General features: G+C 48.3%; 5 protein-coding genes across 21 annotated transcripts; 3 read left to right on the plus strand and 2 right to left on the minus strand.

The window, feature by feature from the left end:
- Positions 1 to 312: 312 nt before the first annotated feature.
- On the plus strand, positions 313 to 11,946 carry KLF10 (KLF transcription factor 10). Its single transcript, XM_078612146.1, has 4 exons — positions 313 to 479; positions 5,758 to 5,961; positions 6,271 to 7,486; positions 7,736 to 11,946. The coding sequence occupies exons 1-4, from the start codon at positions 390 to 392 to the stop codon at positions 8,026 to 8,028; spliced, it is 1,803 nt and encodes a 600-aa protein (XP_078468272.1). The 5' UTR covers positions 313 to 389; the 3' UTR covers positions 8,029 to 11,946.
- A 9,607-nt stretch (positions 11,947 to 21,553) lies between these two features.
- Positions 21,554 to 79,978, plus strand: UBR5 (ubiquitin protein ligase E3 component n-recognin 5). 16 transcript variants are annotated; one of them, XM_078612179.1, is made up of 58 exons: positions 21,554 to 21,722; positions 26,844 to 26,888; positions 27,963 to 28,044; positions 28,932 to 29,008; positions 30,288 to 30,407; positions 31,061 to 31,229; positions 31,858 to 32,017; positions 33,263 to 33,409; positions 35,940 to 36,223; positions 36,585 to 36,704; positions 37,713 to 37,981; positions 40,071 to 40,188; positions 41,003 to 41,187; positions 41,754 to 41,866; positions 42,422 to 42,534; positions 43,535 to 43,690; positions 44,435 to 44,546; positions 45,000 to 45,154; positions 45,905 to 46,102; positions 46,711 to 46,957; positions 47,735 to 47,861; positions 48,612 to 48,778; positions 49,576 to 49,626; positions 50,601 to 50,724; positions 51,587 to 51,684; positions 52,249 to 52,391; positions 52,836 to 52,927; positions 53,200 to 53,346; positions 54,001 to 54,119; positions 54,746 to 54,872; positions 55,329 to 55,455; positions 55,919 to 56,079; positions 56,645 to 56,884; positions 57,460 to 57,580; positions 58,809 to 58,908; positions 59,191 to 59,316; positions 59,441 to 59,749; positions 60,226 to 60,491; positions 60,662 to 60,879; positions 61,368 to 61,598; positions 62,773 to 62,846; positions 63,679 to 63,851; positions 64,392 to 64,505; positions 64,989 to 65,344; positions 65,772 to 65,892; positions 66,339 to 66,437; positions 67,057 to 67,300; positions 67,964 to 68,072; positions 68,613 to 68,757; positions 69,410 to 69,540; positions 70,013 to 70,073; positions 70,455 to 70,627; positions 71,476 to 71,560; positions 72,078 to 72,248; positions 73,510 to 73,623; positions 74,178 to 74,322; positions 74,683 to 74,768; positions 75,778 to 79,978. In XM_078612179.1, the coding sequence occupies exons 1-58, from the start codon at positions 21,661 to 21,663 to the stop codon at positions 75,988 to 75,990; spliced, it is 8,640 nt and encodes a 2,879-aa protein (XP_078468305.1). In that variant the 5' UTR covers positions 21,554 to 21,660; the 3' UTR covers positions 75,991 to 79,978. The 16 variants fall into 16 exon arrangements, with proteins under 16 accessions (XP_078468305.1, XP_078468280.1, XP_078468342.1 ...); XM_078612154.1 differs by having other exon boundaries at positions 67,964 to 68,071; positions 68,600 to 68,757; XM_078612216.1 differs by having other exon boundaries at positions 59,441 to 59,722; positions 67,964 to 68,071; positions 68,600 to 68,757.
- A 101-nt stretch (positions 79,979 to 80,079) lies between these two features.
- On the plus strand, positions 80,080 to 89,819 carry LOC144731260 (uncharacterized). Its single transcript, XM_078612295.1, has 6 exons — positions 80,080 to 84,468; positions 85,923 to 86,113; positions 86,674 to 86,840; positions 87,130 to 87,265; positions 87,572 to 87,742; positions 88,807 to 89,819. The coding sequence occupies exons 1-6, from the start codon at positions 84,261 to 84,263 to the stop codon at positions 89,272 to 89,274; spliced, it is 1,341 nt and encodes a 446-aa protein (XP_078468421.1). The 5' UTR covers positions 80,080 to 84,260; the 3' UTR covers positions 89,275 to 89,819.
- Positions 89,820 to 90,796: 977 nt separating this feature from the next.
- On the minus strand, positions 90,797 to 117,854 carry EFR3B (EFR3 homolog B). Of its 2 annotated transcripts, none has more exons than XM_078612318.1 (23): positions 117,503 to 117,854; positions 114,184 to 114,260; positions 113,831 to 113,961; positions 113,046 to 113,196; positions 111,374 to 111,495; positions 110,951 to 111,100; positions 110,723 to 110,857; positions 109,729 to 109,807; positions 108,310 to 108,445; positions 106,885 to 107,037; positions 105,634 to 105,745; positions 103,768 to 103,819; positions 102,444 to 102,616; positions 101,368 to 101,443; positions 100,461 to 100,622; positions 99,536 to 99,667; positions 99,156 to 99,223; positions 98,159 to 98,286; positions 96,768 to 96,859; positions 96,310 to 96,358; positions 95,467 to 95,573; positions 94,949 to 94,998; positions 90,797 to 94,347 (listed from the first exon to the last, which is right to left on the minus strand). In XM_078612318.1, exons 1-23 carry the CDS (start codon positions 117,507 to 117,509, stop codon positions 94,239 to 94,241), a joined length of 2,451 nt encoding a protein of 816 aa, XP_078468444.1. In that variant the 5' UTR covers positions 117,510 to 117,854; the 3' UTR covers positions 90,797 to 94,238. The 2 variants fall into 2 exon arrangements, with proteins under 2 accessions (XP_078468444.1, XP_078468436.1); XM_078612310.1 differs by having other exon boundaries at positions 114,184 to 116,219.
- Positions 117,855 to 123,632: 5,778 nt separating this feature from the next.
- LOC144731277 (7-alpha-hydroxycholest-4-en-3-one 12-alpha-hydroxylase-like) lies at positions 123,633 to 142,101 on the minus strand. Its single transcript, XM_078612330.1, has 10 exons — positions 140,124 to 142,101; positions 139,401 to 139,524; positions 133,550 to 133,728; positions 132,051 to 132,227; positions 131,684 to 131,820; positions 130,857 to 131,038; positions 129,437 to 129,614; positions 125,031 to 125,218; positions 124,186 to 124,337; positions 123,633 to 123,974 (listed from the first exon to the last, which is right to left on the minus strand). Exons 1-10 carry the CDS (start codon positions 140,216 to 140,218, stop codon positions 123,830 to 123,832), a joined length of 1,557 nt encoding a protein of 518 aa, XP_078468456.1. The 5' UTR covers positions 140,219 to 142,101; the 3' UTR covers positions 123,633 to 123,829.
- Between the last annotated feature and the right edge of the window lie 1,200 nt (positions 142,102 to 143,301).

The raw sequence follows: 143,301 nt of genomic DNA on the forward strand, positions 1-143,301 counted from the left end.
CGCGCGCTGAGCTTCGCGATGCACGCACGGTGCACGCCGCGATCACGCGTTCCCGCTCTCCCCATTGGTCGCCGTTGCGCACACCCTCGCTCGCCATTGGTCAACGGGGCGCGTGCTCGCGCGCCTGCGCGCAATACGATTGGTCGCAGCGATGGCTTTTTTTTGCCGTGACCACTCCCACGACGATTGCTCGTTCGCAATTTTAGCCACGCCTCCGCCCTAATCTCATTGGTCAAGCGTAAGAGAAAGCCCGATTTCACGCAACGCGATTGGCTGACGGAGAGGCGAGGGCCAACCCCCTCTTTGTTTTTCGCGGGAGACCCCAGGGCGGGGAGACCGAGGAGCAGGAGAACAGCTCTGGCGTCCCAGCTCCACGCGTTGCAACTCTGATGTGCTTGTGGTGTTCTGGAGCTGCAGCCATGGGCTCGTTCTACCGTGGCGTGAGGCGTGTGGGGCCGTCCGACTTCCAAGCCGAGCTGGTAAGGCTTGAACGCCGTGGCTGTTACAGTTTACGCTGCGCGTAAAAATGTGGTTCATTTATGTGACCGCCGATGCTGTGACTGTACTGTGCCCCGGTGTGTGGCATGCCATGTGTGCCCCTGTGTGGCATGCCATGTGGGCCCGGTGTGTGGCATGCCCCATGTGTGCCCCTGTGTGGCATGCCATGTGTGCCCCGGTGTGGCATGCCATGTCTGCCCCGGTGTGGCATGCCATGTGGGCCCCGGTGTGGCCATGCCATGTGTGCCCCTGTGTGTGGCATTCCATGTGTGCCCCTGTGTGTGGCATGCCATGTGTGCCCCTGTGTGGCATGCCATGTGTGCCCCGGTGTGTGGCATTCCATTTGTGCCCCGGTGTGGCATGCCATGTCTGCCCCGGTGTGGCATGACACGTGGGCCCCGGTGTGGCATGCCACGTGCCCCGGTGTGTGGCATGCTATGTGGGTCCCGGTGTGTGGCATGCCATGTGAGCCCCGGTGTGTCATGCCATGTGTGTGTCATGCCATGTGTGTGTCATGCCATGTGTGTGTCATGCCATGTGTGTGTCATGCCATGTGTGTGTCATGCCATGTGTGTGTCATGCCATGTGTGCGTCATGCCATGTGTGCGTGTGGCATTTCCTCGGGACCGTTTATTGCAAGCTCGTCACGCGCCACCGACGCTGGGTTCTTGCCAATATTTGAACACGATATTAGTTTAGGGATGATTCGTGAGAGTAGAAAATTTAGAGGGCTTGGTGTTCGCTATAAATGAAATGTTATCTGGGTCGATGCTGATAAGGACGATAACATAACGTAACCAGAGCATTAACCGATTTCTTTCCGCGTTTAATGGTGCAGCATTGGTGATACACATTTTTTAAAAATACATTAATGATTTGGCAAATTACAAAGGTCCACAAAGGCAATCTTGCGTAATTGAATATATATACATGTGTGGCATCTCTTCAAAGTATTACTATTTAAACAGCAAAATTATTATCTAATATACTGTACTGCATTTAAAACATTTATCGGAGGAACGGCTTAAAGCGATGTACAATTTATATGTTTTAAATGTAGAGGCAATCTCCAAATTCCATACTGCATTTACATTGCAATTTAACACTCAATTTGTCCGTGGCTACATTCATAATCTCACTTCTTTTGACACTTTTAAAAAAACAATTCCTCCCTCCCCAGCCGCCCCTTTTACTGCAACATAAAAAGTGCCACCGACGTGCGTGTCCGTCTATCATTGCGCTTTAGACGGCATCATCACAAACTTCGTCATTGCCGGCCTGGGTATGTTTCACGTTGTTAGAAGACAGCCGCCACTGCGGTCATAATCACGGTGCGTGATACAAACATTGGTGGGGCCAGAGCCATCGCACGCCCCCCTCGGACTCTTCCCACCCCAGCAACGGGGCCCGCCTCATCATCATCCCCCCCCAACCCATTGCAGGTGTCACGGCAGTCACGCTGCAGTCGGCGTGGGCGGAGAGGGAATGGGGGGGGTTGGTAGGGGGGGGACTTTGGATTTAGGGGGGGGGGGCTTCCTATCAGCTGGCGGGTGGGGCACCCCCCCCGCCCGCGCTCCGCCAACGGGCGCCGCGCTCGTGCCCGTGACGTCACGCGCGCCCCCTGCCCCCCCGATCACGCCGCGCGCGCGTGGGCGCCCTTTGCCCCACTTTACCCGCCCACTGCTGCACGCGCTGAACTTTGTGCGCCGTTTCCCCCCCCACCCACTCCGACAAGCCAGACGCGCGCGCACCACCACCCACCACATCCTCCACCACACCCCCCCTCCACATCCCCCCTCCCCTTCACCCCCCCACTCCTCCACACCCCCCTCCACATCCCCCCTCCCCTCCACCATCCCCCCCCCCTCCTCCACACCCCCCTTCCCTCCACCATCCCCCCCCCTCCACCACCCCCCCTCCACCACCCCCCCTCCACCACCCCCCCTTCACCACCCCCTTCACCACCCCCTCCACCACTCCCCCTCCACATCCCCCCCCCTCCACATCACCCCCCTCACCACCCCCTCTCCACCACCTCCCATCCACTCTCCCCATCTACAAACACCACACTCCGCCCCCCACCACCACGGCGCTCCACAGCCCCCCCCCCAATACACCCCCCCTCTACCATTATTGGGATCCGGTTCCAGGCATTTAAACAGTGGAGCCAATGTAATTAATTATGTAAATAAGAGAAAATAACATAACAAAGATTTACGCGAGACATATCACGCGGTTTTGTGTGGTGTTTGAAACTGATGGACCAAACTGCTCGATAACTTAACATTTAGTATCATTGTATAGCCAACGAAAGCCTACGTATTACGTACTTTTTTGCAGGTTTCGCGTAAATAATCTTGGTGTTGGTCTCTGTGTCCACATTCCCACCCTTCAGTGTCCTATAACTGTCGCCACTGCCGACGGTCTTGCGCTGTTCTTGCGACAGAGCTGCTTAACTCAGTGGGCCTGACTAGCTGAAATAGTCTAAAGTTGCTAATCATAGTCATAAACAATGTCAGTGTTTTCCTTGCTCGTACGAGTATTGAGGCGTTGCTCATCTCCCTAATATAGCTCTGCGCCAGTGGTGGAAATACCACATTTCTTGTACAAGACTATCCATTGGACGAGTCCTGTTCACTTCGCCGCAAAAAAAGTCAACAGCTCTAGTGCATCTTCACAGCAGCATTCTTTGCATTTTTTACTCTCTAAATAATTGTTCGTGTCAAAAATTAGGACTCGTTTCTAACAGAGAAGGGTTCTTGTCTGAAAACATCTGGTAAATCACAGGCATTGGTTCAAGCAAGCTAGCATGTTGAGCTCCTGTCCAGAGTTTACTTGTGTTGAATCAATGCTGATAAAATGATGCACTCCCAGAAGGATATGTGGCCGATGGAATGTGTGAAAAATTTGGAGACACATTTGCTTTTACCGAATGGTGATATCACTTTAAAACCCTCACCATACCCGCAATATTGTTCAGATCTTGGCCCGGATTAGGGTACAACTACCACAACATACAAAGTCCTGTCAGAATGTGCAACGTTAGGTTTCTGAGAAAGATCCACAGACGGAGATGAATGCTGTTTATGATAGTAATTTCAATCGTGGAATGATTAAAAAGCTTAGAGAGGGCCTTTTCAGTTGTTTCTTATAGAACAAGGGGAACAATTTTTTCCGTCAATGCTCACCAGCAAAAAGTCATGGAAAATGTATAGTTTCATTTTGTTGCAACGGCCATTCTCTTTCCACTCTTGCTTTAAAGGCATCAAACATATAAAATGCTAAAATGCCAGGATTTTGGCTGGAATTTTGAGAAAATATATATCTTAATAAAAAGTTGTCATTGCAGAGAAAGTTGCCATCGCCAAGTTGGACCATATTCTGTCCACTACTAGGCGAATGCAGCTCCCATTGAGCCGTTTTGCCATTGGTCTAGTTATGTGTGTAGCACTCTGCCTCCAGTTCAGTGGACCCTTATTGGCCTTTATTGTCTGCCAAGCTGGTCCTTGCCAACCCATACGTGGCCTGTCCAGAAGCCAAAGTCCACGTAATAACCGAGGGTTTATGACGAAGCCCTCAAAGTAAAACATCAAAAAATTACCCCGTTGCTCAATGGAACCCACTGGGGCAGTGCTCCCCTTTTTGGTGACCCAGAGTTTATTTGTGGCAATGCCACGTTTACTATGGTGGGAAACATTTAATAAATTACCACAGCAGCCACTGCAGGATCGCCTGCACTTTTCTTGCCAATGAGCGACACGTTTTTTGATTGTAATGAATGATCTCGTGATTAGTTGTCGTCCCCAACGGGACTAGCTACATCCTGGGGTAAAAGGGAGCGCACATTTGCAAGTCATGACTTGCCCAGTGAGCTCATCCAAAGCACAACAACAAATAATGAGAACTTCTTGTGGAAGTGGTTTGAGGGAAGGGTGGTGACTGTGTCTGATGATGGTGGGCTTGAAAAATGTTGTTACATGCAGATTATTTTTTAACAAATGTAAACACTGTAAATACATTGATGATTAATACGAGGCATATACTGATTAATCGATTCTTAGGATACACGTCGAATTTGAAAATCAACTAACAATAGTATATGGTCATAGAGGGGAAGATCCAGTATAAACTAGATTTAAAAAAAAAGTTTTTTTAATTATTCGTTTGCCCAAATAATGACAATTCTTCTATCTAGACAGGTGAATCATTACTTACATACCTAGTGAATACTAAAGATCATGCATTGGGACTCATTTGCCATTTGGCATGTGAAACATTTGATGAAAGATATGCAATCGTAGTCAACATCAGTCTAAATTTCCCTCTCCTCGATGGCTTGAGTAGACAGGGGCAGGGGACAGGCAATGTTAAGCACAGTGTGGCACAAATACTTTTCGTGAAATGCTTTGAGGCAGGCAAGGGGAGGAAATTGGCCTAATTGGGCCAAGTCTGTGAGGATGTTTCTTTTTTAAATGTGTCGAGCAACGCATTTGGCTCAGCCAAGCAAATCATGCTTTGTTTTATGGTGCAACTATTAATACTGGCCTGTACATCAATGGAATCGGAATGACAATACAAATAGACAACAGGAAAGTGTCACAAAGGTTAATGGAGAACAGCGGATGAGCTTTGACATTCTGCGCGTTTGCGGGATCGTTTTTCATTAACGGACAGTGTTGCGCCCTACCAATGATTGTTTTCAGGTTTTTTTTTTAGCTGGGCAGGGAAATTCCTGTGTTGGGTTTCCTGACGGAAACCTAATGTGTTATCTGGCTTTTGAGTGCAGGTTCTATGTGTTTGGGTCATATGGAAAATATCTTCTTTGCAGTTTGTAAAGACAACCGCAGAGAAAGTGGTTTCAATTCTTGGTGGCACAAATCATTTGAAAGTTATTTAGGCGTGTTATGGTATCCGGCAACCCTTAGGTCAACTTGGCTTGAAATTAATACCTTTTTGTTATAAAATAAATATTTCTGGAACGATGAACTATTAGTTGGCTGGAGGTGCTGTGATGCATTGATTAAAATAGATACTTAAACTCATATGCACAATATGTGCAGCCAGTTGTGTGAATGAGAATTATGATTTGTGTGAATTTTTTCAAAACAATTGTGAATAACTACATGCCAACTACATTACCTAAGTATTAGTGTCTATAGGTATATGCATACAGTTCAGTGTCTTGAAGGCAGAGCTGTTAGTCTTTTATTAAGCCAGTAGTAGTGGTTCTAAATGCGTGTGGCGTGTTTGTGTTTGCAGGCGTGCATGGCACGCGCGCGGTGCGACAGCGAGGGGTCTGCTGTGGACGAGGTAGACCTGGAGGCCGTGGAGGTGCTCATGTCTATCGGCCGCCCTCGGGGGTCGGGCAGAGGCAGCGCGCGGCCTCTCACCCCCGGCTCCGACTGCTCCATGGAGGTGGAGGAAGTGGCTCTCAATCCGGAGCATGTGGGGCAGCCGTCTGTGGTGAGGATTCATATCGAGATCGTGATAGCATCGGCATCATCATTATCATCTTCGTCTCCGCCATGTACCTGTACTATCGCATTGCCTTTTCATTATTACTATTATAAATGCCGCAGCCTGCACAATTGCATTGTTTCTCCATCACTATCTGTAGTGTCACACCCAATGGGCAGTTATCCACACAGAAAAAAATATCATCTGAGACAAAAATAGTTGTTTTGCAGCATTTTTCGTAGCACTTTCAAGGTCATAATAGATAAGTTGTACTTAAGTCTGTGGGTGCCTGTGTTTGTGTTGTTGTCTGCACAGTGGATGACGCCACCGTACAGCCCCGTCAGCTTTGAGGGAGCCCCGGCAGTGCAGCCGCCCTCCAACTGCACGCCGTCGGCCCCTGCCACCGTCATGAGTAACTCGGGCAGTGGCAGCCTCCTTCTGACGAGTGCTGTCATGGGCGACGTACGGCCTGCCACCCTGCATATCACTGCCCTGCAGGGCCATGCCCACCCCTCCATTAGCCACGCCTACACACCAGTCACCCACGCCCAGCACACGATTGCTCATGCCCACCACAATGTTCATCACAGCTACCAGACATTTGGCCACAACCACCAGACTGTAAGCCACGCCTGCCAGAGTGTGGCCCACCAGACATTTGGCCACACCCAACAGCCGGTTATCCACACCCACAAGAGTGTTAACCATACCCAACAGACGAGCCACACTGACCATCCAGTGGGTCAAGCTCACCAGACTGCAAGCCACACTCACCAGTCGACAAAGAACCATGTGCCTAGCAGCCTGGAGAGCCTCCTTGGCGAACCATGCCAGCCCATCCAACAGTCTCCCTCCACCCGCCCAGTGGCCATGGCGACGAGTGTTATCCGGCACACGGCTGACACCATCATGCACACTGTGGCCCATCCCAACGAGCGCCGTGCCGACACGGCCCCAGCGCCGGCAGAATGCACGCCCACATCCTCGGCAATCTGCCCGACCATCACACGCGGGCACACGGCAGCGCCGCGCACGCACTCCCCTAGCTTTTCCACCACTCCCGTTTCTGTCCTGCCATCCTCGTCATCCGTGTCATCGACGGTGGTGGCAACGGCAACACCAGTCCCAGCCAAGCGTCCTGCCCGTGGACAGCAGGCAGTCGTGCCCATCGCTCCGAGCGCACAGCCCGCCTCCATCCTGCCGGCACCCGTGCTGATGATGCGCACGCCGTCCACACAGCAGCCGCTGGTGCTCATGGGCAGCCTGGTGTCGCAGGCCGGCACGCTGATGGTGGTGCTTCCTCCGCAAGCCGGGCAGCAGCAGCTGGTGGCAACGAGACGCTCGCCGCCACCTACTCGGCTGTCACCGCTGGCACCGGCCCCGTCGTCTCCCTGTGCCCCCGGCACGCAGCCGTCGGCGCCGGTGTTGCCGGAGCTGGCGCGCAGGCGGACGCACGTTTGCTCGCACCAGGGGTGCGGGAAGACCTACTTCAAGAGTTCGCACCTGAAGGCGCACCTGCGTACACATACAGGTGAGCACCGTTATGTTGCTGCAAAGCCTCGTTGGTTCTCTTTTAGGATTGTTCTGTCTTGCATTGCTACATTTGGCCTATACAATTTAAGGAGTGCTTTTGTGCAAGGAAATTTTAAAATATGGCTAACGTACAGTAGATATTTTCCAGTTGTAGGATCTACTAGCTACAGCAAGTTTAAACGAACCTGTGACATTGGGTCAGACGTTTAATGTGCTCTGTGCGTGCGCCGCGTCTTTTTTTTTGCAGGTGAGAAGCCCTTCCGCTGCTCGTGGGAGGGTTGCGAGCGTCGCTTCGCACGCTCGGACGAGCTGTCACGCCACCGGCGTGCGCACACCGGGGAGAAGCGCTTCGCCTGCCCGGCGTGTGCACGCCGCTTCCTGCGCAGCGACCACCTGGCTAAGCACGCACGGCGGCACGCGGCGCCAGCGAACCGCGCCGCGCCGGGTTGGCAGCTTGAGGTCCGGCGGCTCGGGGGATCGGTGCCAGGACCGACGACGGGACGCGTTCGCGTGCTGGGGCCCGCTGCGCCACCCGTGTGATGTGCGATTCCCTCGCCACACTTATCTCTTATCCCCCTCTCTGTCCCTCTTTTGTTTTCTGCACTCGCCGATCTCTCACCTGCCCCCTATCTTGTGTTCTTATCTGCATCTTTGTTCTCTGATCGTCACTTAATTTCTCATGTTCCCAACACCTGCTGCTTTCTTCCTTGCCGACCGTATCTTATTCCCAGTCTTTATTTTTCCATTTTCTTCCCTTATCGCCACTCCCTTCCCAATTTCTTCCCAATAACATTAACCTATTTTTTTCTTGCCTTCATGTTTCTGTCTGCTCTCATCACTTACTCTCCTTGTCTTTTTGCTCCTCACTATTCATTGCCACCCAACCCCTCCTTTTCCATATTGTGTCCCCTAACAGTCATGCTTCACTTTCATAACTTCTCCACTTTTATAATTTCTCCACCCTCTTCCTTAAGGCTATCTTTTTCTTCTTACCTCTTCCTTCATCTCTTCTTCCTCTCCACACCGCACTGACCAGGGATGGCTGAGGCTCATTCCGGAGAGGAATTATTTACATGCATGTACATATGTACGAGGTGCGGTCAAAAAGTTTTTGAGGACAATGAACTTAAAAAAATAGTGTTTTAAAAAGTGGTCGTACCGACTTAAAAGTAAGGCTTATTTTAAAGCCCCATCTTTATATGATAATTATAGAATATGGGAATATATTTTGTGTTATTTGTGATTTGAGAGTGCGAGTCTTTGCATGCCTTGAAATGTTCCAGTCTAAACTTTTTGACCGCCCCTTAAAGTGTTTCTGGAAGACATGTGGAAATACAAATGTAATGTTTAATTTTGAAATATATATCGAGGCTTAATGCTAAGCTGTGTTACTTTTTGATCTTAAGCCATCCATAGTCTTACGTATGGTGCAATTGTAAATATTGATAGTTGTGTAAATCGTTTAGGTAAAAGCATTTAACTAAGATTTCTGCTGATCAGTTTGAGCAGCTTTATAGACGGGGGCAAATCTAGGAACTGAATATTCAAATTACACTTATTTTCCTTCCCATCTAAATATACATTTAAGTACCCACAAAACACATTTGATTGAAAGTCAAAAGTCATAGCTATATTCAACCAAACAAACCTATTTCAGCAGTAAAACAGGACCTCGATCCTTCAAAGCTGTGGTTGGTGTCTCATTGCTGACAAAACAGCGGAATTTAGCTTGTAAAACAAATATAAAACGTTTCTGCTTATTTGCCATTTATGGTAACGAATTGTAAAAAGCCACTTAATGCCCTGTTTTCAAAACAGAGGGCATGCCCATCATTGTGTAGTTTTCCATGCTGCGATGCAGCCTAAATGTGTTTTCAGTTTTAGCATGCATTCTTTTGGAATAAGAGCTAAGGCATGAATGAAAAGTGACTTTGGAGACACGTTAAGGTTCATATGATCGAGGTTATTCTCTAAGAGTTTAAACATGAATGAACAAGGCAATAATTGTGACACAAATCAACTTTATTCAATGAAGTTTATTTTTGTCATCCCAATTTCTTTTTTTACCGAATTGGCATTGCATAAGTTGAATCATTTTGGAATTCATGCAGAGCAATGCAATCCTGTCATGTTAGCGGTCTCCAGAAGTTAAAATCACGTAACTACTTTTGAAATCTATTCAAGTAACTTCTTATCCACACTCGAGAATGGCACATGACATTAAAATGTACATTTGTAATTCCCAGGGATAGAATATTAAGTGCAAAACCGAATTTAACATGGTTTATTGTGTTGTCAGTCGTGACCAACTTTAGACTCTTGACTTTTCACACTTGAGAACCTGGTTAAGTCACAGGCCTGGATCGAACTCAGGATCTACGCTGTGCCAACTCAGCGATTGGACAACTGAACCACTTGGCCACCTCTGGTTTATTCTATTAAGATAAATTAAAATTGGAATAACCTTACATTTAAATAACAAATATTAATATTACCTAAAGCTACATTAATATGTTGAATGAAAAATAATAAATAAGTTGTTTCAATATTTGTTTTCTATTGGTTTTTCTATTACCCTTGGTTTATTAACCAAACATAATTTATACATTAAATGTTTGAAAACAACATTGTTATATCCTTGGCAGTTTCAGCTGAGGATTTGTATATAATACATTAATTATTGCATCTGATTTGTCTGAATCGAGTGACAAATTTGGCTTGGGTGATGATGCCACCCATCCCCCTGGTTTATATTTATCAAGGCGCTTGCACCGAGTTGTGGCTGTTGCACCCCTGGGGAAAATGTTTATCGTGTCGAGTCTTCAACTTACCTCGGCAATTGCCAATTACAGGTTGGGGGGGGGAGACCAGTAATGGTGGGGAGCAGATAGTATGAGATTCGTGCCAGGCCAAGGCAAAAGTGTTGGCAGGCCTGGAGAATTCGATCCTCTGTACACCAGTGTACAAAAACACAGATTTTGTGTTCTACTCAATTGAACGGTGAAGAAACCCGTTTTTATGCAGATGACAAAATAAATGCCTAAGTTGGTGACTAATTGGCATTTTCACACCACATATCATTGGAAATTGCCTTCCAATGTTTGAATCGTTGCCTTTCTCGTGCACATTTCCCACCGAATTAAAACATGGTTCAGTACAGTTTACCTTTAAAATTGTATTGCAAAGTTTGTTGGCACGGAGTTAAAAACCGAATGAGGTAATTCCCCTGGGCTTGCAACACTGCTGCCCCCGATAGGGGTTCACAGTCATCACTTCAGGGAGCAAGATACATTGAACCAGAGAGCTGCATTACTTACACCGCACGTGCTTGCAAAACCCACCGACTGACAAGTTTCTATAATATACTCAAATTAGATTATTTTTTTACAATAACTCTGATGTTTTTATTTTAACCCTTGTATTTTTTTTGTTACAAACTTGATTAATGAAGCATATATTTTGCGTTTAAATTTTATGTATCATTTTCTGAACTTATTGGAAAGTGTGCTTCTTTACATAGTGTGTACACTGTACATACAGTTTTACATAAATTCTGCATCACAAATGCCAGCCGGTAAAACCTTGGCGGTTCAGACCATGTTCTAACCTATCAACGTATTTTTTACACACTTTATTATTCAGCAATATCTTGTTGCTCAACTAGGCTGCCTCAGTCCTAAGGCCCATTGATTGAATTACGACATCATGAAGTATTGGCAACTTGCCTTATGCATATAGAAGTTCACCTGTTTTTAAAGCACTTTCGTGTGGCCGTGTATACAAGCAGGTGAAACATCCACTCTCCCGTTGTTTCGTTTGCTGCTGTGTGGCTTGGAATGTGTCAAAAGCAGTTGAATGATTCTGGCCAACTCCAATGATGGCAAATGTCCCAATCTCCATGTGAAAATTGCACGTTAAAAATTCTGCCGTGCTATATAAACATAAAACATTCTCTCAAAGCGGTTCAGAATGAAGGTTAACTCCATCCATTTCGAGCATATCAAACTTTTTTTTAATACTTGAAATGATTATCTTGTATATTTTGGCCATTCTAATTTTATTGCAATACTGGACTCTTACCCTCTGCAGCTGGAGACTGGATTCTGTTGTCTGTGCCCCATCCACCAACCATCACTTGTTAACCCCGTGTATCGACACAGAATGGTATTCTCCGAATGAATAGTGTCACAGGTTTAATTTGAAGCGTAACATTCTGTGAGTAGTTCGGGCTGACTTCAAATCCCCATTATACTGCCTTGTTTGCTTGTACAGTATTGCATTGTACACATCGTTAGCGAAACCAAAATGTACACTTATTTGCGCGGTTTGTACTCTTATTTACTATCACTGACTTGATTTTCTTTGTTTTTTGTCTGAAATTTCCACGTTTTTGTAAATTCCTTTGTATATTTTTATCACTACAAAAAATATATTAAAGCGTTTTTTCAGAGTATATTACATAACGGTTACGTGTGAATTTGTTGGTATCTTCGGTTATTAGTGATCGTTAGAATTTTTGTCCCCAAAGAAATGAGATGTACATGCAATACATCCAAATATTAAACAAACTAAACACATTCGTCAATAACACTGCTATTAAAAAAAATCTCCAGGACGTTTCGAGCAATGGCCCTCTTCCCACAACACATCAAAATGTTCTTGTGCACCACTGCAAATAATGAGTATAAATACACACCGTAAGCTGGATTAAGAAAAACGTGGAAGAAAAGTGGCTCTGAGTTCATAGTGACCATGAAAGAGCAGCTAATGATTAGCACTGCTAATAACTACGTCCAAATCTGGCCGTTTAGCACGCTGTTAAATCTGCTGCTTCGGTGTAGAAAGTCATTTTGGTGCAGCCGCCTATGACTGCAATTTTTGTAACATTTGGATTAAAAAAGTATTAATTAAAAATACTTTTTTTTTTTAAACACGCTTTAATGAAATGTACCGTACAAGTAATGGCAGAACTCCAGGAAATGGCCCCGAAGCTTGCCATAACGCAAGAGACCGTGGTGATTTACAGCCAACGTCAGTTGAGCGTGGACAATTGGACCCAAGCCGAAACATAACATAAAAAAACATTGTTTAAAAATATATATTTTAATGATAGAATATAGTATTGTCATCAGTATGACATACGTATACCAAGTTTGTAGTCGATACGACATTGGGAAGTGGGTTAAAACTGAGTTACAAGATTTGAGGATATGACAACAGTGAGTTAATAAAACGCGTGTAAAAGAATGTTTTAAAATCAATTTTTTATTTTTTTATGATAGATTATAGTATTGTCATCAGTATGACAAGTGTACCAAGTTTGCAGTGGATACCACATTGGGAAGTGGGTAGAAATTGAGTTACAAGATTTGAGGATACGACAACAGACAGTGAGTTAAATGAAAGCGTGTAAAATGTTACAAAAATATGTTTTGGATTTTTTTATGATAGAATATAGTCTTGTCATCAGTATGACATAAGTATACCAATGATGCAGTGAATACCACATTGCGAAGTGGGTAAAAATTGAGTTACAAAATTTGAGGATACAACAGTGAGTTAAATAAAAGCGTATAAAAAAACCACTGCTCATCTCTGAGGGTTACAATGTGTATCTGTTGGAGGACCCATGCGTGGAAATCCACTTTTTATTGAGCAATTGGGAGCTGTAACTATAATTGGGTGAATAGTCTCCTGTAGTGGCTACAGATGTAGTTGTTGGAGTTGGGTTTGCAGGGCCATTCTGATGCAATGTAATTATGCCTTTTATCCAGAAATGCCTCCCTGATATTACTTTTTCTCAGATGGCTCATGTATTGCGATATTTGGTAAATTCCTTAAATAATTGGTGTGTGTGGGTGGAAACTGGAGTACACAGAAAACCCAAACATAGAACAAAGCGATGCACATACAGTATAGATTTCATTCACAGATGGACTTAATCCATGTCTGAACTGAATAATGTTTCTGTATTGCCATCTGGCCCACCTCTCACATGTCCATAAACAACTGGTATCTCTTAGTGGTGACCCATCCAGCCACGAACTCGGCTTAACCTCTGCTCTAGAAGATGAGACCCGAACTAGAGTTCGTACATTCAGGGTGAGTTGGTCGTAGGCTGTGACAATCTGTGTGTTTGGGTTGTTACCGTGTTTTGGCTTATTTCAGAGACCAGCAACAGCCGGCAACGAGTTTGCTCAATAAAGTTCCTGAATAAGCTCTCAGGAGGTGGAAGAAAAACGTCATGATTTTGTCGAACAACACATGGCACAACTCAAAAACACATCCGAGGGCTATACAGCACAACTGTGAAAACCTACGAAGTTCTGTGTGATGGCCTCCATTTGCTCTGTTGCAGTCGTATGTTATACCAGTTAACTCTCTTCTGATTGTGCATAGAAACGAAGGCCTGCATGCAAATGGTGGTAAGCCAGCCAGTGTCATGTCCTGAGAAGTTTGAGGTGGTGATCACTGAGGTGACTGGCTAATTTGTAAGCGAGATCTCTGAGCTAACAACACTGAGATCCTAGGTTCAAAATTTGATTAAACGAGGAAGCGAGTTGATTCTCTGCCTTACAACCATAGTTAACTTTAGTCCTGCGTTTTTTTGGCTCGATTGCAACTCTTGAGAATGACAAATGTCTTTGGAGAGATAAACATTTTGTCTGTAGGAAGACTGGTATTGAAGGGGGATTTCAGAAGCAGCTGTGTAATATAATAAATTACATTTACACATCGGCTTTTGACAATGTACTGAAAGCGCTGTACATCACAAACATAAATACCTAAATAATGTGTTGGCCAAGGGGAAGAAAGAAAAAGTAAAATAATATTAATGCGTCTTGAGGTGGGTTTTAAATATATCCTGCGGATCATTATTTAACACGCTTTTCTTTACGAGAGTTCCGAATGGATTATTTTGTATTCATCTCAGGGCAAGTGGAAGTAAAAGAAAAAAAACGAATGTGGCGTTTGCATTTGGCGGCAGGTGACACGTGCCAAGTGAACCCTGTGACAGATTAGATCAATAATCATTTACGATGCCGTGTATCTATTCTTCTAGGAATGTATGGCCTCCACTTTAGATTGAACAACCTTTGGCTAAACAAATAACGTGCGACCAAACGACCAGGTTAGAACGAACAAATATGCGCTCGTGGACATACAGAAATGAAACATTGATGATTTTCAGAGAAAATGTCTGAGATTAAGCCACTGTTATCAGTAACAAAAAATCAACCAAAGTAAAGACAAATGCAGACACATGTATGCCGAGTGCAGAAGTTATTTAAATACGTTTTTAAGCCAGAAATAGTATTGGCAGCAACTTTAATCATATTGCACGTGTCTCTTGGATGCCAACGTTACCAAATTAACCATTTAACTCTCGCCCCATGGTAATGCTCTTTGCACTTGTATTATGCCATGGTATGTGTTTATAGCGTTCATATCATGGTGACAGTTCAAATATCTGGCAACGTAAACGGCAATAAATTAATTTCATTCGATGGAACGTTTTGGAAGTTGGTGTAGTTCAGCAACATAACGTAAATAAATCCCGGTCAATTATGGTTGGATAAGCCAAAACTGCCGTCTATGCGCTCTAGACATTTGAAGCTATTTTAAGCCGTCGATAGAGCGAGCAATAATTCATGTATATTTAGCAGGTTGAAATTGATCGTGCCCATAGAATATGAGACTACTGGGCTTCTGAGAAGGGGTAGTGCAAACAGAGCAGTGTGCTTTTCAAAGAATTCCGACTAAAAGTAGTTATTTTAATTTTATTTGGATCGTTTGCGCTTGATAATTTTTCAACTGTGACAAAGGGGTCAGGTCACATAGCAATAGAGGTAGAAATTCTGCAAGCTATTGGCAGCGACGACATCTCCCCTCTAGAGCGGCCGCAGGAGCCGACGAGCTTCATTGGATGACGCCGACAGGGCCCCGAATGGGGACCGATGGCTGCAGTGGTCCTACTTATGATGATTTTTTTTGTAAATATTGATGATGATGCTCATGAGGCCTTCATCCAATCGTAGACAGCCCATGGCTGATAATGATGATGGGGAGGTTTTCGTCCAACATGATAAACCATGATAATCGTTTTTTTACCCTTTTATCTGGCAACAAAAATGACACCTTTTTTACAAGGAGTCATGTTTGCATTAACCACAATACCTGCAGTCGGAATGCAAACAAAAAACATAACTCTGATAATGTATGCACTGTCCTTGAAATTGATTGGTCCACACCCGAGGCAGCTTTTCTTAGAGCCTGGTCTCACATAGTGTTGGACCAGATGACGCCAAAAGGTGTCATTTTTGTTGCCAGATAAAAGGGTAAAAGACCGATTATCATATTTTGCTACTGGCAAAGGAGGTTCCAATGGTGTAAATGATAAACCATGGCTGCTGCTCATGGTGATGAGAAGGAGGCCTTCATATAGCAATTGATTGATGATGAATGTTGCTGATGGTAATTGGGATGCCATATATTTAGAAGTAGATATAGCATGGTTGATGATGGGGAGGATATCATTCAGCAACTGATAGGCCATGGTTACTGATGATGAATAAAGGCTGATGATGATGTTGACATTACAGATCAACTTCTGATGACTGGATATAGAGTGATTACTTTCATCACCCAGAAAGAGTCCATTAAGAGCAGAAGTCTCTCACCCAGACACCAGACAGCAGAGGTGGGACAAAGTCATTGTTATGCAAGTCCAAGTCGAGTCGCAAGTCATCAAATTCATGACTCGAGTCTGACTCGAGTCCAAGTCACATGACTCGAGTCCACATCTCATAGGTGGGACAAAGTCATTGTTATGCAAGTCCAAGTCGAGTCGCAAGTTATCAAATTCATGACTCGAGTCTAACTCGAGTCCAAGTCACATGACTCGAGTCCACACCTCTGCCAGACAGTGATCTCTTTAAGGCTGTTTTCAAAGTAGGGTTTGCTATGAGACTGTCATAAGATTAAGGCCATCAGACCTGCTTACCTTAGCCCAGTTTACAATCCATATCTAATCACATTTAGGTGTGGTTAATGGCGCCTGTGTGGTGGCGGCTGGATCTGAGTTTTTTTTTTTGGGAGGCTGTGTGATAAGGGGACCCAGTGTTGTGTCCCCAAGTCCGGGGTCCACTGGCACTCACCAGAGGTATCCACATAGCCCATGAGTCAAGGGGGTTGGTCTGTAGGTGCCACCTCGTGTGGCAGTGCCTGCTCGTATCCACTTCGTCCAATATCCATCATACGCAGAAAGATTAGTGGTATATGCTGTACTGCTTTTTTTTTACACGAAGCTGATATTTATTGTGATATTCTGCAGATGATTAATAACCCCGTACCTTCGATTAGCATGGTTGGCTATGTATGGTGCGAAAGAAGTTCATCATACATACATATAATTCTTGATTTGAAGCTTTCGTGACTGCAGGAATCCATACTCTTTGGTTCTTTCGGTAAAGTCACGTGGGTAGAAAAAATAATAGATCACGACGTTTCGATGGCCACACAAGCAATCGTCTTCAGATGGGAGAGAGAAACAGGCTGCTGAAACAAGTCCTGATATATAGCTTGCTTGTGTGGCGATCGAAACGTCGTGATCTATTATTATTTCTACCCACAAGACTTTACCGAAAGAACCAAAGAGTATGAAAAATAATAGATCACGACGTTTCGATCGCCACACAAGCAAGCTATACGTATATCAGGACTTGTTTCAGCAGCCTGTTTCTCTCTCCCACCTGAAGACTATTGCTTGTGTGGCGATCGAAAAGTCGTGATCTATAATTTTTTCTACCGACGTGACTTTAACGAAAGAACCAAAGAGTATACATATCATGTTTCACGTGACATTGTTTTTTAAGGCAAATGTATTAATGATTTTTCCTTGAGATGGTTAAGAATGCTTAACATAAAAACCTAAAAAGGTATTCATTTATTAAGTCAAAAGTAAGGCTGCACTCGAATATATTTTCTTAGTTTACCTTATGTAATATATGAGCAATAAAAATGTTTTTCAAGCTATTAAGCACCCATCTAAATCGTGACGATGACAATATAAAATATGTCTGACACTACTAGCATTGGTAATACTCACATTAAACATGATACTTTTTGGCTTTGGCCATCAAGTTTATATTTTGACATTTCAATAACAGCAGGAACATTGTCCCCTGCCTAATAATGCTCATGGAAGTAAAATAAAGGTGAATATTGTGCCACATTAAATATCACGTGAAATGCAGGTGAAAATAATGGCGTTTAACTGACAGCACCCACGAATAAACTGTTGCAATAAAAGGTAGCGAATATTCATGGGTTCTCACCAAGTAAAGTGAAATCCATTATACTCTGAAGATATGAAAAAAATATGAAACCGCTCAATGAGACAATAAACAAATTTTCCACAAAGTAATTACTTTACCGCGTTTTAAGAGCACCACGCACTTCAGAACTTATTTTTGTTACTCGACTGTGCAATATACACAGGAACACAACAACAACACGTGCATGTTAATGCGAATGCACTGCATACACAAGTTTGTCATCATCAGTGGAATTATCATCAGCTATGATCAATCAACTGCTGGATGAAGGCCCTCTCTCTCACGCCTAGCACCTGCACACGAGCTGATGCCATGGCTCCATCTCCAAGTTGCTAGGCCATGCAGTGGGTGGACATATTGGGCTACACGACTCAAACAACACATTCTTGCCTGCCAGAGGAAAACATTACCGGAATAAAATACGAGGATGACCAGGGGAGATATGTGTGTGGGTGGGATAGATATTGTGGCAGGATTCTGAAAAACGATGGAGAGGAAATGGGTTATTGGAGTAATGATCATAAAATAATTACATTTTTCATAGCAAAATCAATAAACACATATTACGCCTTCTTCCCATGTCTGTCTCTCTACGTAAATAATTCAAAGGTAGTTTTTACGCATCCCATCTTCCATACACGGGTTTCGGGAAGTGCCAGTTTTCAACAGCATTGGTGTAATACAGGAACACTCTGGACCAATTTGAACATTCAGAGTCACATCTGCGATGCGGTTGAACTGTCAGATGTTTGTAGCTAAGGACCCTCTTTTTAAGATATGGGCTATATTCATAATAAAGGTTTTTTGTTCTAGTTGTACACAACTAAACTAGACATACGAATTTCGTTTTGGATAAAAAAAAGTCCAGTAATAACACAAATTAGCAGACAATACGCCTCCATCCCATGTCTTACACCATACTGCCACCTATCGGTGAAATTTAGCAGCACAATTCTCGTTGGTAAACCAGAAATACAGTACTGTACATGTAAAATAATCACCGTAATTCGCGGAGTAATTGTATTTTATGTGAATAAGCTCATTGATCATATGGAACAGCACACTGTGCTAAGGAACTTACTGGCTTGAGTTAATTTGTAAACCTGGTCATCAATGTCAAAACCATGGATCACAAAAGCAAAGCCACTGCCCACTTCTAACAAAGAAACAACTCAGCACATTTCGTCAATATCACTGTGGCCTTAGAGACCCAGAGGTAGCACATCTCCTGTCTTTGTCATGCCTTCATAATCAACGTTTTGAGTTTAGATCGCGTTATTTATAAATGTGTCGTAATCCTCCACCACCCGACACGGCCAATCAGCAAAAAAAGTGTCACGTTGACAAAAGACAAATAGTTCACTGCTCTAGCCCGCCGGTGTGTTGAAGCGTGAAACCACAACATTTACAATTTTTGAGTACGACGTTTCGCTGGTAATTGCATCCAGCATCATCGGGCAATTCGCCAGAATGGTATCATGCCTCCTTAAAGACACAAGTGGTGTAGCCACGAACCCAATGAGAACGTCAACAGGCTGATGCGCACATCTCCTTGATGAATATAAAATTAAAATCAAGCCGCAGTCGTGCGATTGTGGCCAAGCAACCCAAACTATGGACCATATAGCAAGCCACCTGTAGTCGGCACAGGATTTTGGAGATTCGTACAACAGCCAAATGTACCTCCGATGAGGACGGTTTACATACATACATAACCTGTCAACCCATTATCAGTGCCGACATGAATACAGACCAATTCAGACCTTATTGGTCAACCATGCCCTTACAAATCTCAACGTTCATCTTACAAAGTCCCATCACAAGGGAGAAACACAAACAGACATTGTTTTTACCGTTTGAAACGGCTGTACGCCATGTGGACATGGAAACTAAATTTCCATATACAAGAATACTTCTAAACCGTATGGGTCGATAGGTATGCATGTACGAACGTATACGAATTACGCTTTTTTTGATTGGGCTTGACAAGAGTTGCCACCTGTAACTTTTTGATCTGCCCCTGTTGGACATCTTTGGGGGGGGGAAGAGCTTTATAGCTCTTCGGATTCCTCCAGTATAAATATTCTGGTGCTGAGTTGGCGTCATCTGTGTTAGGGTGACAGCAGGAATTGATTTGTGCCGAGACCTGGTGCCGACATTGGGTTGACCTAAATTAGAGGAGGTAATAGACCACGTATACGTGACTTTACCGAAAAAAACCTAAGAATATGAATCCTTGCAGTCACAAAAGCTTCAAATCTAGAATTAATAGACCACGTGCTGATTGAGAAATACGTCCGGGTTTGATCTCGAGTGGAAAATGTGGGCCACCTTACTCGTGCCCATTTGTTTCTGTTGATCCACAGTGATCGGATAAACGCTTGTAATGCAAACAAGAGCCACAGGATTTCTCTACAAATCTGGCTGCCACCTGATGATGCTAGTTGTAATTACTGGCGAAACGTCGAACTCGAATTGCAAATGCTGTAGTGGGTTTTACTCTCCAACACACCGGTGTGCTGTACTCGTAACGAATTGGCACGTCTCGTTTAGGTGACGAATCTTACTAATTGGCTGTGTCGGTGGCGGGTTTAACGACGACACATTTATATTTACGCGATCTAACCCCCCAAAATTGTTTTTATTATGGAAGAGCACACCGCGGTGTGATTGCGTCCAGTATTTTATTGCCCAGTTAGTCGTGAGGACGCGCGTGGGTTTCAAATGTGCCTTGATGTTGCTGCTCACTCTGGCAAAAGGAATCGTGAAAAAATTAAAGTGACAAAACTGCTGAATGGAGCCGGCGAGAAATCATCCCCAGTAAACAGCTCGCATCTAACTACAATTCCCAATGGCTCGCATAGCGCCGAGAGTGGGTTTCGGCTGATGCCACTCTCTCATGAAATCATTGGGGGTCTTCTGCACAATGTGCTTGGCACAATGTGGCACAATGTGCTTTGATAGGTGGCATAATGTGCTTGGCACAATGTGCTTTGTTAGAAGCAAACCATGGACCATCTCCCGAGATGCCCTGCAAGCACCACAATGCGCTCCTCAAGATTTGGCAATGCCAACACCTGTGCAAGACTATTGGGAAGAGACCAATAATGACAGGAGGTTGGGATCGGAGACACGAAGAGGAAGTTGCTTGCTGTGAGCACTGAGAGCGTTGCCACGGTAACACGGGCAACCCAACTCACGGGTGGGGGGGGTCGTGACGGGCTTGATCTCGTCCAATCACCACTCGCGTTACCATCCCGCGCACGCCCGCCCCCCGTAGATATCATCCAATAGATCGTCGTCCTGACGTTCCGACCCTCCCCTTGCAGATTCAACCAATCACGAATCGCGTTCCTTAGCCAATCACGCCGATCGCCCCCCCCCCCGCCGCCGCCCCCTGCAAAGCCAATCAAAAGCTCGCCGTAGTGCCCACCAGCAAGCCCGCGTCGGCTTGCCACGCCCAATCACAACGCGCCCCTCCCCCCTTCCTCTTCTCGTGCCAAGCCAATGGGTATCGCCGCTCTCCCCGATTGCCTCTTCACCCAATCACAACGTCGCGTCGCCTTGCACCGCAGACCGAGCAAGCCGGCGCCGCCACCGGCCAATGAGGTGGAGCCGTGATCCCCCCACCCCGCCGCACACGGGGGGGGGGGCTGGCGTCTCGACCAATCGTGCCTCGCGTTACATTGCCACGCCCCTGACCGGCCCCGGCAGCCAATAGGAACCGCCGTTTCATCCGCGCGAGTCGAGCTGGCGTTTGCTTGCTTAATGGCGTTGGGTTGAGACGAGAGGCGCCGCCATCGTGTGGCCTCGTCCGCCCCGCTTTAAACTCACCATGACGTCCGTTCACTTCGTTGTGCACCCGCTGCCGGGCACCGAGGATCAGCTGTACGACCGGTGAGCGCTCGGACGGAGGAGGCGAAGTTCAGTTGCGAGGGCGGCCGCCTTTACGGCTTTGAGGCCTTTGGTCGCAGTCTCGCGCTCTCGCCCGTCTTGCCTGAGCGGCCTCGCGGGGTTTGCTCGCCCCCAGCCCGGCAGAGCTGCCCAGGAAAGAGCTCGGGAGGTGATGTCGAGCTGGACCGAGCTTGGGTTGATTAATGTACGCGCGACTTAACGATGCGACTGGGAATTGAATGCTATCGTCGGTCGGTCGGTGTTTTGCTGGCCGTACGTGGTTGTGAATCCGGATTCAACATTCGTCCTTGAGTCGTGGTCTATTAACTGCTCGACGAAGGCCTCCACATGCAGTCGCCATTCTTCGTGGTCCCGCGAGGCTTTATAATCCGTTTTATTTCTGCTCGTGAATCCACACCCGTTCGTTCCGTCTAGAACACACACACACACAGTAAACACGGGGATACGTCTACATTGCTGTGTGTGGCGGTCGCATTCTCTCACCATCCTGCGGTGCAGCAATTCACCCGGCACGGCGAGATAATTAAATCGCCTTGAAACTATCATCCGACGACGTCCTCCCCCAACGCGTTCCGCCCCTTGGCTTCCACTCGCTCCATCGTTATTCTTTACCAAGCCAATTTTACTTGGACATTAGCATTTACTCGGATCCATTACGTTACTCCGTTTCAGTGTGATTGCTAGGCTGCTTCTACTCATGCTTTACGTACTTGCATTTCGTTCAGTTTTTGGCTATGAACATATTTCTCATCCGTATGTCATAGGGAATGCACACAAACCCATTTTTTTTACTTTTTTTTATCGTAGGAAATGTGTAATTGCTACTTCGTATGACATTTAGAACTTCCCTTTAATCGCAGAGACGGTCTCATTCCCGTGCAATATGATTTTGGGTTTAGAGATATGCGTACAATATATACCCTCGTTATTTTAATATCTCTATTTTGCATTGTTCCATCTTTAACCCCTTGGGCTACCATTTGTGAATTAGCATTTCGTAATTAATTATTGAAGGTGGAGACCTCCGTGTCAATTTTCTATTTTAGTCATTTGAATCTAAGAGTTTGCCCAAAAAACCCGCTTACTTACACTTTAAATTTAAACATGGTTTTGCTTTAACAGAGTTTGGCTATGTTGAAGTGCAATGCAACTTGCAAAGGTTTGTTAAAATTATTTAGAGCAGGCCTGTAACAGTCTGTGGTTTGACGGTTATATTCAATTTAATCTCGTTCCAAATGTAATAATTTTGTCGTTTCCACGCCCATTTCCCATTTTCTTTAACATATAAAATGTATTAATTATTTTTCCGTCTTTGCTGGCTGCAAATTGGATTAGACGCGCGTCTATTTTTCTCACTCCACTGATAAATCTACAAACCCTCATCACGTTGCTGCACGTTATACCCTTTTTGAATTAAGTCACCCAATATTATTTTGAAATGCATTGCATCCTCGATTAATTGTTGGGTAGTTTGTGCATTTGGTCTACACCGCATGGATCGGAGAGGTGGACACAGTTGAAGCTGGACCACCGAGAGGAAATCATCAACGCAAACGAAGGGATAATATTCAAAGACCTAATTTCACTGAGTTTTGCAGAAGCATCGATGTTAAAGCAAGACACTGCTCAGGAAACAACCCTTGTAGATTCACCTCTTGTAGATTCACCCCCTTGTGGATCCACCAGGTTGGCCTCCATGATTTTGAAGCTTCGTTAGTCAGCAGAAATACTCTTTAAGTTACACCCTCTGGACGTCTCTGTATTGACGTGTTAAATTGATCAGAATGGTGTCGGTGAAGTAACCATCATTATACCTGCTTAGCCGTTTAAAATATGTATCTCTTTAACGGAACAGCCAGCATGTATATAACATTAGTTTTTTAGTTTACATCTGTAAACCCGTTTGGTTGCGTAAGGGCGTCTAAATGATGTAAAATCTAGAGGCGTCTTTGCCGACCTTTGTGCATTATTCCCTGGCATGCGTGTGGTTAGTTTTCACCGTGTACACGCAGACACAGCTCGTTAACAAAAATATTTAAAATTGAATGGTCCAGCATTCCTATCAATGCAGGATTATCCTGAAAAAGTCAACGGACTTGGTGAGGCTTTCCTGGATAAGTACATAACATTACGCTGCTGTGATTTCTCTAAATAGGCATCTGGGATAAGTGTTCAGCTCGAAATAGTTTCCCCCCCTTAAAGCCCTCATTACAATACAAATGCAGTGCCAGCAATTTTAACAAACTGATTTTGCACTTCATTTATCAGAAGCTGTGTAATGCTTAGCACACTGAACTCGCAGAGTTTACCGGTTCAATTCCACGTCCCAACGAGGCCGTTGAAACAATGGTGCAAGTTTCTTTAATTTCCCTACCTCTGTCCACTATGCAGTATCAATGGGTACCCCACATCAAGTGGAACGACAGTTCACAGTTTAGTGGGGCAAAATGTGGGTATTTCCGCTTCTTCTAATACGGTTTGCCAGAATAGATGAGTAGGCTAAATAGCATTAGCAAGTAATTGCAGGGCTGCACTTTTACCTTCTTAGTTTTAATTGTAAAAGAGACTTTCTCAATGCGATCTCACCTGGCCAAATATGCATAACAACTATACATTCCTTGTATTAAATCAACACCTGCTTATTTTAGGATTGTGTTCAACTTGTCTTGGAAAAATATACTTATTTCTGAATGGGTTCTAACTTGATGATATATGCATGATCGTTTGCTCGCTGCTCTATTGACACCTTGGGCTCTATTAGGAGTGTTCACCTTAAGCCTTGTTCGAAATGGACACCCAGTTATATATGTACATGACCTAGCTCACAATGGTAAATTGTTAAATTGACATCCCCAGGTCATTTCATGACCTCATTAAACATAAATATGGATTTCATCATTATCACCGTAGTGATTGTGTTGAGCCTCTTCCCCACTTGGGCAGCTTACACCGTATTAATAAATCGGTGGTCAGCCGTTTGAGAACGGAAATGAGAAACTGACTTACCGATGTTCATCTGCTCATGGAGCACACACATTGACTTTTGACACTGAGTATATGTCACGATTTAGTGACCGAGTTCCTGCTACTTCATTCAGCCCGGGTAAATTCTGCGGGGAAATCACCGAAGTTCACCTTGCAATGGGGCAGTGGAGTTTAAAGATAGCGAAGTCATCGTTTTTAATCATTGGCTACTGGTGTGTTGTCAGAGCCCAAATGTGACAAAAAACCCTAAACATGGCTGCGTAGAAACATGTTTAGTTGCCCTATGCTGTTTTTTGAGCCTATATACCATTTGTAATGTAGGTCTACCTTAAAAATGACTTTTGGTCTCAATAGGCCATCTCGTCACCTTGTTTAAATGTTTAATCTGGCTTTACAGTGATAACGTTTTCTCAGGTCTTCCAAACCACATGCTTTCCATGCTTAATAGATAAATATTTTCGTGTCAGTCGTTTAATCTTGCTTAACATTGTCAAACCCTATATCATACAGTAAGTTTACCCCATTTCTGGCTTTCAATGCAACTATTTGTGCATTTGCTGTAGTTTTACTAAAATATTTTTCATATAATGTGTTCATTCTCTGAATTCTAGGGTTATTGCAACATGTTACAAAATGACTATCCTAAAACTCGGTCATTATTTTCTAAGTGCCCTCTCTAAAGAAGGTCCTTTCCTAATACTGTTGAAATAAATTTCTGTTCTTCAAAAAGTAATTGGTTTCCCAGTTGGGATTACTGTGAGTGGAGCTAATCTCATGTGTATAGCCCTTTCCTTGTGGAATTTCCATATTGCGATCCATTCCATTAACCACTTGATTCCCACAAAGTGAGTAAGCATCTTATAAACGACGGATGGACCCTGAACCAAGATAAACTAAACTTTTAATTTACCAGGAAAAGCCCAATGATCTATTTTATCTTTTTCAGAGGTGACCTGGCCACACATGATAGCTTATTGAAGTGGTTTATATCATACTAGCTGTACTACCTGGCTTCGCCCGCGACTTGGATCCACCACGCCCGGCCGCCTTTGTCTCCCCAGTTGCGATGTTCACACACCACAGCAGTTACTCGTTTGAGGCTGAGTCGACCTAGGAGAGGCCCAGGACCGGTTCAAATAATCGTCACCGGTGGTGGCCGTGAGCGGGAATCGAACTCGGGTCGCCGGGTTCGTAGCGCGGCGCGCTACCCGCTACACTACAATGCGTTACGTTTCCACATGCGTGGGTCACGTGGCAGATTTGACATCACAGTTCACTTGCGGTGCTAAAAATATATGCATTGAGCTCCCCCCCCCAAAAAAAGAACCAAAAGTGTATTTTTATAATTTTTGCATAGTGTACAGTCTGGAAAGTACCCACATGGCAAATTTCCAGTTTGTCATATGTCGGGAAGTACGCTAAACATTTTGAACAGACACACAACATATTCACAACTTAGTCTTTTATATATATGGAGATGTGAGAATTCAGAGCAGCCAAATAATGTAAACACATTTCTAAATTTGGAGGGCAAAACTGGAGGACCTGGAGAAAAATCTGTGCAACCACGGGGAGAGATCATGCAAACTCCAAATATACAGGGATCGTCAGGGTCCGGGATCAATCCCATGCCCCTGCATACCATGCCAGGGAGATAACATCTCGCCACAACGGAGTTGACCAAAAACCGGAATATGAGCTCATCTCTTCCAATTTGGAGGGCATGTGCTCGAGCCACCACCACACCAGGCTATCAGGATCAGAATGTTTATTTATACTGGAGGAATCCGATGAGCTATACAGCTCACAGATGTTCAGGCTAGGTTTCTGTCATTCATCATTGAGGTGTTACTCGGCCTGTGCCGTAAATCAACCATATGTCATAACAATAAGTACAACAAGCTTTAATTTCTCCCGGAATATTTTACAGGTTGCTGCTAGGCCTGGAGTAGGTATATTGCTACTAGCCATATCCATAGCAAGAGGTATTATGAATGTGGATTGTCAGATGCACACATTTCCTGGCTCACCAACCCAGACACACCTGACTGAAATTAATTTCTGAGTGACGCACTTCCGCCGTGCCAGCCTTCCCATGCGTTGTGTGTGTATTTTCAGGTTGAGGGAGGTGTCTGATAAACTGACCAAGTCTTCATCTGTGAGGCAAGTGCTTGCCACATGCACACCTTTAAATAGTCTCTGCACAACCACATGCCTTGCCTGTTTTATAAATAACTTTTTTTTTATGAAGCTGGGGGCCTCCTATTGTGGTTTGGAGTGTATGCAAAAAGGATAGCCAGTTGTTGTCCCCTCCTGCTTGCCATGCCTGCCCAATTGGCTTCTTTCCACCCTTTTAAGAAAATAATGTATGTTCATTGCCCATGCATATGGTTATATTAAGTGAATAGTAACAATGTACAATCCTTTGTATTTCCACTGCTGGATAGAGGCTTCACACTTGATCTTGTGTGTTGTTTGACCATAGTTCTTGCTTCTCCAAGTGGGGTTGGATAGTTTCAGATATATTTGACCACTGATTTTAGTCATGGCTAGGAATAAAACTCTCAGATACATTTTAACATGAAGTCTGAAGACAACAGTGCAACAATTTTGGTCTCCTGCCAGACCAGCTCTTCTGGGAAGAAAGCACTGATGATGAGGTCACTGCCAAATCATGCCAGTTTCTTAATGAAGCCACCTGCATAGGTCACCCAAGTCGGAAAAACCCGAAATGAAGGTTGTAGCATCCGCGACCGAGATCTACAAACGACCACTGGAGCTTGATAGCAACTCGAGGGTGTCCTGGGTACTTTTTTTAGCAAAACTCATGTATGCTTTTTGTCACAATGTTGTAATCCAAAGCCTTGAATTTGATAGTTGCATCTCACTTACGGCTAAAAATGCCCATTATTTAACACCACAAAAACTGAAACAAGTCGACTTTTTTAGGAGGATTTTTAAATGGGATATTTTGCCAATTCCTTGAATAATTGATTAATAATATATATTTTTTGGGTTAGGCAATGTGTTTTTTTGAATAATTGTTTTTTTTGCATGTTGGAGAAAACATAGGCATACCAGAGGTCAATACTCTATGCTCTGCACAGATAGCTTGAAGAATCCATAGCTGTATTGTCAACCTAAAGCTACTTGTGGCACGGGTCAATGCATGTCTGTTTGCTCTCAACCGGTAAAACGGGGTGGAGGTTAATGGGAATTGTTATTTTGGTTTTACAGCCATCACGCGCTCAGCTGTCTGGAGCAGTCCCCGATCAAGCAGTGTGTTGTTGGACCCAATCATGCCGCGTTCCTCTTGGAGGTAAGAGCTTTTGGGCAAAATAACATGGACGCTGACAATGGAGGCCATTAACGAAACATTTCTTTTGTTTAGGGGTTTGAGCGCACAAATAGTCATGCATTAAAAACACATGAGTGTGCTCCCACCTATGCGCTAGCATTTAAATGCACAGCTCATAATTGTGCTGGTACACGGCACGGCATTACACTTTGAAGATAAAACAAAATGGTTTTCTTTACATATTTATTTTGACACTACAAAAAAATAAACACCTGGGCATTGGTGTTGGTCAGCTATGTGGTGAATTTTGTTGTGCTTTATGGTTTTGTGAAAACATGATTTGTTCTTGGAGGAAAAGACATGATATTTCCCAGGCATAGCAATAAGCAGCCTCCCATTATAAAAGGGCAACGGATGACTCGCTGATAAAGAATGTGCAATGTGTTGGCTGGCAGGATGTTTGTGAACCTTGAACTCTATCTCAGTTATGTTTTTGTGGTGATTGGGCGTTTAGTGTGGTGTTCACCCAGTTGTGGAACTCCCTACGGGTGCCCCTGGTTGTGGAACGCCCAAGCAGTGGCTACAGAAATCGCATCACCTTCACTCCTCTCCTACCTGTCTCCTTATCTCCCCCTCTTCTCCCCACATCTCTTCCTGTCTTTACTCCCATCTCCTTATTGGCTCCCCAACATTCTCCCTTGTCACCTGCTTGTCTCTACCCCTACCCCTGATCACATCCTGTCCCCATCCTGGTTTTCTCATCTCACCTTTCTCTCGATCTCCCCATCTCCATCCAATAACTCTCTCCCCTTGAACTCCACATCTTGCTTCTCCATTTACTCGTCCATTTCTCCCATCGCTCCTGACTCCCTCCCCGCACATGCTCATGTTCCCCCTCCCAACCGCAGGATGGACGCGTTTGCCGGATCTCTTTCTCCATCCACCCCGAGCGGCTGGAGCTTGGAAAGCCGGACAGCTCGGAGGGGTAGGCTCACTCGCGCACTCACTCCCTCACTGGCCTCGCTCATCGCCCTTGCTCATATACAAGCTCACTTACTCGCTGCATTTGCTCACCGCCCTCGCTCTCACCCCCTTGCTAAAGTGCTCGCTCACCAGGTTTTGTCTTGCACTTTCTCACGCATGCAGTCGCTCGCCTTCCTCCCCCTCGCACCTCACTGCACTCACCTCTCTCACACGCTCGCCCTCCCTCGCACCTCATCAGCCCTTAAAGGGCAATGCGACTCCAAACACACGCAGCTCCTCATGCATTGTCGCATACCAACAGCTCAGAGTGCATGAACCCAGTAGACATGTGGTACTGGCGTGTGGTCAACTGAGCTGCCATTCGTCAGCTGTGATGTATTTTCACTCTCACACCAAAAATTAAGGAGCTGCTTAGCCAGTGGTTCACAAGCACTAAAGTATATAACCTCAAAATGCATAATTGAATACTGTTACTGTTTATTGAAAGTGAGTTCATTTTTTAAGTGTTTTGTTCATTCTTTGTCTACTGATGGTAAATTATTAATACCAGTAGAAAGCACTTTGTGTTCACTTAGAAATTCTGAATTTTCTTGGCATAATATCCATCTATATCAACCGTTCGCTTTGCCTTCTCAATGCTGTGGAAGGGCTACTGGCCGATACTTCAGCCTAGAATATAACTTTTTGTGTTAACGGGGTTCATAGTTTAATTTGTGCATATGACCCCTGATCACCATAACTCAGAATGTTCCCACCCTTTTTCCCCCAGTTCCCCCCACCCACATTATTCCACGGCAGTGTGGGATGCCCTTTGACAGCGTTGGCCTGTTGCGACTGTGCCCAGCACGTTTTCACCTTTCCCTTATCGGCGCTGTAACACACACATGTGCACGGCGGACACGTGTATCGTGCGCGATGCCCCGTCGAAACGGTACCACCGGCGTGTCCTGCCATGCTTTCCGCTTGCCACTGGAAAACCGTTCGCCCAGCCAAGCGGTTTCATCGGCAGCGGAATTCCTTGGCACTGCGTCGCAATCTCCGCACGCCATTTCAGCTAAAGTGTTCCATCTGCTGTCTCTCCTCCCTTTTCTCTGTCTGTGTGCTTGTCTGCGCTTGGGTGTTTTTATATGTATTCCGTGTGCTCTGTGGGTGTGTCTGCATGTGTGGTATGTGTCTGTATATCCGTGTGTGTTGGCATGTGTGTACGTATCTGTATACATGTGTGCACGTGTGTGTCTGCATGCTGCACTTGTTCCTGTGTGCATGCGTGCGTGTGTCAGTTCTAAGCCGAGTGGGGCCCCTGGTGCCGGGCGTTCGTCTCGCCTCGGTCGAAACAACGAATCTCCGTGGCTTCTGTCGGGGTCGGACTCTCTGGGCCGGCTTGCCGGACACCCCCTTGGGTAACCCAGCCCTGACACTCATCATTACTGTTGGTGCTGCGGAGCTTATTCAGACATGGGTTATTCATGATAATCCTTCAATGATGAATATTATATATCTTTGAAGATAATAGTGGGGGGTGGGGGGCTGCACAGTGCCTAGTTTTTCAGTGCACTATGCTATAAACCAGTTTAATATTGTCCCTTCACGAACCCGCTCTAATCAACGTGGTGAAGTGTGGTCCAACAACCCCATGACAGATACAGCATGAGGAGGCCTTTGAAAAGTGGATTGACCAAGGCTGTAGATTATAATGAATAATTGGTAAGGATATAATTAATGATATTTTAAAGATGCCACTGGAAAATACCATAGAATAGCATTGAGGTCCTTCAGTCTTGCCATTGTTTTCCACTTGATAAATGTGACATCTTGGCCCGGCTTTTACTTTTGGATTCTCATCCGCATAGCGTGTCCATGTAACATGCCTAATGGTAACATTGACTACGATGTGTGGTCCGCTGTTGAAAAGTATTCTAATAAATATGAATCGCAGAGTACGTCATATGCCAATCGATGACGACGAGGACGATCACGAGATGACGACGACGACAACGATGGTGAAGATGAGAAAAACGACGACGATGGCAGTGATGGACGTGTCCCCTGTTAGGCGGTGGAGCTCAGGAGTGGGCGGCACGTCGGGCCGCTCGTCTGCGGCAGCACGTGACTCACGGCGGCAGACACGGGTGATCCGCACGGGGCGCGACCGCAGCTCGGCCCTGCTGGGCAGCCAGCCCGTCGTGCCGGCCTCCGCCATCCCCGAGGAGCTCATCTCGCAGGTCGGACGTGTTCGCACGCGTGTCCAGCCGGCTCGCACTCGCTTCTTCCTCTCTCACACTCGGTTTTTCCATCGCACTGTTTATTTTTCCGTCTATTCTTTCTTCTGCTCTTTCACGGACTCGTGCTTTCGTTTTCTCTCGCTGTGTTCCTCTTCCTCTCAGTATTTCTATCGCAGTCTGTGTCTCTCTCTCGTTCTTGTGCCCTTGCTTGTTTCCTTTGTCTCTCTTTCTCTTCCTCTAGTTCGCACGCTCTCGCTGTCTCGTGCTCGGTTTCTCCCACTATTCTTCTCTTGCTGTGGTCTGCCGGTTTTTACATTTATTTTCTGCGTTTTCCTTGAGCCACATTCATGGGGGATTTAGTACATTCTAAAGGCGATCATACACTTGAGAAACTTCAGGGCAATTGCCACTAGTAGTCATATGACCTCAGATTTGATTGCAAGCGGCCATCCCAGTTTCTCTCTGATGTAGTTTCAGGTTGGACTGCATGTTAACCCTTTCCTTCCCATTCTCATCTCTCCATTCCCATCCTTCCATCCTTCCCTTGCTTCCCCACTCCCTTTCCACCACTGCGTCCATCCTACTATTCCCACCTCCCTCGCTCCATGCCCTCCCCTCCCCCACACAGGCACAAATGGTATTGCAGGGGAAGTCGCGCAACGTCATTATCCGTGAACTGCAGAGGACAAACCTGGACGTGAACCTCGCCGTCAACAACCTGCTGAGCCGGGACGACGATGACGGCGATGATGGCGATGACACTGCCAGTGAGTCCTACCTCCCGGGCGGTGAGTATCGCGCGTGCGTGCGTGCGTGCGTGCGAGCCCGTCTGCGCTCCCGGGGGGAAACATGCGGCACAAACCCCCTGAAGATTCGGCTGATTTGACGGAAATCTCCGCTAATATTTGGCATAAGAAAACGTGATGCATCCTAATAGCAGCACATTGATTCTATCTACCAGATGAAAGCAGCTCCTAGTAGCGATCAGGATCTTGGCAGAAGCTGCTGAATAAATGGAGACCTCATAAATGTGGTTTCAGATGTAGGTGGCATTGCTGCTATGCCACTGCCGGACATAATTGGAGCACCGTGGTGGCACGCTTGACCGTAAAATATAATTTTTTACAAAGTTTCAAACTTGTGTCTATCGTCTGGGACACACAGCCCAGTTGTGCATGTGTATATATATACACAAGATAAAAGCTGTTTGGTTGTTGCAGTTGGCAGAAAATAGCTTCATTGTGGCCTTTTGGAAAATCCAAATATTGGCGGAAGATGTCCTTTCTACCAACACATGAATTAGGCTCAAAGTTTTTTTACTTTCTTTTGCTTTCCCCCATCTATGAATTATGTAAAGGGGGCGGGGGGAGTTTGTTTGATCACAGGAGAGAAAATTACATTGAACTTATTTAACTTAATCGCCTCTGGGCCGTGTTCCAGATTAGTTGTTCTTGAGGCCACAGCCCATGAGATTGGGGCTACAAGTGGCATTGGTTTTTGAGTGTCCCCCCTCCCCTCTTTACTGATGAGGCTCGGGGAAGTCGAAACCGGTCCGAGGTTGCTACATCTAATAAACGAATTGACTGTTTATATTGCAGTTGAAAACGGGCGGTGAGGATTTCCTGAAGGAGTGCATTACTCTGCTAAAACATCTGTGCTGCCTGCAGTGTGGCCTTTGCCTGAAACGTTACAGTACTCTATGTTTGTTATAAGGCTACCATTAATAATCACGGTGGTGCTCTGCTCCGCGACTAATGTTGCACGGGTCACTCTTGAACTAAAGTCATTCTAAAGCTCCATGAGTAATTGAAAAAAAAAACTTGTTCCATAACCTTGTTAAATTACAATGTGAAGTGATCATTGTGGTGTTTTGTTCTCTTATTTATCGCATGAAAAAGTGTATAATAAATGCGTTAGGTCACAGTGGTACGTGCGAGTTGCCTGTGTATGGACGGACGCAAAGTCCAACTTGATTCTGCACTCCCCTCCTTTTCGTGCGTGCGTGCACGTGTGTGCTTGTGTTTGCGCAACAGAGGACCTGATGTCCTTGTTGGACGCGGATATGCACTTGGCGCACCCAAGCGTCATCATCGACGCCGATGCCATGTTCTCGGACGACATCAGTTACTTCGGATACCCGTCTTTCCGTCGCTCGGCGCTCTCCCGACTCGGCTCCCGAGGTAGGGCACCCTTCAGCCCTTTGACCCCGTGACCCATGGAATTCTCCATCGGGTATCTGCACACCCCTCCATACAGTCCATGAGATATATACATGTAAATGTAATACCAGGACAATGTTATGGTGGTTGCTGCCAGTTGTCACTGAAAGTGCATTTATCAATGTTAGCTGGTCGGGGCCACAATGACTGAGTAATGAAATATTTAACAAATAATGTTGACCGTGAGCAATTATTAATACGATCTTTTTCATTTGTCTCGATCCCACCTGTGCTTCAAATGATCAGTTCAGATACCTGTCCTTAAAAAGAAGAGCACACAACCTCTGATCACACAGACCTCTTGTCACGGACCTCTGTGATCTGATTGGAAGCTGCCGTCGCAGTTTCACACTAGGGGGAGCAGTGATCATATTCGTCTACGTTTGGGCACGTAATTTTAGTGTGATAGAAAATATTGTTGCATTAATTGTTGCTCGAAACAATTGCCAGAGGCGATTGCCCTAAACTTGCCCTAGTTTTTCGTGGGATTAACGGAGACCGATCGCAATCTATCCATGGTGTGCTGTGATGAACAACAGTTCCAGGAAAACGGTCACAATAATGAGATTTTTAAACGGTGTCTTGACTGTGTTGGACCACAGTGTGTGCCAGGCCCCCTGCTTTGACGGGATCTTTGTCATTGCTGGCCTGGTTTGAAAGAGAATGTTGAAACTCTGATTTCTCCTTGTGATCAGATAGGATGCTCAACTCTTTTACAAGTTCAGTTTTGTTTATATGCCTTGGTGATTCTATTCGTTAAATCTATCATCGATAATTATGGTGCTCATGATTGATTGTGTCGATGCTTTGTGATTATGATGATCATGATAGCCGTGATGCTGATCGTAACGATGGCTCGTGGTCACTTGAATAATTGCTGATTGATATGTTGGGGATGGTGATGATTAATGATTGATAGCCATGAATGTGGCTTTGGATGATAGATTAGGTTGATCATACGATAATGTTTATGACCGACATTGACAAACTCGGTATGGAGACTCGGTAACAGTTGTGCATAATGTTGGGTCATCATTTCCAGCTCCGCGAACATTTGAATGACGTTTATTTAGGAATTTTGTGGGACAGTTCAGACCACATGCTCTTGAAGGTATATTTTTAATTGTAAGATGCCAGGTGTGTGCGTTGACGAGTTGCATTAGTTGGAGGTGCACATCTGTACTAAGCTTTGTTTTAAATTAAAATAAAACCCACTTGAGAAGCAAGTTGAGGTGACAGATGTAACGAAAACCGTGACACATCAATTACACTGCCTTAAAAGTAAAATATTTAGTTCGGCACATTTGTATTCTCTTTGATCTTAAGCTACATAATTTTTTACCTCTACTAGTTGGCCACCAGCTTAAATTTCGGACAACCATTGTTTGTTTATCCAGCAATGCCTTACCGAGTCTCAAGGCTGCTTGTCAAGGTGGTTCCATATTGTTTAGCCATTTCCTTTACAGGCAATGTTTTGCATATAGGAGAAAATTAGTATACCGAGAGAAAATGCACCATACACAGAGGGGCTATGGCTCAACGGTTCACACCCATTTGCTGTCACGCAATATTGTGGCCACTTCACAACCTGGACGGATTTGGATTTCCACACATCTCAGCATGATCCACCATCCGCACAGAGGACTTGCAGCACCTGCTGACATGTTAGTTTGCCACATTAACACGAGCAAAGTTACAACCAATATTTGAATGCCTTTGTTCATTGGCACTTATGAAACTAAAACACCCACATGAGTAAAAAAAACAACTCTGGCAGATTTACAATTGCAGCAAGTAAGTTGTGTGAACATCAGGAAATAAATAAAATGGGCACACTGATAGGTGTTGTATACATTAGTCATAAGGATGCGACAAGAAGTGTGATTCTTTATTCTCTGCACGTTACACGTGGTGGTGTCCCACCGTTCAGGAAGTAGAAAGCATAAATAGAAATAACTCTTAACTCCCTTGCTTAGTGTACAAAAAAGAGATCGCTGTGTGTGTGCCTTTGACAAACTCGGTGAGACAAACAACGTAAGCTCGGTGAACGTGCCCAGGCATGGCGATGCACGTCTCTTACCCAGTGCTAGGGAGGCAATCATTGGTGGATTGCTTAGATTTGTGTGCCAGCCAGGACATGGCATTATGGCAATTGGATTCACAGCCAGTGGAACGTTTTTATATAGCCCAACACAGGATCCTTCTCAAAATCATGAGACAACCAAAAGGCCTCCCTGAATAAACAAATACATTTCCTTTTTATTCCACCGAGGCCAACCAACAAATAAACGGATGAACACAACCTGGGCTCAAATTCGCCGCCCGCATAGACACTCGCCCACTATCAAATGGAGACGCAGCAGCAGATAGTGACGGTCCCTTGACGGAGACACTTGAGTGCTGCTTGCCTGCTTGCCTGCTTGCTTGCGCGTGGCCCGTGTGGCGGCTGACCCTGAACTTTCCCACTGGTGTGACCGCCCCCGCATACCAGTTCTTCTTCTTCCTCTAGAGCGCGACTCGGAGCTCCTGCGGGAGCGCGAATCGGTGCTGCGCCTGCGTGAGCGCCGCTGGCTCGACGGCGCGTCCTTCGACAGCGAGCGGGCGGGTGGCGCCGCCGGAGGCCGCGACGCTGACTCGGCCGCCGCGGCTGCCGCGGCCGCCGCCGTTGCCGCAGCGGCCGCCGCCGCCGCGGCCGCCGCAGACAAGAAGCACGGAGCGCACGGCGCGCAGAGCCCGGTGTCGCTCGGGGACGAGCTACAGTGGTGGCACGAGAAGGTACGGCGACGGCAGCGCCGGGAACAAGCCTGGATTGGCTCGGCCTTCGTTGAGTACCAGCTGCGCTGTGCAAGCATTGGGACTGGCGACCAGGCGCAGTCCTTCCCACACCACCCCCTTCGCGTGCTGTGTCGGCCTTCATCGGTGACCGTTTTTACAGCACTTGTTCCAACAGTCTGCTAAGGCTACACTGGGGGTGTTTGTATATGTTAATTTGCATTTGTACATGTCTGTGCATATATGCCTACACGTGTAAATGTATACGTGTGTGTGTATCGGCCCGTGCTCGCTGACGGCGCTTGCGCCAACGCTTTGCGTCATTTATATGTGTGCGTGCTTGTGTGTGTTCTCGTCCCGTTAGGACGGCGCCCCACGCTTTGTGCTCATCGGAGCGCTCTTCTCAGAGCTCGTGGCCGTGAGCAGCAAGGGGGAGCTCTACCAGTGGAAGTGGGCGGAGACTGAACCCTACCGCAATGCACAGGCATGCAGCACGCTCACCTCGATCTCCGTGTGTCTACTTGTGCTTTGTGTGTCCAGTGGTCTTGCGCATGTGTATTGCTGTGTGTGTGTGTGCGTGCGATGGGAGGAACAGTTGTGCTGTATGAAGACTACGATCCGGGTTCGATTCCCACTCAGCTAAAACACCAGTGACAAGTATTTGAACTGGTCCTGGACCGCCCCAGGGTCGACTCGGCCTCAAATGAATACCTAGTGCTGTGTGTAAACATGGCCACTGGGGCGACCAAGGCGGTCTGGCGTGGTGCTGGCCACCCACCTTATGTGTCGTGCCGGCCTTCGTAGGAACTCGCTAACAGCTTGTCCGTTAGTCTATGAAATAGGGGGATCTTTGTTTTATGGATGTGCGTATATTCTTTCTGTGTGTGTGACTTGTCTCCTTTTGTCAATATGCCTTTTTACCCTTTGTGTGCGTTGTTTCTGGTTTAAGTTTCCAAGCCTTGCTTGTGTGTGTTGTCATCTCTCATCTGTCATTTTGTGTTTGGGTGTCCTGTTTCATTTCTTATAGCTGTGTTCTTTCATATAGTTGCGTGTTCTGAATTCTATTCCTGGCTCTGACTAACAGTGCAAGTGAAATCTGAATTGGTTCTCGACATCTTCGAGATCAACTTGGACTTAAATGAGTAGTTAAGTGTGTAAATTTAAGCACTGGAGAGACAAAGGTGGCTGGGCATGTCGTTACTTTCAGTGCCGGCCATATGGCTGTGTATGTATTTTGAACTTCTTTCGGGACCGTACTTAAGCATCCTTGGTATTTGTAGATAGTTCACAGTCTTGTATCAATCCTGCAGTGGAAGTCTCCGTGTACTGTATCGTTTGTGTGTGCCTCCATTCCTCCTTCCTCGAACCTCCGATGAGCATGGTTGGCTATGTACAGTGCGAAAGAAGTTGACCATATATAGATCTCTTGCCTTTGCCGTCCCGTCGGTCATTCTTCGCCGCTTATTCGCGCGCGTTCCCGTGTCGCCTGCAGAACCCGGCCGTGCACCACCCGCGCGCGCCGGGGCTGGCGCTCGCCAGCGAGGTGGTGGTGCTGCTGTCGGCCAGCAGCATCCGCGCCTCCGTCGCCACGGAGTCGGGCAAGGTGGCCACGTGGATGGACGAGAGCCTGACGCCCGTGGGGAGCAAGCTGGAGCACGCGGCGCAGCTCTTCCCCGAGCTGCAGGGCGACCGCATCGCGTCGCTGCACTGCTGCGCGCTGTACACGTGCGTGCGGCTCGAGTCGGGCTCGCTGCACTGGTGGTACGCCAACGCACCCCCCCCCCCTCTTGTAGAGTAATTCCTCATTTAACACGGTAGATGCGTTCCTGAAAAGCGCCGCGTTAAAGCGAAAGACGGATTAACAAAAGATTTTGCCGTAAATAATGTGACTGCAAAGTTTGGCAAGATACTATGTGCGCGCACGCATTGAGATGGCGGGACAAGGAACTGAGGGTATGCCGCTGCGTACTGTATCATTCCGCGTACTGTACCGAACTGCTCGGCCGCGCAACTGCAAGAAAGTAGTTAATTGTCGACCACTCAGAAACCACGTTAGAATGGGCGGCCCTTCTGTGTTATAACGGGCGCATTGTTTGAAAAGTGTTCCCGAAGAACCGCACTATAGTGAAAATGTGTGAATACCTGTTAAGTGAGGACTTATCGTGCACCTTAATAAAGCAACAAGGTCACACTTTGCATCTTTTACAATGTGTAGCTTCCAACGTTTCTGCTTCACATATCCAGCTGGCGCCGTGGCTGGTGGATTCAGAACGTCTGGAAATTTGGAGGGTGTGGGGGGGGCAATTGTTTAGGTGCGGTCGGTCATGGCAGAGGGTTGACCGTATTTTACTGTGCTGCTGGTCAGTGCATGTTGGTGAAGGGAGCACATTTAGTCCCTCTTGCCAGGTGCCTAACTGGAATGGGCTCGTTCTCCTATCCCGGAAGAGCCACTTAGCTCTACGTGGCACTTGAGCCTCTGCTAGAGCCAAGACTGCTCTGTTGAAGACGATAATAATAGGACCATTGTATATGGAGATAATATAAATGAATTGGAGGATATAAATTGAACTCGTAAACATAAAGATTATGTGAAGCAGTTAAGCACAATGATATATTCCAAAGGAAAATTATGCAGAAGCTCAGAATGAAATAATAAACACGAATGGTAGTTTGTGGTTAATTAAAGTACAAAGAATGAGCTACTTTTTAGACTGCTTGAGTCAACTAGACTAAAATTATGAGAAAAAGTCCACAGACTGGACTAAATTGCCACAGGATATTTGTTGGCTAGACCAAAGACTGACTAAAATAATTAGAAAAATTCTGATTAAATTAACTTAGACATCTGGATGGAACCCACAGTGTAAAACCTTTTGAAGCCAAAGTTTGAGTTGTCCAAAATGAAATAAATAAATCTTAAATCTCCCACCGGATCACCAATCCCATGATAATTAAACTGAAAGCATTCATGAATTTGTTAACTAGCAATTCGAAATGCTGTGTACTTATTTGTTGTATGGAATTCAGGAATCTGTTCCATCCAACACCACACACGCTTTGGCACTCTGTCACTCTTATATATGTTTTCTACATTACAGTAAAACCCAGCTAGCCGGACTTCATGAAGCCACACCAATGCTGGATAAATAATTAAATAAATCGACGAAGCCTCTGGCGCCACGAGAGGATAATGCTGGTAGCGCCAGCAGGCGTGGCAGCGTTACCCTTGTACCCACGGCCTGCCACTTGCTTTGCAGCACATTACCGCTCCTTCCCGTAGCTTTGTTTAGTGCGGGAGTTAGACTGTCACTTATTTTTTTCACACCTTTTTAGGGTTTATTGTTATTTTTTTCTCCCTTTTTAGCATTTTCTTTTCTCATTTTTTTGTTCACCTTATTTCTGGGTTTATTGAATGAGGATGCCATGTGGTTTACCTTTTGGAGGGCAATACACCCCAGTGGTGAGTACATAACCATACCACGCAGTACAGCGCAGCTCCACAAATACACGGAACGGCAATGTAGATTTTAAAACTGTTATGCTTTATTTCAATGTATTTAAGATCTAATATTTGCATATATTTTATGCATTGTAGATGTGTTTTATAATGTAGATAAGTATTTGTGATGTATATACAGAGGTTCTCATCCATGTAGCAGCTTGCCAGAAATTCCAGCTGGCCAGGCCAGGCATCGACCCTATTTACCCGACTAGCGATGCTTTACTGAATTGCCTTTTATTTAGAAAAATAAGCGAAAAATAAATTTGAGTCTGTCGGGTAAAATCGATTCAACGTTCCACATCCGGAGACATTGCAGCCTTGTGTGCACCTCTGCTTTGGCCTCCGCAGGGGCGTGGTGCCATTCAGCCAGCGCAAGAAGCTGCTGGAGAAGGCACGCGCCAAGAACAAGAAGTCCAAGACAAGCGCCGGCGTCGCCTCCATGACCAACATCACCGTGGGAACTCAGGTCGGTCGGCACTGACCGCCGTACCAGAGCAAGGGCCGGATTCAGTTTGATGGGGGTGCGGTGGGGGGGGGGAGCCTTCCACAGCTGGGGGCTGACCCCCTCTTTACCTATTCAATTTCTTCCCTCCCCCCCCAACTGTTTTATCACCACCCATGCCCAGTACCAAACGCTGCGTCGTTATTCACCTTGGTTATTTCAGTTCTAGTTTTCAAAGTGATGAATTATAAAACTACATCGCAGTCGAAACCTCTAAAACCATTTTAATATCGGTACGTGACTGGTTGTAATACACAGTGATGCTTTGGTTTTAATTTCCACGCGACCTATAGGATTTATCATGGTGTTGCTGTATTGCGTTTTGATGATAGTAAATCAGTGTGTTTGTGTCCATTGAGGAGCCCCTCAAAGTCCGAGACCTTTGACTGCTGCAGCCCCTAAAGCCCCCTGCTTTAATCTGGCCCTGCATAGAGGGCCCCACACTGTGATTACCTTGTTTTTAAAAATGTTTTATTTCCATTGTTACACAAAAGTCAAATGTTGAATAAATTGTAAAGTAGGGGTGCCCTGGATAAAACCAAAATGGAGAGTGCAAAATGTGTAAATTATGTGGTACAAACGATAATAATCGTTTACGTAGATTCAGCCATAAATGAGTACCTGGTGTGATGTGTAAAAACAGCACCGGGGAGACAAACGCAGCCGGATGTGGTGCTAACATCCCATCCCCTCTTGTGGTTTGCCGGCCTTCATGGGTCCTCGCTTAAACAGCACTTGCCCCAAAAATATGTTATGGCTACATGTCGTGTGCGAGTAGGTGTGCATGCGCAACAACCCGGTGTACCAGGCGGGTGCGGTGGCATTCTCGGTGAGCTCCGGCGTGCCCAAGGTGGGCGTGCTGCAGGAGTCGGTGTGGAACATGAACGACTGCTGCCGCTTCCGCGTGTGCTCGCCCGACGGCCTGCGGGCCCTCGACCGCCTCGCCAAGGCCTCCGACACCAAGTGCGCACGCTCACTAGCTCGATCACTAACTCACTTGCTCGCTCTATTAACACTTTTGCGTATTCGTGAACTCCCAAGGCCTCCGACACCAAGTGCGCACGCTCACTAGCTCGATTACTAACTCATTCGCTCGCTCTATTAACGCTTTCGCTCGTTCGTGAACTCTCCAGCTCACTAGTGTCTTTACCCACTTAATATTTCGCTCATTAACTCATTTATTTACCCGAGCATTAGGTCACAGACTCTCAATGGATCAGGAACTCGCTCACTTGCTCATGTACTCAATTGCTCACTACTTCTTTCACTCCCTCACATACTCACTCTCCTACCGCCACCAAATTTCTTAGTTCATAAACGGGTGATGTGGTTGTAGATGGCTATTAAAAAGCTATTTATTTGTTTTTGGGAGCCTTCTCACTTGAGTCCGACGACTGAAAGATTTTAATGTAGTAAGAACCATCCCTCTGTAACAATATCCATTCTTAGCTTGGAAATATTTATCTCCAGTAAATGTCAATGCAGCGTCGCCCGGCTAAATAATGGATGTTGTCACGTGTGATCTCAAGCAGGTCCGAGCAGAAGCAAGACAACGTGCGCACCGAGATGGGACCTCCCCCGTCTCCTGCCTCAACCTGCAGTGACACCTCATCCATCGCGAGCAGCGCATCGCTGCCCTACAGTGAGTGGCTCTTGGTGACTTTGGGGGTGTGTCGCCTGAGCTGTTGAGTTGTCAACTGGACTCTTGGGACATCACTTGGGCTCTTGGGATGTCACCTCGGCTGTTGGTACATAACCTTGGCTTTTGGACATAACCTTGGCTTTTGGACTGTCAACTTGGCCATAAAAATTGTCACTTGCCATTGTGATCTCAAGTACTGGCACTGTCGAGCCAGCGCGGTGCTTTTACGGTATGGGCGATTTTTTTTCACTGGCAATTTTCCATGCCATGCTGATGAGGTGTTTGCCCCGTGTGACGTCCGTCAGTACCCTGTGAGGACACAAGCCGGACTCAATGTCATCTACATGCGTCTCAGCCTCGCAGATTGCCTGCTGCGGCATTAGCAGCACCGCTCAGTTTCTATAGTGGCAAAACAACCTGCCGCCTCCTAAACCTCGATGGCATGGCCTCAGCACGGCTCGGCTGTGCCAGTGGAAAAGGGGTGTAAAGGTGTTTTTGTTGTGGTACGCATGCGAATCCGGTGAATGTGAAGCTGCCCTCGTTTTGTTTTTCCAGAGCGCAAGCGCCCGACGGCGAGCTCTCGTGAGGAGGAGAAGCACAACGAGGAGCAGTGGAACCTCAAGGAGGTGGTGTTTGTGGAAGACGTGAAGAGTGTACCGGTGGGCAAGGTGTGTACGTAGTCTCTGGAGAAACTACGATCGTACGTTACAAGGTCGATGATGATCATATCGCTTTGTAATATGTCATTGTGAAGATTATGATGGTTCATTTTTGCTTTTACATTTGAAATAATAAAAGCGCAATATTTAAACTTTTAAAATAGTTATTACCCATGCAATCAGTACTTTTCAGAATGTTTCCCAGAGTAATGGACTTCAGTTGTACGACACCATACATTTTTTTACATATCATGCAATGTGCATGATATGCATTTTAGCTTTTAAAGTTGCAATGAGTTGGAGACTTAGAGAAGGTTTGTGTTGAGAACTCCATTTGACAATGTCATCGGTAATCTTTATTCGTACTTGAAGTACAGTAGGGGACAAAAACAATAATATACAAATTTGACATGCAATGACAAAGTTAAAGGTAATTGGATTATCGATAATCATCGTATCTTGGAAATGAAGTCGTGGCCTCGTTTGCTCGCTCACAACAACTTCAAAGCCATCGAGTGCCATGCCCTCGCCCCCACACGCCATGCGGGGCGAGAGGTTTATTTGCGCTCCCCTTCACTCTGAATGTCGTCGACGGCTGTGCCCGTGTTAAATCAAGATTCTCTATTCAGAGAAAACAGACGCATACAAAGGGATATTGAAAAATATATTGCTGTCCTGCCATAGCCTGGCCACCTCACAGGACCAAACCTACAACACATGGTATTCACAGGCATTCTGTCACCCATATACTAACCAGGATCAAATGCCTAGCTTAGGAGATGTGACAATGGCAGTACATTTAGGGTGATATGGTCGTAAATTGTTTAAGCTCAATGAATGCCAGTGAGATATACAGCAACATGTAAGCACACGCAGCATACACACAGGACAAGTGGACAAAGATAACACGACAACAGCTGCTTGCCACCAAGTGGCGGTGATGTCACCCGTGACATTTGTGCCAGGCCAACCCTAATTATACCCCCACAAACACTTTGCCTGCCCGCAGGTGCTCAAAGTGGATGGGGCGTACGTGGCCGTGAGGTTTCCCGGCGCCAACGGCCCCGTTGCCAGCGCGGTGGTCGTGCCCCCCGCCCCAGGGCCCGACCCAGACCCCACGTCCCTCCTGCAGGACTGCCGCCTCCTCCGCATTGACGAGCTGCAGGTGCGAGCTGGGTGGGGGAGTCCGTTACACGCTGTGCGCGTCTGATGATTGCTAAAACGCTTGTCATGCGAGTCATAGGGGCATCGGTTCATTGTTATCGTCGCTGTCATTGAAAATGGAATCCTCTGCTCAGAATCATGCATTCAACTGTGGGTCAAAGGATTGTATTATTTACAGTTCATGCAAATTGTATGCAAGTATACCGTTGGGCGAAGAGGGTAAACTCCAGAGAAGTAAATAAAAATATTTACGAGGTGTACGTTACAAATGAGCCATTACAAGTGAGACTCCCATAGAATATTTTCTTGAATTCAATTGTTACCCCAGAATCAGGACCGTTCATCGAGTGGTCAGGTGAAAATTTGCGTGTAATAAAAACTTAACATTAGCAAGCGTGTAATTATGCATTGATTCATATGTAATGTACAACGCGTCTTTATTGTATATATTTCCTTCATGTGTCTGGAGCCACCGGCGGCGCTAAATTCACCACATGGCCAAAGAAGAACGACCTGGTTAATCGCTATCCAGAACTGCTGCAGTCGATCGAATCGTGAGGTCGCGCGGAAGTTTTTACGTGCCCGGTTCCCAGCGCGTTACGAGCGATGGCATCGTCGACGGAGAGTTTCTGGGCACTGCGCTCCGTATGGAGGATGTCTCGTGCGGTGTCCTGTGGGTCGAGCTGCCGCGTGATCTCTCACTCGGTCGCTGCACGTGCCGCCCCACCCCCCCACCCCTGCGTAGGTGGTGAAGAGTGGCGGGGCCCCCAAGGTGCCCGACTGCTTCCAGCGAGCGCCGCGCAAGATGTCTGTGCCGGATAAGGCAGACATCCTGGCACTCAACGTGGATGCCAAGGGTGGGCGCACACACGCACACATACGCGCACACACGCGCGCTGTATTAGTGTACGCATACATATGAAGGTCCCCTGTCTAGATGTCTACAGGCTGTTGAGGCAAGTGTTGTTTGTGAGTACCATTGCAGGATGGCAGAGTGCGCAACAGGTACCAGGCACGGCTGCCTATGTATCCACGGTAGTGATGTACATCGGGCACTTATGTCTCCACGTTATTAATGAACATGGCGCACCTATGTCTCCACAGTACTAATGTACATTGCACACATATGTCTCCACAGTACTAATATACATTGCACACATCTTCCTACTACTGAAGTCCATCACAATCGAGCACCGATGGCGGTGACGGGCCCGACGTTGTGCATGTGTGTATGTCACAAGTGGTGATGTGCATTAGATGCCGCGTTGATGTACGTGTGTCGTGTGTCGTGTGTGTGACGTGCGGTGCAGGCGTGCACACTGTGCTGCGATCAGGGACCTGGGTGCGCTACTGTCTGTTCGACTTGGCGACGTGCAAACCCGAGCAGGAGAACAACTTCCCGACGAGCAGCGCTGCTCTGCTGGGTCAGGACGAGCACAATATTGCCATCTACAGCGCTGGACAGGTGCAACATGCACACACGCACACACATGCATGCATACCTGCTCATACAGAGTCTGCTCTCTCTCACAGTGCACATAATGGCCACGCTTATTAAGCCACTGAGCCAAGCATTGGCAGAGTGGCTTGTAATGGCACAGCAATCACTTTTAATGGCCAGCACTGCTGACATTTTTGGGCTGGGTGCCACAAACATGGTGCTTTAATGGTACTTGGATAATGAGTTCATATTCCCTAACATTTGTAGCACTTATCCCTCACCATATTCCACCTTGGAGTTGCTTTAGAAGCAACTGGAACATTCCAGTTTTGTATCTTGGTTGGAGGTAAACTTAGCCCCTACTTCTGGGATCATTACAATAAATACCACTTTGTTGAACGTAAAAAGCAGCTTTCTTATGGAGAGACCATCCCATGTCGTTGGAACTAGGAATTTCCACCACTCCCTCGGTGCAACAGCAACGTCGTCTTGTCCACCCAAGATAACTGCCTTTCCAATGCTCGTTTGCACAGAGAGACGCTTACACTGATAAAAACCTAACAAATGTATTCTTTACCCGAACTGGCCTGGTCCTGAGTAATGACCTAAGCCAGTGTTTTTCACTAATTTTCAAAGGGCGGCCATCAGTGTGAGGGGGCCGTCACATGAGCTGCATGGGGTGTTTTCAAATTTGTGTATTGTGGGGGGCCGCACTAAAGGCCACTCGGGGGCCGCCAGTGTCCCACGATCTAACCCTTTCCCCCGTGTGTGCAGGAGTCACCGGTGATCCTACGCGACGGTAATGGCACGCTCTACCCGCTTGCTCGCGACTGCATGGGCGGCATCCGTGACCCTGACTGGTTGGACCTGCCGCCAGTGCGCTCGTTGGGCGTGGGCCTGCATGCACTCACCAACCTGCCCGCCAACTCCTCCATCAAGAAAAAGGCCACCGTTATCGTCATGGCCATTGAGGTGAGGCTGTGGGCGGCGGGGAGGCGGCTAGCATGAAGGGTGATTTATAAGGGGGGTCATTACTCGTCTCCTGTTTGGAGAGTGCCAGGTGGGAAGGGGGTGGTGACAACTAGGGAAGGTGGTTGGGGTAGAGGGGGAAGTTGGCTTTGAGGGTTATCCCAAAGGAAAGGTGGCACGCACGATGGAAAAAGGTGGAAGGGGGTGGGGGACTGCAGTGAGGAGGACGGAAGCATTGAGGGTTGTTGCAAAGGGGGGCGGCAGCATGGACGGGGAGTCTCACAGGAGGTGGCGGTGACAACATGGAGAGCAGCTTTGAGAGGTGGCTAGAACGCGGAGGGGCAGCTTGTGAGGAAGCAGCAGCATGGGGGATGATTTAATATTGTGGGGACAGCGCGAAGCGTTTTTGCGCGCTCTGCTCTACCCCTACTTGACCGACTTTTGTATCGGGGCAGGTTGAGCCAGTGAGGTGGCTCGGCCAGTGTTTAGTTTGTTGTCCTTGCCCCGCGCCTCTGATTAGCATGGTTGGCTTCGTACGGTGCGAAAAGAAGTTCAACATACATACAGGCGATCGATGCTCGAACCTGTGCCTTGAATTTCCCGCCGAGCAGAAGCAGCCGCTGCTGACGCCGGTGCTGCGGTGCGACTACGAGGCGTGCCGACTGGCGCTGCTGGGCATGGAGCAGAGCCTGCTCATGGAGCTGGACGCCGGCGAGGTGGAGAACATCCCGCACGAGCGCTGCGACGGCAACCGCAACGTCCTGCACGCGTGCGTCTCCACCTGCTTCCCCACCTCCAACAAGGAGGCCAAGGAGGAGGAAGGTGCGAGCGCCCACGGTGATGCCCCCTCCCCCGTTGGTAATGTCCATCGCTGATGATGTCATGCTGTGCGTCCATGTCAGGGGTCGGCAACCAAAATAACAGCCATTTTTTTCGAATTTGGTAAAAAAACTCAATATTTCAAGAGCCGCGCATTGCACTGTGGTGAATATGAGAAGGTGGTCCTTAATAAGTTTCGTCACGAAGCAGTCCTTAGAGCCAATCCCTGGTCCGTGTTATGCGAGGTGTTGTCATGTGGAGTGTTGTTAACGATGTTTTGACGATCTTGTGTCATGTTGACGATGTTGTGTTATGTTGACGATGTGCTGTGTGTTGATGATGTAATGCAAGGCGTTTATCGTGTGGAGTGTTGATGTCCTGCTCTTTGAGAATGTAATGCTGTGTTGTGACGTCATGCTGTGTTGATGATCTCACATAACCATTCCATGATTTGTTCTTTCCCCTTGCCTCGAGCGTGAACATGGCAAAATTTCCGTGACGCAACTTTAACTCTTTGTCATGATTTTATGAAAAAATCGATGACATTTAGTCTTGTTTGTGCCATCTTTTTTTGTCCTCGGATGTACCTCCTGGCCATTTCATTTGTTTTGTGTCTCATTAAATTCAATATTTGCATAAACATTGCATGAACAATTCGAATATAATTAATGTACACCGTTCAATGCATTGACCATAAAACAATATTCATAGACGAATCAATATATTGTAACATGAATTGTGTGATAACGTCATCTCCTGTGTGCGCCCTCTGCCCCCTCCCCACGTTTGCGACGTTCCCTTTCTCTCGCGTGGCAGAGTCCGACCGCTCGGATCGCACGTCGTTCTTCGAGCGTATGTCGGCGGTCGAGGCGATTGCCAACGCCATCTCGGTGGTGTCGTGCAACACGAGTCGTGCCGGCGTCTCCAGCAGCAGCACGCGCAGGTGATGGTGCGGCACGGGGCTCATGACGGCCGTGTCCAAGCAATTGAGCCAGCCAGCACTTGCAGAGAAGACCGTGTTGAGTTCTTGGTTGGAGTTTCTCGGGGGCAGGTTTCCGTCATAATCGGTGTTGTTGGGTCCCGAGCTGAATCTGCTAACATCTTGGCTCCATAATTGAATGTGAAGACGACAATTGTCTTATCTGTCTTGAGGCTCTTTTTCATGTTGGTTCCACATTGAAGTGTTAAAGCAACGGGTTTGGGTGTTTTACGAAGCTGCATGATCCTCCAGCCCTTGCCTCCAAATCGTTGAGCGAGCAGTGTGTACCACTCGGTTCATTATGGCCAAAGCCTCTGATCCAGCACTTTTGAGATCCTGTGTTGTAAGTGCTGGAGTTGATCTTTCGGTTGGCTCATTAATGCCATGTTGGAGCTACTGAGCTGATACTGCTGAGATACTTAGATGAAAGACCTGGGTTTGAGTATCTCACCCAGGTAGTTCATCATGGCTATAATGGCCCCTCTGAGTTGACACCATTGAGTTCTAGGGTTTATTTCTCTCTTATGCTGACATGAGGTGCTGATGTGCTGTGTTTTTGAGTAACTCAGGTGGTTCATGATAGCTGTGTTCAGTCTTCTGAGCTGACAATGTTGAAATCTGGCATTGAAATCCTAGTTTTGGGTATCCTTCATTTTTCTAATAATAATAATGGCCGTTTGTGATTTCCCCTCCCCCCCCCCCCCCCAAACTCAGCCTTCGCCTAAGGGAGATGATGCGCCGCCCACCGCGGCCGCCCCCCGGCCTGGGCTCGCACGACGCAGGCGCCGCCGCCGCCGCGGCAGAGCACGCGGAGCAGGTGCCGCCACCACCGCCCATCCCCACCTTCAGCTGGCTCCCCGAGCCACCGCAGTTCGACCCGGGTACGTGTACAGAAGTTATTTTCGCGCACCGTACGTAGCCAACCGTGCTAATCGGAGGTGCGGGGGGGGGACAACAAACTAAAACATAAAAAGGAATTCTAAATATATAGATTTTAACTTAGAACGGGTTTAGAAAGGAAGAGATTATGAAGAAGGCAAGAGTGGTAGTGCCCATCCCGGGACAAGCTGGGAGAGTGTACTCGGATGGCTTGAGGGACATGTCGGTTACGGTTAGGAGTGCCCATCTCAGACAAGCTGGAAGAGCGTCAACTCTGATGGCGGGGAGGTAAGTGGCAGGGGCTGGGAATGTGGTGACGGACTGGGAATATCCAGATTGCACCTCAGGTGTTGGATGATTGGGGTATACTTGTTGATTTACAAACAAACATGTCAGTGGTGTTCCGAGTGGCTCAAGGGGCAAAGTGATGAGCTGGAACCGTGAAGAAATCTCGGTTGTAATCCAGGCAACACCTGTAATTTATTTGAATTCACAAGAATGGCAAGCCAGTTGATGTCAGCCGCTGACCAATAGCAACTTGCAAAAAAATACTGGCGCAGTAAATTTTATTTTGCAAATGATTTAACTTTTAGAATATAAAACTGTCGTTATGTTATATCTTGACAAACATTACATTCTTTAACAAGACGCTTCACTGATCTGCGAGAGTTCTGAATGGATTCCTCCTCGTGGTATGATGCCGATCATACGATTGGGATAAAGCTGAGAATGCAAACAGTGAAAATGTGAATAAACTAAATAGATTTCGTTAAATATGGTCCTGTTTTGTTTTTATCAGCTTCGTCCTCTGCAGGACCAGGCCCATCGACCGGAGCACCCAGCCTGGCGGGTAATTGGCAAGCACATACATGAAGGCAAACATCCGCTATGTAGCCCTTTTGCAATCTGTATGTTAGCTAGCATCTATTAAAGCCAACACGACATTTGAGGGGGTGTTGCGAACAGCACCACGCCCAGCCGATGTTTGCACACCTTCATAGTTGGGGTTCAATTGATATAAGGGAGGCTCTTGCCACGTTCTGACACCTTTTGTTAATCATGTTGTCCATGATGGGGAATTGAACCCAGTCACCGAGATCATAGTGTGTTGTGTAAATCGCAGTACCACCACTCCTGAATTATACATACACGTCCGCACTTACACAGCTTAGACTGTCAGTGGGCAGGTGTTCTCACCTTTGCATTTGTGGGGCCTCCTCTGATTAACCCCTAAACTCTGCCTCCTGGATCGCAGGCTCATACTACCACACCTGGCCAGTGTTTCATTCGACCGGTGTACAGAATAAATATTTTCTGGCAGATGCATGGACAGACACATTGATAGACAACTGAGGGACACATGGACAAACACTCATTCGCACAAGGATCGACACCAACAGACACCACATGGACAGCAAAATGGATAGGACACCCTGATGAGACCCGAGAATGACCACTGACAGACACAAGGAGAGAATCAGAATATTTATTTATACTGGAGGAATCTTATGCGTTATGAAGCTCTTTCACGAGGGGCATATCAGAACATTACAACAAACAATACAAAACACGATAGGAGTGCAAAGTATATAAAAGTAAGCAAATAACAAAAAAATATACAAATAAAACTATCTTGTTTTATCTTACCAAGTAAAGCCCACTGCTATTAGCTTTTTTTTCAGACACTGATGGACGTACGGAAAAATGCTGACAGATACAGGAACTGGCGTCCATAAATTGGAAACGCGGACATCCAGCAGGCTCGGAGGGCTGTGTCGACTCTGCTGGCCTTGCTAACGCTCGTCTCATCGTATGCTCCCCCAGGCTCCTCGAAGGAGGCGTCGGCGTCGGAACCCAAAGATCGCAAGGCCACGGCGCACGCCATCCTCAAGCTGCTGTGCGAGACGAGCCTGCTCAAGTTCTACATGCGCGAGCTGCTCTCCGCCAAGTACGGTCCCGTCCGCTATGCCTGGGGTCAGGTTAAGTTTGATTTAGGGGCTCAGAGTTGATGTAGTTTTGGTGGGAGTGCCCCCTTTGTACATGAAATCTGTCACTTTTTTTGCCACAACCCCCATGCCCAATGCCAAACACTTCAAATTCGTCACGTAACTGGTTGAAAGGGATAGTAATGCCATGGCTTTAATACTTACTAAATGATCTGCAGGCTTTAGCATAGAGTTACAGTATTGCATTTCAACCATTCTAACGATAAAAAAAAATTGGGGGCAGGGGGGGCTCTCAAAGTCCAAGGCCCTTGGGCTGCAGGCCTGAAAGACCCTCCGTGCATTAAACCTCCCATAGCTACACCACCCGTGCTCTTGTTCCTTCACTGGCTTAGCCTCCTGAAGGACTCCTGCACTCTGACCTATGCAAAGATCTTTGGTTTATAAAAGTCCATTTGAATTACATTAATTCCCAATTATATGAAAACGAAACAACTATTTTTATTTTACCAGATTAGGCCAACTGAGCTCTTTCAGAAGCTACCTGGCCATAAATGATTGCTCAACAAGCTACCATAGGTGCTGGGTGGATTGTTGCATCACACAACCAAGAATTTCATTCCCACAATTCAGGATCTTATTTGGTGTCATTTCAGAGCTTGGACACAACCATTACGAGCCTATAAGAGAGGCACTCAGTCCCAGGGCATAAATCCAGATCTCGCCTATGTGGGCTGAAGGCTCTTGTCATGGCCATTATGAGTCTTTGAGCTGCATTTACTCTTCTCTGGGACCAGTATATTTTGTTACGCTGAGTAAATGAGTGTACGCTCTATTAACGGCGTACGTGCGTTGCTGTGTGTGTAGGGATGCAAGAGGCATGACGCCATTCATGCTGGCGGTGAGCGGGCGTGCATACCCGGCCGCCATCACCGTGCTCGAGACGGCGCAGAAGGTGGCAAAAGGTGGGCACGGCCAGGCACCACGGCACTCACCCGTGACTCCGTGTGTCCCTTCTCACCCCCCTCTCTCCATCTTTATTCTCCCTTCTGGCCCCTCCCACTCTGACTTTTTCTACTTTTCGTTCTGCTTCCACGTTTTTCGCTCTGTTGGGCATGCAACAACAATGAATCGATTACAATTGATTCTTACACGGAAGAATATATGCATCAAATCGTCAATGTGACATAAGCACACGAAAATGTAAAATGTTAAATCAATAACTTGGGTGGTCGCTTACTATCACCATGAGTGTTTCAATAATGAAAGATGCTTTTAATTATTTCCTAACTCGTGTCGGTGATCGTAACAAAAATTCCTTGGAGAAAGAGGCATGACGTTGCTACTCATGTGCAGTATTTTTTCCCCAGATCTATTCGACTGTGGCAGGCGAATCACATGATCAAATATCGTTGTGCCCCTTGCACATCTACACATTATAAGAGCAGTGAGCTCCTATTTATTGTTTTGTCCTCTGTGTAATGACCGCTCGCTCCCTCCTACTTGTGCGTCCGTGTGCCGGTGCCCAGGTGACGCTCAGACTGAGAACCGGGACGACTTCATGAGCATGATCTGCCCCACGGGCACCAATCCAGACGACTCGCCGCTTTACGTGCTTTGCTGCAACGACACCTGCAGCTTCACATGGACAGGGGCTGAGCACATCAACCAGGTGAGCCTCGGCAGCATATGGGTAGTTAGCAGGTGTATAGAGCAGCAGCAATTCCTAGGTTAAACGCGATTGTTGTTTCACAATACTCGCATTGAACCACAGGTGTAAATTATTTTTTGTTTGTGCAAATTTTATGCAATTATATAGCAGCAATGGGATTGACCAGTGGCATTTTCTCGCACATAAAACCCTTGAATGATATTTACTGTAGGCATTGAGTGAATTGCGTGCTTGGTCATGGGAAGACATGAGAATTTGGCCAAGCAGCCCTGGTAAGACTGATCCTTAAGGATGTTAGGACGAGCTAGTTGTACCTCCGAGTAGTGCGTTGGCCACGTCCGGTGCGAAAGAAAGTTCTACATACATACAACAATATCTTGCGTGCACAGGTGAAGAGAGTGAAGACTCTGTTGGGTTAACATTAACGCCCTCTCCCCTTGGCAGGACATCTTCGAGTGTCGCACGTGCGGCCTCCTGGAGTCGCTGTGCTGCTGCACAGAGTGCGCCCGCGTCTGCCACAAGGGGCACGACTGCAAGTGCGTAGACGCCCCCACTCCTCTTCCTAACCCCCCCCCCTGCACCGTGTGTACAGCTGAAAGTACACGTTTATTTTGGGCTTCAGTCTTCCTTTAAACATTGTGAAATTGTAAGCACTCTATTGTGCCATCTTTAGCATATTAACATGGAGCCAGGTACAGTTGATTGTAAAACATCTTTGGCATTAAATTGTGTAATTGTAAAGTGCTCAATTTTGAATTTGGTGTTCAATAATTGTTTCTGTTGCATTGAATTCTGAACACGCGCTCAGGCTGAAGAGGACTTCGCCCACCGCGTACTGCGACTGCTGGGAGAAGTGCAAGTGCAAGACGCTCATCGCCGGGCAGAAAGCGGCACGGCTGGAGCTGCTGCACCGCCTGCTCACCACCACGGACCTGGTCACACGGCCCAACAGCCGGTAACCACATCCCCCCTCCACCTCTGATCCCTGACCCTTTGCCCGTCCCTTCATATGGCTTGTATCTTCCCCCCCCCCCACACCACTTTGTTAATTGTTCCTTCAATCTGCTTTTTTATTAAAATGTTCCAACCAAAGTTGAATGTGATGCATTATCTCTGACCATATTCTATCTGTCTGGCAATCCAACTGTGTGATATTGGGGGGGAATTGGCATGACGTGCCCTCTAGAAAACTGGCAAAATTGATTAAGGCAGTGCTCAAAACTTGTGCATAAAGGATCTGCCTCTGTGCCCCGTTCCGACTGGCCTTGTGCTCTTCTTAATTTTAATTTCTCCCACTTTTCTTACTCGCTCCCATTCCTCCCCTCCCTATTGTGACAGTCCTGACCCGAAATGTAACAATAATCCATTGCTTTTCATTTTGTCTTGGGTTGTAGTTTTGTTTGCTCACTTAACCTAAGTTTCATCATTAGCATACCTACACATCGGCATCGCTACTCGCACACATTGTTCGAAGCACGTACCTTGAGGGTAAGAATTTGTTTTAATGAATGAATTGATTGCGACATGCCAAGTCTGCACAGCTGAACGGACGACTGCTTATGTGGGTGTTCGTGCGTGTGTGTGCGTCTGTGTGCTTGGCCTCTCTCAGGGGGGAGCACCTGCTGCTGTTCCTGGTGCAGACGGTGGCGCGACAGATGGTGGAGCACTGCCAGTACCGCCCCCCTCGTGGGCGGGACGAGCGCACGCGCAAGCCGGCTGGCGCCGATGGTAAAACTGCTGATTCCCGGTCCCTCGCTTGCAGGATTTGTCCATTTACACACAGACACGGAAATACACGCACACACCCATATGCACACGTGCACGCGCGGACACGGAGTTGCACACAGAGACAAAGACCCCCCATATAGCCTTTACACACACACAGGTAAACACAGACAGAGATACACAAAGAAAACGATGTGCTTCATTTCCTTTCGAAACACACCATGAGTTGTGGGAGGAAATGGACTTCCAAGAAAATGGGCATGGGCAGGACACGTTACTATCAGAGATGATTGCTGGGGGTCGAGATTAACGATGGAATGTCAATCCAAAGGAAGACAGTGGCTAAGGAAGTTGGCACGATCAAATCGGCTTGTGTGCAGGGGCTGGGGTGGATTCCTACCTGTGTAGGTCCGTGAGAGATGGCCACGGCTTGGGGAGGCAGTGGATTCCTCGCTGCTGATGATGATGATGAGGGCAGGTTCACCTTGAACCAGCCGAGTTTCATGTGTGCTTCTAAGTGCGGTGACTATCGGGTGCGCGTGTAGCAGCGCTCTCTATTTGTGTGGTGTAGCTGTGGGTGTTTACGTCAGTGTGCTTGTGCTAATGTGTATCTCGCTGGGTATTTTCAGAAGCAGACATGCCGGACCACGACCTGGAGCCTCCCCGGTTCGCTCAGCAGGCCCTGGAGCGCGTCTTGAAGGATTGGAATGCCGTGAAGTCCATGATCACATTCGGATCCCAGGAGAACAAGGACCCGTCAGTACCCGCAGAACGCTGGGGACCCACAACAGACATTGGAGATACATAGCAAACACTGGGGACCCATAACAAACACTGCGGACCCATAACACATGCTGTTGACCCATAACAAACACTGACATGGTCAACAAACCCTGGGTTTGTGTCACTGTGTTGGTTCAATGTATACTTGTGCATGTGTGTTTGTGTACGTTTGTGTCTGTGTACGCGGTTGTCTGTGCACCTTGTGTGTGCACACCTGAGTGCAAGTGCACCTGTGTGCTTTTAGGTATGTGTGCATTGCTGTTGGCCAAGTGTGCGTGTATTTACGTGTACTTGTACAAGCGTGTGTACTCGTGTACCTGCGCGTATGAGCACGTGTACTTGTGTGGTCTAGTGTGTGGACTCGTGTATGCGTGCGTGTGTAAGTTTGCGCACTCACGTGTGCATGGATGTGTACGCGTGTGTACTCAGGTTGAGCGCCAGCAGCCGCATCGCACACCTGCTGGCGGAGGAGCAGGTGTACCTGTCCCAGCAGAGCGGCACCATCCGCCTTGACTGCTTCACCCACTGTCTGCTCGTCAAGTGCTCCGACATGGGGGTGCGAATTGCCGACCCCCGTTCCTTAACCTCGCACCTAAAACCTATAACTTGTTGAGCCACCCATACTTGACATCTGTGAAAAAGAGCTTCATAGCTCATCGGATTCCTCCAGTAAAAATAAAGATGCTGATTCTGACCTGGAGATTCTGCTGTGCCTTGATGTGGCGTTACACCACATCGCATGACCTGACACTGTTTGATGCTTCTGTGAAGTGGGAATTAATAATTTACATTGATGTATATTTGTGCAATATTTTACTTTTCTCAAGTCACATGTTTTTTCTCTGATTTCTCGTTGCTTCATCGCTGCACTTAATTTGTTTTGCTTTTGTAATTTCGGCAACTCTGGTCCCTTGCAAATTCGACTATCCTAGTCTCTGAGTTCTCACCTGGCTAAACAAAATAAACTTGAACTTGATGTGACTCGACCTGACCTCGTCGTGTGCCCAACCCCCGTGCAGCTGCTGGACACGCTGCTGACGACGCTGGTGACGGAGCTGCAGAACAAGTACACGCCCGGGCGGCGTGAGGAGGCGGTGGCCGTGACGCGCCGCTTCCTGCGCTCGGTGGCACGCATCTTCGTGATCCTGAGCGTCGAGATGGCCTCCTCCAAGAAGAAGAAGTGAGTGCAGGGACGCGCCCCCTCTTTTCTGACCTTCGGCACCTCCAACTTTTCCCCAACACCCCTATCTGTTTGGCTCACGTGGACCTCCCTAATTCCAGCCCAACGGAGCAACAACCGTACGCTGCCTCACCGTGGGCTGTGGTTTCTGAGGCTCCGCGCTGCAGAGTTGGGAGTGGGCAAAGGTTCTTGGAGGGTTTAAGTAGTCGGATTCGCCAACACACGAATGTGTGTATTGCATCTACAAAAGCTCTGCCATATCCCGGACCACCAGCACAAAATAAATGGATGTGTGGCCATTTCAGATTGTGTAGAGGTCGTAGGGTAAGCAAGGGTGGGGCAGGCTAGTGAATGTCACGACGGTGGCTGTCAGAGTGTAACACTATTGTAAGGTCGTAGTGCAAGAGTGATTGGGTGTTGGAGCTTGGTGACATAAGCATCTTTGCTTTTCAGAACAAAGGTCATGTCACTTGTGCCTTCCTCTGCTCTTCATTTCCCTGCACTGCTAAACTCCTCGTCCTCCCCCAAACCCCTTGCCCCTGTTGCATTACCGCCACCCCCGCAGTAACTTCGTGCCACAGCCCATCGGCAAGTGCAAGCGCGTGTTCCAGGCGTTGCTGCCGCTCGCCGTCGAGGAGTTGTGCCACGTGGCCGAGTCGCTCATCGTGCCCGTGCGCATGGGCGTGGCGCGGCCCACGGCGCCATTTGCGCTCGTCAGCACCAGCCTGGACGCCATGCAGGGCAGCGAGGAGATCTTCTCCGTGGAGCCGCTGCCACCGCGCCCGGCTGCCGACGACAGCAGCAGGTCAGGGGTGGGACGGGTGCCACTGTGGGGGCAGGGCGTGCGTAGGTGGGGCAGTGGCTGTAGGTGGTCTGTGTGGAGGTGGCTGAGTGATGTCACTCGGTGGGGAGGTAAATGGGGAGTGTGTGGCCAGTGGCAAGGGAGGCCGCGTCAGTGATGGTGTCACACTGCATATGAAGGTTTTTAAAAAATATTTTAAAGCAAGCGGGATTAGCTTGTGTCAAATTGTCTGGAGAAACGTGGCGCAGTGCTTAGCGTGCTTTGCTCCTGACGCAGCCACCCGACCAATAACGATGGCAGATATTTGAATTGGTCCAAGTGGATCTCGTCTAGATCGACTCGGCCTTAAATGAGTACCAGGTGCGGTTTGTAAAAATCACCAGTGGGGAGAAAAAATCTGCTGGGTGTGGAATTGGCCACCCACCTTCATGTGCCGTGCCGGCTCATGAACAGCACTTGTCCCAGCAGTCTGTCTAAGGCTATACGGGGGATCTTTGTCTTTTGTGCGCTCGAGTACGTGTGCGTCCGCACAAGTGTAACTTGAATTCGCGCGTGCATGCACCTGCATACTCATGTAGGAGCTCGCAGCAGTCTGCGTACATGGCGCACGCGGCCCAGCAGAGGCGCGGAGGCCCCGCTCCCGTGGCGCGCGGCAGGGATGACGAGGCTGACGAGTTGGTGTCTGCTGACGTCGAGGAGGTCAGTCCGATCACCCCTTCCCCCGCCACCACTCGCTCGCCCCCTCATTCGCTCGCCCATTCACTCGCTCGCCCATTCACTTGCTCGTCCACTTGCCCGCCCGCTCACTTGCCCCATCGCTGCCTTGCTCGCCCATCTGTGCACTGCGCCCTCTTGCCGGCATGCTCCCCACACCCCACCTCCCACTCCCTTTATCACACATTCGAGATGGCCACGAGAGGGCTGCAGTTTTGTTGAATACAAAAAAACAATATCCAGGTGAGAACTCCATTGACAAGGATGTTCTCAGTTGCAAAGAGTGGCCTCGATCACCAAAATAACAAAAGCAAAGTACAGCATTTAGGCAAAAAGAAATTAGAGCAAAAACAACCCGAATAAAAGTCGAGCAATTGTTTGTGAACCTGTGTGTGCATGGTTTCGAGTGTTATCCCCTCTTGTATAATGGGTTTTTTCTGACCACCACATGACACCAACCGCTGTTTAACAGCAAACTGACTCAACATCTCAATACCGATCCTCTTGAAAATGTATAAAGACTCGAAGGCTTTCTTAGATGAAATGCACAAACACACAAGTATAGTTTATTTACAAAGTAACTGGAGCTATGAGAAGAAAATGTAAGAACTCCATTCTTTTTCTCCACGTAAATTAGTGTTTTAACTCATCAGCCTATTCGCTTTCCAGGTCATTGTTATCCAGCAGTATTTCTTTAAGTAGGCAAACTCTATACTGGTTTCAACCTTCTGGTTCCCGGCTTGTTAAAGAATGCTTCTGGATTACCACATGTTATTGAGAAGAGCACCACGTATAAACTACGAAGCGAAAAGCAATAGCTGTGAGGGCTTTGCCAGGCTGTGGAGGTGACATGTTAACTCCCTCACCCGGTATGCAGGAGGTCGTGGGTTCGATCCTAGCCCCCCTGATGCCTGCATTTTTGGAGTTTGCACGTTCCTCCCTGCGGTCGCGTGGATATTTCCCTTGGTCCTCCAGTTTTTCCCTCCACATTTATACATTTCTCATAACAAGCCGCTTCGTTGAGCTATCATTTCTGGCCAGGTTGCTTCTGAAAAATAACTATATAGCTACGTACGGTACGAAAGAAGTTCAACATACATAGATTACCTGGTGAAATAAAAATAGTTTTTAGTTTAGTTTAGGCTGCATTGAACGCAGAGCCCAATCCGTGGTGCGTGTGCTCTGCTGGTGGTGCTCTCGCCGTGGCTGGCAGGTGGAGGTGGTTGAGGGCGTCGTCGGTGAAGAGGACCACCACGAGGAGGCGGAGGAGAATCCCGAGGCCGAGGGTCACCATGACGACCACGATGAAGATGGTACAGGGAGGGGTGGCACACTGACTTCATAATGGAGGAAAAACTGGCATCCGTCGGAACAGTTCTTTGTGCGAGTGCTTGTGTGTATGCGTGTGAGCTTTTTTATGCATACATCTTTGTGTGTGCCTATATTAGCATCTGTATTTGAGTGTATGTACAGCTGCCTGCTTGTACTTTTGTCTGCATATTCTTGTGTGCGTGTACACATGTATGTAAACGTGCTTGCAAGTTTGCGTGCGTTTGTCACCATGTGTGCGCCTGTCCGCGTGTCCGCGTGGTCAGCAAGCGACATGGAGCTGGACCTGCTGGCTGAGACGGAGAGCGACAGCGAGAGCAACCACAGCAACCAGGACAATGCCAGCGGGCGGCGCAGCGTGGTGACCGCCGCCACCGCTGGCTCTGAGGCTGGTAGGCAGCATCGCCCGGCCCCTCGCTTAGCTCGTTAACTCGTCCACTTGTTTACCCGTTGCTTAATTGATTCGTCGGTCAGATCGTCGCTTCGTCCGCTAACTAGTTTGCCGTTCGTGAGCAGGCGCAAGCAGCGTGCCGGCCTTCTTCTCGGAGGACGACTCGCAGTCGGACGAGTCAAGCGACTCTGAGAGCAGCAGCTCGCCCACCGAGGAGGAGGAGCAGGACGGCTTCCTGCAGGACGAGCCGCTGGAACGCACAGCCAACAGTGCGCATGCCAGCAGTGCTGCTCAGGCACCACGCTCGATGCAGTGGGCGGTGCGCACGCCCCAACCCCAGCGGCCACCGCCTCCCACTTCGGCAGCCACCACCTCCGTCACCAGTCAGTCCGCGCGCTCGCTCACTGGCACGTTCGCGAACACGGTCGCACAGAGTACGCGCGCACTTACGCATGCATTTACGCACGCACTTTTGCACGCACTTTTGCACGCACTTTCGCACGCACTTACGCACGCACGTGCAGATCACTGTTAAGCATACAGTCTTGCAATAAGCATTGCTTAAATCACATGTCCTTGCCAGTGTATTTTACCTGCCTTAGCATTGAGCACGATCAGGAAGCTTGCGAGTGAACTGTTACTTTCAACCATCGAGGCTTTAAATCTGGCCTTTCTTAATTAAAAGTGGCACTACTTCTTTGGTAGCTGCCCTGGAGGACTCTGGGAAATGGCTGTCAGAGCCCTTGTATTCTCTCTAGTGCAGCAGCAACTTCAGGGGATCATATGCTCACATTTTAGAATAGGTGTCACATACTGGACGAGATAACGTTTCGTGCATGGCTTAACTCCAGCCTTTCTTGCCACTTCCTACCTCCTGTACCCTACCCCTACTCCCTGACCCCCAACCCAGGCTCGGGTGGCCTCATCTACATCGACCCGAACTCGCTGCGGCGCAGCACCACGCTCGGCTCGAACGCCGTGGCAGCGGCGGCAGCGCTGGAAGCCGGTAACTCCAGCAGCTACCTGACATCGGCGAGCGGGCTGGCGCGCGCCTACAGCATCGTGGTGCGCCAAGTGTCCGATCTCATGGGCCTGCTGCCCAAGTACTACCACCTGGTGGCCTCGCAGCTGCCCAGCTCGCTGACGCTGCGCTTCCAGGATGCCGTGCACCTGCAGGTGGGGGTGCGAGGAGGCACAGGGGACGTATCCAACTGTCTTGACATCAAATTGTGTGGGGGTCTATAGTGGTGGCCGATATAGTTTGGCGTTTGTGCGGAGCTAGCAGTCGCCACCTTTCCGCTCCATCGCGAGTCTTACCCGGTGTGTTTTGCCCCCGCCGGGAGCAGAAGTATGTGGAGGAGCACCTGGTGTTGACCTGGAACTGGATGGTGAGTGTCATGGACTCGACGGAGGCGCAGCTGCGCTACGGCTCGGCGCTGGCGTCGGCAGGCGACCCGTCGCATCCAAGCCATCCGCTCCATGCCTCGCAGAACCCCGCGCGGCGCGAACGCGAGCGGCCAAACCCTCGCGACGACGCGGCGCTACGTGGGCTCGAGTCACGCAGGTGGGCACACGCGCACTTGCGCTCACTCGCACAACGATGCGCACCCACGCAGAGGTGAGACACCGGATGGACGGAAAGAGGGAAGATCGGACAGATGGATGGAGAGACATACAGAAGGGCAGATGGATTAATGAATGGAGAGGGAGAAATGGATGGACAGAGAGGGAGAGATCAATGGACAGATGGACATTACTCGCTCTACCACTGACTTAATTAATTAGCCAACTAGCCACCGGTATTACACCTCGTTATCGAGTCTTCCACGAACAAGAACCACACATGCCAACCAGATGCAAGTACCAGTTTACTAGTTGTACCCTAACTCTCATCTGTAACCATATACCTCACACGAACAGTACGCATGAATACTAGACAACCAGCCTCCATCCCTCTGATCTCGCCATAACCGTAACATCTTACTTCACGTGTGGTCCTTCGTCTGTTCATGTTTGAGTGTCCGGAGTTCACTCCTCGCTGTGCCCCTGCAGACGCGCCACGCTGCTGTCGTCGCGCCACGGCCTGCTGTCGGCACGTGGCGACTTCCTGACGTACGCGCTGTCGCTGATGCGCGCGCATAAGGACGAGCACTCGGACATCCTGCCCCTGCTGGACGTGTGCTCGCTCAAGCACGTGGCGTACGTCTTCCAGGCGCTCATCTACTGGATCAAGGCCGTGAACCAGCAGACCACGCTGGACACGCCGCAGCTGGACCGCAAGCGGTATGCGGGGTGGGGCAGAGCACGCGCACTCTCGCACGCGGACTCTCTTACGCGCACACTCTCGCACTTTATGGTCCAAATTTGTGAAATTGTATCATTTACAATTTACTTGCCAACATTGCCTTTACTGGCAGAAAAAAATCCCACTTGCTGGCGGGCACTGTATTCACCCTTTACCTCGCAGGGACGGCTGCCACTAGGGATATTAATAGTAAGTGATGTCAGACAAATGAACCTGTGGCACTGAGGTCCTGGGTTTGAATCTGACATGATTAACCTGGTTCTCTATTGTGATAAGTCGATAGCCTGTGTCGTCATTAATACAACTTATTTTTTCATTTATCACCGAGTTTGGCTTATTACAATTCAGATAGTTGAACGCTTTTGTTTGAATGGCATGCTACAAACAAACGTGTCATGCAAGTGTAGGTAAGTGAGATCAGAAGTTGCTTTGCGAAAACAGCACTGGTTGTCGAGTGAGTTCAAAATCATGAACTGCTTTGCAATCCACACGCTCGAACCACTGCAACCAAACTCACAATCCTGCCCTGGGGCTTGGTCAACTTATCATTCATCCATTTGTCCATGATGAAATACATTTGTAGCATTCTAGATTTGAAGTTTTCATGACTGCAAGGATCCATTCTCTTTGGTTCTTTCGGTAAAGTCACGTAGGTGAAAATAAAATAAAATATTTTTTCACCTACGTGACTTTACCGAAAGAACCAAAGAGTATGGGGCATTTGTAGCACTTTGTGAGACGTTAAGAGTCGTGGGGCCTATGGATGAATGATCTGGCGATGGGAAGGAACCACTGTCATCAGTGTGTGCCGTATGTATGTTGAACTTCTTTCACACCGTATGTAGCCAACTGCTTATTGGAGGTGCAGGGGAAGGACAAACTATAAACACAAGCAGTTTTAAAGAAATTAGTTTTAAATAAAGGTGCATGGCTCCCAGTGGCTTCCGTTCCAGATGGCCACAGAATAGCATCTGAAAGTGCGCGATGCAATGGCGGTCTCTATTCGATGGCAAGTCAAAAGCCGCTGCTATTGCGTGATCACTTATGCTTCTTAACGAGATCAGCAAGGTATTGTGGTTCATTTGTGCCGAGCGATGTGCGGAGCGGTGACTGGTGGTGGTGGTGGTGGCTGCGTGCTTTGGCGTGTTGCAGGGCGCGCGACCTGCTCGAGCTGAGTCTGGAGACGGAGGACTCGGAGCATGAGAACGACGAGGACAGCAACATGAGTGAGACACGTGGCCATAGTAATAATAATATATATCAATATTCTGTCTTCTGGGGATTATTATTGGTTTCATGTTTTACGGGTATGGGACCTTTATTGTCTCCATGACCATTTCCACTATTACATGTGTGCGACATGATTTGCTTTATTTGCACTGGGTACAGTCAAACTTTATTTCCACCACTTCCACCATGACCATATTTTCAGGAATATAACACACTTTATTCCCAGCATCTTCCACGGTATATTTTCCACTTTACCAGGACATTGGATTTGAAAGATTAGTTTTTTTTTTTTTAATGACCACAAAGTTTGGGGCGTTTCTTTCCCGAGTGTTTTATAATCCGGAGAATCAGAATATAGTAGCGACGCTCGTGACATGGAACAGTGTTTATATATTGACGTCAGATGTCATCACGGTGCAGACATCCTGGTCAATACTGCCTTGAAGACGTGCAGGTTAGTGAACACTTGCTGACAGGAGGTCATAGGGGACAAACCCATACAAAGACAAAGATCCCCCTTATAGCCTACGTATGAAGGCCGGCAGGCACGGTACACGAAGGGGTGAGTGGCCAACACCATGCCCAACTGCCTTTGTTACTCCAATGCCGATGTTTCCACCCCAGATAATCAAGTCAACCTTGGGGGGAGACCTCGTATCTGTTTAAATATTCAATACTGATTTTATTCGTCGCTAGTTGGGTTTGTAGCACAGTGCACGAACAACTACGCTATCGTTCCCATACACACACAAACACCCTCCCCACACACGCGTACTCTCATGCATCTCCCCGCTACTCCCTCCACCCCTTGTGGCGCTACACGTGCAGGCGGCTCGCTGCCCTACAAGGACGAGGAGCTGCTGCCGTCGGAGTCGGGACAGCACCACGCCTTCTTCCGCCGCTCCGACTCCATGACGTTCCTGGGCTGCATCCCCCCGAACCCCTTCGAGGTTCCCCTGTCGGAGGCGCTACCCCTGGCCGACCAGCCCCACCTCCTCCAGGTGACGGCGCGCAGTGCCACCCCTTGCAGCGGTCGTCACAATCATCATCCTCGTCATTATCATCACTTGACTTTTATACCGCACCTCTCGTACACAAGATTTCGAGTTGCCCTGCGGCAGGGGGCCCCGTTGGCAGCTGTCACTGTGAAGGGGAAATGTGTTTTAGTCTGCCAGTAGTATGTGATGTTGGCATGTGGCTTCCCAGTAATTGATCAGCTTTATACAATTTTTTTGGCTGATACAGCTGTAGTATTGATCTGGGACAGCTGCTCGGCTGGAACCGCGAACCTGTGTGACCAAAATGCAAATGCCCTACCGCTCGGCCATGTCACCGCCCCACATTCGTGATCCAAGTGTTGATTTGAGACTCAAATTAAACCACAATGCAGCTTGCCTGTATCATACTAATGATAGTGGCGTTATGATTCATTCAAACTCCCCTGTGCCGCTGTCAGCGAGAGTACTGCAGGAATCTGCCGCATTCGATGGTTACCTAGCGCAAGACGTGTCTGAAGTTTTGTTTTTGCTGGGCGCCCACAGCCGAACGCGCGGAAGGAGGACCTGTTTGGGCGTCCGAGCCAGGGGCTCTACTCGAGCCACGCGGCCACAGACAAACCGGATCCCCGGGACGACGCGGCCAGGAGCTGCCTCGAGGTGGGGGGGGGGGGTGAAATTATGGTGGTCGTGGCTTTTACGACCCCCACTTATTGTGGTGGTTTTGATAGTCATGATTGTAGTATGTGTCTTGAACTTTTTTCCCACCATATGTAGCCCCAACCGTGCTATTCTAAAATGTGCGGTGTAGGTGATGTTGGTGGTGGTGTTTTTTGGGAGTGGAGTAAATCATCATGGTGGTGATGATAATGACAGCCTGGATGCTGATGGTGGTAGTGATGGAGGTGGTGATTGTGGTGGTAAATGTGGAAGAGCAGATGGTAATAGTCGTTGTCAAGACGACAGTGGTGATACTGTTATTGATATTGGTTGGAGTGGTGATGGTAGCGATTATGATGTTGTACTTGGAGAGAATATTTGCAATGATGGTGGTGACACAAATGACCGAAAGCACCGGCTCTCCCCTAGCCATTCGGCAGCCAGCACCAGCTTCACCTTTCTTCTGCTGGTGCCCCCACGCAGGTCCTCCCCACCAAGATGTCCTACTCCACCAACCTCGCGAGCGTGAGCGGCATCGGCGACCGTCAGCGCCGGCCCGGTGGAGCCAGCACCTCCACACCGGAGGCGCCGACCACACAACAGCCCCCACCACCACCGCCACCACCACCCCCTCAGCAGCAGCAGCAGCAGCAGGCGGCTTTGCCAGCGCTGGTGCCTGTGGAGTTCCGTCCATCTCTCTTCCCCCCTCCGCCGCCGGCTGCTGCTGCTGTAGATGTGAAGCCAGGACCATCTTCTGCTGCTGCAGGAGCAGCAGCAGCAGCAGCAGCTGGTGGTGGTGGGGCAGCCGAGTCAGAGGAGCCGGCGCTGTCTGCGTTCAGGTGAGCGTTGGTCTGCACTCTCGTCCCCGCGACGTAGAGCGGAGCCAGAACCTCAGAGCCAGGGTTCGAGCCCCCCGTGCCTTGTGTTTTGTGAGTGCCGTTCTTCGTTTGTTGCTTGTGCGTGAATGTCTTTACATTCGTGTTTGTGTGAATGTGTGTGCACATTGGTATATTTACATATTGTTTACACGTTTCTTTATTCATGGTAACATTTTAACACAAGGCACACAATGTGTCTACGCGCTTATGATAATGTAGTATTAACTGATTTGTTTTTTTTTGTGTGTAGTGTGTTTGCACGTTGATGTAAATGTGTGCATATTATGATCGTGTGCGTGTTTCTCGGTTGCACATTAATGCTACAAACACTTTTCAAATGTATTGTGTGTTCTTTTAACAAATGTGTGTGTTGTGTTTGCGTGCACAGGTCCCAGTGCAGCTTCATGGGCATGGTGATCTCGCACGACATGCTGCTGGGGCGCTGGCGCCTCTCACTCGAGCTGTTTGGCCGCGTCTTCATGGAGGACGTGGGGGCTGAGCCTGGATCGGTACGCACTGCCCTTCTGCCTTGCCCTTTGCTGCCCTGCCATAGCTTCTGATGTTTACTCTGCCCTACCCCCTCTGCCCATTCCTGCCTTTTCCTACTACCCAGCATTTCCCTACCCTGTCTCACCATGCTTGATAGTGCCCCTGTTTGTCTTTCCCTCCCCTTCTCCCTTGCCCTTTCCCTATTTTTGTTTACATTTTCGACCGGTTCCCTATTGCCGTTTGTATCACGACCTTTGTAACCGCGATTGTAACCTAAGATCTGTACTGTATAACATCTGTACCGTCTCAGGAAGCTCATAAAATAGAGCCTCATAGCTTATTGAGTCGTTCGTGCTGAAGTAAAATTGCATCTATTACCCACACCCGACAGGTGTGTGGCACTGGCACGCGCGTTTGTGGCGAACCAACACTAACCTGCTACCCACCCACCTACCTCGATCCCCAGATCCTCACGGAGCTGGGCGGCTTCGAGGTGAAGGAGTCCAAGTTCCGCCGGGAGATGGAGAAGCTGCGTAACGCACAGTCCCGCGACCTCACCCTGGAAGTGAGCTTGCCGGCCAGGGCCAACATTTGCAAGTACACCGCCGCTGGAGAGAGGAGAGATAGCCGTCGCCGCCAAGTGGCGTGACATAGCCTGTGAAGTCCTGCAGCAGTGGTTCTCCTTGTGGATTCCGTGGACACTTTATTATTGTCACCCTCAAGTAAAATCTCTCAAGCTCCAACGAGCATCGGAAAAATGCTTGTCTCTGTTGGCAGCCCCGAACCGGGGTTAGCGATTCAATGTTTCCTTGGCCGGTGCTACAACTAGTCGCAACTATAAAAATATATAAAAATCCCCCGTATAGCCTTTATACACAATTGGGTCAGTTGCTGTTTGCGTACACCAATTAAGGCCAGCAACACGCTTGTCTGACATTGTCTTCCCAATGCTTATGTTTGCACACCAAACCTGGAACTCATTTAAGGCTGAGTCGATTTAGGAGATGCCCAAGGCCTGATATTAGCCGTGGCCGGGAATCGAACTCCGGCAGCCGTGTTTGTAGCACGGTGCACTAATCACGCACCCAGTCTTCCACAGTGTCAGCCATTCGACACACCCACCCACTGACCTGTTCACTCACCATTTGCCCGATGCCCTCTTGTGCCACCTGCACTGCGTGTAGGTGGATCGCGACCGCGAGCTGCTCATCCAGCAGACCATGCGGCAGCTGAACAACCACTTTGGGCGGCGCAGTGCCTCCACGCCCATGGCCGTGCACCGTGTTAAGGTCACTTTCAAGGACGAGCCGGGCGAAGGCAGCGGCGTCGCCCGCAGCTTCTACACGGCGGTTGCCCAGGCGCTGCTCTCCAACGAGAAGCTGCCGAGCCTCGACTTCATCCAGCAGGCCAGCAAGGGACTGCCCGCTAGTACGTGTGTACGCACGCACGCTGACACGGAAGACGGCGTGCTCTCCAGTATTACCGAAAGAACCAAGAAGATGAATCCCTGCAGTCACGAAAGCTTAAAATCGAAATTTGCTCTAGAGTCGTTTCTCTAGCTCGCTATCTACTCTGGTCACGTACACATTGGCGCCTACTCTTAGCCCGGGTTTAACCGTCTGTTCTTCAGCGGCTCTTCTACTCTGTTCGACACCGCCATCTGGCTGTTCCCGCTGGTGTTGACCAATCAGTTTTAAGGACAATGCATATATTATCAGAGTGTTTTTTTTAGCATTCTGACCACAAGCATTGTGGTTAATGCAGCCTTGATTCCTTGTTAAAGGTTTCATTTTGGTGTTTTAACATCTTAACACCTGTTTTGTTGCCAGAAAAAAGGGGGAAAAACCTATGATCATATTTTGGTACTGGCAAAGGAGGTCCCATGATGAACCAATGCAACTGTTCTATCTACACGACCATATGCATCTTTATACGCTGCTCATGTTTTGTTTTGTGCGTGTTCCTGCCCAGGCATCCGTCTGAGTTGGAAGAGCGAAGTTTGTTTGCTTTGCTCGTGTTCCTCATTTGCCAACCCTACCTACCACCCTGACCCCTCTCCACCACATCCTTTCCCCACCCCCACCAATGCAGGCCTGATGCAACGTCTGCGGAACCGCGAGCGTGAGCGGGAGAGGGAGCGAGAGCGCGAGCAGCGCAGGGCGGGCGGCCTGAGGGCCGGCTCACGGCGCGAGAGAGAGAGGTCTCACACACACACGCGTGGCCGCACGCACGGCGCACGTACAGCTATACATGCAGTTATACGCAGCCACGCACAGCTTTAAAATAGCGATACATCAGCTATGCGCAGTTATACACAAAGGTATTAAGAATGTTGTTGATTTTGAGGATGGTGGTAATGCTGGTGGTGGTAACTGCTGTTCAATATACCAACGAGAACCACAATGATGGCTGTGATGTTGACTGCAGCCTGATGTTGGTGATGATGCTAATGGCAGTGAATCTCTTAACGGTTCTGATGGTAATGACAATTGGTGCCAATGATGGTGGGGCTCATCGTGGCAAGATGCTTGTAGCAAATAATATGCTAATATTCCATTGTGGCTAATAGATTAAACAAAACTGTACAAACGAGACAGAAGGGATCAGAATAAATATAATCTGACAATGCATCGAATCGCCGTGGCGGGAGTGGTGGTGTGAATCGCTGCATAGCTTAACAACCGCGATGATGATGGTGATGTTAACGATTATAATGATGACGACGACGATGGTGGTGCAGGGAGTCTCGGCGGCAGCTATCGATCGAGGCGCGGCCATTCCACAGCAGCTCGGAGGGCAGCCCGGCCGAGGAGTACGAGCCTCTCCCTGCACATCGGCAGGCGCTCGGGGAGCGGCTCTACCCACGCGTGCAGGCGCTGCAGCCCGTAACACTCGCACTCGCTCACTTCCACACACACACACGCTCGCACATACGCACGCGCACACACACGCACCACTGCTCCCCACTCGCACTTGTTCAGACTCGCCAACACTTAATGCTTGTGCACACGCCTTGCATTCGTTCACACACGCGTTTGCTTACACAGTCGCTTGCACACACACGTTCGCACTCGCCAATTGAACCTTATGGCGGGACCCCGGGGTCCAGAATAAACGGAAGTCTAAATCGTAATTAATGAACAAAAATTTTGGCGACTCCGTCCCACCGTGCACATAAACGCCGTAACCCACCTGGTGCGGATCATTCTGTTGTCGTGTCGTCCAAGCGCAGCGAGGACGAACGCGCAGAAGAAACAAAACTTTGAAACTTTGATTAGCGCATCGTGTAGAGCTCGTCGAGAGGAACAGATTGTCATATCATTCGCCTTCAACAGACATAAAATTACGTCGCAAAGCAGTTTATGCGAGAGCCGGGGGCTTATGGGACTCCGGGGTCCCGCCATAAGGTTCAATTGCACATGCATTTCATATTTCAAGACAAAAAACCTGTGCCGATAGCACAATTGGAATATAAGTGGGAGGTCGGAAAACAACGAAGTACCTTTCTGGTAATTGATTGTGTGTGTTCGCACGCAGGCCCTGGCTGGGAAGATCACGGGCATGCTGCTAGATCTCTCGCCTGCCCAGCTGCTGCTGCTCCTAGCAAGTGAGGACTCCCTGAGGGCGCGTGTGGACGAGGCGATGGAGCTGATCATCTCGCACGGGCGGTGAGCGCCCTACGCCGCACCGCATGGCTGTCACACCACACCTTAGGTTACGGGTGTCTCATACCACACCGTGCGGTTACAGGCATCGCATCACACTGCCTCTGTGTGTGTAAGGCTCAACCTTTGTACGTGATTTTGTATGTGTGGCCGTATAGGTGTGTGTGGGGAGCAGTAGTGTAGTGGTTATCACGCTGTGCTATGAACTTGGTGACCCAAGTTCGATTCGCGCACAGCACGTCCAACATCGGTGACAATTATCTGAACCAGTCCTGGGCTTCCCCGAGGTCGACTCGGCCTCAAATAAGTACCCGATGTGGTGTGCAAACATCAGTACTGGGGAGACAAAGGTGGCTGGGCGTGGTGTTGGCCACCCACCCCCGTGTGCGCTGTGCCGGCCTTGAAATGTGCACTTGCCGCAAAAGTCTGTTAAGGCTATAAGGGGGTCTTTGTCTTTGTTTGTGTGTGTGTACAGGGATGGGGCAGCAGAATCTCTGATGGATCTGCCCATCCTCCCTGACTCGGACAGACCCCAGGTAAGCCCCTTGCACTCCTTGGCGTTGGTGTTAACTCAAGAGGTGAACATGTCTCTCTCAATAATGACTAGGTCGACACTCGAGGTAACCTTTACCATCTTACATTGTGGGGTGATGCTCATCGCCACTGCTGGTCCTGAGCTCGTGCTGAAATTTCCTCGTTCGTGTGGCAGGGGATGGTCTATCTTTCCTGAAAGCTACATTATCATCACCAACAGCTAGCATAAAATTACCATAAATGGTAAAAAAATGCATTCTCGCAGGCGGAATAATGTTTCAAGGAGTTACATACCTCGTGATAAAATGTACCATTGCATTGACATCCACGTGTTTGCGTGTGTGCGAACGTACGTATGTTTGTTCACGCGTGGTCATGTGTAGGATGGGCGCAAGCGACTTGGCAGCCGCAGCGTGATGGACACGGACCAAGATGACTCGGATGACTCGGAGGACAACAGCCCGCTATTCTACCAGCCGGGCAAGCGCGGCTTCTACTCCCTGCGTGCCGGAAAGAACACGGAGGCTCGGCTCAACTGCTTCCGCAACGTCGGCCGGTGAGGGCGCTTGACTTCCAACGCTCCCCGGTATCTGGTGCCCAGGGCCCGTCCATAGGGGTGGGGGGTGTGGGCTCCGGAGGAAATCTCACTGTCAGCCCCCCTGACACTTTGAAACCGAACCGGAAGTATTACATCTGATGCCGCGACGTCAAAGCGCAGGCCCCCCCCTCCCCCCCCAAAAGCGCAGGGCCTAGGGCAGTCGCCTCGATTTGTCGTACCCTAGGGATGGCTTTGCTCATGCCGACGAGCTTATAATGGCTGTTGTCAGAGCCACAGATTGGACCCTGTTTAGTTGCGCAGTTCAAGCCCTGGGGCAGGGTGTCTCTCGGATGGTTCATAATGGTCATGCCGGTCACTGAGCTGGGTTCTGGGATTTATATCCAGGCTGTCAGTAATACGGGATTGACACAGGTTTCATCTGTAGAAGGTCTGATTGAGTGACGCAGGCACGAAATGGTTCTGTTGAGCCAACGAGCGGTACGGCAGAGATGTTGGGTTCAAGCCTTGTGACTGGATGCGTGTCTTCAAAGGTTCATAATGGTCATGTCGGAGCACTGAGCTTGGCACTCTTAAGTGTCTGTATTCAAGCCCGAGGTCTGAATTTCTCTCTGGATATTTTAATGCCAGTATCATCCGGGTCCTTGATTTAAATTCCATGTCTACACTCTCGGAAATCTCAACCGGATTATTTTGAGCAGTTAAACCCGTCTTGCTTCCCTTCCCTGGTGGTGACAGAATAAATTCCTGCTATTTTAAATTGTTACGCATCACACAAGATCGTTGACTCGGCAGCTGTTGAATCACCGCGTGTACGTGCCTGGGTGCGTGTCTGCGTTTCTTTGCAGGATTTTGGGGCTGTGTTTGCTGCAGAACGAGCTTTGTCCCATCACTCTCAACCGCCACGTCATAAAGGTCATCCTGGGCCGTAAGGTGAGTGACCCCTGGTGTAGTAGCACAGCTTTACCAAAGATCTCCGTGGTCGGTTATAACTTATAACGCATACTCTTGGGTCTTTCAGTCAAGTCACTTAAAGACGATTGCTTGTGTTGCGATCAAAACGTCGTGATCTATTATATTTTATTTACGTGACTTGACCGAACGACCCAAGAGTGAATTCCTGCAGTCACTAAAGCTTGAAATCAAGATTTAACTTATCATGCGTTTAGCACGAAATGCACCGTCACCCTGCTAACAGAATGGTGATAATGGGAACACCCTGGTAACGGTAGTGGAGTGCAAGCAGTAATGCGCTGGTAACAGTAACACCCTGGTAACAGTAACACCCTGGTAACATATCCTGGTAGCATTTGCATCCTGGTAACGATATCGCAGTATTAACAGTAGCGCACTGGTAATGGTAGCACGCTGGTAACGGTAACGCTACTAACGGTAGCGCGCTGGTAACGGGAGCATGGTTGTAACCGTAGCGCGTATTCCGCGCGTGCAGGTGAACTGGCACGACTTTGCGTTCTTCGACCCCGTGACGTACGAGAGCCTGCGTCAGCTGATCCTGGCGGCGCAGAGTTGCGACGCGGATGCCGTCTTCAAGGCCATGGACCTCACGTTCTCCATCGACCTATGCAAGGAGGAGGGTGGCGGGCAGCTGTGCAGCACACCGGTATACACGCCTCCTCGCCTGTCGGCTCACTTCCGTGTGAAACAACCTTATGCTAATAATTTTCATTTTTCAGGTGCCGTCGATCCCACGTATGGAAAGTTGGAAATAAACCGATCCATGGTAAATGGCAAGAACTAGGGGGTACAGGACAATTGAAAGAGGTGAACTTTCAAGACACTTAAATAGCTCTCGCCACTCTGTCCTATTTGCAAAGGCAAAGCATTCTAGAATCTACCTGGGAGCTGGACTGAAAAGTCCAATCACCCCAAAAAATGAGTCTCGATTTCGGAGTAAGTACAATGTCATCAATCCATTAGTCCCTCTGTTAGTGTGGATACACACATCAGAAACTGCGCTTATAAGGAACGATTATTTCCAATTGGTGAACATTTTTACTTGGTTGAAAAAAATGGGACTGACGGTTACAGATGAGACGAACGGCATATGCGAGAGATGCGGCGAACGAAACACAATATAGAAGAAATGGGAAAAGTTGGAACAAATGCTACTGCAGAGAGTAGAGGCGAGGCGGTGCAATTGAGACGTAGATGAAATGGTGCAAGCGAGATTACAAAAACAGCTCCTTGAATGTACGTGGATTCCAATGTTCATGAGTCCGTTACATTATAAGGTCGCACTCATTACACAAAGTGCTTGTCACAAATGAACCACACAATACCTCGCTGATCTCATCAAGGAGCATAAACCATCACGCGAGCTCTGGTCATCCTCGCAGCAGTGGCTTTTGGCTAACCATCGAACAAAGACGGTCACTGCATCGCGCACTTGCAGATGTGCTTCTGCGGCCATCTGGAACGCTCTTCATTCCAATATTAGGAAGCCACTGGAGCTATGCACTTTTAAATCTAGATTGAAAACTAATTTTTTTACAACAGCTATTTCTGTTGAGTTTGTATTTCCCCCGCACTTCTGATTAGCACGGTGGGCTACGTACGGTGCGAGAGAAGTGAAACATACATACATTACACGACGTCTGAAACCAAGCCGCCAGTTTATTTTGTTAAGACCGGGGAAAATAGCCAAGCGGAGCCGGAGAACGTCTGCGGTGGCCAGCCGAGCTCTCGGGAGTCGGCTTTGACCCGTGCTGTTGTGCCGTGACGTAGAGGCCGACCGAAATTCGGTTTCGGTGCCGAAAGTTGGCAAATGGCCTCTTTCGGCATACTTTCGGTTTCGGCCGAAACCAGAAATTCAGTTTCGGTCGGCCTCTACCGTGACGCGCCGCTCCTCCTGCCGCGTGTAGATGGAGCTGGTGCCAGGGGGACTGACGGCGCCGGTGACTCCGGCCAACGTCTACGAGTACGTGCGCAAGTACACCGAGTACCGCATGCTGGTGGCGGCCGAGCAGCCTGCGCTGGTGAGTGAGCGCCGCCTCGGCTCCCTGCGCCGAACCCCACTCGTGCCCCATTGTGTTTTCATTGCCGCCCAGATTCACGTTGCCAGTCGGTGTTTTGATTATGACCGCCCCGTGTTCTGGTTGTTTTTGTAGCCTTGGTTTGCTGTGTTTCCCTGTCTCGTATACTTGTGCCTGTGTGTGCCCATGTGCCCGCATGTGTTTCTGTCTCTCCACTTTGTTCCGTTTTTGTGTCCATGTGTTCCTCTGTCCCCTCATTTGCCTCTGAATTATTCTGTGTCCCTGTGCATTGTTGTTCCTGTCCCTGTGCCCACCATTTGATTAAATTTCCTCCTGTTTCCCCATTCCTCTCCAAAATGTCCCTGTGCAACACTCACACTTCTTGCGGCCCCCGCCGTGCATATCCCTGCCTGTCAATGTGTGTCCCCTGTGCCCCATGCGCCTCCCTTGTCCATTCTTTTGTACCTTCGTTCACTTCCCCGTGCCTCCCTTTTGAACCCCCTGGTGTTCCCGCATCTCCCGTTCACCTCCCCGCGTCTCCTGCCGTGCGTGCCCAGGCAATGCGCCGCGGCGTGCTCGATGTGCTGCCTCGGAGTGCGCTGGAGGACCTCACCGCCGAGGACTTCAGGCTGCTCGTCAACGGCTGCGGCGAGGTCAACGTGCAGATGCTCATCAGCTACACGTCCTTCAACGACGAGTCCGGTGAGAGGCGGCGCTCGCCGCTTTCGAATTGGGATTTTGGCTGCGTGCGTGAGATTCTTCGACCCGTGGTCACGTGCCTAGCGAGAGCTGTTGGTCTCAGTTCGGTCATCCCATCGCTGCATGCGAACCCATTGCGTGACACAGTTGAATGAGCCTCCCAACAGTAGCGTGAGTGAGTGGGTGGATGGATTAGTTTTTCTGGTTAGCGATTGAGGGAGCAAGAGTGCATTTCTCTACATTCGTGAGAATGGGTGAGTGAATGACCGAGCGAGTTGGTGAATAAGTGTGGGTGGGTCGGTGAACAAGTGGGCAAATGTGGTGGTGAGTGAGAGGATGTTGGCGGCGTTTGTGGGTGAGCAGGCGAGAGTGCCGACAAGCTTCTGCAGTTCAAGCGCTGGTTCTGGTCGATTGTGGAGAAGATGAACATGGCCGAGCGGCAGGACCTGGTAAATACAGGGGTCACAGCACCCGTGCACATAAACTCAGTACACGAGCCATTGCCTACAAAGATCCCCCGTGTAGCCTTAAACAAACTGTTGGGGCAAGTGCTGTTGGCGAGCACCTATGGAAGCCGGCATGGCACACGAGGGGGTGGGTGGCCAACACCATGCCTGGCTGCCTTTGTCTCCCCATACACTGCACCAGGTACTCATTTAAGGCTTCGTCGACCTAGGGGAGGCCCAGAACCAGTTGAGATATGCGCCACTGTTATTGGTTTTGAGCGGTAATTCAACTCGTCACCTGGTTGATCGCTCAGTGCGCTAGCTACGACACTCGCTCCCCACGATGCCTAACACAACCCAACACACTCCACTACCCAATACGTAACACATAAACAACCCAACACACCACACACATCCCCACTACACCACACACACACACACACAAATCAAAACACAAACCGATATGCCACACACACCACATGCACACACACCAGTGCACATGCCATCCTCTTGACTTGAGTGCACTTACGCAGCACACACAAACTTAACAGTTGGGCCAACACACATACCAGCACCAAAACACTGACATACAGACCATCACTTACATCAACAGTCTCACACCCAGGCCACACTCCGCAAACACAATACCCACACAACTCTTTTGAGCATATCACCCCTCGTATGCATTCTAGCATATTTAGTCACTTGGCATTCATTGATTTAAAATTCTTTCTTATGCTCACTTCATGCTTCAAAGAATGCATGTCAGACCTGTTAATGGCGATTCATGAAAAATTCTATGCAAATGTGCATGATAGCTAATGAACCAAAACAGACAGTGAGAAGGGACTCAAAATAATAAACGCTTAATTTGGTTCAAATCCCCGTATCGTGATGTCAGTTGGAGTGAGTCGTTAAATTACGAGTGAACTACCCTATAACACCCTCTCCTCCTCATCAACCCTCCTTGCACTCTCCTCCCCCGCTTCTCCCTCTCCACCCACCATCGCAGGTATATTTCTGGACGTCGTCACCATCCCTTCCGGCTAGTGAGGAGGGCTTCCAGCCGATGCCATCTATCACCATTCGCCCGCCCGACGACCAACACCTCCCCACGGCCAACACGTGCATCTCGCGCCTCTACGTGCCCCTCTACTCCTCGCGGCAGATCCTGAAGCAGAAGCTGCTGCTGGCCATCAAGACCAAGAACTTTGGTTTTGTGTAGTGGGGCCTGTCGGCACGTCTTGTCTATTTGTCTACCCGTCCACCATTCGTCCACCCGACCACTTGCTTGCGCGCTCGATCGTTAAGGGCCGAGGTCACCGTGCACTCAGGAGGCAGGGTTTGCGCATAATTCGCCTCTGTAAAATAAAGATAATTATACAAAAAAACACTTTTAAACAAAAAAGAAGAAATGGGAAAAAAGAAATGAAAGCGTAACCGGGGGCCGCTCTCGTACGAATGTGCCATGCGACAACGGACGTCAAGGTGAAGCCATTTGGCAGCGTGTACACCCAGACTGTATAAACTAATAACAGTAACGAGAATAGATAAGACAAGAGGAAGGGTGAGAGGGCCTAATAGCGTAGCTCACTTTATTACGCCTTTTGCCAAGTGGGGAGTTGCGAGCAGAGCTGCGAGTTTTGGTTTATATTTAATTTCACTGTTTTGTTTTTGTTAACATTTTGTTATTTGTGGAGGCCCCATGCTCGGTGGGGGAGCCTGGCCGACACGTGGGGCCGGCCGCGTCCAAAGGGCCACCCCCCCCCCCACCACCCCCCCCCCCCGCCGCCAACGGCGCTGACTCTGCCCACGTGAGCGAGCCACTTTTTGTTGAATTACTGTTGTTTCACATTTTACTTTATTTTTTACTCCGTGATAAGAGCTGGGATGATTAGTCAATGAATGGACTAAAATTTGTTATCCACTACCGTTTTGTTGTGATTACTTGGGCCCTTTTAAAATGGTTGCCGCCTCCCACATCCTGCCTCCTGAAGGCTGAAAACCTCCCCCCCCCCCCCCCCCTGCAAGCCACGCCCAGTGTGAGGCCGCTGATGATGATCTGGAGACTTGAGCAGATCACCAGCGCAGCCGGGACATGTGGTAGAAAGCCCCCTTATTTGCAACAGTTTTGTTTTCGGATTAGTTGAGTAATCGAGCCGATAATCGGTAGAGTAAATGATTACTTGAATAATTGGACGTCCCCAGCTCTGCACCGCAAGCACCTTGCTTACATGTGTTTAGCCGTATGTTGCACGCATCATAACCCACCGTCGTAATCACCCATTCCTCGTCGAATTTTTGTTTCTACGCGCGCACTCGCCGTCCCTTAGTTAACCTGGCCGAGAGCACCATGAGAGTCGTGTCGAGCAAAAATAACTCGACTATCTGTAGACATGAATGGACAGTTCTTATTTTTACCGTTGAATTCTTCGGGGACCGTTTGTTTTTGATTAAAGACCTGGAATGTTATGCCACAGGTGGCAAACTGGGCCAATTGGTGGCATATAGCCGAGTTCCAAAACATCCACTCGAGCAGATTTCTGCTGCTGCGTCTTGCCTCTGAAATTTAGAGACTCAATTAAGTCTCCCCAAGTGCAGGAAAATGGGATCGCCCGAGGCTTGCCACTCGCTACACGTGTGCACTCGGGTGGAGAAGCACTGGTGATGGCCCCCCCTTGGCTTGTGCGAACAGTACATCTCGACTTCAAGCAAGCACACGGTCTGAGGCTGGTGTAACTCCATATGCAGCAGGGAGTTAGGCCCGACCTGGTCGCAGATGTCTGGTTGACATCGCCAAATGGAAAGCCCTCTCCATTGCTTGTTTCATTCGGAAATCTGAAGAGTCCTATTGTTTTGATGGGAAGGATATTTTTTGTTGTCGTGAAGAGCTGCACCTTGGTTCCAGAGGGTCTGGCCAGAGGGGATGTGGTGGGAATTGGAAAATGCCACCAGCTTTGCAAACTTGAACTTGCATCGGGTTCCTATAATTATGTTGAAGAATATTCCGTTTGGAACCGAGTGTCATTACATTAGCTCTTGATGCTTGTGTTCTGCTGCCGTTTGTGCTTCTTACAAGTAAGCAGAGTAAACAGCTCTTAGTTCAAGTCGCCTTCAATGTAAGACGCATATTTTGTTTTATTAGCGTTTTTTTAATCCGGTGGTTTTCCTGAGCAAACCTTCAGTTACTTTTTCTCACAGTAGTCTTGGGTGAATATTAAAGGAAGACATTGACGTGTAAAGAAAATGCAAAACAATAACAATTGGAATACAGTAACTGCAAAGGAGTTTCCCGTTACCTGCATTTACGCTTGGCGCATCTCCTGCTTATTGAACTCTGCAATATCTGCGTTCACACTGGGGGCAGTCTGTTCACATTGAACTCGATGTGATCAAACAATCTCATTCACGCTATTTTAAAAAAGGCCATTTCTTCAATGTCTCCACGAAAAATGTTTGAGTGGACTCGTTCAATTTCACTCGAACTCGTGTTTCGACCGCTGCGTGTACACGCAGATGTACAGTCCTTCTGAAAACCTTGCACCAGATGAGTGCCTCCCCACGCCATCACGGGGCTTGTTTGAGCATACTTCACACTTTCACCACGCTGCAGTGTGGTAAAGGTGAAGGCGGGGGCATAGATGCAGGAGCATAGTACAGTAGTGTGTTTTTTCTGCACCACCCTCAACTGTCAGTCACGTAGCCATGCAGAAGCCTATTGCCACCGGACGTCCAGAGAAAGTCATTTATCCATATTCTATCCAAGCTCAACTCTGCTTAACTTACGAGATGTGATGCGATCGGGCCAAGTCCGGGTGATTTAGTCAAAGGCTTAGACCAATCTGCGTATGTCATAGCAATATACAACCGTTTGTTAATCCACTGCTGGATGAGATGTCCTCCATGTTTTCGTTATTATTGTTTTGGACCACACTTCACGCTGGTCAGTGCGAGTTGAAGTAGGAAACTTTGGGACCATTTACGATATCGCTCGACTGATGTTTGCCGTCGCTGGGAACTGAACTCGGGTGGCCAGGTTCATAGAGCGTTGTGATAACCACTGCCCTACACACGGAATAATTTTATGTATAAGCATGCGAGAGCCCATGAGACAAGATTTGTGCTCGCAAGGGAGACCTGGGATGCCGACAAATAACTTTATAACATAAATCTTTGTAAAAATGTGAACCCCAGCCAAATCTTGGTGAAGCTTTGCAAGAATAAATAATACAAAAAACAATCACTAATAGACATTTCTGTTAGACATTTTGGCCAAATATCAAAAGTGCAGTGGTTCATTGCGTAGATGTAAAATGCTTAACATAGCACATATACATACCACATGCAAAGTGAGCTCTGGAGTCAGTGAGGTTATCTACAATAATAAGTAAGGGTAGTTGCTATCAAACATTTTAATTATACCATTTTCATCGTGTTATTTACAGGATGTTCAAATTACATTGCCCAGTGTGAACGTAGTTTATTCATCCCATGGTGTAAGTCTTCTATAAGCAAGTGCCCACGTTAATGACACCCGGTGGCATGCAGCTCAGAGGCTCGTGCACGTTTGTAATGAAGGTGGTGGTGGTCGGGGTCGTGTGGTTCTCATGAGTGCAGTAGAGGGGTGTGACTGGCGTCTGCCACGTGCACACAGGTAAATGTGATCGTCTGTCAATTCTGAACATTTGTTCCATTTTATTTGTCTTTGGATTCCTGAAGTACCAATTCGGACACGTGATCATATAAACAAGGCCTATGAAACTATACCTTTCCTCCCATTTGAGCGAGCGTCGGTTGTAAACCATCAGAAATCGCCGATACCTGTTGCTGGTGGAATACAATACCTCGAGGAATGATTCTTGTGTTAGCTTGAACCTTGCCACAGATTTATTATTTGGATAAACAGGAAACCTGGCACGACACGAGATGGTTGAGACCTGGCGGGAGTTGAACCAAATCAGAGGTTGCCTTTTTGCCAATACACGCATCTGACGCTTCGTGGCATCTTCTGTAACGTCCTGTAAAACGGTCTCAATGAAGATGAATTGTGTAAAGGTGTTTATTGCGACTGGCTTTCGAAAGGTTTGTGCACGCTTGCATATTTTTGTTGTTTAAAACTTGTACAAATTAAGATGCCAACAAAAAGTAAGGATCATTGAATCACACTGCTGTTACCAGATAAATTGCGAATAAAAACATCACCCCAGACAACAGGATTCGCTTGGTGTGCCAGGCTATGTGCACATGAAGGCCCACGTGAAGCGGGCAGGTCACGGGACAGACCCAGGTGCCATAGGTTGACTGGCTGAGATGACTGTCCGATGCACCACCTGTGCCCTCCACTGTGCTAACTTGCTGTGTTTTAGTTTAACACGTCGGCTTTCGTGACCAATGTTCATAATCGTTTTTTGGGTTAGATCGTGGAAATGTCCTTAAAGATTTGTCCATGAAGCCATCCAGATATACAAACAGACATAACTTCAACCGAAAAGATGGATTCAAATTGAGCAATCATTGGAAGGATGTTATTAACCAAGTTAAACTTTAGCTACCTTATAGTTTATATTCATACCCACATCTCCAGTATTTCACTCCCAGCCTTGCACACTACCATCAATAGGAAATTTGACGTGCAGTGTTTCGATCGTGCAGATTTGCCGCCCCAACCCTCTTCCCTCCCACCCAACGTACTAGCACAGATATAGTTCGAACTCTAGGAACATCCTTGCCGCTCTCCCTGCCCCCACACTCACCCTGGCCCCCCCCGCCCCCTCAGCTATATAATCCCTTGTTACAGCCATCTCTTTGGCGTACTTCAGCGATTGTTTTCGCTGTGGTGGTCCCCACCTGGTGAAGGATGCTTGTGTTGCGCCCGAAACGTCGTGATTTAATTTAGTTTTCATTTTTTATTTTATTTCAATATTATTTTCACCTACGTGACTTTACCGAAAGAACCAGTCACGAAAACTACAAATCTAGAATATGTATGGTATGTTGAACTTATTTCGCACCGAACGTGGCCAACCGTGCTAATCAGAGGTGCTTGGGAAGGACAACAAACAACACAAAAGCAATTTTAAGGAAATTAGTTGTCGATCATGATTTTAAAGTGCATCGCTCTCCAGTGGCTTCCTAATATCAGAAGAGCGTTCCAGACGGCCGCAGAAGCGCATCTGAAAGTGCGCGGTGCAGTGGCGGTCTTTGTTCGATGACCAGCCAAAAGGCGCTGTTGCGAGGATGACCGGGGTTTGCATGATGGTTTATGCACCTTGAGATCAGCGAGGTATTGCGGTTCATTTGTGGAAAGAAGCACTTTGTGTGTAATGAGTGCAACCTTATGTCAGCACTGGGACGAACGTATTCAACACTACTTTACAGCCCTTAGTCAATACTCGACGTCTGGGCGAAAGCCCTCCCACGCCGTGTCCGCTATGATGGTTGTTTGACCACACATCGTGCCCATAGGGTGCGGGTTGCTCAAGAGGGGCCCAGGGACATTTCGGCCATCGCCACCGATGTTTATCATGCCCCAGATTTAATCTCTGTCCCCCACCGCTTCACCGGCTGGTTTTATCCACCACAGCGATGATGGTGATGATGGGTTGAGTCGAACCCTGACCAGCAGGAACTCTGGGAGCTTGAGGGACTGCAGCATGGAATCTGAACCAAACCCCCTCCAAAAACTACATCCAGTACGGATTTTATAATGGTTGAAACTCAACACTGTGGCACTATGATACATCCTATGGGTAAGCTTGGGATTTAAAGCCACATCATCGCTAGGTGTATTACCACCAGTTATGTGTCGAATTAAAACCGCTTTGTTCATGTTGACATTCGAGGCGTTTCATAACGAGAACTTAAATAAACCAAGGTGAATAACGTGGAGCGATTTGTATTGGGCATGGGCGGTGATAAAACAGTCGGGGGGGGGGTGGGGAAGGAATTACCGTAAATTTACAGAGGGGGCTTTCTCCCAAAACTATGACAGTCTCGGTGGCCCCCCTCAAACTGAATCTGGCTCTGCTGACCAGCATTTGAATGTGGGATCTGCAAAGTTGGTGGAAATAGCGACCCCTGTATGCATGTATGTTGAATTTCTTTCGCACCGTACGTAGCCAACCGTGCGAATCGCCAGCCCCGGTGCTGGCGTGTGGTCATTATAAACTATAGGTAAAGAATTAGAATATTTATTCATATTGGAGGAATCCGATGAGCTATAAAGCTATATTCTCTCTCTTATTTTAGCCAGACGGCTTGGTAGACATTAGGAGTTCCCACATTAAGTGATGTCTCTGTGTGTGCTGTGAGTTGTGGGGGGCGGTAGTGTAGCGGTTAGCGCGCTGCGCTACCATCCCGGCGAACCGAGTTCGATTACCGCTCAACACCAGCGAAGATTATCTGAACAGGCCCTGGGCCCCCAACAGGTCGATTCAGCCCTTAAATTGGTACCCGGTGCGGTGTTTAAACATCGCCACTGGGGAGACAAAGGCGGGCGTGGTTCTGTCTACCCACCCCCTCGTGTGTCGTTCCGGCCTTCATAGCTGCTCGTTAAAAGCACTTGCCCCAACAATCTGTTAAAGGTTATACGGGGGATCTTTGTCAGTTCGTTGTATCGTTGTATGGTGGTGTGTGAATGTTGTGTGAAGTGTGTCGTGGTGTGGTGATGACATCCGTGAAAAATGAGCTTTATAACTCATCGTATCCCTCTAGTATAGATACATATTCTGATTCATTCAGGGAGCGCAGGTGATGCATCTGCCAGTCAGTCAACTCGTGCGTGGCACCTGAATCTGTCCCGTGACCTATCCGGCGAGCCTTCGACGCTTCACGTGATCGCCTCAAAGTGCACCTAGCCTGGCACAAGCCACCTGCTTTAGTCACCTCCACTTAGTGGTAAATTGCGGCGTTGCGTTAGCTGTGTGTGTATAAGTAGTGTGTTGAATATGGCGTGTTGTGGTGGAGTGTATGGTGTGGTGGAAGTGTTGTGGTGAAGTGTATGGTGTGTTGTGGTGGTGTGTTGTGGTGGTGTCTTGTGTTGTGGTGGAGTGTCTGGTGTGTTGTGGTGCAGTGTTGTGGTGGAGTGTTGTGGTGTGGTGTGTTGTGGTGTGTTGTGGTGTGTTGTGATAGTGTGTGGTGTTGTGATAGTGTTTGGTGTGGTTAAGATGTGATGGTATCTTAGTATAGTGGTTGAATCTGGTTGAGGATATTCTATCTGTGGTGAGAGTATGATGTTGCTGTCTCAGATGCTTATGGAACACCAGTCCTGTCAGCGAGCACCTATTAATGCCATCGCCACAGTATCACTTGCCGTGGGCAGCTCCACATTCAGCTCCGCAGTGCTCATATCCACACACCGCAAATACTCAGTCTGAGTCGACCTAGGGGAGCCCCCACACACAGGACACGGTCTTTACCTCCACATTTAGACACAAGTATTTGCCTGCCACACATTCACACACGAGGACAACTCCACTCCGTTGAGCTCTCATCGCTTGTGGCCAGGTGGCTTCTGAAAAATAGCTCTAACCGCTGGGTGGGCTTTTACCTGACGAAATAAAAAAAATAGTGGCGGTAGTAATACAGATTTGAAGTTTTCGTGACTGCAGGGACCCATACTCTTTGGTTCTTTTGGTAAAGTCACGTAGGTACAAAAAATAAAATAAATTATGGTTGTCCCACCTAATGATGTACGCTTGTGTTGTGCCCGAAACGTCGTGATTTAATTTATTGTAATTTATATTATTTTATAACTACGTGACTTTACCGAAAGCACCAAACCGTATGGATTAGTAATACAGTCTATGAATACAGCCTCAGTCAAAGCCCCCCACGTTTTCAAGCAAAAGAATCCGGATTTTGTACACAGAGAGAAACGGACCCGGATCTCGCTCATTGATCCCCACCCTGCCCCCCTCGTCCCTACATTGACACGCGGGCAATCCTCATTGGCTTGGCCACATAAACCCATTACACAGACACACACACACAGCCCAGCCTCTTTGTTTGATGTTCCCTTTGCCCACGTCTTTTAGTTAAGTCCGTCTCGCCCTATTTATATTTCTCTCTCCTCTCTCCCCTTTACTGTTTTAGCTATAGCTCTGTAATTGTAGTTTAGTGTGGTTTTTGGTTCTATTGTAAAGCGGGTTGTGTTAGTTGTGTAGTCACGGACTGTTTAGTGTCTCGATTGTCTTGTGGGTGTAAAGTTACAACAGCTTTTGTCTTTGTGTGCCTGTCTCTCTGTTGCTGTGTATTTGTGTCTCTGCATATTCTTATCTATATCCCTACCTGTCTGTGTTGCTGTGTATTTGTGTGTCTCTGCGTCTCAATATCTTTGTCCCTCTGCATCTCTCTCCCTCCCCGTGTCTCAGAACGCATCTGCCCGGAGTCTGTTTCTTGACCCATCTGTGCGTCCCCTGCCCTTCACAACACCGCGGTTCCCGTTCATCAAGAACTTGCCGTTTAAAATATTTTTTTAAATCCAATTATCCCACAATGACATCTGCAGCTGGTTCCGTTCCGGTTCGCGCCGGGGCCCTGGTTTCCCCCTTCTCTCCACTGCTACTCTGGCTGCTGCTGTCCGGGCTGTGTGGTACCCAGGCTGACATCCCGTTCCCCAAAGACCAGGACATGGACGTGGAGTTTCCTCCTCGTGGACGGAGGTCGGATTCTGGACTCCCGGACGGACATCTGAGACCCCTGGGTGAGTGCAGCGGAAATTCTTGCACGTGTTGATTTTTTGTTTTTTTATGTCCTGATATGTCGGACTTCTTTCGCACCGTACGTCGCCAACCGTGATAATATAATCGGTGATGGGGGACGACACAAGGCCCAGATATGCCAGCAACAGCACTGTTAAAGTTGGAATACGTTAGAATGCATACCCCCCCTTTTCCTGATGACGACCGCTTGTGTTGCGATCGAAACATCGTGTTTTTATTATTATTTTAGTTTTATTATTTCAATTAACTTTATTATGATTTAAAACAAATTTAATCTACGTGGCTTTACCGAAAGAACCAAATAAAAATGCATAACCTTGTTCTTGACTCGAAAGGCGATCGACTGGCTTCTTGAGTATTTATAATCGATTATTACAACCGACGACAGAACCGACGTTTGTCGATTCGCGTTGCAACGTATTCACGCGGCTGGCCCCTCTGCAGCCGATAGAGGCCGCTACGTTCACCACCACCACGTTCTAAAATATACCGTCCTCGTGAGCGATTCCTATAACTAAAATCGCGATTCCCCGGATCCCATCAATTACCTCAAGTGGCATTCGCCTCGTGTCCGCGATGGCGAGTTTGGCGTCTCCAATCGTCGGGAGGACTCGGGTCTCGGCCCAGAGCTGTGCCTGGGGCGACCGCCCCGGGCCCCGCGCTTTGAGGGGCCCGTGACGGTGTCACAGCTGTGATACTTCGGGTTTAGTTTGAGGGAGTCGGGGAGGGGGAGGTTGTCCACACAGTGCGATTTCCCCCCCGCACCCCACTGGACAGCCCTGCCAATGACTGCACTAAAACATCCGTTTAGTGGTCAAAGTAACTCCCCAATGTGGCTCACAAACGCGCCAGGGTCGTGGTTGAGAATCATGCAGCGCGCCCCCGAAGACTGCAAAGAGGCAACCGCGAGCCGCGTGAGAAGTACAAGTGCAGTGCTCACCTCTACAGGCTTGGGTGAAGGGCACTCTCCGACGCAAGGTGGTGCACTGCTCGCTGTGAGAGAGCTTCCGAAATGTGGCCCGTCTCTCGTGACTCGGACTGGCACAGTTTGGAATATGTAATCGGCGACGTTTCGGACAAGGGCCCTTATTCAGAGCACGTCGATCGCTCACCACGTGTGTGCTGAGAAGGGCATTTTTACTCCAAACGTCGTCTCTTGTTGTATAGATGTTTCTTTTAAGGCCGCATTGTTGACGAATGAGTTGATTTTGTTGTTGTTATATGTACTTGTGCACCACTGCCAACGCAATATCACTACATCATCAGTTGGGATTGACAGTAATTGGGGGGGGGGGGGATCATCCCAGCTAAATTATGTACGGACGTGTACAACAATAGAACACGTGGTGTTATCGCGTCTCTCTGTGCTCTCGTCCCCGCTGCTGCAACGTGACTCTCATGCCCCCCATGCACCACTCCCATACACCCCCCCCAGGCTACCAGCGCAAGTCCGACGGCCGCGTGCTCGAGGTGGAGGGGGAGCCGAGCCCCCAGGAGGTGTGGGCGCGCTGCGCTGAGCCCGGGGAGCCGTGCTTCATGCCTGGGGGTCTCCCCCCAGAGTCGTGTCCAGAGTGCGTGGCCTGGAGCCGAGACAAGGAACTCCGCGAGGCGTTTGGAGACCTACAGGTCTCACCCGCTCACTCGTCCACTCACCCGCTCACTCACCCGCTAACTCGTCCACTCACTCACTCACTCGCCCGCTCACTCGTCCACTCACCCGCACTCGTCCACTCACCCGCTCACTCGTCCACTCACTCGCTCACTCACTCACTCGCTCACCCGCTCACTCGTCCACTCACCCGCTCACTCGTCCGCTCACCCGCTCACTCATCCACTCACCCGCTCACTCGTCCACTCATCCGCTCACTCGTCCACTCATCTATCTGCTCACTCATCTGCTCACTCGTCCACTCACCCGCTCCCTCGTCTACTCACTCACTCCCTCGTCCACTCACCTACTCACTCATCGATCCGCTCACTCATCCACTCACCCAGTCACTCATCCACTCGCTCAATCATCCAATTAAAACTACCTATTGCCCGAAACGCCTATCTTGTTTTTGTTGTTGTAACTTGGTGACCCGCCCCCTACTGGACATCTGTGAAAAAATACCTTAAAAGCTCATCGGATTCCTCCCGCAGTCTAAACAAAGACTCTGATCGTCGTCGGCCGTGTGTCGTCATAGGTGGAGGTGGACAAGCGGCGATCGCGCCGCGTGGCGCAGCACGTGCTGCCGCTGCGTCGCTTCCTGTCCGCATTCCACGCCGAGGAATGGCAGCTGCGCTCGCTGCTGCCCGACGAGATGCGCCGTCACGTGCGCGTGCCCAGCGGCCTCCACTGCGGCCCGCTCAGGTGCGCTCACCGAGGGTGGCCCCCGCCGAGGGGCGGAACCGTGACGCGCGAGGTTTGGCGAGAAGCGCCGGGCGACGCTTTTGAAGCAGGCGAGGCGAGAGGAAGGCATTGGCGAGATCGCTCAGACGATACAGGGCAGGGCACTGGGAGACATCGGGACAAACATTGAGACCTGCAAGACGATACAAACTGGGTGATACGGGTGAGCCAGGTTGTAGAGGTGTTCGTGTGTGTCTCTGAGCAACTCCCCAACCCCAACCCCTACGCTGCCCCACTGTGTTGACCACAGACAGTGGATGCAGGGCGCCGTGCTCACCCTGAGCTCTGGGAGGATGAACCAGCCCGTGCGTGCTCTGCATGACCACCAGCTCACGTGCGCCATGGACGGGCGCCTGGACTACATCGTCATCCCCCCGCGCTTCCAGGTGCGCGCTCCTCCACTCGGCACATCGTGGCCGGCTCGTGCAGCACGGCGGAATGCAGCGTGCCGTGGGTGTGGACACCGCAGGACCGTTGTTTTTTTTTTCTATTGTGATAAAACGCAAGCCTGGTCGACATTGGATTGCGGGGAGGGAAACAGAAACTCCGTGAAAGTTAAAATTCGGCGCGACGAGACCGTACCTAAGGGGTGGGAGGGGGGGTGAGGAAGTTGTACTCGCCACACAGGACCGTTGCTAACAGCTGTCGCCAGCGAATAATGATGGTGGTGGTGGTGGCTGGTTGTTGCCCAGGGTGCGTTCGACCTGGAATGGTCGCAGCTGGAGCTGGAGGGAGCGACGTCTCCGCTCGACGTCGAGATGGTGAACGTGTTCGCGCACCAGGAGGCGGCGCGCGCCTCCTGGCGCTGGGCCACGCTGCGCTCCGGCAGCTGCATCTTCGTGCCTGCAGGCCACCTGTTCCAGGTGAGACCAGCGTCGGATTGGGTCGCGAGGCAATCCGGGCGTCTCTTCTCTAGTCTGTGCAGTGCCCGATTAGCCCCCTATATCCAGCCAAACAAGTTGCTTGGGTGTACATTGAAACTAAAAGAAACTTTTATTTCACCAGGTAAAGCCCACCGAGCTGTTCGTTCTTTTTCAGAGGCGACCTAGCCACGCATGATAGCTCATCAACAGTGGTTTATATCTTCACCACACGTGGGAATTTATCGTAGTAGCCAATTAATCTGACCGCGTGTTGATTATGACTACGGAGGGAAAAACCGGGGGATCTGGAGAAAAATCCACTTGACCACCACGGGGAGAGAGAGAACACGTGGACTCTAAATATAGAACAGGTATCGTCAGGGTCAGGATTGAACCCACAACCTCCTGCGTACCAGGCGAGGGCGATAGCAGTATCTCGCCACCGGCATGCGGGAGCTGGGTATGCGAGCTTCATGACCTGGCAAATGCACCCTAGCCTCCCTGGAGGAGCTCGGTGATGATGGGACCGTGTCCATTTTTTTCAAGGATCCATGAGATCGTCAGACAATGTCGAGTTCCCAGGAATGGGAACTCCTTATCTCGGATCAAAGAGAAAGATGCCCTGATAGTTGTACAATTGCTGGTGCCCCTTCTTGTGGATGGAGACCACCAGTGCATTGCTCCAATTCTACGGAATCCATTTTGTGGTCCAGGTAGTTGTAATTACATAATATAGGCCAGCCTGCACACAATCACCAATCTCTCGCCACAGTTCAATTGGAATTAATTTCTCCCCCGCGTTTTACCTGACCTCTAGATAACACACGTCACTGTATCCATAGAAACCCTAACCCCAACACTGACTTTGTCTTCAATCAAAATCAGATCTTAGCCTCTTCGATTCTCCAATCTCCCAATGTCACTCCTCTCATCTCTCCTTGTCCCTTCTTCTCCCCCACTTCATCTCCGTCTCTCCCACCTCATCTCCTCTCGTCTCTCCCCTCACCTCCTCTCCCCACGTCTCTCCGTCTGCCCCCCACCTCCTTCATCCCTCAACCCCGCAGGTGACCTCCTATGGCCGTGCCCTCACCATCACCTTCCTGCTGTCGCCCGTGCCGTCGCCGTTGGGCGTCTCCGACTGCGAGCACCGCGTGCCCGGCCGGGGCCTCCCGTCGCTGTCCGAGATGACGGCGCCGACCTGGACGCTGGCCCGCGGCGGCCTCCGGCGGCCGCTGCGCGACCACGGCCTCGACCCCGCGGGGCTGCGGCGCGACCTTCTGGCCGCGATGCGCGCCGAGGCGGCGCTGGACGGCGCCGCGTTCGCCCGCTTCTTCCGCGCCGCGGCGCTGCCGGAGGCCCCGCGGGAGCCCGGCGAGGCGTTCGTACGGCTCCTGGGCGGCGCCGGCGTCGGGGACGGGCATCTGAGCCGCTCCGATGTGGAGGCGTTGAGCGTCGGGCGGCTGAGGGCGTTGTCGGCGGATTTGGGGCACGACGCGGCTGCAGGGCACCACCTGGACCACGACGAGCTGTAGGGGAGGCCGCTAGGGGTCACCGCTTCGTCCTGGGGGTTTCCCCAGAACGTCCGCTGTCTGGGGCGGGGCGGGGGGCAGATGTCCTGGGAAATGTTCGTGAGCGGGAATCGAATTTCCAATATGGACCAACACCAGCGATGAATGTCTGAACCGATCATGGGCCTCCCCGATGTCGACTCGGCCTTAGTCGAGTACCTGGGGCGTTGTGTAAATGTCAACATTGGGGAAACAAAGGCGGTCGGGAGTGGTGCTGGCCACCCACCCCCTTGTGTGCCATGTCGGCCATCATAGGTGCTCGCTAACAGCGCTTCTCCCAACACTCTGTTAAGGCTATATGGGGGATCTTTGTCTTTGTGTATACATACACGCATCTATAGTACACTTCCATGATTACATGCGTACAAATGTAAAAAGCTATCGTGGGTACGAATTCGCATCCCTGAACCACCGCAGCCAAGGCTTTACGGAGCCACTCTGTTGTAAGTTTGTGACTTTGTACCGTGCTTGAAATTCCCCAATAAAGACAAAAGGCTTTATTTCTGAAAGAGAAGATGCTGGGGTCTACTCATTGCGCGAGTCTCCACGTCGCCGGTGGGAGCGCACTTCGCCGGGTACGCAGTCAAGGCTAAGTTAACCAAGAGGAAGCCCCAAGAAGAGCTTTGGCCATAACTTGGCATCCATGTTGTCATGGCCGGGAATCGAACCCACGCGGACGATTTATAGCGCAGGTGCGCGAACCACGGAGCTTTAACACGGTCAGGCTTGGTCCTGACCGCACCATCCTCCCCGTGTGCCCTGCAGGCAGGGACAGGGGCCTTGGACCTTGAGGGCCCTCCCAAAATAAATATATAGACAGCTTTATGATGGTTGAAATTCAATACTGTAGCACTGATAAATGCTATGGGTAATTTGATAAAGGCATATCATCACTGGGTGTATTACTGCCAGGTATGTGTCAAATTAAAATACGTTTGTTAATTTTAACTTTGGGTTGGCTTTACAATTCGTATATCACATGAACAAAAAAATAGATTTGAAACGACCAAGGCGAATAGCAATGCAGTGTTTGGCATTGGGCATTGTTGGTGATAAACCAGTGAAGGCGTGGGATTGAAAATACAAAGAGCAGGCCTCCAAAACGATAAGAGCCCTACGGCTGTTCTAATGGTTCCAACGCAAACTATAACATTGCGTTCAACCCTATAGGTAACGTGGTAATTAAAGCCATAGCATCACCAAGTGTATTATTCCCAGTTACGTGCCAAAATTTAAATAGTTGTTGAATTTAACTCTTGATCTTCGCAGTAATACAATGTGTATATCAAATAAAATATAAAATAAACCAGACCTGAAATAACCACGCTGAATAACGACGGAGTGTTCGGCTGAAGAGCAACAACGCTCGATGGTTGCGTGTCAAACCTTGGAACAGCTGCTGCTGGAGCTGGCGGAAGGAGAGAAGCGACGAGGATGTGCGGTGTCGCCAAACAAGAACGTAGTTAGCAGTGCGTGACACAAGCGGTAACGGGGAGCATTAGTTCCGTCTCGGTTTATTGCACAAGAAAAACTCGCGTGCGCGCACGTACCACATAAACACGGGCATCAACAACAAACGTGCCCAAGCCTACGCGTCCACGAACCGAGTTTAAACTTTCACACACGCACACACAAGCAGGTTAAACGGCAACACGGGGCATTCACTTCACAAAATACATCTTCAGCCATAAACACTGGAGCGAATGTCTTTTCAAACACGGATGACAAACGATTAATCATCGTTAATAACGACTCTAGATTGAGACACAATATGCTGGTATGCAAATGTATGTACCTACATGACGTGGACAAATATGACAGGGAAGGAGGGGGTGGATCCAGCCATGGGATTATGGGGTCCCCTACAAGCCGTCTTTCCACATTTACCAATCAGTCAAACGATGGAGGAGCTTGCTTTGGAGCACTGCACCAGACCGTCCGAGGTCCTGGGTTCGAGTACCAAGGCAGCGCGGTTACTCGCACGGAAGTGAACAGACGGTGTCAGCCCAGATGCTAACGATTACACAACATGTCAAAATAGAAAGTAATACAATAACATGAACGTACCAGAGTCTATCACCATGCAGAAATAAAATAAGTTGATCAAAAATCACCCTTCTGCACCAATGGTTTCCACGAGCACTTGTTAAAGCAATCATTGGAAGGATTTGATCAACCATTTCAGGTCTTAATTGTGTTCACGCTTACGGTGACTTTCAGACCGCATTCCATTCTCTTTCTTTCCCCCCTCCTCCGTTCCGAGCATAGATGGAGTCGTCCGTCTGAACAACCGCCAGTTGCTGTCCGTGGTGCTGACGTTAAGAAAAAGCCACCACTTTTTTCAAATTTTATTGCTGTGGTTTCCACACCTGATGATGATTGCTTGTGTTGCAATCGAAACGTCGTGAGAATGTAATTGTTTTATTTTTATTATTTTATTATTTCCCTTCTACGTGACTTTACCGAATGAACCAAGAATATAAACACTGAACCGTTTGTCACTTGCGATGAGTCTCATCGGCAGAGGGTGGCCAGAGAAACAAATGCTGCTGGGTTGCCTGATGATATAACTAGAGCTGGGCGATCTGGTATTTAAGTCATTCATATAACGACAATTTGATGAATTACTCAACTAATCGAACAGAAAAATATTTTGGGTGAAAAAGTCTCCTCTGTTCCAACGTGTGTCACTGGACGGGAGGTGATGGGCGTGGCTTAGCAACGTCAACAGAGTCATCAGCCGTATCATGCCAGGTGCGGATTGTAGGGGGAGTTGTGGGGGGGGGGCAGCCACGTTTCTTTCGAGGTTCCCAGAGTAATCGGCCACAAAAAAGTAGTTGATTACAATCTTTATTCTATTAATCACCCCGAGTAAATTTTCCCAGTTCTAGCTATAAGCCGCTTTATAACAACAATAATTACGACAATTTGTAACATGCAGCACAGTATCCGCTGACTCCCGAAGAGAGAGAACAACTCGGAGTCGCGAGGAGGAGACACAGACAAGAAGGAAAGGTAGCCACACGGTAATCTGGAGCCAAATTCCCTACCCACTCACCACAAGCTCTACGGTCCTCTATATATTAAGGTGTTATTAGTCAATTAACAAGTGCTTAAATGTGGAAACCAGTACACCCGGAAAAAATCCAGGCGTGCGAGGGAGCAACACTCTATCCCACACAGACGGAACAGGTTGAGTCCACATTTTTGCCGGACCGCATTCTCCTGGCGAGCCAGGGTACGGCACCTCCTCGATGCCAACGGGAAGTTTCACAACATCTGTGTGTGATCCACCAACCCCCGCTGCCTCCACAGTGCTGGGTTACAGGCAGCCACGTGATGGCCACCACCGACAGGCTTAACTGTGCTTGTGGTGACTCCTGCCGTCCCACATCAGGAACATCGGTCAAGAAGGGCATTTGGGTGACGGGACTTAATGTCGTTTTTAAGTTGTGCTTGGCGATACAGCCTGTTTCATTAATATATTACCCAGAATCCACCTTGAAGGCGCATGTTACATTTAGTACATTATCTAAAATTGTGCTTGATATGAATATGTATGCTTCCTCATCTTCTGAGGTCTTTATGAGTGCACCAGTTGTGTGATGCAGAGAATAATGGTAAACATGGAAAGATAGGCCCATGTGGAGCAAAAGTGGTTCTTCAGTATGACCAATTTCATAAAAATGTATACACTTTTTAAAATATAAACTACATTGAAGTTTGCACATGGTAAAAATAAATACTACTTTCGTGGATAATTTTTTTCAGTTCAAGAATCTCACCAAACGTCTCACAAATACGTCGGTAAAAAGTTGTGCACAACCTCTGGGGAGAAAACATTCTAAGTCCACCTGCCACTGATGATCAGGACGTTGATGATGGCGATGATGCATTAGGAGTGATATGTTACTTTAGTGTAAGAATATATCGGACAACACACTCCGCGAAGATGACGAATATTCAAAGCGCACAGTATGGTGGGGTTCTTCTCTCTACACTGCGGGCCATGGCTTGCCCAGAGATCCCACTCCATGTGCCTGCAAAGAAAGACTTTTGCCTCTGCACTCGGCAAGGCCAGGTGCGTTGGGGGCAAATAATAATAATGCCGCCGTGAAGACGGACGGAGGTGCTGCCAACGAGCGACGCAGGAAGAACGGGCAGTAGCCTCGTCACAGCCACCGCAGGCTAAGATGCTGAGGCTGCGGCCGACTTCAAAATGTTGTGGCCATGGAGCGACAAAAAAAAGAGTTAAAAAAATATATTCACTAAGAGAACGTGGATATTTAAAACGAGAGTAGTTTACGTACTAATACTGCAAAGTAAAGGACACACACGCAAGTCTAATAAAATTAAATGTAAATAAAGCCTTTCGTTTGAACCCATTGCGAAGAGTAGCAACTACCGACGAATATAAGAATAAGCCCGAACGGCCACGAAAATCGACAAATCCAGGAAGTCAACAGTTGAAGCTTCAGTAGCAGATTCGGTAACAACAGCAGCTGTGGGAGGCCACCTGGGCACAGAGGCATCGGAAGCACTATTCGCTCTCGGTTACGTCAGCGTCTCGCTGCTCAAGCAAAAGTTGGGTGATGCTCATATCCACTGGTGGTCCCAAGCCATCAATGGAAATTCCGCCTTCCTATGGCAGGGACCGGTATAAACATAGGATGACAACTGTTGACTTCTTATGAAATGGTACTACTCGTGTTAACGACCATGAAGGTATAATGATGATGATGATGACAATAATGAGGATCATGAGGATGGTCCCGCTCAATCCCTGAACGGGATTGAATCGCGACCGCGAGATGGAATGACGGCTCAACTGATGTCACCGTCGAGACGTTTCAGCGTTGACGACTTCACATAAACAACACTGTACCGAGGTGGACCGCGGGCATCAAGGGCGATGAGAACCCCCGGCTTCAGTAGACGCAGAGGTCGGGCAGCGACATCTCATAGACGGGCACGGAGCGGCGGGACGCGGGGCCGTGGGCACCCACGCCAACCGAGCCGGAGGGGCTGGGGGGAGGCCTGTGGACACACACACACACGCACGCATGCACATACACAGACACACTCACAAACGAAGATTCCCTCATATAGCATTTAATAGTCTGTTTGAGCAAGTGCTGTTTGTGAGCACCTATTAAAGGCGACACGGCACACATGAAAGGGTGGGTGGCCAGTACCACCCCCGGCTAGCACCATGCCTGGCTGCCTTTGTCTCCCCAGTGCTGATGTTTACACAAGGCTGAGTCGACCTAGGGGAGGCCCAGGATCAGTTCGGATATTCATCGCTGGTGTTGGCCCACGACGGCGGAAAATCGAGTTCGATTCCCATTCACGAACGTTTCCCAGGACATCTGCTCCCAGACGGCGGACGTCCTGGGAAAGCCCAGGATGTCAGCGTGACGCAGGAACCTGGCTCAACAGCTGTGGGATGCCGGTGACATCATCACGGAACGGTGACGTCACCGCTGACGGTGACGTCACCGCTGCGCACTTGCACGCCAGGCAGCAAAACTTGATTCATAGCATAGTTTCATTCTTGTGTTTTTGGGAAAGACAAGTATCACAGATGCGTGCCAATATATGTGAAGCCCCCTCATCACTGTGTGCGTGTTGGTCTTACCGTATGGTCATTTCGAAGATTTGGTTCAGTTTGTTTTGGAGAAGATTGGCCTGGGGTGTAGGGGGTATGGGGGGGGAGACGGGGACACAAACAATCCACGTCAAGTGAATGGAGCTCAGGTGATGGTGCAAAGTTATAGGTGTGCGAGTGAGTGTGCAGGTGAGTGAGTGTGCAGGTAAGTGTACAGGTGTTTTGAGTGTACAAGTGAGTTTGCAGGTGACTGGGTGTGCCGGTGAATATGGAGGTGTGCAGGTGAGTAGCTATGTTGTGAAGATGAGTGAGCATGCAGGTGAATGTGGAGGTATGCAGGTGAGCATGTAGGTGTACAGGTGAGCATGTAAGTATATGAGCGTGTAGATTATCGCGTAGGTGAGCGCTATAGGTGAGCATGCGAGCTTCTAGGTGCACAGGTGAGCGTGTAGGTGAACACGTACGCGTGCAGGTGTACGGGTGAGCACTGTACGGCAGCGTGTGAGCACGCAGGGGTTCAGGTGACCGTCTATGTGAGCGCTCCTCACCCTGGCCTCGCACTGCGCTGCGATCTCCTCAAACGGCGCCTTCTGGAAGCGCTCCATCACCTGGCGCCGCCGCTCCCTCTCCAGCTCATCACGGCTCGCGCTGTCCACTACACACACACAACGATCCCCGTGCAGATGTCACAGGCGGTTGGGACAACGTGCTGTTAGCGAGCACCTATTAGAGCCTGCATGGTGAGCAAAGGAGTGCACCGTGGCCTGTACAAAGCCCAGCCACCTCTGTCACCCCAGGTACTCATTTAAGGGCGAGTCGACCTGGGGAAGGCCCCAGAACTGGTCCAAATAGTACTTGCCATTGATGTTAACCAATTCAGGTCACTGGGTACGTAGTACAATGCGTTAAACAACTGTGCCACTGCTCCCCGCTTTGACACACACATTCACGTGCACTCATGCACACACACACACAGACGCGAATACACCTATATATTCACACATGCACACACAAACACACTGACACTCGTCCCGCATACACGAGTACACACACGGACGTACACACAAGTACATCTCAATGAAAAATCCAGCTGCAACTAGTGTGCAACGCGGTGGCCGTCTTTGCTCAATGGTTAGACAAAAGCCACTGCGACCCGAAAAACATACAGTGCATTGATACTCCCCAGAGAAAATCATCGATTGTGTGTGTGGAGTTTTTGTTTTTATTAATTTAATGTGCCGTTAAAAACTTTCAGATTTCAGGACTGCCGCCCCCCCCCCAACCCACCTGGGAAGTTTCTAGATCTGCCTCTGACACAAATGATTTATTTCTTCCTTGTTTGTGTAGCGTCTGGTCTGAATGGGCAATGTCGCCGCGTGCGAGCCGCTCACCGATCGCCTTCTTGAGGCTCTCAAAGGTGATCTCCTCCGCCGGGGTTTTCTGCAACGGAAGAAAGGAAGTGAACTGATTGAACAAATTCTTTGCACATGATAAAAAAAAAAACCGAGAAACTATACAAATGAGATTAAACAAATGGCTTGTGTCCATCTATCATCTAATTATCCATATATATCTGGCCATCTTTCAGTTAAATATCTATCCGTCCATCTATCCGTACTCATATCTGTTCGTTCATCTGTCTATCCATTTTTCCCCCGCACCTCTGATAATTATCACGGTTGGCGATGTACAGTGCGAAATAATTCAACATGCATACATCTATCTGTCCCACTACCTGTGCATCTGTCTTTCCGTCGATTTTTCTGTTGGTCCATCTGTCCATCGACCTATCAGCCGCATTATCTGTCCATGTCCGTCTAGTTTGTCGATCTCCTCCGGGTAGCTTTACCTGCCCGTGGTTGGGGCTCCCCTTTGCCTCCTCCTCCACCTGGATGGAGATGGTGTCCACTGTGCTTTTACGCTTTGACAAGCGGTCCTCATCTGGAGAGGGGGAGGGGTGGGTGGTGCGACAAATCGTCTCAGGGTAAAAGGACAACTGTCATCCACGGGTGGCACAGAGCGACTCATAATGGCCGTGTCAGATCACCGAGCCGACACGGCAGAGATCATGGGTTCAGGTCCACAGCTTGTATATTTATCTCGCTGGAGACTTCTAATGGCCATGCCGAAGGCCCTGAGCCAACACTGCTGAAACCGTAGTTTCAAATCCAGGCTGCAGCCATCCATGCATAAGCCAGGTTCCGGAGTGCTTGATGGTCGCAGCCTGGTCACCAATGGTTGTGTAAGCGGCAGGATTTTTAAAACAAATAGGACGACTGCCACTTGGCGAGCCAACTCTCTACGGAGCATGATGGGGTTGCCGTCTAGCGTGGGGTGAGAGAGGCTCATTGAAGCATCATATATTGAAACATATTCTTGGTTCTTTCGGTAAAGTCACGTAGAAGGGAAATAATAAAATAATAAAAATATAAACAATAAAATTCTCACGACGTTTCGATTGCAACACAAGCAATCATCATCAGGTGTGAAAACCACAGCAAGAACATTTGAAAAAAGTGGCAGTTTTTTCTTAGCATCAGCACCACAGAAAGCAACTGGCGGTTGTTATTTTTATTGATTCCAATCATATTGTGTGGCCGATAACAGTGAATTATGTTATAACCACTTTAAATTAGTGGGTTATCCAATAATTCAATTGTATTAGCCGTATAAATAGATCGGTACTCGTAATGCTTTACTACTTTAAATTGGTACTAATTTCTGTTCTGGCCCATGGACTCTTCAGGTTGACAGTTGTAGTGGATGAGATTCAGGGTTGGAGAAATGGTTAGATGTTTATGTAGACTTCATACAGAACAAGGGGGGGAGAGTGTATGGTTACATTTTGAAATTAGTGTTTTGTATATTTACATCCGTATGTTTTATATGGCTGTATATGTATGCATGCCTATGTGTGCATTTACATATGTACATGTGTATGCGGGCGGGCCATGATGGAATAGTGGCTAACACACTTGGCTAAAAGCCTGGCCACCTTGGTTCAATTCTCGTCCATGGGCAACATCAGTGGAGGTTATCTGAATCGGTCACGGGGCTCCCATATGTTGACTCAGCCTTAAATTAGTACCTGGTGCGGCCGGGCGTGGTGCTGGCCACACCGCTTCCTCATGCACTTTGCCAGCATTGACAGGCCCTCGCTAACAGCACTTTCCCCAAACTGCTTTTCAGAAGGCTACTCAGGAGACTTTTGTCTCAATATCGTAGCCGTGCGCGTCTCACCGGTCAGCTGTGGCACGTAAGGCACCGTCAGTCGCTCCACGCTGTAGCCGCTCCCGCCTAGAGCCTCTCCGATCTTCGCCGACAGCAGCAACATCTCAGGATCCAACCGGTCCAACGTCCGTGGCAAGCTACCAAGAAACATAAATCGGGAAAACGAAAAAAATGTGTTCTTAAAAATCCGCAATTATGAACATTTGAGCTATTTCATGTCATCTGATTGGACGAGCAAGTGAACCAATAATTATCAGTCGACGAATCGATTGCCGACTCACTGACGACTTAACGAGTAACCGCGAGTGACTATATACACTTGGGTAACTTAGATAACTCTATTCTGAGACAACATTTGAGCTATTTCATGTCATCTGATTGGACGAGCAAGTGAACCAATAATTATCAGTCGACGAATCGATTGCCGACTCACTGACGACTTAACGAGTAACCGCGAGTGACTATATACACTTGGGTAACTTAGATAACTCTATTCTGAGACAACGTAACTCGAGCCTTCCAAGACTACAAGGTGCCCACTTCAGGATAATGAAGACGATCCGCTCCAAGGTGACGACGGTGACGGCAGTTCCCCCACAACAGCAGCCCAGAGCCCCGGTCCATGCCGGCTCTTATCCCCCTCACGACCCGGCCACGCCCCTATTCCCGAACACTCTCTCACTGCACCTGGTCCTGTCTGTATCTGCCCTTATTACAATTTACGACGGTCAGGTTCCGTGCTTTCCCTCACGTGACCCTGTCAGAGCTTGTCACATCAATCATTATTAGCGACCACTTAGGTCCCACATTACCCTCACGTGACCCTGTCTGTTCCCATTACGTTAATTAGTAACCATGGCCACGGGGAGCCGTACTGTCCCTAGATCACCCCGTACTGTCCTTACACATGTGACGCGCCTAATACATCTGCAGATGCACACTCTGCACGTCGGAGTGCTGCCCACTGCGTAAATGCGTAAAGACAGCCGCCCAGCCCCCATCTCACTTGGGATTCTCAGTGAACACGTGCGCAGGAAGCAGGTACGGGGCCTTCTTGCTCCGACTGTCAACCACCTGTGAACGACACAGACCCCGTTTAACAATTGCTAAATTGTTGTTGTATTCATATCTAATTGGCTAATCTCACAACAGTCTTTCGACTTATCGGTGAGCTAAAACAATAACACGGAGGATCTTTGTGAGTGTGTGTGTGCGTGTGCACCTCCCAGTGATCTAAAACAATAACAAGGAGGATCTTTGTCTTTTGGTGTGTGGGTGTGCTCCTACCAGTGAGCTAAAACAATAAGGAGGATCTTCATGTGTGTGTGCACCTACCAGTGAGCTAAAACAACAACTGGCAGGCTCTTCGTGCTTGTGCATGTGCACCTGTGTAACATGCTGGCAGAAGGCAGGCACGGCGGTGAGCTGGCTCAGGAGGCTGCAGTAGGCGACTACGAGCGCCAGCACGGAGCAGCGCGTGGCTACGGGCGCCCCGTCCTCGCCCTGCAGAGCTGCCTCCTGCTCTCTCGCACAGGGACCGCGGGAGACAAACCCACGGGGACACGGGGAAACAGATCAGCATGGCCAAATCTGCTGATCCCACCTCAACAGCATTTTAAAATTTGAGTAGTACGACGTTTTGCTGGTAATTACAATCAGCTTCATCATTCTTGCCTGATGAAGCTGATTGTAATTACCAGAAAAACGTCGTACTCAAATTGTTTAATGCTGTTGATTCTCTCTTCAACACACCGGTGGGCTAAAGAAGTGAATTATTTTGTCCTTTGAAAAACGTGACACATTTTTTACTGTTTGGCCATGTTGGGTGGTGGAGGGTTACGACACATTTATAAATAACGCGATCTGACCCAAAAACCTATATTATGAGTACCCCATCAACTGGTTCTGAGGTCTTTCCCTTGGTCACTGCAGTCATGGTGAACATTCCAATGCCTGTCTCTGCAATTGGCCCTCACCCATCATGCACACACGTCCCACCCAGCACAGCCGATTTTTTCCTAATCATAAACACAACACTTAGCCGGCATGATCGCTTTCTGACTTCTGCATTGCTTATCCGGTCCTGCCACGATATTCCTCGCATCCGTTTCAGACACCTGTGTTCAAATGCCAACCGGTGAATTCCGAGCTGCTTAGCTAGGGTCCAACTGTCTAATCAACGCAACAAAGCATGGGCGAGGGCCAAGGGAACGGGGCCGACTGCCACATCTGCATGGCGAGGGCCAAGGGAACGGGGCCGACAGCTACACCTGTGTGGCAAGGGCCAAGAGAACAAAGCCGACAGCCACACCTGCATGGCGAGGGCCAAGCGGACGAGGTCGACCACCACCTCCTCGCCGGCCAGCTCCACGCTCAGCACGGCCAGCGTCCCGAAGAGCGCACGGAAGTTCCTCTCCGAGTTGTCCTCCCGCTGGCTCGCCAGGTAAAGGTACCGGTACAGCTGCTGGCTGTGCTGCAGTGCGGCACGGCGGGGGGGGCGCGGTGCAACCGCGGCACAAAGCGGGACAAACAGAGACAACGACACAAAGCAGCACGCAGGGCAGTGACGTACGAGCACGGACTGGCACGGCGCAGAAGCATCACTCTTTCATCACTCCCTTTTCCACCGGCACATGCGAGTGGGGCCCTCACGGTTCGGGTGGCTTTCCACTGGCTATTTACCATGCCGAGCTGTGACAAAATCGTGATACGCTGGCCTTACAAGACATTCGAAATATACAGGATGGCCAAGCAGGGTCAGGGACGGGGCTAATGTTGTATGCGATGCACGTGACGTCAGCCAATACACTGCGAGGACTGAACCGATGCTCATCCCAAGTGAAACGTCACGATTCAGCGTCACAATTTGATTAAAAATGTCATTATATTTGGCCATTGGGGTGAATGCAGAATTGCTAGCAGCTGCAGGATTTATAGGAACCCATCGACACAGGGCATGTTGCAAAATGTTAGCGTAACCATGCAATTAATGTGAGCGTTACAATGGATTTCAATTGATTCATTGCTACGTGCACGGTGGCCGCTGCACCGGCCACCGAGGTAGCGTTACTCTAAAACTTGACTAAGTAGGACTCCTTGCCGTACTGCAACCTACTAGCTACCTCGCATCCGCGGCGTGGTCTCAAGCCAGCTGTGACCCCTGAGCGGGCCCACCACCAAGCCCGCCAGAGCCAAACAGCCACCGCGCCGGTCCTCACCTTCTTCATGAAGAGCACGTCCTGGCGGGAACACTTCTCCATCTTGAGATTGAGCACCGCGATGTCGGGCCAGATACTGCGGTGGCAGCAAGGAGTGCGGTTCATCATCATCATCGTCACTTGGTATTTATACCGTGCCTCCTATGCACGAGTTCTCGAGGTGAACTGCAGCAGGGGGACTCCCAGTGACAGCTGATGCAGTGAGGTGTCAGGTGAATGCACAACTTACCAGCAATTGGGGCATTAGTCTGCCAGGAGGGGGTGATATTGCAATGTGTGTGCCGAGTGGAGGCGTTATTCGCGAGTAGTTTATCAAACTTGGCACATTTGGAGCATGACACAGGCACCGACTGGCCTACTCTTTTACAAATAATCGCATGGGATCTTTAACGTCCACTGTGAAGCAGACCATGCATCTTCTTGGTTCTTTTGGTAAAGTCACGTAGAAGGGAAATAATAAAATAATAAAAATAAAACGTAATAAAGTAAAATAATGAAGTATTATATTATATTATTTTATTATATTATTATATTTTATATTATTATATTATTTTATTATGTTTTATTTTTATTATTTTATTATTTCCCTTCTACGTGACTTTACCGAAAGAACCAAGAAGATGAATCCCTGCAGTCACGAAAGCTTTAAATCGAAATTCAGACCATGTGTGTTTCATGGTTAATACACTGGCAGTATTAACCAGGACGGATGCTGGGCTCAAACTGCACTCCATCTACAACAAGCGTCAAACGTGCGACTGCTGGGTCATGTCAACGTGTAGCCAACGAGTTTGCTGCGAGAACAATTGTACATTTCCGTGACATGACCATTATCCAATAATCCCAAAACTTGGTAATTATGCTTTGCGCTTGTGTGTTTTGAGGTACTCCGATTAGTATGGTGCAAAAGAGGTTCAACATATAAACATACTTCCAGTGTGAATGAAGATTACTTTAAAGGTAAAATAATTTCCGTGATCCACAACACATACAGAGGCCCTTTTCCCAGCGGTGGACTGACAAAAGGAGCGCACGCGTGTGCTGATTATGCCTTCTTGTTTTGCTCGCCCACCCACCTGACGCTCGCAAACTTTTGTCGGTTGCCATGACGATCAACCAGGCTCTGCAGGATCTCCATGACGATGACCCTCAGGTCGGGGTGCTCCAGCAGAGAGAGGGAGAGCAGCGGCTCGAGGAAGGAAGATGGCAGCCCGCTCGTCATGTTGGACACGTGGTAACCGCACGTCACCTGGCGCGCACAAACACAAGCGTCTCTCGTGTGGCCTTCATCGGACTGATGGGCCAAGTGTTGTGAGCGAAGGAATTGTGCGGGCTAGGACCATGCCCGGCCCCTGCCTTAATCTCCACCACAGTGGTAAAGTGTATACGCCATCTTCTTGGTTCTTTCGGTAAAGTCACGTAGAAGGGAAATAATATAATAATAAAAATAAAACATAATAAAATAATTCTCACGGCCACAACGCAAGCAGCCGTCCTCAGGTGAAGAACAGGTCTGTCTGAAAGACAGCGCTGTATTTCAGACAGACCTGTTCTTCACCTGAGGACGGCTGCTTGCGTTGTGGCCGAAACGTCGTGAGAATTATTTTATTATGTTTTATTTTTATTATTTTATTATTTCCCTTCTACGTGACATTACCGAAAGAACCAAGAAGATTAATCCCTGCAGTCACGAAAGCTTTAAATCGAAATTGTATACGCCATGCCAGGTACTGGTATAATGTGCTGAGTCAACTCGGGGGAGACCCAGGACTGGTTTGGATATCACCACCAATGTTAATCGTGGATGGAAATCGAGTCTGAGTTTCCAGGTTCATGGCTTCAACAACCATGTGATGCATGCACACAAAGACAAGATCCCCCGTGTATCCTGAACAGATTGTTGGGCGAAGTGCTGTTAGCGAGCACCTCTGAAGGCCGGCAAAGCACACGAGGGGGTTGGTGGCCAGCTCCATGCCCGACCGCTTTTGTCTCCCCAGTGGCAATGTTTACAGGCTGGACTAGGTACTAATTTGAGGCTGAGTCGACCTAAGGGAGTCCTTGGACTGGTTCAGATAATCGTCTCTGGTGTTGGCCGTGAGCGGGAATCGAACTCAAGCCACCATGTTAATAGCGCAAAGCGCTAAATGCTACACCACCGCTCCCCATGTTTAAACACTCTCCCCATCTATGCTGCCTTCGCCAAACCGCACAGAGTAGGGGAAGGCACTCGTCCAGCAGTGGACTGACATATACGTGAAAGGGCTGTACATAGACGTGAATACTATATAAGGCATGTGTACACACACAGGTGTGCACGTAGACCAGTGTAAACTTGTACAAACACCCAGAAGCATGGACATGTGTGTACAGGTTACGGTGCAAACGCCACACAGGCCTCACCTGCAGCACAGAGCGCAGCAGCATCGTCTGGATCAGATACATGGCCTCCTCACTGCAACCGCACATAAAGACCCCCCCCCCTCTCTCGGTCATTTAATCTACTCAAGACTGCTGCAGAGAGTGGTGTTAGTCAGCGTGCAATGATTTACTGGTTTAGACACCACATGTCAGTCATGTTAGCTGGGAACTGAACTCATGTCGTCAAATTTGTCGTGCAGTGCGTGAATCACTCCTGTGCACATACACAATTCCATTAACAGACCACACTGTTATACACCCTCACACTGCACACATGTACGTGCACACGAATCCAATCGTTTGTGCGATCCTGTTGAAGCATTATATAAACATGCATGCCGTGCTCTGTTTGAATGGACCGAAAAGATCTCCAGAGGCATGATCTTAAACGAAAAAAATTACGCGAAGGAACATCAAAGGGGTGACTCAGTGTGCACCGCTTGTGTTAGCCACACCAAGCAAGGGCGCAGGGCACACCACACACAGTATGCTCAGGGGGTTCATGGGGATTGTGGGAAGGGAATGGGTTCGCAGTCAGAAAGGGGGATTATGGGATAGTAAGGGAAGGTGCAGTCGTTAGCGAGGGGGATTGTGGGAAGGCAAATAATTAATAGGGGGCGGCAGACAGTAAGGAGGAGATTATGGGAAGGGAAAGGAATGGCATGAGTAAGTGAAAGGGATAGTGGGAAGGGATAGGGGTGGTGGCACTTGGTAGGAAGCTACCTCTCCAAGCACAGGGATGGGCCCCAGGGAGGCGAGGGAGGGAAAAGAGTTTCCCTGAAAGGAACCGCAGAGTCTGGCCTAACGGCACGCACACACACGCATCAAACTCCACGTCGGCTTTGTCTTAGTTATTCTTTTGTGTATTCGTGTGCGTTAATGTGGCACACTATTTTGTATTGTCCCCCTTTTTCCTGAGTGTGAAAGCAGTGAAGTTTGGTAAAGCGAAGTTTGGTCAATATGTGTGTGTGTGTGTGCACGTACAACCCAATGACTTGAGTGTGTATAAGAGTGTGTGTGTGTGTGTTCGTGGAAGTGTGCGTCCAAACCTGTGTACACAGGTGCACATGTCAATTTGTGTGCTATTATGCGAGCCTCAAATGAGTACCTGGTGCGGTGTGTAAACATCGCCACTGGGGAGACAAAGGCGGTCGGGCGTGGTGCTGGCCACCCACTCCCTCGTGTACCGTTCCGGCCATCATAGGTGCTTGCTAACAGCACTTGCCCCTACAGTCTGTTAAGGCTATATGGGGGTTCTTTGTCTTTGTGTATGGTGTGGGAAGCGGTAGTGTAGCGGTTAGCGTGCTGCACTATGAACCTGGCAGCCCGAGGTCTATTCCCGCTCATGGCCAACAACGGTGATGATTATCTGAATCGGTTCTGGGCCTCCCCTAGGTCGACTCAGCCTAAAATGATTACCTGGTGTGGTCTGTAAACATCATCACTAGGGAGACAAAGGCGGTCGGGCGTGGTGTTGGCCACCCACCACCTAGTGTGCCATGCCGGCCTTTATAGGTGCTTGCTAACAACACTTGCCCCAACAGTCTGTTCACACTATACGGGGGATCGTTGTCTTTGTATAGTGTGGGTGTGATCATGCCAGCTTACGTAATAATAATGGTGAGTATGTGCATGCCTGTGTGTTGTGTATGTGTGTATACATTTAAATGTATGTAGTGTGTGTGTGGACATGCACATGTGTATATAAATGTGACTGTGTGTCTCTCTCCGTGTATCTGTGTGTGTTGTGTACTTGCAAACATTCGAGCATATGTATAAATATATATAAATGTATGAGTGTGTGTGTGTCACCGTAGATGTCTCCGTGTGTGTGTATTGTAAGCGTACCCGCCGTGGCCAGCACAGAGGCTGGGCTGGCACCCTGGAAGAGGCATCTTGCCCATAATGAAGAACATGATCTCCGAGCGCTGGTAGTTGGGCAGTGTGGTGGCAAATGAACCTGGCAGAAAGCACGCACAAAACAACCGGTCATCTCGCCCCACACGGACCAAAGTAATGCCACCAAAGCCGACACAGTGTGTCCGTGTGTGTCTGTGGAGGAGGCTCACAAATATGATGCGACTGGGAAGTTGAGATGTATTTTCCCTCCAAAGACAATGGAGGGTGGAGGAGTGAGGCTTACAACTACGGTAGAGTGCTGGTCCTCTAAAACGCAGCAAGTTGCCACAGTGGGAAGCACAGTTGGTGTTGAATCTGTCAGTCATTTCAGTCAGAACCCATAAAAACGGGAACCTGTCACGTGACCTCTTGGCAGTGAGCCTTCTCCACTTCACATGGCCTCAAACTGCGCATCAAAGTCACTTACTGGTAAATGGCGGCTGCTGTTCTTGTTGTGTATGCATCTGTTTGTGCATTTGTGCATATGCTTGTCTATGTGTGTATGTATGTACGTGTGCTTGTGCATACCTATCACTTTATGCGCCTTTGTTTTTTTGTGTATCTGAGTGTATTTCTGCATGTCTTTGTGTGCCCGTGTGTGTATGTTTGCCCGTGTCTTTGTCTCAGGTTGCGATTACGTGCACAGCTATGTATATCTGCGTGTGTGTGTGTCTGTCCCGTGTTTTCCTGCCAGTGGGCGTTCGACACTTCACGTGGCCTTAAAGTGTACATAGCCTGGCACAAGTGATGTGGTGACTTCACTGCCACTTAGTAGCGAATGGCGGTTGTTGTGTGTCTTTGTCTGCATCAGTGGCGAGTCACTTCAGAATGTGTCCTGGGTCTCCTTTAGGTCAAAGTCAGCCTTAATTTTGTATCTGACACGTGTGTAAACACCTGCAAAGGGTCAATAAAGATGAGGGGGCATCCTGCTGATCACACCACCCTCTCATGCCCTGCAAGTGACAAACCACATTTAAAATTGTTTGAAATTTTCATACAGTCATACGTGACTGGGCTGAAACCATCGCTATATTTGCGAACTCAGTTTTCATTACGGGTGGCTCTGAAACCTGGATTTGAATCAGAGATCTCAACCGTGCCATCTGAGTGCTCCGACACACAGTGTTCACCTTCTGAGCTGCACGGCTACCTCTGTGACATGGCCATTGTGAGCTCCCTAGAGGCAGCCGGCCAACTCACCGATGGTCTTGATGAGCGACTCCTGGAACATCTTCTCCTCCTCGTACTCCGTGTCCTCGTCCTCGTGGGAGCCTCCACGGCCCGTCAGCTGGAAGTCGACACTGAGCCGCACATGGCGGAGGAGTGTGTTGCACACTTCGAGCACTGTGGGGCCTGGGGGCACATAATGGCCAACAGCTGTCAGATATCGTTATCATCATCATCGTCATCATCATCGTCATCGTCATCATCATCATCATCGTCATCGTCTTTATCATCGTCATCATCGTCATCATCGTCATCATCATCATCATCGTCATCATCGTCATCATCGTCATCATCGTCTTCATCATCATCATCATCGTCATCATCGTCATCATCATCATCGTCGTCTTCATCGTCATCACTTCATGTTTATACCACACCTCCTATGCAGCACATCTCAAGGTACCCTGTGTTATGATAGGGGTCCCCCAGAGGCAGCTGTCCCTGTGAAGGTACAAGGTGATCGCAGCACCGGCCGGTAAGTGGGCATTCGTCTGCCAGTCGGGGGGCCGGGGGAAGTTGCTAAGTGGCTTCCTAATTAAGTAGTATGCGATTCACCTATTATAAAAGCCCGGAATTTCGTTTGTCCGTCAACTAAATTATAAGAGCCTTTTGGAATGCATGAAGCAAAAAGGTATAGAAAGTGGGAAGAAGAAGACATCAGTGGGGGTGACGGGGAAGGGCCGAGGGGCGAAGCATCAATAAGCCCTCTGCAGGAGATTGAATAAGGCAGCCATAGGCCGCCAAAATTCTAGTATATCAAATCTTACAAATATGAACTATGAAGTCACCTGATGGCGGTAGCTTGTGTTGCGATCGACACGTCGTGATCTATTATTTTTTCTACCTACGTGACTTTACCGAAAGAACCAAAGAGCATGGATTCCTGCAGTCACGAAAGCTTCAAATCCAGAATGAACTATAAACACTGGCGGTCAAGGACCGACCCAGATGTTTTTGGTTAACTGACTGCAATGAATGGCAAATGCACCACTTGTGCTCCCCACCATGTCAATCTGGTGCTCCACTCGCCATTGCCTCTTACTGTTCTGTAGCATCCTTCACGAGGCTTTGTAACAACATCCGCCATTCACCACTAAGTGGCAGTGATGGCACTTATGCCATGCTAGGTGCACTTTGAGGCCACGTGAAGTGTTGAAGGCCCGCTGGCAGGAGGTCACGAAATAGACCCAGGTGCCATGGATTGACTAATTGGGATGACTGGCAGATGCACCAACTGTGGTGTGCCAACTCTCTGCGTTGTAGCCGCCTGACGCTTCGCTCGTTGTTGTGAGTGTCCCTCCCCTGCCCTCCATTGTTTCTGGAGGACTGCCTCCAACTCCCCAGCATCGTCCTTCACAAACCTCCTCCACATAGTCACACGCACGCAAATGCGCGTACCCACGGATCCGCCGGCGGCTATGGCCACGGTCTCGGCAAGCACCTGCACCAGCCCTGCACGCACGCGGGCGCTGTCCTTGCTGTGAGTGTCCAGGTGCCCGAGCAGCTGCTGCAGAACCAGGTGCGAGTGCTGTGCCTGCACACGCAGCAGCACACAGCATGGAAAGCTGTGGCGTGTATGTATGTATGTTGAACTTCTTTCGCACCGTACGTAGCCAACCCTGGTAATCGGAGGTGCTGCGTAGTTATTGAGTGTGTGCATGCAGTGCAAGTGCACTGGGGTTCCTGGTTCAAAGGGGCCCAGGCGCTTGGCTATGGAGAATGGGGGAGGGGTGAAATTATACAGGGAGCACCATTTCATCGCCTGTGCTGGGCACCATGCCAACCACACACGCTACCGACACCCATGAACATATTTCGTAACCGACCAACTCACACAGCAGTGACCGAGAGGCCCACACAGAAACCCCAAAACTTACACAAAGATCCACAAATAATGGAACCAAAAGGCTAACATAGGACCCATAGGTTAACATGTATGTACATGTTGAACTTCTTTCGCATCGTACGTAGCCAACCGTGCCAATCAGAGGTGCAAGAAAATTACAACAAACTAAACACAAAGAGCAGTTCTAAAGGAATGAGTTTTCAATTTAGACATCGGAACTAGGGGCGTAGCTGTTCAGTGTGCAGGTGGAGCAACTGCGCCGGGGCCTACTGGCTAAAGGGGCACAGGTCCCGGGTTATGAATAGGGGAAAGGCATGGGTGGCAGATTCTTGGAAGGTGCCACTGGCGTGAGGAGTCACGTGGTGAGACAGCCCAGTGACAGTAAATAGGGGGCACTATTTCATTCCTCGTACTCGGGTCCATGCCAGCCACGCTACGCTGACGCATGCAAGACCAGTGATACCGAGTTTGAAGCTCGGGTACCATTATCGTCATCATGACCTCTTGACCTAGTCCAAGTTAAAAGTCAAATAAACGATGTCTCCCTGCTAAACGAAGTATGGGGTGACACAGCGCTAAGTCGGTGGTGGAAATTACACACTCTCATGGTGAGGATAGTTTCTACACAGGACATGTGCTGTTGATTCCCACAAAGTGGTAGTCCTCACCTTGACCCAAGTCAACGGAGTGCATCCCTGTTTAAACGAGAGTTAGGCACTGCTCATCTCTAGTGAGGGCCTAGAAGAGCTACTGAAGGAAATTCCAGATTCTTATGGCAGAGATAAGTCTGTAAATTGGACGTAAGCAAGGACCATGTGAAGCCGATATCGAAGAACAGAGGTGACCACTGTCGTTCCTTCCCGATGCTGGTCCTATCACCCCCCTACCCTGTGTTTCTTCTCACCTGAGTAGTCAATCACTCACAGCAATGCTGTTGGAACAGACACAGGAGGTGTTGCGTGTGTACGCACCTGTATGGAGTACATGACGATTTTGAAGCATCGTACAGCAAAAGCGTTGGGGTCCCAGAGCTGATGGTTGTCCAGGTGTCTGGAAGGTGTGTGTGCAAACAAAGATCCTGCATTCGCATTGACTGTTGGGATAATTCAGAACACACAAAGTGCTTACCACAAATGAACCACACAATACCTTGCTGATCTCGTCTAGGAGCATAAACCATCACGCGAACTCCGGTCATCTTCGCAGTGGCTTTTGGCGAACCATAGAACAAAGACGGTCACTGCATCGCGCGGTTTCAGATGCGCTTCTGCGGACGTCTGGAACGCTCTTTTTTTCGATACTGGAAGGCCACTGGAGCTACGCACTTTTAAATCTCGATTGAAAACGAATTGATTTTTGTGTTTAGTTTGTTGTCCTTCCCCCGCACCTCCCATTAGCATGGTTGGCTATGTACGGTGCAAAAGAGGTTGAACATACATACAAGTATGGTGGGGAGCACCTATTAAGGCCGGTATGACACATAAAGGGGTGCTGTGGCCAACATCACACCCACCTACTTAGGTCTCCCCAATGCTGATGTTCGAATACAGCAACATGTACTAATTTAAGGAGGAATTGACCTCGGGGAATGACATCACAGAAATATGTCTGAGGTCTCTCCAACTGCTTCCTAGCCACAGTCAAAGAGGGAGGGAATGAAAAAGGGAGAAGAGTGGATGTGGTAAGCGGGCAGGAATCAAGGTAGAGTATGTGGAAGGTTGGGAGGAAGGGGAGATTGAGGGAGGGAAGAGGGGAGGAAGAAAGGAGTTGTGAGTGGGAGGGAGGACAGCAGGGAGTGGAGGGAGTGAGGAAGGAAGGGAGGGGGAGAGAGATGGGGATGGAGAGATGAGGAGGGAGAGATGGGGATGGCAGAAAGGGAGGGAGAGATGGGGACAGGTAGGGATGGGAGGGAGCTGGAAGTCTGGTTCCCTGCGATGGAAGGGAGGGAGGGAGGGTGTGCCATACACAAGGACGGGCCGGATGACGTTCTTGATGTTGCCATAGGCGGCACGGCCGAGCAGGTCGCGCAGGCAGCTCTCCCCGAGACACGCGGGGCTGTCTCGCTCCCTCTCCGTCACCTGCAGCGGGGACGGGGACCGGCTGCGCATGCCAGCACACGCATTCATTGTAGTGGCGTACTGTGGAGAGACGTAGTGTGAAGTGGTGTAGCGTTGCCTGGCAGGCGCCGCGGACCTGTCGGCTGGGTCCGCGTGCTGCATGTTGTAGAGCAGGGAGGGTACGATCTTGTCCATGTGCTGGGGCTCCCAGATGTCGGCCTGAAGCTCATCCTTCACGGTCTTACGCACGACGCCCTGCAGGCCCCTGATGCCAGCCATGCGCACCCTGGGCACCAACATCATTGTTACCATCAATGACATTATTACCAACACCACCACTAGCATCACCGATACTTTCATCTTGAATCAACAACATTGTTAAAGTCACTGCCCACAACATAAACATTATTGATAACACTGCCACCAACGCTGACACCATCACTGAAACCATCACCAATAGAGGAGGGGTAAGACTGGAAGGGTCAAGGAGGAGCAGTCAAAGAGCAGAAATCAGGCTTGAGGGATGGGATGAGAGGTCGGGAGGGTAGGGCGACCGCACTTGTTGGTGGCGTCCGGATCATCGTGGCTCTGGTGGCACATGGCGCTGAACTTTGACACGAAGAAGTCGTAGCGGCGGTGGTACGAGGGGGTGTCCTCCTCAATGTTGGCAAACTTCACAAACTGTCGCCGCAGATTTTGAGTGCGATGGGGTGAGGGAAGGAAAGAAAGAAGGAGATAGGGGCGGGAGTAATAACACAGAGATAAACTAAACTATAAAATACATCTTTACTAGGTAAGGCTCACTGAGCTGTATAGCTCTTTTTCAGAAGTGACCTGGCCAAAAATGAGAGCTCAACAAAGTGGCGGCTTATCATTTGGAAATGTATAGCAGCTAAGTACTCGAAACGCATGATTTTAAATGTGGAGGGAAAAAAATGGAGGACCCAGAGAAAACTTCACACAACCATATGGTCTTAAGAATGGGTGAAGCTTTCTTGAGATAATAATAAAAGGCATTTAACAGCACATTTATGAATTGCTTAAAATAAATTATCATGTTCACTATGAATGAGAATGGATAGACAAATATAAAATAGCTTACATTGAGCGGATAGTTTTAAGTGTGGCTTGGAAGAAATTTATTAAGAAGTAGGCAATATATGCAATTCTATTTCATTCTCGTACTTGGCAATATGTTCAATAGCAAAATGCTAATGCCAAGGTCTGCAAGCCTCGAGAGAGCATCAGGAGAGCGTTTGTGTAGTTTTGCTATTTGTCAATTGAAGGAGTGCAGACTACAATGGTTTACTTTACTGTCCATAGTTTGGGTTGCATGGCCACATAGGTGCGATGATATTTGAGTCTTGAATGAGACGTCCGCATTGTTCCACTCTGTTTGTCAGAGTTCTTTCCGGATCTAGGTGACAGCCCGATCAGAGAAGGGAGATCTGGACTTGAGATGGCATGGAGGTATAATGTTGACGTCTTGATTAATGGGTAAGTTATGGTTGGCAAGAACACGTGTAAGCTCCCTTGCATGTCTCTGCGAATATTTGGTGTCCAAATGTTTGCTAGAACATGGAGCTACTTCTCACACTTAGTTTAAGCTTCGGTTCACATAATAACACTGCTACAGACTCGTATATTATTGAGTACTTCTAATGATCAGTATGTAGCTTAACTAAAAATCAATCATGAATAATTAGATTTGATGTAAATGATATGCATATGATATTCTATTACTTTTAGGCAAGTATAGCGAACAAAAATGTGCAACCAAATCACGTGCATATGCATGGTTTACGTAATGGTTTCCAACATGCAATTTTTATGTAATCAGCAGCATAACAGCTGACAGGAAGCTGTTAGGGGAAAAAATCATTTGCATATTTGAAACTTTTGATATTTTCTACGAGTGTTGTGGACGCAACAGACAGATGGAGATAATGCATAAACGCTTTCAACCTCTGTCGGAAAAGCAGTCATAAGGAAAAACACAAGATGACAATAATGAGATGAAAATATTATTAGATGATGATTAAAATTGCACCCCCCAAATTGCGATAACCTATCAGTCCTCTGGAGCGAGAGGTGGTGTGGGGAGGGGTGGCTCTGTACATGACAAGTAAATCATTGTTTGCATTATCAGCATCATTATAATCATCATCATTGTTATCCTTATCCAGTGAGTGAGATGAGCTGGGGTGAGTGGCAGTTGGGCAAGAACGCACCGAGTTGGTGCCCAGAACCTGCATCTCGGGCTCGCTGCACTCCAGGAGCTTGGCCACCATGCGCAGGAAGCTCTCCACAAAGAGGTTGATGCTCTGTGAGTGGCACGCCATGAGCAGTTGGTCCAGCGCCTCCATGGCAATAAACACGTAGCTGGGAGACACGTGGAATAAATGTGCGATTAGGTGGTGAACACATCTGCAAGCTGAATAAATGTATCCTTTATAAAAAAATAACAATGTTTCTTAAACAATTTTTAATTGGCTGAAAAACATAAATATATAGAGGAATGCAGAGCTTGGGCAATTGTTGACACCGGCACACAGCCTGGCTGCCTTCCAACTCATCATTGCATGAATGACACTATTACAAACTTGACGTTATTATTAACTAAATGGCAAATCAGCAGTCATTTTAAAAGGCCGACCTCTATAACGCTGGAAACCCATCGCAGCCCACTATTGGTACCAACTTGTCTGTGCCGGTTATTTTTTTAATGCATTGGTTTGCGAGAGCCGAGATGGCTCCCATCAGTTTCTACTGAATCGAATGCTTTTCGTAATCTACAAAAAGCTATGAATAACGGAAAGCCATATTTATTTGTCTATTGCAAAATCTGTAATTTCCATGTGGTCAATGGTATAAAAAACCCTTCTCTAAAACCAACCTAATTACTTAAATAGTCGTTAAATAACGAATGACTTAAATAGGTATCCGAGCTCTAATTGAAACGAGTAGCGTATGCGTCTACGTGCCCACGTGTGCTTATGTTCATATTCGCGTGTACCCATGGCGGTAGTGCCGTGCCACGTCTCGGCTGAGCCGCTCCGCTAAGTATGCCCCGATCCGGTCAAGCTTTTCCGGTGCGGAGAGTGCGTAGAACGTCAGCTTCTCCATGTTGGCCTTCATTAACCCCTCCTGGGATGTGGAGGGGGAAAAGAAAGCGAATGGAGGACAGAGGACAATGAAGAATAAAACAGAGAGGACAATGGAGAGAGGAGAGATAAAAGCGGTGAGATAGAGACAAACAGAGAACACTTACCATGGATTATAGTTGTCTCTATGTCAGCTGGGGTTTGCGAGATTGTTTGTGTGCCTGTGTCTTGTGTGTTTGCTTCTGTGTGTGTGTGATTCACTCACAGCAGGATCCTCTGGGAATATATTGTCTACTAGCTGCTTGTAACGAGGTCGCAGAGCACCACAGCAGCCACACACACCTGCAACACAAGCACAAATCCCCCCCGAACCCAGTGTTAGCATGAACAGTCTACTGATGCAAGTTAAGAGAGCGAGCACCTATTAAGGCTGATATATAGTGAATATATAAGCGTGATGGTGCACCCTATCTCACACTCAACACTCTGTCTCTGCTTTGGTCACTAATTGGAACCTATCCGCTGCTAATTTCAGCCGTTGTTCATGATGGAAAAATAAATAGTAAGTTCATTAATTTCGTTTTCCCCACTGAATTTTGATTCCCACGAGGCCGACATGCACTGGTCTAATCCTGTTGAAATGACGTCACGGAATCTTTGGGTCAGCCAGCACAGCATCACATTATCACCAACAAGGAATAGCCATCCACAAACAATACATGATTACTTCTGCTGTCACAAAATAATAGATCTCTCTTACCACATCCCTCCTTCTTGCTATGCAACTCGAGGTTGACCAAGATTCCGGTATTTGACACAGATCGAATTGAGCGACGAAGAAAGTTGTTCATGTATTTAGATTTTTGTGTAATAATTCGTGACCTGGCTGTGGATTAATGAATCAGATCTAAGTGGTGTCAGTTCATAAATCTACGAAGAAATTATCTATTTTTCCTTGAACAATCACGATTTCTGTTTACATCTCATCTCTGCCTCTGCATCTCTCAGTCTTGATCTCTCTCACAGTATTTTGAGTCTCATTTGTGTTTACTAACATATATATTATGAGTACCCTGAGCCACGCAATTGAAAGACCGACAAGCACTGGCATCAGGCTTGGCAGCAGATTGGCAGAATAGATAATGAATGATAAATGTGATTTGTCGCCGCGTGTGGATGATCCTGAATCCTGAATAAATCTTCAAAATTCTCCAACAGACCATCGTGTAACCAACCCCACTGCCCATCTCGCTCGCTTCCCTCCCTGCTTGCGAGCTGTCGCGCGTGAATGTTTTTCCTGTTGCAGTTGTTTTTGAGGATAGCAGGCACCATTTGAGTCCTACAAGAAATGAGCAACTGTGAGCGCAGCCCCGCTACGTGGACAGATTAACAAGGCTTTCCGCGAGTGAGCAAACAAATGTGCATGCATGCGCGCGCCTGTGCATGTGTGTGTGGGCGAGCATTACCGGTATGTGATGGGCAGCATTGAGCACCGCACATGTCCATCACCGTTTCACAGCCGTGCCTCTGTTACTCCTGACCCTGGCCCTAACTCTCGACCTGAATATCTGCAGCTTCGATCGCCTGCCCGCCTGCCTGCCAACCTCTGCACCCTCCCCCTCTTTGCCCCTCCTCCCAGCTTTCCTCTCTAGCTGTTTCTCAATATACCACCAGGCTCTCTGCATCACTATATTTATCATTGTCCTCATATCCTCTCTCTCTCCTTCCCTGAACAATTATCTCTTACTCTTGTCTCTAATGCTGTTGCTCTCAGAAGATTATATAAAATTATCCACCGACTAGTGACATTCATTATCTCAATTTTTCATAACCAATCCCGTTGCTCCATCAGTTTGTCTCCATCTGGGTCTCAGTAATTGTCTTTTTATCTCTCATTTATTCCAGGAGGAAGATGCCTTTGTCCTCCCAATCCAAGGCAACCACAATACCCAGTTAAGAACATGGATGCCCCAAGTGCACACACATAACGTGCTTGCAAATACAACTCTGACTCTAAATCCGCACCCACCATCTCTATTTTGCAAAAGCGAATTTGAATGTAGATCTGTAGACCGGGTGTCTAGAATGTTCTGATCTTTGGGCCAACTTCAAGACTGATCCGCATACATAACGGGTTCTATGTACGCATTTAACGATGCATCGATGATACTTGGCTTCAAATAAATGTGTACACTCATGATGCATGTATGCAATAATGTGTCTGAGTTATTTACGCTTGAAAGAAATTGTGTGCAACACGATATGCTAATGTTGTTACATTTCAGGCTAATGATGACAAAACTGTATAAATGAGACAAAACAAGAAACAATATAAAATGAGGCAGTAAAACCAGATTCATGAATCGAATCAAGACAATTCAAGCATTAGCAAGGGGGTTATGAATAATTACGTGTCTAGTTTTGGGTCCATATAAGCCCCATGAACATTCGACACCAAGTAAATGATTTGCTCAATGCTTGCATAATTCAGTCAGAATGGGAATCTTTCTTTTTCCTGGAGAAGCCAGATGAACTATGAAGCTTTTTTTCACAGATGTCCAGTCTGGGCGGGTCATAAAGTTACACAAACAACAACGATTCTACAGTCTCTGCCTTATACACATGCCATGTCTTTTAACCCTGAACTTCACTCTATCCCACGTCTGGGAATGTATTGTTGCTTATACTGTACCGTTTTATCCACAACGATACATTTCAACTGCTTATATAGATTTCCCACCGAGGTTTTCCTGCAGTATTTATCGATGCAGACAACCTTGAGGCTCATAAATAGGAGAATGCCCTCACAATTATGAAGTACTGCCAGATGTCCTAAATTTTACCAGTTGGATTCTTTACCCGGTTTCAAATGAAATTAGTCTCATCAGTAGATCAATACTGTACTGTGTATGATACATTGATGCCCAATTATAACATGATAGAGGGAATAATTTTATACGACAAAAACCCCCCACAAGATTGTTAATATTAAACGCAAGATAAACCAAAATTACATTTCAATACAAACGCGCTTTTCCAAAACCTCAAAATTCCCTCTTTAAAGCCACGCTTAGGTCCCAGCTGTGTTGACACAAAATAACGGCACAGTACTGCCGATTTCTAAATTAACAAAAGGAAAATGTACACGGTACAAATGTGTACTTAATGTATGAACACTCTAATACATGCGTGATCTTTGCGAGTATTAATGTTAATAGCTGGGGTATTTAAAGCCCTTCGTACTGTATACAAACATACGAATAACGGAACGCGACACGCGAGATCATTCCCGTTCCTGTCAACCCCTTATCAGTGCCAACCTTATTACAGACCAATTCACACCTTATTGGTCACCCCGTGCCCCTTATAAATATCAACGTTCATCCTATAAAGTCCCACAACAAGAGAGAAACACAAACAAATAGATAAACAAAAACGTTGCGCGTATTGAAACGGCGTACGGAGCTGAAAACTCAATTCCCCTGTACAAGAATACGTGGTAAACCGTATGGGTTGACAGGTGATTTCATATACAGAAGCAATAAAAGCAATTTTCAGCAACTTGGCAGATAAATTGAACTCACTGGACATGACGTCTTGCTCAGGGCTTTGTCAAACCTTGACTTCTTTCGGTTTTTATAATGATAAATCTCGGCGTGGTCGAGAGGGCGTGTGCGGCCTACTTGGCTTTGCCCGGTTTGAGAGTGCTTCGCCGGCAGGGTAACTAGTCGAGGACGGCGGGTCCGCTAGGAGTGTATGTTTTATTGAAAAATAAAACTTGCTTATTGTTTGTGCTGTTTGCGTGGATTTATGCACGTGGGGTTTGGTATTGCAGGTGAATTAATACGGTGTGGTAATTAATAATAATGCAGCGGTGCAGTGGTGAAGATGGTCGTGGTGGTGGTGGTGATGATGGAGTTATTATGGAGATGGCGACAGAGGGCGCCCTTGTGTGAGTGGGTGACACTGATTGTTGTGATGTGATATTGATTGTTGTGATGTGTCACTGATGTGATGGTGTCACTGATTATTGTGATGATGTCACTGATTGTTGTGATGTGGCAATGATGATGTCACTGATTGTTGTGATGTGGCACTGAAGGTGTCACTGATTGTTGTGATGTGACACTGATGGTGTCACTGATTGTTGTGATGTGACACTGATGATGTCACTGATTGTTGTGATGTGACACTGATGGTGTCACTGATTGTTGTGATGTGACACTGATGATGTCACTGATTGTTGTGATGTGACACTGATGATGTCACTATTGTGATGATGTGACACTGATAACGTCACTGATTGTTGTGATGTGACACTGATAATGTCACTGATTGTTGTGATGTGGCACTGATGTGATGGTGTCACTGATTATTGTGATGATGTCACTGATTGTTGTGATGTGGCAATGATGATGTCACTGATTGTTGTGATGTGGCACTGAAGGTGTCACTGATTGTTGTGATGTGACACTGATGGTGTCACTGATTGTTGTGATGTGACACTGATGATGTCACTGATTGTTGTGATGTGACACTGATGGTGTCACTGATTGTTGTGATGTGACACTGATGATGTCACTGATTGTTGTGATGTGACACTGATGATGTCACTATTGTGATGATGTGACACTGATAACGTCACTGATTGTTGTGATGTGACACTGATAATGTCACTGATTGTTGTGATGTGGCACTGATGTCACTGATTGTTGTGATGTGGCACTGATGATGTCACTGATTGTTGTGATGTGGCACTGAAGGTGTCACTGATTGTTGTGATGTGACACTGATGACGTCACTGATTCTTGTGATGTGACACTGATGGTGTCACTGATTGTTGTGATGTGACACTGATGACGTCACTGATTGTTGTGATGTGACACTGATGATGTCACTGCTTCTTGTGATGTGACACTTATGACGTCACTGCTTCTTGTGATGTGACCTTGATGACGTCACTGATTGTTGTGATGTGGCACTGATGGTGCCACTGATTCTTGTGATGTGACACTGATGACGTCACTGCTTCTTGTGATGTGACACTGATGACGTCACTGATTGTTGTGATGTGGCACTGATGGTCTTCTTCTTGTGATGCGACACTGATGGTGTCACTGATTATTATGTGATAGTGATGGTGGCGAGCATCAATGCTGTGTCACTTATGGTTGTCACTGCTGTAGGTGACTACTTTTTTATGTATCAGTGATGGTGCCAGTGCAGGGTGTTACACGTCATTCCATGGTGGTCAGAACCGGAATTAATATTTTAAAAGTGCTTGGTTCATGTAACTGTGGGTGGGCTAAGAGCTGTGTGGCTTCCCTCCATCAATTGTAATCACCCCACTATCAGCAATGCTTTAAAATAGCAATAACTGGCATCACCACAAGACTCTTCAATCAGCAGGAATAACGCTTCACAGATGTTTACTAGGTATCCAACAAAAAGAAAGCGATATATTTTAAGTTCAGCATTCTTTCAGATAATTAGATTTAGCCCCTAAACCCTATATATAAATCCCTTCATGCGAGTATCTAATCGTGTTTTCCCTCCGTTGCTCGACACAGTGTCAACTTGCGTGCTCTCTCCAAGTCTGGCCTCTATTCTGGAGACCCGCTTGGTTCGACCTGATAAGTCTTGTCCACCAGACAGGAACCTTCATTGGTGTCCTGCCCCTGGACTCCTGAAAGCCTAAAATAGAGCATATGCTCTTTGGTTCTTTCGATAAAGTCACGTAGGTGGAAAATAAATAAAAGTAAATTAAATCACGACGTTTCGGATGCAACACAAGCGTCCGTCATCAGGTGGGAACAATCACAGCAAAACACAGTTGCTGAAATAGGCAAAAGAGCTGCGATTACCAGGGGGTTGGGGGCAAGGATATAGATGGTGGAGGGGAAGGAGGCAAATGAGACATTGAGGGTCAATAGCCTGAAAAGCAGGGGGCGGTACATGGACACTTAAGGCAATTTTCTAAATGATGGGAACTGAGCATGGCTGGGTGTAAGAGACTGTCGATGCGGATATGAGTGCAAACTAAAAAGCAGTTAAGGTTTTAACTGGTTGATAACATCCTTCCAATGTTTCGATTTAAAGCTTTCGTGACTGCAGGGATTCATCTTCTTGGTTCTTTCGGTAAAGTCCCTTCTACGTGACTTTACCGAAAGAACCAAGAAGATCCTTCCAATGATTGCTCAATTTGTATCCATCTTCTGAGTTGAAGTTACGTCTATGTTAATATATCTGGATGGCTTCATAAACAAACCTTTGATAGTAGCCAGAACGTTTGCAGAGCACCTTGGTCTCGGAGAAAACAATATCATGAGAGCCCACAGCATTATAGCAATGGTCGGCAACGGCGGAGGAGTCAATTTTGCCGTGTTTCAAATCTGACCTGTGCTCGCGGACACGGTCAGAGACATGACGCTTCGTTTCCCCAACGTAACAACCACCACAGACGCAACTTGGTTCGTAGACTCCCGGGTATTGCAAGTCAGGGATGACATCCTTCACAGATGGGATTACATAGCTGGCGTTACCAAAAGGATTTCCAAAATAAAAAAAACACAAGATTCAAGTCCGATTCAGTACAGTACATTAAATCCGTGATCTAATCAACAGAAGCGACGGTTTTTGTGTGGTGGGGTACGTGGGGTGTGGGAGATAACCCCGGGTGGTGGTGAGCCAGCCTAGTAGTGATGTCCCGTAGAGAGAGGACGCGGGGGGGGGCATCACCCGATCGGCGGCCGAAGAGGAGGATGGAGGAGTGGAGGGCGTGGACGTCGGCCCCCACGACTACATTCCGTCTGACTTACACTTCGCCCTCGCTGAACAAGAAGACAATACCAAAATGTTTTCCTCCATGATGCTGCATTCGCTTCGTCACCCAGGCATAATGTGAACTCCGTTTTTACTTAATACACCCCCACTCTTATATTGAAAACCCGTTCAATCCATCCCCACGTGAAGTTGCTAAATAAGTTTAACGTACATACAGTGAGAGAAAAAAGTATTTAATCCCCTGCTGATTTTGTACGTTTGCCCACTGACAAAGAAATGATCAGTCTATAATTTTAATGGTAGGTTTATTTGAACAGTGAGAGACAGAATAACAACAAAATCCAGAAAAACGCATGTCAAAAATTTTATAAATTGATTTGCATTTTAATGAGGGAAATAAGTACTTGACCCCTCTGCAAAACATGACTTAGTACTTGGTGGCAAAACCCTTGTTGGCAATCACAGAGGTCAGACGTTTCTTGTAGTTGGCCACCAGGTTTGCACACATCTCAGGAGGGATTTTGTCCCACTCCTCTTTGCAGATCTTCTCAAAGTCATTAAAATTTCGAGGCTGACGTTTGGCAACTCGAACCTTCAGCTCCCTCCACAGATTTTCTATGGGATTAAGGTCTGGAGACTGGCTAGGCCACTCCAGGACCTTAATGTGCTTTTTCTTGAGCCACTCCTTTGTTGCCTTGGCCGTGTGTTTTGGGTCATTGTCATGCTGGAATACCCATCCACGACCCATTTTCAATGCCCTGGCTAAGGGAAGGAGGTTCTCACCCAAGATTTGACGGTACATGATCCCGTCCATTGTCCCTTTGATGCGGTGAAGTTGTCCTGTCCCCTTAGCAGAAAAACACCCCCAAAGCATAATGTTTCCACCTCCATGTTTGACGGTGGGGATGGTGTTCTTGGGGTCATAGGCAGCATTCCTCCTCCTCCAGACACGGCGAGTTGAGTTGATGCCAAAGAGCTCCATTTTGGTCTCATCTGACCACAACACTTTCACCCAGTTGTCCTTTGAATCATTCAGATGTTCATTGGCAAACTTCAGACGGGCATGTATATGTGCTTTCTTGAGCAGGGGGACCTTGCGGGCGCTGCAGGATTTCAGTCCTTCACGGCGTAATGTGTTACCAACTGTTTTCTTGGTGACTATGGTCCCAGCTGCCTTGAGATCATTGACAAGATCCTCCCGTGTAGTTCTGGGCTGATTCTTCACCGTTCTCATGATAATTGCAACTCCACGAGGTGAGATCTTGCATGGAGCCCCATGCCAAGGGAGATTGACAGTTCTTTTGTGTTTCTTCCATTTGCGAATAATCGCACCAACTGTTGTCACCTTCTCACCAAGCTGATTGGTGATGGTCTTGTAGCCCATTCCAGCCTTGTGTAGGTCTACAATCTTGTCCCTGACATCCTTGGAGAGCTCTTTGGTCTTGGCCATGGTGGAGAGTTTGGAATCTGATTGATTTCTTCTGTGAACAGGTGTCTTTTATACAGGTAACAAGTTGAGATTAGGAGAATTCCCTTTAAGAGTGTGCTTCTAATCTCAGCTCATTACCTGTATAAAAGACACCTGGGAGCCAGAAATCTTTCTGATTGAGAGGGGGTCAAATACTTATTTCCCTCAAATCAATTTATAACATTTTTGACATGCGTTTTTCTGGACTTTGTTGTTGTTATTCTGTCTCTCACTGTTCAAATAAACCTATCATTAAAATTATAGATTGATAATTTCTTTGTCAGTGGGCAAACGTACAAAATCAGCAGGGGATCAAATACTTTTTCCCTCACTGTACATATGCATGTGGTTTGGGTAACTCCTCTCCTCTTGGTTGCAATTTTATCAATCCATGTTGACTCTTTAGATTGGGTTATGTACAGGTCAAATCACTCAAGAGGCTATCCAATCTAATTACATTTTCTGCTCAGCAACACCAACTGTTTGTTATTTTATCGTACATTTTACACATTTAGTTACAATCGTGCCAATGCACCATTTGCCCCTCCGATTAGCAGTTGGCTAGGTACGGTGCAAAAGAAGTCCAACATCCATACAAGCATGGTGTCACGTGTTGTCAGTGCTATAATATTTTGAATATATGCAAAATATACCAAATTTGAAGTAAAATTTGACATGTTAACTTAAAGTTCTATTATCTTTAGTTTTGAGGCAAAATTGTTCAATTGCCTTATTTTCATAAAGGAACTATATTATTTTGTGTACTTGTTACCCTTACATAAATACAACGTATTTTTTTTATTTCGTTTACCTAAAATTAACAAATCTACAATGTCATCATCAGTCATGGTCTATATACTGCTAAACATCTTCCCAAGCCATCATCATTCCTCATGGTCTGGTCCTGTGATGCAGAAATCCATTTTGCTTCCACACAATAACTAATCTCATCGCTCATTTTTTAAAACAAAAGACAGGCTAAATATTACAAACAAAAAACAGATGAGTACAGTTTTGTAAAACGTATTCCAAAAACTTCACAAGGTAGAATATGTGCCTTATCATTGTCTGTTTCCCAGCGTATAATCTTTATATAGACTCTTTGAATGTTTTGTGCCCATTTTCAAGTGTACGAAATATTCAGATTTCCGGAGCAGATGGAGCTGCAGTTTCAAAGCCTGCCACCTCATACCTATAATCGCCACTCATACAAGTTTACAAAAAGATCACCACCATAGGAGGCCTGGGTTGCACTTGGAAAATTAAATGACAGACTGATGAAATAATGATGGATGGACTGATGGAGAGATAGATGAATAGATACACTTGTGGCCAGACACATGGATGAGGATAAAAACAACCTCGTAGATGGACAAACGGGAGGCAAACAGTTGGACAGACAAGTGAACAGACAGGTGGTCAGACAGATGGACAAACAGATTGACTGAAAAATGGACAGGTGGTAGAATGGACAAAAGTTTAATCAAAACAGGTTGATCAAAGAGGCAGGAACAGTCTTAAATCAATTGCAACAGCCATCATAGTCAAATTCACAACTGAGAATCAATTGCATTCGAGAACGTCAGAGATGCAAACAGCATCTTCACAGAGGAGAGGGAAAAGAAGCAGCAGGGCGGGGTTAGGGGCTGGACACCGCTGTTCAGAAGCGTAAGCGGTAACGGAAGCGAATATCGTGCGTTGGTTGCATGATGCCGAATCCGAATCGCGACGCGTTGATGTCTGGCTCTTTAGTGGTGGGGTCGCAGAACTCGATGTCGTAGTGGATCAGCATGAGCACAATGAACCTGAGCAGAGCCACGCACACACGTACGCACGCACATTGACGCACACACATTGACACACTCACATTGACGCACGCACATTGACGCGTGTGCAAAAACAAGACGAACCCCCACATAGAGCTCAAGATTGTAGGGGTAACATAAATGTTGACTCGGGTTGCATCCCCTCAAGACCCTGCGTTAATCCGGCACTCATCACAAAAGGGGAACTCACTGTTTGATCTCGTTGGTGGCGAAGAACCGCCCGGGACAGATGGACACACCGGTACCCCAGGGCATTGTGGGGTGCCGGAGTTTGCGCCCAGACTTGAAGAAGTCCGTCTTCTTGGAGCCGTCCTCGTTCAGGAAGCGATCGAACTTAAACTCCTGCCGGGACGACACATCACAGACGAGCAGGTAATGGCAAGGCAGGACGAATGGTATGGGACCAATTGTCCTTTCAAGCTGAGTGGATGTAGAGAATAGCCTAATGGGAAGCTAATTTTTCAGTATAAGGTTGAGACAAGCAGAGGTTCTCATTTTAAGCTGAGTGAGCTTATGGGAGGTACTGGGTCTCAAGACTTGCATGATCCTGCTTTGGTTTAGTGGAAACCACATTTAACAAATTCATTATTGAGATAGATCAGCAACCAAGTTGTCTACAACCAGATCACAATGAAAGTAACCCTCAAATCTAAATATCTAACCAGGACTGAGTCTTTTGTACTGGGATACTTAGTTGTATTTTACGGAATAATTTGTTCTAGGCTTGGGCCACAAGGTTGCAATACAGAATTGGATTCTTAAACAAATATGTGCAGAATTTTGAGCATGAGATTGTAGCAGGGAATTGGGATTTAAAGAATTAGAATCTTTTACTTATCCTGGAGGAATCTGATCCCAATCCAGGGTATTTACAGTATTACTACAATATTGTTACTATGATTATTCACTGTACTGCCACGTAATTGGCCCTCTTGATCATTCCATCTGAAGAAGTGTTTTTATCCGGGTGGGCGGAGACCGGAGCACCTGCCCTGGCGTCTACGACAGACGCGCACAGACAGCAGCCTCCCCCACCTCGGGATCCACGTAGACCTCGGGGTCCATGTGGGGGCTCAGGTGAGGGAACATGGCGACGCGATCGCCGGCGCGGAGCTTAGGCCCTGGCTCGCTGGCACCTGGAACCTGCAGCGTCATGTCCTGCTGGACGGAACGCACGAGGGTGGGAGCCGAGCGCAGGCGCAGCATCTCCTCAATGGCGCTGTCTGCATGGGGAAGAGGGGCAAGAGGGTAGGTGGGAAGGGGCCCCCGTGAAGCCACGCCACACTCATGCGGCACGCACGTTACGGGTGGGCGAGCAGGTGGGTGTACAGGTGCATGTGAGGAGTGGTAGAGCATTGGTTGATGCACTGTGCTACGAACCCGGTGATGCAAATTTGATTCTTGCTCACGGCCAACATCAGAGACACATATGTATGAACTTCTTTTGCATCGCACGTAGCCAGCCGTGCTAATTGGAGGTGCGAGGGAAGTACAACTAAACACAAAAAGCAGTTCTAAGAAATGAGTTTTCAATCTAGATTCAAAAGTGCACAGCTCCAGTGGCTTCCTAATAACGGAAGAGCGTTTCTAGATTAAGCAGCATTTCGTTCCATGCAAACCGCATGTGCACTACTAGCATGGAAACTGCGAGGTTACCGAGGCTCTCCACATTTAACTTTGACTTCACCGTGATGTACAATTGTGTATCGTCAACATATTGATGGCACTTGATGTCATGCAATGAGATGAGAGACTTATGTTGAAAATAGGAAGGGCCCGTGGACAGACCCCTGTGGTACACCAATTAGGCACGGCATAGGCGATGACTGTTCATCGACCAGCTTGTAAACATTACTCAATCCACCCCGGTGCCGTACCCGATACACCGTACCTTGGCCTTAGCCACCCGATGATTAATTATCCGATGGACGTTGGTGTCGAAGGCGGCTTAGAGATCGAAGCCAAAAAACGCTGCAGCACACCGGTCATCCATGATCCTGTAGAGGTAATCCGTGATATCTATGGGACATTTTTTGCCAGTACCAAAAATAGGTTTTACCCTTTCTGGCAATAAAATAGGTGTTAAGATGCTGAAACACCAAAAAGATACATTTTGCAAGGCATCAAGTCTGTATTAACCACACATACTTGTGGTAGAACATGCAAACAAAGTCTGATGATATATGCATTGTCTTTGAAATTGATTGGTCTACACCAGGCCTTGTCTCATCACTGTTTGACCAGAGAATGCCAAAAGGTGAACAGTACAATGTCAATGCAAGTATTGGCGCATTTATAGCTCGGGTTGAGCAGTTATATCTATGGGACATGTGATCTTTGGTTCAGACATCTCAATGCTGTAGAATTGGCATGCCGACTGCAATGGGTTGAATTTGCCCATTGCAGCAATGTAGGGACGTAACTGCTTCAGACAAAGGCGCTATACAGTCTTTGAAATCGTGCTCAGGTTTGAGATCGTGCGATATTTTGATGGGGCACTATGGCTCAAGCCAACCTTTTTCACAAGCGATGTTACCTGCGCCATTTTGAACCGGTATGGGAAACAGCCCTCGCTGAACGAAAGATTTGCCAGGTCGACATTCAGCGGTGCAAGCACGTCCGAGCACGATTTGAGAATCTGCGTGTGGATGTAGTCGAGCAACGATGTCTTATTTGGCAGACGTGCGATGAACGTCGACACCTCTGCTACTGACGTTGATGCCAGGTTGATCAAACTCAGATGGCAGACTGGGAGAATGCATTGCCTTCAAGTTACACACTTCCATCTTGATCATCACTATTGTTTTAAATTTAGATTTAAAGCTTTCGTGACTGCAGGGATTCATATTCTTGGTTCTTTCGGAAAAGTCATGTAGAAGGGAAATAATAAAATAATATTAATATAAAACAATAAAAATTCTCACGCCGTTTCGACGTCAAAACGTCGTGAGAATTTTTATTGTTTTATATTTATATTATTATATTATTTCCCTTCTACGTGACTTTACCGAAAGAACCAAGAATATACATCACTATTGTCTTTCCAAAGAGCATCGTAAGTACTGTGCAGAGACCGGGTCGACTATTTGATGAGTGGCTGGAGTGCAAGTAAACCCTTCACGAGGCGCCACAGAGCATAGGGGAAGCGAGCAGAGCTTAAAACGATCTGCGACACTCAGTAATGAGTCGGTTTGCAGATCTGCAGATGGCTCTGTAAGCAAGTCGGACAGTCTCGAAACTAGTTTTCTTCCAAAGACGCTCTAGCCTCCTCCTCCGTCTACTTCACAGCGATCGCCTCCGGTGACAGTCAGTTCCTGCGCAGATTCACCATGGAAGTCGAAAAAGATGGCAAGCTACCCTTTTTGGATGTCCTAATTAAAAGGACACCTGATGGTTCAATGAGCCACTCTGTCTACAGGAAAGCCACCCATACGGACGCTTACCTAAAACCGGATTCCCACCACCATCCATCCCAGAAGAATTCCCTCATCAAGACTCTATACCATAGAGCCCAATGCATCTCCGACCAGGAACACATTGCCAGTGAACTCAAACAGGTACGCCAAGCTGTTAAGGCTAATGGTTACTCCGACTACACAATCCGCAAAGCCATCACTCCAACCATCAAGAAGGATCCTGTTGAGGAGCCTTTCAAGACCATCACCTTACCCTACATTGCTGGGGTCACAAAAAAGATCTCCAAAATCCTGATTAAACACAAGATCCAGGTCCGATTCAACACAGTACATAAAATCCGTGATCTGGTCCCGTCTGTAAAAGATGTGGTTCCAGACATACTGTACCCTGGCGTCTACAAACTAAGTTGCCTCTGTGGTAGCAGTTACATTGGGGAAACCAAACGACATGTCTCGGACCGCATCCGTGAACGTAAAGCAGACCTGAAACACGGTAGGACAAACACCTCAGCCGTGGCAGATCACTGTTACAACTCAGTGGGCTCACATGACATTGACTTCTCCAAGACAGAGGTTCTCTGCAAGCCATCTGGCTATCATGAGAGATTCGTTCATGAGGCGATCCACATATACAAACACAGAGACAATTTTAACCGAGAAGATGGATTCTGGCTTAGCAATCATTGGAAGGACGTAATAAACCATTTCGGATCTTAACTGATTGTGTTCACGTTTACGGTGACTTTCAGACCGCGTTCCACTCACTGGCATTGTATTCTCCGCAGGGAATGGATTCTTTGCTCCGCTGCAAGTTTTCCCCCCACGACTCACCCATTGACACGACGGTCAATGGTACAGTGTATAATAACAAATAGTATAACATTTATATGCTTAATACAATGTACAAAGTAATATATAGTATCGTAATTGTATAGTAAACATATAGCAGTGTGATACACATTAGGGTGGGTAGAATAATACATAGTGTTATATTAAAATGTATAAGGTATAGGGTGGTTTATAGCAATACAGTATATCATTTAATGTTGAGTTTATCTTTGTCAGTATATAGTACGGTGTATGCTCGTGTGATGTAAGAGAATAAAGTTTAGATGGAAGCATATTATATAAATTTTTACGACGTAGAATCGTAATGTATTACTTGCTGTTAGTAACTCAGCTTATTGTAGAGTATAGTAAGTATACTGATGGTGCTATGCAGCTTATACTTTAGTTTTTTTATGTAGTTTATACTTTAGTTTTCTACGTGGTTGTTTAGTAACTGCAGCTACATACTATTAACATTCCTTTCCTTTGTTAATGCTACTCCCTGCACCCTCCCTTGGTGCTGCTGATCCTGCATAATGCATGGGCATAATATGACTTTGAAACCCCCCCGCCCACCTCCTACGCATTTCCCATGAATATGCTAAATTCCTCCTGATATGCACATTCTTTTTGTTAAGGCGCTCTTCCACCTCCAACCCAGCTTATATATAAGCTCCTAGCTTGGCAGTGTCTCATTCTTCACCTGAAGACGGCTGCTTGCGTTGTAGTCGAAACGTCGTGAGAATTATTTTATATTATTATGTTTTATTTTTATTATTTTATTACTTCCCTTCTACGTGACTTTACCGAAAGAACCAAGAAGATGAGTTCCTGCGCACTTTCCCCCTAGACCGAGTCAGCCTTAAATAAGTACTTGGTGCAGTGTGAAAACATCAGCACTGGGGAAACAAAGGCGGCTGTCTGCGGTGCTGGCCACCAACCCACCCGTATACTGTGTTGGTCTTCATAGTTTCTCGCTAACAACACTTGCAACAACAATTTGTTAAACGCTATACGTCGGGATCTTTGTATTTGAGCAGGTGATTACACAGATGAGTGGGTGCGTGAGCAAGTGGGTGGACAGGTGGGTGAGTGTGAATAGGTAGGTAAGAGAGCGGGGTGAGTGAGAGAGTGGGCAGGTGGGTAAGCCAGTGAGTGGGTGGGTGAGTAGGTGAGTAAGCGGGTGACTGGACACACCAAGCACGGGCGTGTTGACGAGTGCATCGCGCGTCAGCGAGATCACTCGCGTCTCCGCGCCATCGCTCTGCCCCGTCGCCTCCAGCAGCTGTTGCACCTCGGCGCGCACGGCCGCCATGGCGTCTGCGTGCCTCATCAGGTACGCCAGCATCCAGAATGATGCGGGGCCCGCGTTACCCTGGTCACGTGGGGGACATTCAAGCCTGTGGTCTCTTTGCTGCACACCTGTAATCCAGCGCTTGTCAACAACATTTATCGTACCTGTTCGCATTGAGGGGGTCATCTCCTGCCTTGCCATACGACATTCTTATAATCGAGTCAAAAATAAATGTTGGAATAATATTTAACATAAGCGGCAATTAAATCATGGCTCTCGTGCCATTTCTCGTATATATGGGGTGAGAGATCGAGCAGAATTCATGATAGCCCGAGAAGAAGTGCAAGTCTGTTATCCAGCACTGGAGGCGAGGGTTTGTGGATCACACAAATGTTGCATGACGCCATTCCCATGGGTATCAAGGTACCACACCCCTGGCTTCCCAGGAGAAAGGGGCACAGCAAGTGTCGACTAATATCATCTGTTCCGGGTTCTCTGGTTTCCTCTCACATTCATAAACAATATTTTACAGGGAGGAACAATGTTCCACACTGCCCACCAGGGATTATTTAGCTGCTGTCTGTCTGTCTGTCGTACATAAATAAATATATAATACACACAGCTCTTTGATTGGTGGAGACCTTACAAACAGCTCTTTGATTGGTGGAGACCTACTGCCGGGTACGGAGAGGGGAGGTGCCTAAGGGAGGAGGGTCAAGGGAGGGGCCTAAGGAAGGGGGGAGTCAGGAGAGGGGCCTGAGGGGGGGGGGGTCAGGGGAGGGGCCTGAGGGGGGGGGGGTCAGCGGAGGGGCCTGAGGGAGGGGGGGGTCAGGGGAGGGGCCTAAGGATATGGGGGGGGGGGGTGCTCAGGGGAGGGGCCTAACAGAAGGGGGGTTAGGGGAGGGGCCTAAGGGAAGGGGGGTCAGGGGAGGGGCCTGAGGATATGGAGGGGGGTGGTCAGGGGAGGGGCCTAAGGGAAAGGGGGTCAGGGGAGGGGCCTAAGGGGGAGGGGCCTAAGGGAGGGGGGGGGATAGTTAAGGGGGCTGTCTGCCTGGCGACCTCAAGTCGAGTTATCTTTTATACATACAGGTAGGAACAACAGGTTCCACACTGCCCACCAGGGATTATTTGTCTGTCTGTCGTATTACATTATAATCAGAAAAAAAGAACATTGCTATTTATTGCTTAATGTTTAACATTTTATTTTTAACACGTGTTTCATATTGTCAGTGTCCGGAGTGTTGTACAGCACCCCCACCCCCCCCCCCCCCCCCCCCCCACTTTGCACAAGGACCTGCTGCAGGGCTAATTCAGGGCCCTTACCTGAGAGGCCCAGAGCATCATGAACAAGGAGCGATCGCGGGTCTCTTTGTCGGCCTGCAGCTCGGCAAGCGTTTCGTCGCGGCCCAAGATCCAGGGGCTGACGTGCTCATGCACACGCAGCAGCGATACCGTCAAGAGCTCCCAGAACCACGACTTGAGTCGGTCTACTTCCTTCCTCTGGGCTGAGCCGTAGTAAAAGCGGGGGAGAGGGGGTGCAGAGGAAGAGGGTCTTGGTAAAATCACGCAACTCATGGATAAGTGAGCAGAGGGACAAGAGGGCTGTCGAGCAGGTGAGCGGGTGGGTGGTTGAGTAAGTCAGTGGGTGGGTAGACAAGTGGGTGTGTGAGTGGGTGGATAAGTGAGTGGGTAATTAGGTGTGTGCTTGGGCGAGCAAATAGGTATGTTGGTGGGTGAGCGGGTGCGAAAATTGGTGGGTAGGTGGGTGAGTGGGTGAGCGGGGGAGCAAGTGTGTGAGCGAGTGGGCAGGTGATTGAGTGGCTGGGTAAGTGGGCGGGTGAGTGAGCAGCTGGGTGACGATATAAGTGGGTGGCTGGGCAGTTACAGTTATTGCTAATGGGCCACATGAGACAAAACAAAGGAGAAGCTTGCAAACCGATAGCACACTTGGAACAAATGGAGAGTCAATTTTCGGGTCGAAATCTCTGTAGGCCTGTGGTACTATCCTCAACGCTGACTGTTGAGGTTTAACTTGACACAGGTAAAACCCACTGGGGAAAGAAATGCTCATTTTCGATGGTGACCTGATTATAGAAACCTGATTAAATCAAAAGATACTTGAGAGACGTATTGTGGACGTTGTGTCATACCGGGCCAGAGCGTGGACGAGGTAATGGTGGGGAACAGCTGATCGTACTTGCGGAACTCCTTGAACACCTCCAGAGAGCACGTGCTCTGCACAGCCGGCCCGCCTGGGTCCTGGCCAAACAGAGTCAGGTAGCCGGCCCTATGCGCAGCACCGACAGTGGTTACTCAATGATGATGATAATGGCGACGATGATGATGATGACTATGCCGACGTTGAAGAATGTCAACGATGATGACAACAATCACGAGGGCAATAATAAGAGCGCCGAGCATGATGCCGATGGTGATGATGTGAAGAAACGCAATGTAGATAGCGCAAAAATTCCAAGAGGGGGGCAGGAGATTGGGGCGGAGCTTGTCCCGGCGCACCTGAACACGATGTTGTAGCAGAAGTCAAAAAGGCCGGACTCGTGCCACTTGGTGTCCCTGTGCCCTCCGCACCCCCTGTGTCTATTCCCCTCATCAGATGAACCTGGCCCCATGAGCAGGTGCAGCTGGTGCATCATTGCATCCGTCAGGCCCACTAGCCCTTCGCCCTGCAGGTGGCTGTGAGGTGACACGCACACACGACTATGCATGTGTGAGCAAACACAGATATGTATATTTGGCCATGAGTTTCACTTAAACCCAGGTCACTTCACTAACCACTATATTACCGCTCCCCACATGAATACAATCACATATATACATGTTAATTAAACATGTTGGGTGTTAGATGTAATCCTCTTTCAGTGATTCCAATCAGATGCCCAGCATCTTCTTGTGTGTAGCGGACACTCCCCACCAACACGCCGAGAGAAGAAAAGGTTCCAGTCTGTTTGTTCCACCTCTATCACACATAGCTCCCACCTTCATACACAGCTCTCTCCTCACGTCCCTCCTCCAACTTGCCATTTTATCTCCACGGTCCTCTCTCCCATTACCTCCCCCTGGCCTCATCCCTGTCCCTCAGTTCCAGCCGTAAAATCACAGTCACATCTCCCACCACCAATCACAGATCATGATACCAGGGGGTTACTCCCAGTCAAGTAGATGCAGGGATTGACATCAGCATGGTAGGGAGAAGGGAATGCTGATGTTGTTGGGACCGTTATGGAGGATCGTTACATGTGGAACTACAGAAAGTTTCCAAGGCAATTTGAACAAAGTTGCTCTGTGATGTGGACCCTATGCTAAACAGAAATTCACACAGAACCATTGTTGCTCACAAGCTGGGCAGGAATATGTCGCCAGTAAACTCGTTGCACTGGTTGAGTTCAGAGTGGCCTGAATAAAATATATGTAAATTGGGATGTAAAAAATACCTTCGTACAATCGGGGTAAATGTGTTGTCTGTGTTTATTGTTTCTTAAAGTAATCTGGTTAGGAGGTGGCCGGATGGCTCAAAGCTCAGAGTGTCGAACTGGGCCCACTAAGCACGTGGGGTTTGAATCCAGGTTTTCTAGGTCAGCGGTTCCCAAACGTTCCCAAGTCACAACCTACCCGCGAAGCCATATCATTTTCAAGGGCCCATGAAACAGTGAGACAGCTGGTACACCGCTAAGTCAGAGGAGGCAAGTACAGATACAAACTCATGCCAAGAAACAGGGTAATCTTCACACATTCTGGAGTCATGTTGGAAAAAAAAGGTGTCTTAGAGGAGTCCACATTTGGATGGTGTTACTACGTAGCTCACCGTGTGATGAAGGATTTGTGCAGACACTTGCTCACACACAGGGACACTAAACAGAAACTCCACGCGGAAAGTCACCCGAGTTTGGAATCGAACCGAGGCTCTTCTTGCTGGGACTCATGAGTGTTACCACCGCGCGCCACTCTGTGCCCACAGGTACAAGATCGAGAGTGAGCTGTCACTCGAGGTGCCGCACCGGATGTCGATGGCGCCGTTGGGCTTGCGGTACTCGACTTTGTAGTTAACGCTGAAGACATCTGAAATGAGCTCGCACGCATACTTCATGAAGTCCAGCGTGGAGCGTGGCTCCCGCCCCACGGCCGTCATATCGTGCGGGTCCAGTATGAATGTGAAGTACCTCCCGCCCAAGCACACCTGCAGTGGCACAGGGGGCAGACACACAAGGACAATGAACGCCTACGCAGGCTGCTGAAATGAGTTGCTGCTAGTGAGCACACGTGAAGGTCGGACAGAAGTTCGAGCAGCTGGCAACTGGCCGCGGCGTGTGGCACTGTGCGCCGTTAAAGCGGGCGTCCACATTTTTAACAAGAATCGCGATGTGCAGTGAGATGCGGCATCAAGAACAAAGATTGCTTCGATCTCGATCAGCCCAAATAGCATTTAATGTGACAAGCGTTGTGTCTCCCGTATTGATATGTGAAGCCACGTGAAGCAAAATCAGAATCTTTATATATCTTTATTTAGACTGGAGGAATCAATGAACATTAAGATCCAGCAAAACAGCTGACGATATCATCCTCAAACCACGGGCCAGGAGGTTGATGCCCTTAAGAATAAAACGGTTAATCGTATACGTTATGAGTCAGAAACATGGACATTGACAAAGTGTAATATATATGCTGAAGAGGCTGCAAAAAACGCTTGAGTGAGGTGCATACATGTGGAGAGGTGTTATTCTGCCCTCCCCATGTTGTCAGTGGGTAGCGTCACTATTGGGTCAACAGGGGGCGGAAGAGTGGCTACGCCTATGTTAAGGGGCTATGGAAAAAGGGGCCAACGGTGACCTCTGGGATAACGGATCCTGGGACACAATCCACAAACCCCGGGTGGGGGGATTGGGGGATGACGCCACCCTTCCAGGACCTGGTGGAAGGTTCTGGAAGAAAGGCGGGGCTGGGGCAGAGCAAGCCCTGGGCCGGTATATAAGTTGGACCTCTGAACAATAGAGGGTCAGTCTCCTCCACTCCGAAGACCGAAGACCTGGGCTGAAGCTAGGACCCTGGACCCCAAGCTCCGCCGTCCTTCTAAGGGCCGGAGCTCAGTGAGGCCAGTGGTCAGGACCCGACGACCCGGGCACGGTCGGGTCAGCGTATCCTCCCCTAGGGCCCCTAGCCGGAGGTCGGGGAATTAGCAGGGTCCCCAGTGTTATAGCAGTGTAGCCCAGAGACCGTACCTCCCCAATGTTAGGGCAGTGTAACCCGGAGGCCATACCTCCCCAGGTATCGGGTAAAGGGGCTGCTACCCCTTTGTGTTAGGGATCCTGTAGATAAGAGTAATAAATATCGTGTTGCCTCAATTAGTGTCTCCCCTGGTTTCTGACCCACTACAACTGGCGTCAGAAGAATTTGAGCGTGTCAAATTGGCTGTTGACGACATGCTGGCCGCGGATATTATCTCCCCATCGACCAGCCCTTGTGCTCGTTAAAAAGCATGACGGCTCTTTACGATTCTGCGTGGATTTTCGCCGTTTAAATAAAATTTCTATGGCTGACACGTACCCGCTCCCGCGTATGGATGAATCATTGGATGCGCTGGCGGGGGCTCATTATTTCTCCACACTGGATCTTTTGTCGGGGTTTTGGTAACTTCCCCTCGATGACACGTCGAAACCAAAAACGGCCTTTCGGACTCCTCAGGGACTTTTCAAATTCAATAGGTTGCCCATGGGTCTCCACTCGGACCCTGCAATGTTCCAGCGACTCATGGAGCTGGTCCTTGCTGGGCTCCAGTGGAATTCGTGTCTAATTTACTTAGACGATGTCATCGTCTTCAGCCGCATGTTCAATGAACACCTCAATCGATTGTGGGCTGTCTTCCTGAAAATGCGCGCTGCAAACTTAAAATTCAAACCGCAGAAGTGCCACCTTTTGCGGGAGTCGGTATGGTATCTGGGGCATATCGTCTGCCGCTCGGGCATCTCCACCGATCCTGAAAAAACCAGGAGTGTCTGCTCATGGCCGACTCCCACCTCGGTGGGGGAGGTCCGTAGCTTCATTGGTTTTGCCTCTTACTATCGTCGGTTCGTCACTGATTTCGTGTCAATCACTAAGCCCCTTCATGCCCTGACGGCAAAGGGCATGGAATTTCACCCTTCCTTCTGGACACTGATGCCAGTAACACCGGTATAGGTGGAGTGCTCTCCCAGGTTGTTGATGGCATCGAACGAGTTGTTGCAAACGGCAGCAGGGTGTTGTCCTCTGCGGAACAACGCTACTGTGTGACTCTTTGCGAGTTATTGGCTATTGTTTTTTTAATTCAACAACATCGGCCGTATCTATATGGGCGCCACTTCACAGTACGATCCAATCACTCGGCGTTACAGTATGCCTTGCGTGTTGACCAGCCATCGGGTCAACTGTCACGGTGGCTTGAGATCCTCCAAGATTTCAATTTCACTGTTACTTACCGCAAGGGTACCCGCCACACCAACGCCGATGCTCTGTCGCGCCTCCCTCCTGCCGACAAGTGTGCATGTTTTCTGGGGTTGGGTGGCTGCAAACCCCCTGTCGCTGCCTCAGTTCCACCGCTGGTGGCGGCTACGGACGAGTCTGCCCGTGACCTGGACCACGGGGTTGATCCCCCTGACCCGGCTGGTCGTGATGACCTGTTGGGTCTGACCACGGCCGAATGGGGTCGCCATCAAATGGAAGGCGCATCCCTTCTTGCCTTGCGGCGCCGCGTGGGTAACTCGGCTGTGGTAGGGGAAAGACGTGCGCCTCTTGTCTTGCGGAAGGGTCCCCTCATGCAGTGGGACAGTGACTCGTGCCGCCACAGGATTGTTGTGCCCTCTGCTGTGCGGGGTAGAGCCGTTTGGGCAGCACATGAGCGCCTGTTGCACCTTGGTGTTCAAAAAACCCTCGGGTTGCTCCAACTCCATTTCTTCTGGCCTGGCATGCTGCGTGATGTGTCCCACCTCCTTAAAGGCTGGACGCAGTGCGCACGGCGGAAGCCACCGGCTAGGCCATCCTGCCCGCCGTTATAATCTATCATGGTGTCTCGTTTCAACGAGTTGGTGTCTTTAGATATTTTGGGGCCCTTTCCTAACACTCCAATGGGTAACAAGTACCTGCTGGTTGGGGTGGAATATCTCACGCATTGGCCCATGGCCTGGCCCCTCCTCAACCAGTCGATGGCAGCTGTTGCTGAGGCCTTTGTCCATGACTAACCCTAACCCTTAACCCTAACCCTACGTCATGGACAAAGGTGCTCCGGAACAGCTGTTGACCGACCAGGAAAATAATTTCTCGAGCATCTTGTTGTGTGATGTCTGCGCGCTGCTGGGAACAAAAAAAGTCCGTACTTCCCCATACCATCCGCAAACTGATGGTATGGTGGAGCGTCTCCACAGGACATTGACATCAATTTTGTGTCACGAAGTTAGCGACTCCCAGCTCGATTGGGACCTTCAGATTTCCGGGGTCTTGGCAACATATCGATTGGCTCCTCACGCCGCCACCGGGTTTTCGCCATTTTTCTTGATGTATGGTCAAGACGCCGACCCCCCGGTGGATGTTCGGGTACGCGTTGACTCGCTTTCATCAAAATCTAAAATCTCGGACCACTTGCAGTTCAACATCAGGAGATTGGCTGAGGCGCGGGAGGCCTCCATCGTCAATTCAGGTTCCCGGCAAAAAGCTAATGAGCAGCTGCGTAACCCCAAGTCGGCCACGCACGCGTGGACCGCTGGGGATGGGGCGTGGCTTCACTGCCCCTAGGTGCCCTTGTCCACGTCACCTAAATTGCTTAAGCGCTGGAGGGGCCCCGTTGACATTGTCCAGGTCATCCGTTCCCAATGCATCAAGGTTAAATGGGGTAGACAGTGCTGGTTTGTGCACCCCTCACGTCTAAAGCCTTTCATCGCGCCGTACACTCCCATGCCGCGTACACACCGCAGGGGCTGAACTTGTGACGTGTCCGACGAGCCAGTGATGCCTAAGCCTCAGATGGATCACGCCGGTGCCCTTCCAGGTGATTGACGGGCCCGGGCCCGTCCGCGCCTGCCAACGAACGGCCACGCGTCCTGCCTGACGTGCCCTCCAGGGAGCCCGTCTTGCCCGCACCACCTCCTCGGGCCCCTGTTCCCTACGACGGGCCAGCTAGGCACACATGCTCAAAGACTTTGCACTTCTCCTAAGGTCGCTCTGTATTCCCCACGCACTCACACCACTCGACTCACCTGCTTCGGTACCACTGGGTTGCCTTGTACTGTGCCGATTGGCGTGCCATGTCGCGGGACGGTTGGTTCTTGCCACGGGCGGGCTGTGTTCATCGTGGGGGGGGTAATGTAGAGGTGTTATTCTGCACTCCCCATGTTGTCAGCGGGTAGCGTCACTATTGGGTCAACAGGGGGCGGAAAAGTGGCTACGCCTATGTTAAGGGGCTATGGAAAAAGGGGCCAACGGTGACCTCTGGGATAACGGATCCTGGGACACAATCCACAAACCCCGGGTGGGGGGATTGGGGGATGACGCCACCCTTCCAGGACCTGGTGGAAGGTTCTGGAAGGAAGGCGGGGCCGGGGCGGAGCAAGCCCCAAACCGGTATATAAGTTGGACCTCTGAACAATAGAGGGGCAGTCTCCTCCACTCCTAAGACCGAAGACCTGGGCTGAAGCTAGGACCCTGGACCCCAAGCTCCACCATCCTTCTAAGGGCCGGAGCTCAGTGAGGCCAGTGGTCAGGACCCGACGACCCGGGTATGGTCGGGTCAGCATAGCCTCCCCTAGGGCCCCAGCTGGAGGTCGGGGAATTAGCAGGGTCCCCAGTGTTAGGGCAGTGTAGCCCGGAGACCGTACCTCCCCAGTGTTAGGGCAGTATAGCCCGGAGGCCATACCTCCCCAGGTATCGGGTAAAGGGGACGCTACCCCTTTGTGTTAGGGACCCTGTAGATAAGAGTAATAAATATCATGTTGTCTCAACTAGTGTCTGACCCACTACACTTGGATTTACACTGAGAGACAGAAAGAGGGACATGTGAATGAGAGGACATGTGCAAGTTAGAGATATCAAATTGACTGCTAAGAAAATGTTGTAATTGTTGTGCGGTAGAAAGGATGCTGAAGTCGGTCGTGTAGGGGCTGACGCCAAACTGTTTATTCAGGGCTTACGCCGACCTCGGGGGAAGGGGTTAACACAACAGTTCTTAACTAATCTCCCCAGGGGAAGGGTACTGGGAGTTCCCTACACCCTACCAGGCTATCAGGCTCTTTGCACAGCACTGACTGAGGGTTCAGCCAACTCGGCCAGCCGGGTAAAGCAGCCCTTTAGCCTCACTCTCTACCCTCTATCCCGGAGCCCCCGACTCCCCTAACGCTCACTCCTCTGACTCATGGTGAAGACCCCGTCCACATCAAGGGTCTTCCCTCAAATACCCCGGGGGGGCATGACGTGACTTTACCTTGACGGCATTCCCCCCGAGGCGAGTGTGACCTGACTTCAGCACTCCACTCAACATAATTATGCAAATCTGAAAGCCAAACGTTTTGTACTTTTCTAACCTCAGCCTAGGAAAGTGTATATTATGGAGATGTTAAAGGTTACCTACCCCGACTATGATTGCCACCTGTCCTGGTTTTTCAAGGATATTCTCTTCATCACACAGATGCCTGAGGAGATCTGCAAGTCTTCCTGTGACATTAAACTCCCTGTTTGTGTAAATAGCATAATAATACAGCACTCACTACAATGCAATTGCATGTTGATCTGCCCTATTTCGTTATTGTGCGAGATAGTCTGCTTCCCATCATATAACCCGTGTATTTGTACCACGTTTATTTGTTCCCACTGTCCCCCACTGCTGTTGCTGACCGTGAAGGTGTCTCCGTGCTTGCGCTGCATGCGCTGCAGGAAGGTGTACGCGTTTCTCCGGAACTCGATGGCGTGGCCCAGCCATGGGATGAGGCCTTTATCAAGGGGAGGCTCTCCTGGGCGCCTGGGAACACAGAGGGCATTGATGGGTGGGGAAGGGGGGTGTCGACCTTGAGGTGGGGGAGCATGTGGGCACTTAGTGGTGGGAATGGCGCAAGGCCAGGAAATGAAGGGAGGGGGCCGGAGAAAGAGTTTGGGCATTAGGGACAGGATGAAGGGTGTGTTACCAGTAAAATGTCCCAGTTGGCCACGGTGCCTACTAGTTTGGTGAGGTGTGTAATGGGGTGTAAAGGTGTGTAGTGCTGAGGGATGGCATCCTGTCAGCGAGCCTTCAACACTTGACGTGGCCTCAAAGTGCACCTGGCCTGGCACAGGCGCCGTGGTGACGTCGCTGTATCTTAGTGGCGAATGGCAGGTATTGGTCTGATTTGTTGAGATGTAGCAAGGTGTATAATGGTATGGTGAGGTTTGATACAATATGCAGTGGTGTGGTTTTGTTAGTAATGTTCAGGTATGGTGAAGTGTGGTGAGTGTGTAATGGCAAAGTGTTTATGGTGTGGAGTGGTGAGTAACCGTGAGGAGCAATGAGGTGTGGCGTTTGAGTCGTGGTGAAGCGCGGATCAGTGTGGTAAGCAGTGGTGTGGTGTGGTGAAGCTCACTCACCTGATTCTCCGTGTGACGAACAGGACAAGACCGATGATGGCAATGACGAGGAACCCCACGACCCAGGAGGACGCGAACAGCACTGAGATGGCCATTTTGTATCACCGCTACACAACAACGCAATACTGTACAATACAACACAATGATATAACACAATACGGGGAGTGACATGGCCCAGCGGTAGTGCATTTGCAGCTTGTTGCAGAGGTTCATGGTTTGAGTCTCCCGGCCACCCTGGTTAATACTGCAGTTGTACTGTCCTTAAATACACACCGTCTCCTTCACGGTGGACATTAAAGAGCCTGTGATATTTATTATAAAAGCCCTGCGTTCCGCTTGTCCGTCAACTAAATTATAAAAAAAAACCTTTCAGAAGCCCTGAATCAACAAGTTATATAAAGTTCCTCCCTCCCCCCAGATGTGGGCGTAAAAAGTTGATCCAACAGGTTTCCAAAAAATGTTGACCCCTTCTTAAAAAAATAGTATTTTATTTTGTAGGCATATTAGCATATATACATACAATCGAGTCGGTAGCATCTACTGTCTCTATTGTAAGTCAGTAGTATCTGCACGCATGGGAGGGAGGGGAAGAAGAGGGCATTTGGAGTGGGGGGGGTTGACGAGCAGGCGCGAAGCGTTGAGAAACCCTCCGCAGGAGTTAATAATTTCTAGTTATTTGAAAAAGCGTAGGCCTCATTTTTCCGCGTCATTATACAAATCTTCCAAATTAGAAAAATTACTTAGTCCTTTATGCAGTAATACCTCGATATGCGAATATTCGAGATAACACGTTTCAGTAAAACGAACTTTGGATTTATGACCATTATATTAATGGTAAAATTTCAAGTAAAATTACTGATACACTCACATTATTAATACAATTATCCCATCTACGGTTCTATCAAATTATAAAGATGGGGCATTGAATATTTGTTTACATTCGTCTCGACCAATCAGCGCGCAGCAACGCACTACGTGACGGGAGCTATGGTGTTTGGTGGACAATGCAAGCTTGTGACTGCAATTGAGACGACACTTGTGAGTGTGAATATATTTAAAAGTAAAGTACAGTTTACGTCAGTTTTTAATTTGAATACTGTACAGTATAAAATAAATTATTTTTAATATAAACGGTATTTTTTTACAATATGACTGATAAGTTGTTATGTGTTTATCGTGTGAAATGGTAAGTTATGAAGGCTGGGAACGCATCGATATGCAAAGAAGCTCCAGGAACGCATCTATTTCGTATATCAAGGTTTTAACGTACAATGATACAATGCAAACAACGATATAACACTGCCAGCACAACATGATACATCACATGCCCAGCCATTAATGATTAAATATGTACTTTATTTGTTTTTATTAGTCACTTGCTTAGCCTTTCAATATTCTGCACTCCTATCGGTTTTTGAATTTTGTTGTTGTAACCTTTTGATCCGCCCCTACTGAAGATATGTGAAAAATAGATTTGTAGCTCATCGGATTCTTCCAGTCTCAATAAAGTGTCTGATTACTGCCCACTTACAACTCGATACACCACAAGATTGTACATCATCATCCTGGTCAATCCCTTGCTGGACGAATGCCTTCCTAAGCCCTTGCCATTGCTCACGATTCCGCGATGCAGTAACCCACGTAACAGCTGCATAACGACTTGAAACAAATAGGTGACGTTTTAGGCAATGGCTCTTCATTACACATACATTTACGACAATGACACTAATATTTCAGTGATGGTGAGTGAATATGATGTGATGATAATGTTATGATGATGGCTATATTGGCTGTTTAAGGCAATGTCAGCTTTCATGACTATCTCAGTGATAATGATATCAGTGATGGTGACGATATTCGTGAATACGATCATCGGTATATACTTCTTCTTACCTTAAGTCACGACAGTTTTAATGCGCAAAGTCACGTCAATAAGAGCAATGGCTCAAACTTCAAAGCGTACACAGCTACTGAGAAACTCAAACGGGCGCGCACGAACCAAACGCTCGCAACAACAACAAAAACGACGACGAACCCACCCACCGATGCGGCGTTGATTGATCCCGTTGCACAACTAGAGCAAGCTTTATCCAATTCGCATGCGGCGACAGCTGATACGTCACAAGCGCACCGCACGCACGACCAATCCCCCTTCCACACACAGAGCAGTGTTGGGGTGGGGGGAGGACAAACGGATGGGCGGTCGTAAACCCACCGTGCCACGGACTTCTCGCTCGGGATCGTTAATTCCAGAAAAACAAATTCGATTCCCGGTTCACTTTACGGGGAAGTTTCACGATCGGTTCTAAATGTTGGAATGGAAATGGCACAGTGTTTTTTTATTACACACTTTTATTGAAATCGCCCTGTTGTCTGTTAGGTCTTCAAATATTTGACGCTTAATATCTTCGGATCTGATAAATGTGGGTTTCCCATTTTTTCTGGCAACAAAACAGGTGTTACGATGTTAAACCACCAAACTGAAACCTTTTACAAGGAATCATGTCTGCATTAACCACAATGCTTGTGGTCAGAATGCAAACAAAAATATACTCTGATAATATATGCATTGTCCTTGAAACTGATTGGTCCACACCAGAGACAGCTATCTTTCTTTTGAGCCTCGTCTCAAACGGTGTTAGAAAAGAGGACGCCAAAAGGCATTGTGGTTAATGCAGACATGATTCATTGTAAAAGGTTTCAGTTAGGCGTTTTAACATCTTAACACCTGTTTTGTTGCCATAAAAAAGGGGAAAAACCTATTCTCATATTTTGGAACTGGCAAAGGAGGTCCCATGATGTATGTTCTGCCTCACGGCAGGGGTTTTGCCTCACGGCAGATGGGGGGGGGGGGGCGTATGTACACAGGAATTTCCTGTTTTTGATGCTAATTTTGGTCACGTGACCAGGAAGTTGCGATTTAAGATTCCCGCTCAACCACGCGGGCGTCGGCCATTACACACATAATTCAAGATGGCGGCACACATCGCGTCCTAGTGAAGCCAGCCGCAATTGTCCATTGTGGGACTTTAAGAAGCATTGTCTGTAAGTTCGTTTATGTTCTTATAATATTGGCAATGCTGTTATAATGTTAGAATGACCGTTATAATGATACAAATGCCTTTATAATGCTGTTAAATTGTTATGATAAATACGAGGCCTAGTTAACAACGAAGCC

This window comes from Lampetra planeri, chromosome 2, assembly GCF_965212315.1.
Source record: "Lampetra planeri chromosome 2, kcLamPlan1.2.h2, whole genome shotgun sequence".
Classification (NCBI taxonomy): Eukaryota; Metazoa; Chordata; class Hyperoartia; order Petromyzontiformes; family Petromyzontidae; genus Lampetra; species Lampetra planeri.

Excerpts from the sequence above, each read along its gene's own strand:
- KLF10 (XM_078612146.1), top strand. The coding sequence starts at position 390 with ATGTGCTTGTGGTGTTCTGGAGCTGCAGCCATGGGCTCGTTCTACCGT. Across the intron at positions 480-5,757 it reads CCGACTTCCAAGCCGAGCTG|GCGTGCATGGCACGCGCGCG; the intron begins GTAAGGCTTGAA and ends TTGTGTTTGCAG. Across the intron at positions 7,487-7,735 it reads GCACCTGCGTACACATACAG|GTGAGAAGCCCTTCCGCTGC; the intron begins GTGAGCACCGTT and ends TTTTTTTTGCAG.
- UBR5 (XM_078612154.1), top strand. The coding sequence starts at position 21,661 with ATGACGTCCGTTCACTTCGTTGTGCACCCGCTGCCGGGCACCGAGGAT. Across the intron at positions 51,685-52,248 it reads GGCGCAGAAGGTGGCAAAAG|GTGACGCTCAGACTGAGAAC; the intron begins GTGGGCACGGCC and ends GCCGGTGCCCAG. Across the intron at positions 60,880-61,367 it reads CGTGGGCTCGAGTCACGCAG|ACGCGCCACGCTGCTGTCGT; the intron begins GTGGGCACACGC and ends GTGCCCCTGCAG.
- LOC144731260 (XM_078612295.1), top strand. The coding sequence starts at position 84,261 with ATGACATCTGCAGCTGGTTCCGTTCCGGTTCGCGCCGGGGCCCTGGTT. Across the intron at positions 86,841-87,129 it reads CTCCACTGCGGCCCGCTCAG|ACAGTGGATGCAGGGCGCCG; the intron begins GTGCGCTCACCG and ends TGTTGACCACAG. Across the intron at positions 87,266-87,571 it reads TCATCCCCCCGCGCTTCCAG|GGTGCGTTCGACCTGGAATG; the intron begins GTGCGCGCTCCT and ends GTTGTTGCCCAG.
- EFR3B (XM_078612310.1), bottom strand. The coding sequence starts at position 114,303 with ATGCTAACACTGGGTTCGGGGGGGATTTGTGCTTGTGTTGCAGGTGTG. Across the intron at positions 96,359-96,767 it reads GGAGCCCCAACCACGGGCAG|AAAACCCCGGCGGAGGAGAT; the intron begins GTAAAGCTACCC and ends CTTCCGTTGCAG. Across the intron at positions 95,574-96,309 it reads GAGCCTCAAGAAGGCGATCG|TGGACAGCGCGAGCCGTGAT; the intron begins GTGAGCGGCTCG and ends GTGTGTGTGTAG.
- LOC144731277 (XM_078612330.1), bottom strand. The coding sequence starts at position 140,218 with ATGGCCATCTCAGTGCTGTTCGCGTCCTCCTGGGTCGTGGGGTTCCTC. Across the intron at positions 132,228-133,549 it reads AACGGCGCCATCGACATCCG|CCACCTGCAGGGCGAAGGGC; the intron begins GTGCGGCACCTC and ends GTCACCTCACAG. Across the intron at positions 123,975-124,185 it reads GCCACCAACGAGATCAAACA|GTTCATTGTGCTCATGCTGA; the intron begins GTGAGTTCCCCT and ends GGCTCTGCTCAG.